The sequence below is a fragment of the Apteryx mantelli genome, chromosome 3 (genome assembly GCF_036417845.1).
Source record: "Apteryx mantelli isolate bAptMan1 chromosome 3, bAptMan1.hap1, whole genome shotgun sequence".
Taxonomy (NCBI): Eukaryota; Metazoa; Chordata; class Aves; order Apterygiformes; family Apterygidae; genus Apteryx; species Apteryx mantelli.
In genome coordinates this window covers 53,575,274-53,719,452 of record NC_089980.1, presented here as the reverse complement: position 1 = coordinate 53,719,452, position 144,179 = coordinate 53,575,274, and the positions used below count along the sequence as shown (strand labels likewise).

Below are 144,179 nucleotides of genomic sequence, written 5' to 3'. Positions count from 1 at the left end.
TTGGGCACAATGCTGATCTACCTTTGATATAAATCTACAGTGAAACACTTGAAATTAATAGACTTTTCTTGCTGTGTAAAGACAATAGAAAAAATAATTTGAATAATAAATAGCATAGCATTAACTAATGCTATTTAGCTAAAAAAAACTGTGTAACACAGTGATCAATATTTTTATTAGTGCCAAACAGTAGCTTTAAATATAAACATTCCCCCTTTACAGCGATCAACAGTTTCAGAGCTTTTTGATTATTATTTTGTATCCTCACTGTTTTAATTATAATGTACTTTGCACTTCTCTAGCAGTTTTCATTTGAAATCTTAAATGACTTTGCAAGCATGAATTCATTAAACCTTACAACACCCCTCTGAGGAAGCTGTTTAATTAATATACCCAAGTTATGGATGGGCAAATTCAGGTACACAGATATTAAGTAATTTGCCCAAAGTCACAAGGTAAATCATCAAAAAGAACTGGAAGAGAATTTAAGGGCCACATGCTGCTGGATCACACAGATATGAATGTGGAGAAACACCGATAAGGTTCAGGAAGAGCTTGCAGGCTCCCACAAACAGCAACCAGGCCGGGGTGCACCCCCACACTGTCTACCAGACCACACACCCCTTTTTCAGAGCTAATTGTTTCAACCAAACTGGGCTTGCAGGTGTGCTAGTGTGGCATCATGGAGGTAGTGGCTTAGATCAAAGAAGAATACAGCCTTTGGTTTTGTCTGTGTAGGAGCTTGGCTTATTTCTGCAGTTCACCTGGGTACCTGGGTCAAGCACTGGGGTGGCAGAGACTGGGTAGATGCAGCAGCACCAGCCATAGTGAGAACCTCTGTCCCCACCTCTGACCAGCCCCCAAAATGGACAACTGCCTCATACCCTAGATCAGAGCACCCTCATATCCCCTGAACGTCCCAGAGGTTATTTCCATCTCCTCTCGTGTGAAAGTCTTGTTGTGTAAAGGAGTAAAGGGGACAGGGATGCAAAGCAGTTCAGCAGTGACAGAGGATGCTTCTATCCCCCCCGTGAAAACACCACCAGTATAAGGTCTTCTCATACAGTGGCAGGTTTTTAGGGGTCTTTCCTTTTGCTCAGGGCTCTTTTCTTTTAAGGAATTGAAATCCCTAAATCAGGCAGCAATGAAGAGGGGGCCGGGTCGCTGCAGCATCATACATGCTGCACATGCAGGGCCACGATGTTGCATGTGACTGACATCTTCTGCACTCGCAGCTCTGGTAGGAGTCAGGGTGTCCTAATGGTGCTGAATATCTCTCTAGACTGGATCAACACTGTCAACTAACTACTTCAGAAATAATTGCAGCCATGTTAACAAGGCATCAAGCACTTTCAGGGCTGCACTCATTCTCTTCCCTTTTTTGAATGCTATTCTGAATTGAAACCATCTATTTCCCCCAGTCCAACCCCCCCTTTTTTGGCTCCTTATTTTCCTCTTAAATGTTACAGAAATTGCTTTCCTGGGACATGAAAACTAATGTATGCAAATTGTTACACAGCATTACCACTGCTGTGGTGCCACTATATTGCTGAGATAGTTAATTACCAGGATAATGCAGTTTGTCTGCTCTCTATCCCCTTGTGCTGCTTCTAAAAGGAAACAAAGGAAACGACATCAGAGAGACAAAGAGAGAGAGAACTCGGTCACCTGTTAATAACTGCCATAAAGGAAATAAAGGATTAAAGATCATTCGCAGCACACATGGCACACGGCTTTGTACGGCACAGATGCTGAAGAAGATCTTGGAGCTGGGTCTGCACCTGGCCACATTATTCATCAAGAGATAAACCTTGAGGCCCTTTCCTAATTTACACTGAATTACTTTTATGCCGAAAGGAATTTCACAGAAGTGAGACCTGAGAGAAACCAAGGCCACCAGCAAGAGCACTGAGCCTGCATTCACGTAACACCTCTAGTCTTGGTTCTGCCACTTACATGTGGCTGTCACAATAGCAGGTGACTTAAATTGCCATTGCCTTCCTGGTCTGTGAAAGGAGAGATAACGTTGTCTCCCAGAAAGTATTTTGGGACCTACCTTAGAGCTGAAATTCTACTTCCCTGGTGTCTCCCAACAGGGCAATATGTTCTCAATAAATGTAAGAAGTCAGTTTCTCACAGGAGGTAAGTAACGTTGTCATCACCAGGCTTTTCATGCTCATTGCAATCAATGGTGACTTTTCTGAAAGCTGATGACAGAGAGTGGTTCCTGAATAAAAATGACATGATTTGGTCTTAGGAAGCATAAAGAGACTTAAAAAAATAAAAATCAAGAAGTCCTATGGATTCTAATAATTACATCCTTTTTACAGCTGTTCCGTGGGATTTAATAGCAATTTTAATAGGATGGTTTAAACTGCCATATTGAATATACGATTGTTTATTGCATTTACAGAGCTATTTATTTATTTTTAAAACCATTTCTATTGATCTCATTTAATCTCTTTATAATCGCGTTTGTTCTGTTCCTCCCAAGTTCCAAAAGATGTTTCCATAGAGGAGGGCTGTCCCAGTAGATGACACCCATTAAAAGGGTCGGTTGTTTTGAAAGAAGGAAAAAGAGACAGTGAGAAAATCCAGCACTCACTGAGCGGGTAGGCAATAGCACCCCACCTCCCGCTATCTCCAGCCAATAGCACTACGTGGCGATGAGGTAATGCGTGATTCGATACTCTATGGCAGTGCTTCCCTGGTTTATTAGTCTCCTTAAACCCGACAGAACCAGGAGGCTTCTCTCTCTGCAGTGCGAGTACGAATGAGCATCTGAATTCAGATCTTCACTGTCACAGGGGAAGTGTGTGTGGGGGGGGGGGGGGGGGAGCGTGCCAGCGCTCAAGCTTTTCTTCCCTCATTTGTAACACATAAGCAAGGCTGAAGGGTTTTACTCACAGCAGTTAAAGGAAATCTGAACAGGTGTTTTGGTTCATGCTGCAAAAAATCCCCAGGATGGACTGGTTCTGAAGGCTTCTAAGTAAATTTACCTGCCCTTTGTGTATCACTCACATGCCAGCTTACTCTCCTTTTTTCATCTTAACACACTCAAGAAAAGAAAAAAAAAATATGTGACTCGGTACTTAAAATATATCAGTGGGGAAAAAGACCATACAAACGACACTGTTTTCCTCAGCTGGTGTATTCTGCCTGCATTTCAATCATGCCTGTGTACTTTCTTTGACAGGAAGAACAGCTTCTCCTGTTGGGGCCACCACTGCTACGGCAGGCAGGCAGTGTATGGGCCTGACTCCCCTAACAACAGAGCATTTTCAAGTAAACCTTGAAAGCAGATTCTGTATTATGGACAATGCTTTTGGAGGGAGAAAATAATTCCTGTCTTAACTCCCAGGCCCCAGGCTACCTCTGCAAAGTTTTAACATTCTTACTAACTGAATGCATTTGGTGAGAAGTGACATTAAGAAAAAGGAGTGGTTGCACACAACAAGTCTGACCCCGATGTCCTGTCTGCACCCAGAGCAAGAGCCAGCCTGGTAGCATTTTTCAGTCACTCTTCTGACTGCAAGAGCAATTTAAAATGGATTAACTGCCCTCTATACTTGTGCATCACCAGCCAGATAATTGTCCTCGGCTGGCCGAACATTTTTAAGTGCTTATTTTTCTGCTAAAAAAAGTATTTCTCCCTTCAATCAAGCACAATTACCCCAACCATCTTTTTTAATCGTTGTCTTTCCAGAAGATATATTCCTTAGGGGCTTTTTGCCAATATCAGTGGATGTTTTATTAAGGGCTTGTATTGAGCTGCTGGAGCTGGTGGCCATCTTTTATCTCCAGCAAGCCAGTGTTAAAACCTTATGGACGTGGATATTCAGATTGCTTGTGGGCATGGGGGAAATGGGACAGAAATGGAAACCTAGAAACACACATGTGAATAGCAGTTGTGCCTCTTGAATTAAAGCCAAAACTCCACAGATGCCCAGCTGGGAGAGTCCATATGGAGCCTCTGGGGCTGGGAGCCATGGAGATGTTACTTATTTTTGAGATGTCTTCCAATTTTAATTGCTGAAGTAGTCCCTTTTCTTTATCTCAACAGGAGTTACAGTGGGAGACCAGAGATACACAGCTTGGCTGTTATTCTAGTATAAATCCACCCTGACAAGGGCAGTGGGAAATCAAAATCCGCTGCCACCTTACACAGCTCTCGGCTCCAGTCCAATCAGGAAGAAACAAAAGGAGAAATAGGAGTGTGTTTCATATTTGCAGCGCATCTGCTTCAGTGCACCCAGATACACAGATAAAAGTTCAGTGAGAAGAATGAACTGAACAGGAACTTAAAGAAATTCCCCCCTAAGGGTACAGTCCGGTGACTCTCTGCTTAAAGGGAAGAGATGTGCTGGCTTTGTATAGCATGTTATAGAAGAAGGAGAAGACTCAAATGCAAGAGACAAAAAGCTTTTATACAGCAAAAAAGACAAAAATGCTTCTTGCTCAATTAAACTCAAAAAATGATTTAAAGTCTGTCTTCACATGTATTTTAAATAAATTTTGCATTATAGTAGGTATTATAATTTCTGTCTCCTCTCTATTCGGTAACTGGCTTGGTTAAGTATGTCCTTGTTCATAGAGGGGGATTTCTTTTGCCTCTTCCTTTTTTGCCCTCTCAGAAAAAAAGGGTATTTTGGACAGATTTCTGCACTCGCTTTCTCTGCAGTAGTCTTGCAACATAAGTGTAGCATTATTCTTGGCAATGACAGCAACACTGTCCCTAGTTCCTCTTCACCAGGCAATGCAGCACGGATACACAGAGCTGTGATGGGGATGCTCTTCAAGGTGTTTGTCTGATGTCCAAATAGCATCATTGTACATTGGTGAAAATATTTATCAATTTACTCCATGTTGCCCTGTTATATAAAAGGTCTCTGCCTTTGCACAAATGCTGCCTCTGTGGGATACAGGGGCTGCCATTTGCTACCTGAGGGCTGTTCTAGCCTGTCTGAGTTGCAGGGGGCCAAAAGAAGCCTCCTGTTAGATAACAACAATTGGAGAATACAGTCAAACAGCCACATCTATCTTCCCTCATGTTAAGTTCCCACCTTACCTGATCCTTATTCCTAAACCCAGAGGAGGGATTAGTTTCTCCATGCTGCAGAAACAGTGGAACAGAATGAGTGTGCGGCGCAAAGCTGGACCACCTGAAATTTTCCTTGCTTCCAGCTGCCTCAGAAAGAATGAACCTAGCCTCCAGAATTCAGAACAGGATCCTGATTTTGATGCAGTAGTTAACGGTTTTGAATGCAAGGATTTTGTTCTTGTTGGAACTAGGCGCAATAATCTGATCAGCTCAGAACTTGACCACCATGCAACCTGCAGGGATTACAGCTGCCACACTTGATTTGGGCCCATGTTCAGGTTAAACTGTGTATGTTCAAGAGTGCTTCCTCCTACAGGGGAATATTGTGAATAAGAGCAGAGGAAGAGTCTGATCCCTGGAACATTTACAGATATTCAAAATTTTCTCGTTGAAGAAACTGTAAAAACTGTCCCTGTTGTGGGAGGAGGAGAGGAAACAAGACCCTCTAGCAAAAACAGAGTCACTAGACTGTCAGTCATGACCAAGAGAGGAACATCTCGAGGACAAACAGCCATATTGTTTGGCAAAGCAGTGAGACAAAGAGGACTACATTAATGAGGCAGAGCGAGTCAAAAGGTATGCAAGCTATCAGGAGGAAATAAGGTTCAGGGGAAGAAAGATGATATGCAGACATCTAGTTCGTATGACCAAGAAAAGACATATGGAGGGAGAAAAGGACTCTGTAAAAGAAGGTGGGAGGTAAATGCAGAGGGAATGGAAGCAGTGAAGTCAGTTTTCTTAGCCAAAGGCAAAGTACATGCCTGATGATTTGGAGCACTTCTCTCTGAGGATGACCCACTTGAAAGACCTCTCAGTGAAACCTGCTTTCCAGAAACCCATGAGTTCTCAGCCTCTCAGGGTCAGGGGCCCTTAAGAAAGGCAAGCAACAGCACTAGCGATTTTGGCCTACCCATGTAAAAGGAGCTAAATTGCCTCACTACTGCTTGGACTGCCTTGTCCCAGAAGAGCTGCCTACAGCTGCTCCAAAGCAGAAGGAAACTGGGAAATTTTTATATAGGGGAGAGCATCATCATGCCTGAAGGAACACAGAACTTAGGGCAGCGCAGCAGACACATGTGTGCTCCTAGAAACAGGACTTTCCCCAGGGTTAAAGAGCTGGGTGCAGGCTGGGGATGGCATGGGAAGGAAGCAGATAGGAACCATGGACATTTATAAACAGTGGAATGGCATGAGGCCATTGGCAGGGAGAGTAAGGATATCTCAGTGAGAAGGTGGAACAAAAAGTCCAAATCCTAGACACCAGGTCCTTGGTGTGTGAGTGTAAGCAGGCTGCCATGCCTCCCTCCCTCCATCATCCTGTGACAAACATCACCCCACATGACACAACCCCATGTGTCTGTCATGCAGTGGGGGAACAGCCATACCTTGTCTCAGCTTCCCATCAACACTAGTTCACCTAATGGTCTTCTAGTGTTTCATAAGCCGTAAGTAAGCTACAGGAAAATCAAAGCATCTTAGCTCTATGTTTACAGTGTAGTTTCCTCCTGTCCTTATCTTATATAACTTTTTTAGCCATTTGTGAGAATATTTTAGCTTTCTCTGTTCCTATCCCTTTCAGCTTCCAAGTGCTGATTTAAATGCAACTCTTCAGATTCTGTTCATTAAATGCTAAACTGTGTGTGTGTATTTCCCTTGGCAAAACAATCTATCTGCTGAGATCCTTTGCTCTGCAGAGGTGACTCTTGCATACTTGAAAGACAGGGAGATAAAGCTAAGAGAAAAAGCTAACAGGCAACAAGGGGAGACTCAATGACCACAGAAACTGGACATCTGTGATGAGATATAAATTGAAAATGAGAGATAGCACTGACATTCTGTTCTTCTACACACAGAGGTGATATCATTCACCTTGTCTAATGAGCAGTGTGCCACAAAACTGGCAAAGAGTGGGATCCAGCAGCACTGAATAATCTTCTAGTGCAAGCTGAACTAACAGGTGAGCTTCATCTGGTGATGAGCAAACATGCTCAGCAAACACAGCAGAAGGATCCCATGATTGTTACATGAGGGGGAAAACAAACTGAATTGCATTTATTGAAAGGGACACAGACAAGAGGTCCTTCTAAATTCTTAGAATTTTCACCTCTGCTCACAATTTTTATGAGTCACCTGGTGGAAGATTGAAACTGAAACCTGGTTCCCTAATAATTTCTTCCCTCCCCACACAACAACCCTCCCTGTTTTTGGCCGTTGGGCTGTGCCAGCACTGATCACTTTGGAATTAGAGAAACACTGATCACTTTGGAATTAGAGAAACACATCTGTGCTTTGTGCTTTTTCATGGGCTATGTTTCAGTGGTGCAACTTAACAGCCACAGAAGTGTCATAGATGCAAAAGGATCAGTCACTTACACAGAGAACAAGAATATTGAGTAAAAGAAGTGCTAATTCTCAAAAGCAATGTGAGAATTTTGGAAGATGTGTACCATCTTCAAGCTTCAGTGCACTGGTCAGCTATTAAATGTGGTGGGTAGGAAGAAGTCATCACTAGCAGCAATTATCCCATAGCTACCTTATGTGGGGTGGGATTTTTTTTTTTTTGCACCTTTCTCTGATGTGGTTGACTCTGGTCACTCTTGGATACACTGTACTGGACAACAGAAGCCATGGCACTGGCCAAATACAACAACTATGTTTATCTTCCTATTTCTCTAGTACTGAGAGGTGTCTACAACACCTTTCCTACCAAACCCTTGATATGTTTTACAAGCTTTAAGCACAAGACCCTCAAAAGGTACCATGCGCCTCACTCCAGTGCAGTTCAGAGGGAGTTAGGTACATACTTTTGACCTGCTCTGGACATGCTTTGTGCACTTTGGTCCTGCTGAATTCAGCAGGAGTTCAAGATGTGCAGCAGCATACACGAATAAGATTGAACTCCCATTAATGTCAATGGAAAAGGTTTTATTAGCTTCAGTAATATGAACAGGGTCCTAGCTGATTAAGCCTTGCTAGGCAGTATGAGGCTGGTAATGACTTAATGCTCTGCAAGACAAGGAACAGTGCTAAAGAAGTGAAGGGGAACAAGCACATCAAATTGAAGCCACAGGGAGAGGTAACAAACAACACAACACTCAAGCCACAAACTGGCCAGAAAGGTAGTAACAACTGTCCTGTAGAGGAAAAAATGCTCTGCTCAGATTCAGGTTAGACAGCAGTAAAAGGCATGTGCAATATAGTCTTATTTATCACAATTGTTTCATTTATCTCTGCTCGACAGGAAGGAAATAATAATAACAGTAAATGATAATGTTTTACATTTTTGTGGCACTACTCATTTCAAATTGCGAAACAGTAATTTAAGCATTTCAGTACAAAGGGTAGTTTATATGTGGGTCACTGAACCACTGAAATGCAGTCTCTGAAAAAATAACATGGCTTGCAACAGCAGTGGGAAAATGTGGTTTTGGTGAAGAATGCTGAAAGAAATAGCTGCTCCAGTGAACAATGACAGGAAAAGCTCATTGTTTGCACTGAGCTGGGAGATTCTTGGTGCCTAAGCCAGAGTCCAGAAGGCACCTGTGCTTTACACCACCTGGCACACTCGCTTCCTTAGGAAGAAGAGAGGTTGAGTCATAAAAAATGATGTATATTTTGTTTTGAAAAACAGTTCCCTGTCTGCTGGTATGGCCCTTGAGTGCTAGAAGGAAACGAAGAGGAGAAAGGGCTTAGAATGTGCCCAAATATGGATTTGGGATTGTCAAGCCAGTACTAGTAGCCTCGGGGACCCTGGTGTGTAGCCAAGCCCTGCTGTGCTGCTCATATACACAATAAAAAAAGTGATTGCCTCCTTCTTAACAGTTATTGTGTTACACTTATGAGAAATGAGCGTCACCTTCAGAAAAAAAAAAAAGCCATAATCTCCCCACTCCTCAGCATTAGTGTTGCCTGCAAAAGACTTAGCTCCAGAAGTGAAATTACTGAGCCACTCCCCGGCACCTCTGGGTCAGTATTTCCACACATCCTTCGCTCTGTGTGGATGGGGGGAGTGCCTATTTGCTGGCTTGTCTCAGAGCTAGGTAGCATTACAGTTTCTACAGCCTCTCTGCTCCCCTGGGGTATATTTTAGAAAAGAATATTTTAGAAAAGAAAAGGAAGCAGGACTATGTGGAGACTGTGAGAGGGGGGTGAAGAGGTTTGACTTCTCCAGTATGTCTTTGAAGGACAAAGCAGGGAACAGGAAGAATGGCTTCAAAGTAGAGAACGAATTCCTAACATCATTTAAATGAAACAGGTTTCTCCTCGTTTATGCTGTCAGGATATTAATCACTTTTAAAACAGGTTAATCCAAGAAGTAACCAAGTGGTAAGAGAAGAAGAAAAGACTATCATTGCTGATGCTCCTTTTATCTTCCTATTTCTGCATCTCCGACTACAAGCTGTTTCCTCCCAGCTAGGACAGAAACACCAGCTGGTGCTGGCCCATGATTCATGGGGACTCTGCCTGCAGTGTGCTGGGCAGGACCTTGGTAGCCTCAGAGGCCAAGTTAAGAATCTTCCATCACAGGAGAGGAAAAGATCTGGAAGATATCCCTGACTAAGGAACCACTCCACCCTTCCCCTGCCTGAAATACCCCAGGAGTCAAATACTGGTGAAACAGAAACTCTGAGAAACCCATGGCAGAAGACTCTCCTTGGGATTGCTCATCACAGGGGATGGGGCTTGCCTGCATGCGCCATTGATAGCAGGCCCTGAAAAGGGGCCAGGCAGAGGGGGTGTGCAAGGCCCACACAGCTCCTTCCCATTCTCTGAGGGCCCCACTTTCTTGCAAGTGTCAGCAAGCCCCACAGAAACATCTGGCTGTAAGGAGCACTGTGCAGACCTGGAGGCAGCCGTCACAGGCTAGCCAGCAAGCAAGTGCCAGGCATTTGCCATAAACAATGTTGATCACAGCAGCCATACAGTGTCCTGCTCTTGGAGGTCTTTTGAAAAAGTCTCTCAGCTTTAAGAACTTTACTTGGAAATAAGAAAAACCCACAACTTTTAGATCAAAATCTTAATCAGACTGGCTTAATCCTAAAGGGGGTGAAGGGTGGGGCAAGGTATTTTGTATATGTACAACATACAAATATTTTATATATGCTTCATGAGGGTGACTGGGCAGTCACCTGACTGGTGATATTGCCCAGTTAGAAAACCACTTGTTTTCCAGCACTGTAGGCCCATCCCCCAGCCCCTTTTTTTCCTGCCAGAGTCTGTCAGCTTCAAATGATATTAAAATAGATGTGTTTAAAAAAACAGCACACTATCAAAGCAGAATTTACACACATATAAATGTGTCAGCTATCTATTTTTGCTTCATTTTCTCTGACTTTCTTTCACAATGAAACCTCTGGAAAAATTGGCAACGTTTACATGAAATTTGAGTTAAACAAAGAAAAAAAAAACCGCAACACATCCAACAGTGATTTTGATAATAGAATGATTATTGTGCGACTCACCCGTATAAATACAACTGAGAGTTCATCAAATATGCACTTGGGCTCTGGGCTGTCCACCTACACTCAATTTCCTCTGACTGTGGAATGTCCTTTGGCAGCTTTGCAGCTGACGAATACCCAGGAGTCCAAGGAAAACACTACAACTTGTACAGTATTATTGGTCTAAATGCTGTGGCTCATATTTCAGCCAGACAGCACAAGGTTAGTTGTAAAATACAACCACACCTTGTGAGAGACAAGAATTCATAGGGTTCTGGCTGGGAATCTGTGCTCAGATAGTACTGATATATATGTGTTATTAAAACTGCTATATAGACATTACACTGAAAGGCATCTACAAATTTTTCCTTTCTGTCCCAACCTCTTGGCTCACAAGCCAAGCGGTGTGCTAGTTAAAGAGGAGTCTGAATGGCTACATGCCCATACATAACAACGTATGAGTGCTGATGGAAATACTGCCCCTTAACTCAGGTACCCATCCGCATTACTCAAGTGCCATGCCTAGTGTGCATTCATCACTCCTGTGCCATGCTCCCCAGTGGAGCTGTGACCACCCCTGTAGAAATCCCTTGCTAGTCATTCAACAGGCTTCTGCTGCACATTAAGCTTCCTGTAAGAGTGACAGGAGGCTGCTGTAACAGGTTTTTTCCTTCGCTTCCAGCATCCTTCTTTAGCCAGTGGTATATACTATCCTGGGGAAGGGACCTTCTATTCAGCTTGATTTAGGCTCCCCCAGAGATCAGAAGTGACCCTTACAGTTATTCAAAATATACCTGTATACACTTCTCCATCTTTTTTTGTATTCATTTAGCTTAGCTCATAACCCTTTAAGCAATTCAGTCCCTCTTCTACATGTGCCTTTTCCTCAGAATTGGACGCTCTGGAAGCAGACTGAGCCTCTCTCTCTGTAGGCAAAGGCATCCGTTCTCCCTTTCCTCCTGCTTTGGTGCTCTCCTTACCCATCTCAGTCAGAGCACAGACATTAATCCTAAAAACTTCTGTTTGTTTTTCCACTTCTTCCCAAAGGGGGAAGGGAAGGTTTTCTATTTGACTTACTGCACAGTGAAGCATTTCAGGAGAACCTGTTCCACATTCATTATTCAGAAGTCTTAAGAAATCATAGCAGTTCCCCAAACTGTGACACTGGTCCCCTGAGTTTGTCAGCACTGACCCATCAAATGAGAAACAGTCTTTACTTCAGTGACTGCTGGAGAGGCCTGAACTCAGCAGAATCTAGTAAAATCCCAAGCAATATTATCTCAGAAAGAACACATAAAAATATCAGGATAAGAAATCTTGAACTAAAAATATCCCAAACCCAGAACAGTGGACTTGTAGAAAGGTGCAGGAGCAGAGTACTTGAGCACAGGGGAGTTTGGAGTAGCAGTTCAGTAAAACCCATCTGGCACACTAGGTTGCTTATTTGACTTTAAGGAAAAACAAAGGTTCGCTTCTGATTGTGGGTGCATTAAAGCACCAACTGGTTCCACATTTAGATAGCTATTGGGCCTCTCACTTATTTCTTAGTCATTAAAAATAAAAACCCATAACCTACACAATAACCGAGTAGGATTAGGCTTGCCTCTGTTCCCCAAACGGTAGCTGACTCCAAAGTAGCCCTCGTTCAACAAGACAGATTGTTCCCTCCTGGGCTCCAGTTTCCAGAGGACCATGTAACAACCACTTTCTCAGCACAAATTCCTTTGCTGAAACAAACTCAAAACTAGTATGTGTAAACAAACACCAGACTGCTGGCTCCACCCGTTTACTTCACTGTGTATTATTATTTGTACCATAGTTGCAGCTACAATATACTAGGTGCCTTCTGAACCCAAAAGGGAAACTGATGCTTTTCCTGAGCAGTCAGAGTCTTAGGCCACAGCACAGAATCCATTAAAAGTGACAGGTTAGGGCCAGATATAAGTCCACAACACAAACAATCAGATCACCCTGATCCAAAATCCCCTGAAATTACTGGAAAGACTCTGCTGACTTAACAGGTCCTGCCTGAATAAAAGAGAAAGAAAGTGAAACCTTACAGGGCATTTTATCCATCTTAGTTTATTTCCTTTACGGAACTGACTTGTGCCTTTTTCACACAAGCCAGCAAACCTTCCCACGGCCCTGCCTTTTTTTCACTTATCTCTTCCCTCCCAGCTTTGAAAAAAGGCTGATACCACCAGATTATTTTTCAGCACTGTCACCAACTTGGTCATGACTGCCACTTGCTCCAGCAAAGCAAACCAGAACCCTCCCCTCTCCCAGGGCCCTTTCTGCAGTCACGCAGGGGAAAGGCTACTGAATTGCAGGGTGAGGAAGGTGTGATCCTGGCGCTCCACACTTACCACCCCACCTGCTCCGCCAGGATGGAAATGGCTGGTCTCCTGGGAGGCAAGAGGGCAGCCCTGCTGCTGGGGAGATGGCTTTCCTGCCCCTCAGTATCTGCACATACCTTGTGTTACTTTGCTTTTGCATGAAAATGAGGCTTTCTGCCTAGGTTTTTAACAATGCTTTGTATTTTAGGATTACAAAACCACATATCAGGACACTACACAATTTTACTGTCTTTTTAAGGTGAAAAATTCCAGAGCTTTCACTTTTCAGCTTAACTTCTTAGCTACCAGGATAGATTGTCATTTGTCTTCTTCAGAACCCAAATCACTTAGGACTTGACTAATGCAGGGATGGCCTTGACCTCTGTCCCTAGACACAGGGATGGAGCTATAGCGCGCAGCAGTGAAGACTGCTGAAGAGTTATGCTAGGAGCTGAACAGATTGCTTTCTTCTATCTCAAACTCCATGTGAGCAGTGAGCTCAGAGACAGTCAACAAACTATTCATTATCTCCTGCGTTTCAGTCAATATTAAGCACAACATTAGTGCTTTAAGACATAGAAAGTAGCAAGAGTAGACTATCATAACAATGCCCTGCTTCAGTGGAACAAAATAGATTTGTACAAGAACAAGCAACATCATTTTTCAGGGGGATTATTTTACATGAAGACATTAAATGCTGGGGGGAGAAAACCCCAAACCCTGAATCATCTACCAAAAGAACCACTCTTATTATCTAGGAGTTGCTTTCCCAATTCGCATTTGAAAAAAAAAAACAATGTATTTTTATCTCCTTCAAAAAGACAACAGTACCAAGCACTTAAGTCATGCATGTGTGTGCACAAGTGCATATATCACCTGCATTCACTGCACATGCCCCCAGATCACATGCCAGCTGATCCAGCAATGGGACATACAGTGCTGTGCAAGTCATAACAAAGACTGCAATGTGGAGAGCAGCCTATCTGACTGGGAGTGATGTGACACTGCTAGAACTGTAAATAAAGCAACAGCTTTGGAAAGGCACCTTTTCCTTTTAAACATCAAGAGCAGGAGGCAGGGGGAACCCAAACCCTCTCTCTATCCAGCACTGCTACTAACCTGCTCCCTTGCCCTGCCAGAGAGGCTGAACCTGAAGGTGCCTCTTTGCTGGGAGTCCTGACATACCAGGTGTAATACGGGTTTCTCCTGAAGAAACAGAATGGCCTGTTGAGGGCTGGACTAATTCACACATGGATCTGTTTGGCTTTGGATTTGGTAACACCTCCCAGGCCAGCGCAACTAGCCAGACCTCAATTGCTAGGGTACCTGAGGCTGCTAATAACTTCCTTAGCTCTGAGATACCTTTAGCAAATACCTCTTCTGCCTCAAATCATACTTACTTGCTGAGCTCAACAATGAGCTAACACAGGACAGAGAAAACATCTTATTTTCATCCCTGCAGCAGGTTAAAATAGTCATATCCTGAGAAAAGGCAGTCACTAGAGAGTGTCATCATCATCTTTCCACACAACTGGAGCTACTTAGCATAAACCAGTTAAGTCTGAGAAAGGAGTTTGTTTCAATAAGCAGTAAAATACACATTTCATTGATGTCTTTAGAAATGCTGTTCAAGCTCTCTGGGACAGAACTTTAACTAATATAGGTCAGTTCCACCATAACCAATCAAACATTAAGCACTTTACACCAGGAGGAATCTGTCTCTTTTTGTAATCTTTGGATGGCAGGATACTAATCTAGTAACCTTTGGACTGGTGGTACCAAGGGATCTGATCTGTTTCTGGAAAAAAAGGGCTAAAATACCCTTCCCAGTATAGCCTTTGCTTATCAGATCAGGCACTGTATAAAAAATTAGTTTGGCTCAAAGGGAACTATCATCTTTGGCCTAAAGATTGTGGTGATGTGATAAACAGAAAATGTAATTAATCAGGAGTGTTATATGTCTAATTTGTGCAACCTTGTAGCTGAGCAGCTATAAATTATATCACCATATTCAATTACTTGAAACATTTCCTGTATCAAAAAACCTCTACAATCTGTAGGGACATCTCCCAATTTCAGATGTACGTTTGTTAATCACTGCTTTAATTTTTCACTTGAAAGGAAAGAATAGAATCTGTACAGAGCAGGAAGTTCAAAAAACCTTTCAATCTGGAGTACTAAACCATTTGAGCATCTTTGTGAGCTTTGAGCTCATAACAACAAATATCCAGTGTAAACAGGCATCTTAAAGATACAGCTACCTTGTACATACAGACATTTTCAGTTAAAAGCCATTCCATCAAAAAATGCTGATTAAATCAAAGCCAAAATGTTTCTCCAAGATATACTTATTTTGATGAAATTTATGACAGGAAGTCTCAAAGGTCTAAAGTGGACTCTGGTAGTTTCTTGAGAGATAACCTGAACTGAAAGCCCAATCTTTTCCAATTCAGTAACTCATTTGAAAAGCTTTGAATTTATTCCAAAGCACAATGCAAACAAAATCTGACACTTAAAAAGTTGTTGCAAAAACTATGCACTATGGCACTTTTTACAAGGCAAGAGAGGACACAGAATGGCAAATGCTGTCTCTTGGCAGGGCATCTTCCAAATCAGTCTTGGGCACAAAGGCTCACCCCAGCTGCTAAGCCTCTTGGTCTGTCATACTGGAAAAGGCACTATGCTCTCCAAGGCACTGAGACAGCAGAAGCTAGAGGTACAGGCCACAGAGACATCAATATAAAGGATGCTGAGAGCAGGAATGAAACAAGAGGTGCAAAGAAGCCTACTTTGATCTTGGCCTCCTCAATACCTGAAAGTGAAACCTGTTAAGCATCTCTGCAGCTGCATCTGGATGCGTGGCACTCCTTCATGCTGACATGAGCATCTCTACCTTGAGCCTTGCTGTACTGTACAGCATGAGCCTTTGCTCAGACTCCACTTCCTTCATCTCAGACTAACAGAGTCCTCTCTTTCATGTCCCAGCATTTCATTAGTATTTACAGCACTAAGGCAAGTAAGACAGCAAAGGCTATGGACAAGTGGTTATGGCAAACACTTTGTGAGCTGCAGAGTCATAGGCCTCTTTCTGATAATGTTTGCACCATCTGTAACCCCAGTGATTTATATTAAGTTACTCTGGCTTGACAACAGTAATTGGGAGTAGCCGGTCCTCTTGGTTTAACTCTAAGAAAAAACACGTATTGATTGCCCTTTCTGACTTTGGATTTATCTTCTTTAAATTTCCCATCATTATATCTCCAGCACTGGCAAGAACTAAAGGTAGTGCAGATAAGACACTAGCTGCTGCTCTGTTACCAAAAGCCACTTTGAACAAGAATATGGACAGAGGTGGTTAAAAGGCTGATAGCTGGTATTTGCTTGTGCTGTCACTATTGCTGGCTCTAGAAGAAAGTTCACAGATTTTACTTCAGATTGCCAAATGCTGGAAGAAAAAACAACACTGCTGCATACTTATCCCCCTGGAGAAAGGAAGGGGCAGAGGTGTGCAGCGAATTAGTAAGAGCAGTGAGCTTCAGTGGTTAGACTCCTTGTGCTTTCATCTGAGGAAGAGCTGTCATAATACACAATCTGGACAGAGAGTTAGACTTAGCTAATCCACGCTCGGCAAAGCACATAGATGTCTTGCTGTTTGAAGTCTGAGAGTTGATCTTCTAGGCCAGTACCATAGTCACTGCTGTTATGCTAATATTAAGATTTTCTGCAAAACTGAGTAGGAAGGGGCAAGCTATTGGGAAGCAAATTATGTGAAAAAACAACAGGTCAGATTGCTTTTAGCTGTGTCTAAGGAATGACAAGCTCAGCAGAAGATGTAGTCCCCTTGGTCCTCAGTAAACTCTGAACTTGAGCACTCTCCTAAATGGCACCAACTGCCCATGGCCCAGAGGGACTCTCCCGGTAGTGGAGACTCACTGTGCCAGACAATAGCCTTTCTTTCCCAATGTCTTGGGCAAGCTTTTGAACCATCAGGAAGGGCACATCCTGCTGGGACTCTACCTCTTCAGTTTCTAGGGCTTTCAGTCCAGTATCTTTCATTAGCTCTGCCATGGTTGACACACTCACCCACATTAAAGTAAAATAGTGACAATAAACTAGAGAGCTATGTAAATAAAGGCCCCTTTTACAAACAAAGCTACATTTAAAATACTGTCAGGGAAGGATTATAACAGAAATGAAGCTCTCACTAAGCATTTATTAATGTACCAATAGCAGCTAGGTCCCCTGCAACTAACTGTTCAGGAGGAAGCTCTAGGTAGGAAAAACATTGCTCCCAGTTTCAGCAAAGAGCCATTCATCTCCTATTGAGTAGTCCTCCCAGGAGGTCCTGGTTCTCAAGTCTTTTGCCTCTTAGCAAGTTTGACTTCTTCCCTTCCTCTCTTTCTGAGATTCTCACCCATATCCACACACAAAGCTCAGATGCTAATTTGTTCTTCACTGACTATTCTTCCCTTGCTTCTTCTTCCTCTTTGAAGTCTGCAGTTATCTGCTATGGAAAAATCCCCTTTACCCAAAGTATGGTGCAAACCTCGTACACCAGAACCCTTTTCTTGCTGAATTAAGAAAACAAAACTTTCCTGCTGACTCATGATGAACTAGTAACAAAAATATTCCTTTGCTGTTACTTATGCAAGACATAAATCACTTCTAAGAAATTTGTCACCTACTTATTGTTAGATGTGCAAATTGTATAACTATTAGTGGAACAAGCTCAACCTCATTAAAAACAACATCTCAGAAAAACTATAAAAAGGAGAATTGGAAAACAGTGCATGAGGGCTATCACATCACAAATACCTTTGTATGAATAACAACTACCAGGATCAGCAGGAGTAAGCCTGCTCCATGAAGGGGGACAAACCAGGAGCTAACAGTGACCCCAGCATAGGCTATGCCCCCACCAAGGGGACACCATCTCACAGACGCTGAACACAGCAGGCAGAGCTGTGGGCTGGTAACAGGGTCCAGTGACAGCCCCAGACATGGCAAGCAGTGAACCAGGTCCAGAGTCCACCCGGGAGACAGAGACAGGACTGGAAGCAAGCTACCTACAACATAGGTCCAAGGTCCATACAGGAAACAGGCCTGAAGCTACATATCTCTACAGCATATCTCAGGCCAGGATTGACAGCCTAGGGTTGAGCTGAAATGAGGCTCCCAGGTCATGGGCAGAGGGTGTGGGTGTAGGTCCCAGGTGGGGCTGGTCAGAGCCCTTAAGGCCTATTGGTGTCCTCAGGACCCTGACAACAACCTCTCCAGTGAAGTGAGGACTGATCACCCTCAGTTTGGCTCCTTCCTATGTTTCAGCATAGTATGAGTATGTTACATAAGTGTAATGAGAACAGTGTTAGTAAAAGAGAAATATTAGCAAGAAAAGTCTATCAGTTGTCTACTCTGCAATAAGTAAAATTTGCAAGTGTTAGTAATGTATTTAATTGTAACATATCTCCACCTTTCTACCCCAGTCTTCTTTTCTGTCTTGCAAGGCTCAGTACAATTTCAACCCACTCTCCAAATTAACAAATTTGTCCATTAATCTAATTTTTATATTTCATCTGAAGTTTCTCTCACAGTCCCCTTTGTCTATCTTTCATTCTGCTCCCTACACACTTCTCAAGCTATACTTTCTTTGAAACTTAGTTCTGGTAAAATATCAGCAGAGCACAAGCTAATGAGAAATGACATGAGAACATTAGGAGCATCTCTATGACCCTTTTTTTTCCATTAGAACCTGTGTTGTTGGAAGCAAAGGCCACATTGCTCTCCACCGTTAGAGCTCTAAATACACTGCAGAAACTTCCATAACATCATCAATAACAACAGGCATTAGATAACTAGACTGAAATCCTGTAACAGAAGTGTGGAATATCATTGTTATGTTTATTTTTCAATAGCTATATGCACAGAACAGACATGATGAACTTCAAAATCCTGGCAAAAAAACTGTGATGGCTAATACACATGTCTGAAGTCAAGTCTATATATTCTTTTTTATGCGCCTGTGGTAAAAACACTCTGATTTTTGGTGGGCTTTGTGGCTGCTTAACTTGTCAATAAACCAGCCTGGTTTTGTTTCTGTTCTCATGCTTCCTGATTCCTGACTGGCAGGAGAGAGAAATGAACACAAAGGTGGTGTATTGGCAGGGAATTCTGCACTGTCCCAGCTGGAAAGTTTCCCCACCACAGAATCAAGCAGCTCAGGATTTCCTCCTACCATGCAATTGCTTTAAAATGTTTTCACCTACACTCAGCCCACTGGCACTATCATTTCCCGTTCATCAGGAAACAGTGGAAGGTGAATGGAAGATTTCCATATCTTCTATGACTGGGGCATGCTATGAAGTTCAAGGGACATTTGAATCTAAAAACACCCCCAAAGAATAAAAAACACATTTCTTCCAGGTAAAACAAAGAGAAAAGATGTATTGGACTCTAGGTTACTCCCATGGATTTTTTGTCTTACAATGATAGCGATGAGGAGATGGATTTCTAATAGTCTTTGTCTCTTAGCAATGCAGTGTGGCAGAGAGCTGTCATAAGTCAACTTTATCTGTTGGTAGCTCATAGCGGTCCTCAAAAAGGTCCTTAAGGCTATGCTGAAAACTCAGGGGGAATATAAAGAATCAGGAGCTAACAGGAGAGGCTGCCTCTTCCTTTGACAGACCCTTTGAAGCCCAACGCCAGCTAGAGCCCTAGGCTCTGTTTCTCTCTCCTAATCTTAACTATAACCATAGAAGTGGGCTAATCTCCAAACACTCCCACCTGTGGCACAAATAATGACAATCTGAAAGGAGAATTATTTTGCAACTAAACCATACTTTGGCAGCCCCTTTGCAGACCTATGCCAGCTGCAGCTCTAGGCTTTGTCCCTTATCCAACCCTAACCCTAACCCTAATCCTAGGTTATAGCTGTGGCTGAATGCAAGCTCAGAACCCCTACCAGGACCTGCAGAAAAAAGCTCTCAGGATAGTTTTCTTTGCAGCCCACATCATCCTTAGGCAGCCCCTTTGCAGACCCCTAACCCTGCAGGTCTAGGCTCAGGCTCTCACCCAGCCCTAGCCCCAGGATTTTGCCTGGGCCACAGAAGTCTTACACCATTGTCAGGCAGCCCCTCCAGCCCCATGTCCGCTGCTGTAGGCTTTGTTCTTCATCTAACCCTAAGGCTAGGCCCTGGCCTTGGCCTCAGCTGATCCTTACACTACAATACCCATCCATGGCCAGCATGAACAAGATCTCAGGAGGAGAAATCTTTTCACAGCTAACATCATCCTTTGTTGCAACCCCACACCAGCTGGAGTTTAAGGCTTTGCCTTTCTCCCATCCTAATCCTTACCCTACGCCTTGGCCTTGACTGAACCAAAGCCCTAGTCCCCCAGCCATAGCCCCCCTGAACAAGATGTCCATGGAGAATTTCTTCTGCAGCATACACCATCTTTTGGCAGCTCGCTTGCAGCTTCATGTCAGCTGGTGCTCTAGGCTTTGTCTCTCTCCTGACCCTAACCCTAACCCTCACATTAACCCTAGGCTTGGGTTCATCCCCTCTCCATGACCCCCAGGTGTGTCCCAGATGAACAAGCTTTCAAGGCAGAAATCTTTTTGCAGCCTACTCCTTCCTTGGGCAGTCCCCTTGCAGGCAATGCTCCAGTCAAGAGTTTGAGGCTTTGCCTATCTCCTAATCCTGTCCCTAGTCATCAGCTGATCTCTCAGTCCTCATGTCATGAGCTGTTCCTGTCGACAGGGTAGCTAGAATTATCCCTGTGCACCAGGCTGAAGTGCAACAAGGAATTCAGATGTATTTTCCTGGGATCCGGTTCTAAGTTTTATAACTGCTACTCACCTGCCAAGTCAGTCCCATGCACTCCCTGGAAATAGAGACAATGATTGGCAACATTTTGTTTACTGTCAGGTCTATGTTGTGAGATAGTGAAGTGCACTAAGAACAAGAAGATAACCAGGAAACAGAGTGCCTATGCAGATATCAGCCTCCTAGCTGCACCCTTCTGCTGTGCTAGGAAATCTCCTGGACACAGACACAAAGTGCAGACTCCTTCCTTCTTCAGAAGAACAGCAGCAGAGCAGCAGAGCCTACCTTGTGCTGAAGTTACAAAGGGGTTGCTAGAATAATTCATTCATCACAGTGGGGCTGTAATGTGATCTTCTTCCAGTCATGACTGAAGGTCAAGATGACTCTTTCTGGGGCTCCAGCTGACTGTAGTGTGCCATCAGTGATCATTACACAAATACTCTCCATTACAGATGAGTGTTTGATGGACTCTTATATAAGATACTCTGACATGCTGAAAAGACAGTCAGAATTAGCCTGTCTTGTCAATGAGTGCATATGGCAAGCCTGATTTTCACTCTGATACTCATAGCACTTCCTTAATTGAGCCCTGTGAAGCCCTATAATTTGGGGATAAAAAGACAGAGGCTACAGTTGCCCTGTAAACTTTAGCCCTTAAAACCGCAGTAGCAGATTTCTTTATGAATACTTGCTACAGCTTTATGTCTAAAAAAAAAAAAAACCCACAAAAATGCAAGAAACACAAAAACACAAGAGCTGCTTTAGGAAACAGCCAGGGACACAAGACAAGATGAGAGGTTCCATTTTCAGTTGACCTCAGAGACAAAATGAAAGGTTTTACAAGTACAATACTGCAGTCCTTAAGGTGAGAGCCACATCATGGAACATCTCTGGAGCCATATGGTTTTGATAGCGCTGGCAGCATCTTTTACATCCCATTATAAACCAACCTTCCCACACTTCAGAAAATGTTGGGCTAGGAGCAGATGAAATGAATAGACTTTCTGGATATTTATCCCTTTTGCTTCTGATATTTGTATTTAGTGCAGCCTGTGATATGCCTGAATAGCCGTTGACAGGCATGACACAGTGTCTCTGATTACATGAACACTATCAGTTGATGCAGTGCCATCAAATGCTGCACAATAAGTGCTTATATCCGGCTGCCCTCCTAAGACTCTCTGTCTCTTATTTCTCTCTCTCTCTCTCTCTCTTTCTCCCTCTCTCTTTCCGTCATTTACCTTTCAGACTGATTTCAGCATCACTATTCCTCCCTTCTCCTCCCTGAAAGAATATTTTGGAATGTATAGCTGATCACTGTCAACTATAATTGCTCAAAAATGTAAATGTGCTTCAGAGAAGAGGAAATACGGTATCTGTGACTCATACTTCAGGCAAAGTCTCTAGTTCAAGAGGAAAATGAAAAGACAGGCCCTAAAAAAAAGTAGAAGGCCGGAATAACAAAGTTAAACAGGAAGAGATATTGAATACAGTCAACAAGCTTTAGAAGTAGAAAACTTCTGATCCACAAGAAGGTAACAACAGGCTAAGAAACTAATTATTCCAGATGCACTGTATATCCTGCACACAAGTGGAACAGCAGACCTCAGCTCACAGAAGCATACAGCCTCTTTCAGTTTACATAAATAAAGGCCAGATTCTGACATACATACAATGAACAACACCTGACCCCCTAACAACTCCATTCACTTACGTGTGAGTCACCCCACCAGAGAGCACCTGGCTCTCTGCCAGAATCTCTCTCTCCTTAGAAACAATTGTGTCCAACTCTGGTATTTCCTTTCTTTTTTGCTGATGTCCCTCATGTTGAGTCACTGAGGTCACACACCATGGCTTTAAAGGGGCCATGAGCTCTGTGCAGAGTCAGTGGGACAAACCTTTGTCATCCTTCCGTTACTGCTCATGACCAAGACTTTTGGGCTAATGAAACAATGCAGTGACAGCCGGGGCACGTCACTCCCTCTTCCTCTCTGTTCTGATGACACTAATTCATGCAACACGCTCACTCTAGGCTTCTGCACAGCTGCTGGTGGCATTTGGGGGCCATAAACAAGACTGAAGGCAGTCTAATCTCAAAGCAATACAGTACTTCACATTTCAAGTCCTTCTACATACATCTGCAATCCATGTTTTAACATCTCTGTAATGACCTAATGTAGTTTCTGATGGGCTGGAAGTGTTTCCATGGAAGACTGGCTTTGAAACAAAAAAGCATAACAGGTGGTTGCCCAGGGCAGCAAAATATTAGGAGCTGCAAACTGTCAGTGCAGTGTGTGAACGGCTGCAGGTCCAGAAAGGCTGGATGTTTTCCAATAATGCCACTGACGTCAGCATTGGATGCGCCACTTCTACGCACCTCTCCTCAGTCTGAAAGGTGCAGTGCCAATGATGATCACAGAAAAAAATATGGTCAATGAATATAGGGAAGGACCTGAATCATTGAGCCTTAATATGCTTAAGCTGGAGCTTTCACTTTAAAAGATACCTCAGCAATTACATTTTTCCAGGCAACTTAAAAAGGACTGAGAGTATCCTGCTACTGTCCCTTTCACTGAATACCTAAGTAAAAGCCTAGTGTATTACTTAAATAAAATTACTTTATTGCAGAGAAAAACACAAGCCACGAAGTTCACATCTGCATTTAGATGCTAATTTCCATTGTGTTTTGATCTTGATGTTCAGTGTGCTCATTCAAGGTAGAGGCCAGTCACAGAATCCAGCTCAGATCTTCTCAGATTAGTGCCCAGGCCTGGGTGTTTTTTCAATATGAATCCATCTCCATTTTTTGCATTACTATTTCGTTTTGTTTTGTTTTTTTTCCTGGGGATAGTGCAGACATGGTTCTCCACTACCACAAATTAAAAAAAAAAAAACACATTTCCTAAGTTTGGGGAATTCGGAGAGGGGCTGGCACACTGGGAACACAAGGGATAAGCCCTGCCCCAGGAAACACCCTGCCTGATCATGGTGTCTTTCATACCACTGCTGTTAATATACTAAGCAGCTTAGCACGCTTCCTACTGAGTCACTACTCTGACCTGGCATGGGGCATTAGGTTACAGAAAGTGCTCTTGAGATAAACCCCAAACTTCGGGAATATTAATAAGCATAGTTCCAGCTAAGCACCTGGCCTACCTGCAGCTTCAATAGAATAGCCCTTCCCTATGCTATTCCGAAAAGACATGGTGTTCTCTGTTCTTTGTTCTTCAGAGCTCTTTTGACTGTGTTGTGTGTATTCAAAATACTATTGTTTAGGGTCACTGGAAAGACTCAAGTTAACTTCAAAGAGCACTGGATGGGGCCTTACTCCTCGTGTTCCTTTTCATAAAAGGCAAATCAGGCAATTTACATAGCTGTAATAAAAAGTCTAAGGCTTTCTGCCCTCCTTTCCCCGCAAGCACCTTGGAACAACCAGCAAAACCAGTACCTCTGCAGAATCCAGGCACCAATGCATACTGGGGGAGACCCTGTAGTGTTAGGTTAATGCCCATGACTGATAATGTTCATATGTATTCCCCTGTAACTTGACTGGGGAGCTGTCCATAACCAATGACACAGCAGTGAAAACAGTTTAAGAAGGCTGGGGTTGTTTCCAACTTAAAGGAGACTGCTTACCATGCAGAACAGTCTCCAAAAAGGCACTGTTTGCACCAATACAATCTGCTCAAACAGCTAGCTGAGGTAGCATTTTATGCCTACCTTGGCTGATCTTAATGTAAAGACATACCCTTTGGGATGAGGTTTGGGAGTTGATTAGTGTCTCTATTTATTAGACCTGATTTTCCAATCCCTGACTTTTGATTACTCATTGACATTTGTGCAAAGTGGCCGCAAAATGCTTCCAGGAAGCAAAAGGGCAGCAATTTTTATCCCCCTTTCCCCTTGAAGAGATATAAGTAGATGAAATGCCTAAAGAAATATGGCCTGTTGTTATTTGGGTGAAATATGTGCATAAATAAGTTGTCTGCACAGCACAACCCTTCAAGAAGTCAATCTAGCAGTCATCGGTTTGTGTTTTGTTTTTCAGCATTAATGCCCTGTGAATGCTGATGGTACTGAAAACAATTGCTAATGCTGCTACATTTCACTTGCTATAGGGAAAAAAAAAAAGGAGTAATTGACTACAAAAATCCAGGTACACTGCTCATAAGACCACATACTCTGAATGCCAGTTCAATTTCTGGGGGAGATGTTAAGCAGAAGAAGAGGCCTTCCGTGTTTTATGAAGGTGACTATAGTCAGCGTTTGCTCTGGAAACCTGTTGCACAGCCAGGCCTCCCAGGGAACAACGGCATTGCCCTTTTATCCCATACTCCCCACCCCTCTCTTTAGACACTTGCTTACCCAGGCTGCCCTTATACGAGTGGTGGGCTGGATCTGCAGCCCTTTTGGAGTTAGCTTTTGTTGCAGCCCTGGATGGACCTGCACTGTGGATAAATCAAAAATCAAGTGGGAAAGACCTGCTCCGATGCGCCTCACCCCAGCTTACTTTGAAAAAAAACCCCAAAGTTCTGCAAAATCTGCTCGCGGGAGATGTCAGCAGTTCACAGCCCCTCTGCAGATACCAGCAAACCTCCCCTGTCACGCACTGGCCTAATTTTAGTAGCTTGGACGTGGTCGCTGCCCTCACAGCGCTCGCTGGCTCTGAATACTGCTCCGTTTGCCTTGGGCCACAGGCTCACGCTGGAGGAGGACCAGCAAAAGTAATTTGCAGCTTGGTGTGCAGCCAGCAAACACAGTTGCACGGCTGGCATTGTTTCGCTGCGCTCCTCGGCTCCATGGACAGGCATGCAGCTTGCTTTATTCACGGGCTGCTTCTTCCTTTTTGCTTTCTTTCTTTCTTTTTTTATGACTACTTGGGAGCTGCCAAGCTTTGCCTTGAACGCGGGGGTCTGCGTTTCCACCCTGAGAGCCTCGAGTTTGGCCACCAGGCCTTTCCCAAGCACCGTTTGCATCTGATATCACACATAAAAAAATTTGCTCACATTTTATTTTCAGCCCCGGTGAATGAGCCAGCCCTGTCCAGCTCCCTGCCCCCGGCTGCGGACATCTGACGTGAGCGGAGACATCACTGCCTGAGGGGGACTTGTACCTCGGCGCTGGCTCTTAATTGACTTGCTGGCTTTTTCCCAGCAATAAGAAAAGCACACGATAATTTTGCAGTTTTCCTGCTGGTCATCTGAAGTCTTATATTTTCAAACAGCAAGCCAAGCTCTGGGTGCTCTTTGTGCGTGTTCGTTGAACACAAACCTGAGCGACGAATCAGGTCATGTAAATGCATGAAAACCCCTGGCACGCGCGCATACCTAAGAGGCACGAGGGTAGAGACCGCTGCGCCAGGCCGGCGGTGGGCTCGCCGCAGCAGCAGGGCTGCGGGGCCACAGCAGGAGATGAGCAGGGCCCCTGGGAGGTTTCGTGGTGGCGACCGGCGTGTCACCGGCGCGAAGCGCTCGCCGGCGCTCGGGGTGAAAATGAGGACAGTGGCGCCGGGGGGCTGCAGCAGAGCTGAACTGGGACAACCGTGGGGACCTCCCTGGGAATACTCACAGGGTGTAATTAGCAGAGCTCTGACACAGTCACAGGAAAATAAGACAGCATCAGTTATTTCCAGAGGAAAAGGTAACAGCCGTCAGAAAGAGTACACCAGTAATCTTGAGGAAAAGAAAAAAAGCAAAAAAAAAGGCAGTTGCTGTCTCACTGGGATTAGCTTTACTAACTCTTTCTGCTCCACGGGGCAGACCTATGAGCAGCTTTACGCGAGGGCTGCACAGTGCGGCAGGCACAGCCACGGAGAAGGTTAATTCGTGCCGCGGCGGTTTTGGGCGGTTGCTGGGAGACGGTGTCCTGCCCTCCGCAAGGGGGGAGCGGCGGGGTGATGTCGCGTCACTCCTATAGGGCTTGTTTGCGTTTAGTTGCCTGAGTTTCCTCAAGAACCTGCTGAGAGAACAGCAAAGCCGGTTGGAAGAGAAGCAAGTTTCCTTGCAGCTCGAGCAGCTGTAGCTGCCTCTTCACTTAAAGGCTTTGCTTTTTCTCCACTTTCTCCTTCGGATTCCTCAATCTTTTTGCTTCTCCCTTCATACAATCAACTATCCCTTGCCGGAGGAAAGCTTGAAGGGTGTCAGGTGACTTCAAAGAGCATGAGGGTAAAATCTGTGCCACCCAGCAGCAAGTTTTCCTTCATGCTTATTTTTCCACACACAGCACACTGAAGATTCAAGTTTCACATGTGAAAAGATGGGCTCTGAGCTGTCATTCCACTACCTGGGAGCAAGGTTACAACAGTTCCATGAAAACATGGAAAAGTAAATTAGAAATTAGGAATTATTAGGGAAGAAATAGAGAGCAAAACAGAAAGAAAACAGCATTATGTCAATACAGCTCTAAGGGCAGACTGAACAAATACTGGAGGGAATAGATCTATCAAAGGTTACTAAATAGACAAACCACATCAGACTCAGGAAACTGTCTAACTTGAAAACAACTAGATATTGGAAGACCACTTGAGAGGAGCATCACATGCTCTTGCCCAAACCTTACTCTTCCCTGTGCATCTGCCTGTGGCCCAATCAGAAACAGGCTATTGGTGCAGAGGGATCCCTGGTCTGAACCAAAACAGCTGTTCTTATGTCCCGGCTTGGGTGCGTCACTCACATGTAATGACCATTCATTTAATAGCCAAGGGACAGGCACTTCTCAGAGATACAGGGAGTGTTTCTCTCAGTGTAAACGGGGACAAAACACCATTCTTCTAATTCACAGCAGCAGAAGTGACAGAGCAGGTTGTACCGGATTCTGCTCTCACTGTCTGGAAATCCGCTGACACTCATGAAATACTTTGCTAGGAGACCAGAAACAAGGCTGAAGGTGCAAGGCATTGGCAGATTTGACCCAGAAGGTTTCTGAATTACTTGTTCTGCTTCATTCCTACTCTTTCCTGTTTGGCAAATTCATTCCAGTTGAAAGGTCAGAAAGTCTCACAATGTTATGTTTGACTAATTGAGCACACAACTTTGTGTTCAGCCTCCTCGATTGTTTGGACACGGTCAGGAGAGTCAGACTGATTTTTGTTAACTGGAACATGATGTCTGGGACTGGGGCATTTCCAACATTGCTACTTTCAGAGCTACAAGTAGCTGGGAACTGTCAGACTGGCCTGGCTGCTCTCAAGTAGAAATGCTGTTGATTCCAGGCTGTGCCAGTGGCAGTTGTGTCTGGTTTGCTAAAAACAAGCATTTAAAATCATAGATGGTTCCTGAAAACTCCTCTGCTTCCAGCCCTTCTTCCAGGCGCCAAGTTTTCCTTATTTAGCCTGAAGAGTAGTCCCTCCTTTTCTGCCTGCCCAGGCTAAGTCAGACCTGGATGGCTCCATCCAGTTGTATGCCGAAGGCTGTCACCCTTGTGCACTCCTCAATCACTGCTCCCAGAACTAGCCAGTACCCCTTTGACAGCGGCAACTTGGTGTTGCTGTTTTTTTCCTCCATAACCATCACTAGGAAGCATGGCTTATAAAAATACTTGTGCAGAGGTTGATTTAGTTTATGTTTTCACCTGGAAAAAAAAGTGGCATGCTGATGGAGGTTCTCTCTCTCTCTCTCTCTCTCTCTCTCTTTTTAGTCTTCATGCTATTTGGTATTTTAAAGTCCCAGTTTCTAGACTTGTGTACAAGAATCTCAGCTTTCATTTTAAAAAACACAGTTAGCTGTTAGTCCTCATAACTATTAAAAGTGAAGCTTGTATCTCCAAAACCAGGTGGCAAATGAAATTCTTACAGTTCTGATTCTTGAAATCTTATTATTTTGAAGACAAAATAATGATTTTATTTTCATGATGATGTTATTTATAATAATGATTCTAGCCGAATAATTTTTGAATATGTAGAACTGGTAGTACTGTCTTCATGATTTGATAAGCACAGGGAATGGAGGACACTAAAAAATCATTTTGAACAGCCTGGGGCCGAAAGCAGTAGTCTCTCCTCCAGATTGCCAGCTGCTAGAACAGTATCATCGTGCACGAATGTACACTCCTGAGTGAATAACATACATGGGACCTAAATATCTTAGTCTGCACCCTGAACAACAATCAGAATGCATATTTTGTATCCCATTTCCATCTTTGGAGAAAATAAACCTCCTAGAAAATTAACAGGAAACAACCCTTTTACTGAAAGACTAACACAGGGCATGGGACTAACCAGGGCATGGTGGGTTATTGAGTTTAGTCTGACAGGTGTCATTTATTACTCTCATAAATTGATTTTTTTTTTATTTTTTAATTTAGCTGAGTTTCCCTCAGATCACTTTCTCTAATAAACATCCCAGAATGTCATTCCTCTGATAATTTGACAGCATTCTCACATGGAGCCTCTATTTAATCATGACTGCTTCATACCTATTTAATCATGCACCATCTTTGTCCTTTAACTTACATAAATTTTCTCCTTCTCTAGTGTTTATTGGTAGATAGCAAGCACATGCTTCTCATCCTTTGTTTTGCTTTCCTTGCCTCTTCCTATCTAACAGACTTTCTCCCTCCCTCAACATCTTGCCTCTATTCAGTATGACTGAATGCGATTGCATGTGGTATCTCCAAAGGAAGGGTTCTTTTTCTAGGATGACATCAGTATTCTTCTGCCTCAGCACACTGAATTTCTTAGATTTTCAGGAAGGGAAAAAAGTAATCCCAGTTCACAACACTCAAATACATGATAGCTCAGTACTCAAATCTGAAGTAGTCAAAGTAAAAGAGAAGAAGCTGCCATTTAGATTCAAAATAATCCAGCCATAAAAGGACGCCAGATATCTTTTAATACCTAAGTGCCAAGCAACAGCCAATGAAGTTTATGGACAATTGAGCACAGTCATGGTAAACCAGGATAGCATCCGATTTTACACAGTGCCTTCTAGAGCTAGAGCATCTTAAAGTTCTTTAAATAGAATTGCTTCCCAGATGGCTGCATTTAGTAATTTACACCTATACATAGCAATAAGAGGCTAGGGAATGCCTCCTGTAGCTCCCATCTCCTCTGAGGGACTTTATGCAAGTATGCTGAGACATGTCTAATGTACCTCTGCAACACTGGACCCAGGCAAAACAAGGGCTAATTGCTTGGGCTGGAAACCTGAGGATGAAGTGGGGGATTACATTTACCCCAAAACATCTCCCTGCTCTGTAAATGGGCTAGTGATTAGAGTACTCCTGCTGTGGGACACAGAAATTCAATTCCTTCTTATTTCTGCAGCGATTCAAACCCATTTCTCTCACCTCCTGCAAGAAAGGTGCCCAGCCTGCTAGCTTATGGGCTGTACTGGTTGTATGATACACTTCTCCCTCTTCCATTTACAAAAAGACCAGAAAATTCATTAGGTGAGAGGGAAGAAAAAAAGCATGTGAATGATTCTGTACCCCAGTGACACAGGTTTAACATTGTGGGGAAAGAGCAAACAGACAGACTTGTTACTGGACCTTGTATTTTATCCAGTGTACTGGTTAATATGAAATACCAAAACATGGAACAAGGACCAACTCTACGTCTCTTCTCCCAAGCACCTAAAAGCAAGGGTTGAGAATTACAAAGCTTTATGTTCTTCTGTGGCTCTGTTCCTAATTCCCCAGCAATAAAACAAAAAAAGTCGGGGGGAGAGGAGTGGTTCATAATATGTTGCTTCTCCTATCCTGTGCTTCTCTGGCAAGTGTATGAGGAGAGGAATGTTTACTTTTAGAATCGTTTTGGATAGACCAGCAATCTGGTACTCTTAAGCACTTATCAGCAAGGGAGAAGTCTCCTAGAAATTATGCCTGCCTTTACAGGCATTTCATACAGTCCCATTAAAATATTTTGGTTTTCAAAAGGTTCCAAAAGAGGCAGGAAAAAAAAAAAGAGATTAATTACATAGATGCAGTAACACTCAGCAATTGTAAATTGACCTAGACCCATTGACTTTAGTGAAAGTACATTGGTTTAATATAAGTACAGATTTATCCTTTGAGGCTGATACAGTCCTAGATTTTCTCCTCTCATTACAAACTTACCCGTACCTGTAAGACTTGACTCTGACAATAGTGCTTCTCTTCAAACAGTAATAGCTGGTCAGCCAGCAATATTGCTTCCCCTCAAACAGCATTTATGAGAAACAGAGGAAGCACCATATATGGCTTTGTGCTTTTGGTGACATTCAACCCACTTAATTCAAACTCACCAGGTCTATTGGATTCCTCAACAAAAGTGCCCCAAATGTGATGTGCATGTCTGTGCACATGGACATTCCAGGTAATTAGTAAAAACTCACATTGGGGGTGCTTAGAGTATCAAGCATGAGAGAAATATTATGGTGTGTAATCCAGAAGGCTTTAATATGTTTATATGTGGGGTGAAGAGATCATTTGTATTTCATTTGCTTATAACATACCTGTAGATGTCTGTTTGACTGGGAGGCTTGAGTAAAGTAGAACTTGAGCATGGATGAGTGCTGTTATTTGTACAGTGTTGTGATTTGAGGGCAACCAGAAGCCATACAATAAATTCTTTCCTGTAGCACTGGGCATTAAACACTGCTTTGAGATTTGAAGTTTTCCATTTGGAGAAAACAAACGTATCTGGAACCCTCTTCCAATGGTGACTTTCCAATGAATCGGTAAAGGTCTGATGCTGCCTAGACAGGCAGGCTTGCCCAGTACAATAAATGCATAGATTCTCATCTATTCTTACAGATGGCAAGACTGCATAAGGAAGTATATGATACAGCATTACTTTCATTCCCATCACAAATAACCTGTGCCTTGGCTGCGTAGCTGACAGACTGATGGTACTATGCCAGGACATTTCTGTCCAGCTTTAGGTCTGAGATCATGTTAGATTTCCTCTGGCCCAAAGTCCCCTTCTCCCCAGATGTGAGCTGGGCCCTCCATGCTCAGAACGGAACAGCGCAGAATGGGGCCATTACATCGCTCCTTTCACAACAGTGTACCTAGGGAGTTCCTCAGCACCAGCTCCCCACAGCCATCCTGGGAGGTGGCTACATGGTACATTACATGATAAGATGTTTACATGATTACAGATGTTATTTGATTGCCTCATTTCTGAATACAGTGCAATGTTAGTAGCCACACATGGACAAAATGGTATTTCATGTTCCCAAATCATCAAATTCCAGCCTTCATTTTTAAACTCAATAGCTCAGCCAGTGACAAATTAGATCAGTTGATAGGTCTAGCCCAGGTTTATAAAGCTATTTGGTGTATTAGGTGGCAAAAGCAGTGAGTGCATCCAAACACAGAATGCCATGACACAGTATCTACATGTTACCCCCTCACATCCTTTTGAATCTGCTTTGAACTGTACGGATCCTCATACTGCCTTTGCAGCTTTTAAAGTGATGTCTGGCTTCCATTTTCATTAGGCCACTGCTACCACACTTCTAAGGGGAGCCTTTGGAAGGCAGCTTTGTCTTTTTATGTGCTTCGTGACACTAAATAAGTTTTCACAGAAAGCTCTTAGGAAAAAGGAGAAAGTCAGAAGAGGCAGAACTCCCTTTGATAATTCACCATACCCAGCTTAAGTTAAACAGATTCAATGCTGAAAGGACAGGTTGCCAGGTTCAAGTTGACAGGTCAGCTATGTCTGCTATGTTCAGCTTCTCTCTTTATCCACTCATGACTTACAGACTGGGAGGGTTGGGGAGGGGGGAGATGATACGATAAATAGGATAAAATAAAGACCAGCCATGAAGTAGGTGAGGATCTCTGAATAGATATGGAGGAAGCACAGAGAAAAATTAGTATCTTGAACAAATCCAGGGAAGTAACTGAGGCAAGGAATCAAGTCAGTTCGGTAACTGAGATTTGCTCTGATGGAGAGTTCAACTGGACTGAAAGAGTACATCAAAAATTGAAAAGCAGATCAAAAAGTGTTTGAATTCTTAAAGAAAATTCTTAAAATTCATTAGCATTTGGAGCATCAGAATGCTCCACCCAAGGAAAAAAAGGCATGTGCCAGCTCTAAAGGAAAAATAGATAAGCCTCCCCCAAAATTAAAAACATTTTTTTGCCATGACATGTATCCTAACTCTATATCTAGATCTGAATTCTCAGTCCTCCAAAGAACAAGGTATTTAAACTTAGTGATTTGCACTAGCCTGTTATCTACAAATGGATTCAAAATATGAACTCAAAACCAAGACTAAGGCAAAATTCAGGACTATAACCCTGATTTTTGACCACAGTCATTTCTAACAGGTGCTTATATTAACATCTACCTGTCATAAATTTCAAAATGGACTCTGGAGAAGCAGGTTCTCCTTTCTCTATGAGGCCACTCTTCACTTTAAGGCTCCATATGGTACCCAAGCAGTCTGTAAAATAACAAGCTCTCTCCATAAGCATCTAATAGTTGAACATGTTGCTCATCTGTGTCTCTGGGAAATGTCTCAGCAACAGGGCTTCCTGGATTAGGGCTGAAATTCATCAGCAGAGCCATCTGCAGGAAATTCCCCACTGTCCAGTATTATTTCATTCAAGCTAAATAGGTGGCAGTCCTCAATATAGCAACTTTAACTTCAGTCCAGTTTACACAGTTCTAAGACTTATATGGTTTTTCTTTTCAGGTAGTGTTTTAGTAATGTTACAATCTATTGCACACAATTAATGAGCAGAAAAAAACACCAATTCCATAAGTTTATGTCAAGAGCCAGCTGAACTCATAAACCATTCCACCCCTTTCAATGATGAAGTAGAAGGATCTTCGTTCTGGCCAGCCTTAAGTACCTAGCACCGGCCCTCTGAATCACTATCTGGAAGTGCCACTAATTCTCGATTAATAGAGAGGGCATTTAGGAAACCTGACTGACCAGTTGAGTTGAGTAGCTGAGGTGCCTGGAATCTGGCATCACAATAAATGTTTTCCCCCGTTCCGCTGAAGTTTGTGCAGGTAGGGTGTTTTTTCTCCTAATAAGAGAAGATTAACATAAAATTGAAAATATGTAGTAAAACTGAATGATTATTATTGCACTGGACAAAGGAAAACATTTCCCCACCATGAGGGTAGCACAGCACAGGAACAGGTTACCAGTAAGGCTGTGGAGTCTGCATCCTTGGAGGTTTTCCAAACCTCGGGTGAACAAAAAGTCGTGGCTGATCTGACCTAGTGCTGGTGACAGCACTGCTTGGAGTGGGAGGTTGGACTAGGTGACCTCCAGAAGTCCTTCCCAACCAACATTTCTGTGATTCTATGACTTTTATCCAAAGGGATCAGCCTATTTGTCTCAGATCTGCAGCAAACATACAATATAACACAGTTTGATTTTTACTTCTCTCAAATATACATACATTTTCAGTAGTGTCTCAATTATAAAAGTCAATTTCACAGTCAGTAAATGGTTCATTTATTGATTCTCATCTACTAAATCCAAGCAGCTCCACAAATAACAATATAGTGGTGGTGTACTGAGGGCTGAAAGAAATTACTCACATTTACAGAGAGAAAAAGCACAAAGCTACAAATTGACGGTCTGTCTCCAGTACTGGAACGATAATTTCAAATGTCAAAAACCTTTGACATATACCTCATAGATTACATCTTCAGGAGAGCTGTGCTTCTGTTTAAACACTGAAATGAAAGGACTTTTACCCATTTTAAATTATAATTTCAACAGACTCTTTAGGCTGCAGTATTTAATCTATTTCTGAGATTTAAGTTACTCACGCTGCCAAAATATTCTGTCTTAGTAAAAGCTGATCTCCTTTGGAATTCTGCACCTACACCCGAGACTTAAATAGAAAGGAGGAAGATTTAAAAGTATAATTAATTAAAATGCCATATCAGGACCTTGACTTGTAAAGCACCAAAGAATGCTTGTGACCCAAAATGCAGGCTTAAGCCCATTGCAAACCCAAGCCATGAATGCTTTAGCCTGTGGTATTAAGGCCCTGCTGGTGCTCCAATAGCAATGTAAAGGACAGGAAATAGCTTGCACCATTATATATCAAATTACACCACCAGTTATAGCCTCTACCATTATATAACAAGCTGTGCCTCATTGCAGCCCCAGTTCCACTGGATTTACAATCCCCAAAACTGACATTAACCACTGGATTCATACTGAGGTCCCACTGATTTTTACCATTCCCCTCCACAATAGGAGGATCTTCTGGGGAAATAACATGTGCACCCTGCACCACCAAAATCCCTGGCACGTCAAAGGCACCAGTTCCTCTGAGCTGTTGCCAGACGCCAGAGTTTAAAGCTGCCTCAACACTCAACACAGACTCAGGTTAAGGGAGTTGCAGGTGTCTCTTCTCTGGCTCTTCCCTGCTCTGTCCCCATCCAGCCATTCATTGTTCCTCGCACTTACATAGCCCTGAGGTTTCTGTATAAAAGATGCTTTCTCAGCTACTAGAAGATATTTTGTAGTTTACATATCCTTAAGTTATACATGAATTTAAACAGATGTTAAGAACCTCAGATCTAAACTCTTTAAATAAAACATAGATATAGCACTGCTATGTCACGAATCTGTTGCCACCACTTCCAACTTCTCAAAATCATCAAAACTATGCCAGCAATCCCAAGTACATCCACAATGAGCTTCACCAGTTAGATCCCAGCTCCACCGCTTTTCCCTTGGCAGCTTTCTCACTACAACATTTGTGCAACAAGTGCTGGGGTTTTCTGACCCTTCAGCATTGTTCTGCATGATTTGCATAAATGGGCTAACTGAAAAGAGCTTCAGTCCTTCACCCCTCCTTTGTGACTTTGTGACCACTCCAGGTAAAAGGCTAAGCCTTTTACAAGGTCTTAAAAGCCTTCTCATAAGTTGATAATCTAAAGCGACCTCATTTTGTAGGTCCTGGATTCAAATTCTTAGTGTTCAGATGCCCTTGTTATCAGCAGAACAATTGCTAGAAACAGTCTTACAGGACAAGAAACACTAGTTTGGCTAGTGCTTTCTACAGCTCCATAAGTATCAGCAAGGTTCAGTTTGTGTTAATAACAGTATTCAGTGAAATTATGTGATGCTGGGGAAGATAAAAATCAATGGCCAGTAGTCAAATGTATATGAAGCAGCTGCAGTTTCCAGGACAACTTCAACCCCACCTTATTCCTCACAGTACTTTAATGGGATAGCAGCCCTGAACCAGGACTAGATTTGACCCACTGGGACCTTGTTGAAATTAGTGAAAAAGACAGGCTACAGGGAATCTGATGTATTTATGAGCAAAGCCAGAATCATTTGTGGCTGAAAATAAAGATTAATTACCATTCATTACAGGTTTTTGTAGCATGGATTTTATATGTTTATTGTAAGCCTCTTCATGCATATTCTGCTTCTTTAATAGATAGCTGTGAATGTGTGTCTTCTGCCTCTGATCATTAAAAGATGTGAAGACTTCAATTGTTCAAGGGCTTGGTAATTGGAAAGACGGATCACCGGTTTGCCTGCTATTCTCTAACAGCTCCAATAAACTCTGTGGTGCTCCTTCTTTATGTAATGTGATTTCACTCCCTAATTTTCTTCTCTTCACTTGTACAGTGCAGAGCAGAGATTTCACAAAGAAAACACATATTCTCTGTAGGGTACTCTGGATTTCTTTCCATTGGTCTGTTTAAGAAAAATACTTACAGTCGCTTAAAATGCTACCTCTGGAAGAAAATGTTTAAGATAAAACTTAATTAATTCAGTCTTTAATGATGAATAATTAAAACTGCTATACCTCCAGAGGGCTGGCATGGAAGAATCTGAGTTTAACGTCACTTTTATTATTTCTGACAGTTAAGCATATTAAAATTTCTTCTTAAAGTAGCCACAGAAATATTTAGTCCACTCTGGCCTGCTTGTTGGCCTTAGGGAATCTAGCAAACAGAATAGATATACCTTTTATCATAGAAAGCCTACTGCAGTTAGAACTAGATACTGCTTCCAGATTTCCTGCCTGCTGCTCTGACAGCTTTTCCTACACAGTTCTCCTGAACTGTCCCATAGTACTTGGAAGTCTTTAGCCTCCTGCTCAAACTGACTTCACCAAGCTTTAGGTCTCTCATGTGGGAATGCCAAGGACATCTGACAGTGCAGTCCACAGGTATATGAAGGGCTGAAGCTGTTGTCACCAAAGTCAGCAGTCTTTCAGTGATTACAGTGAATGCTGGAACAGACTCCAGGAGGGACTCTTGGTATGAAAAAAAAAAAAAAAAAGGACAATTTTCCAGAGATATGATCCAAGCTGAAGCTATCTGTGTGCAGTGACTATTCCTGCAATATTGCTAAATGACTCCAGAACTGGTAATAAAATGTCACTTTTCACCTTCATGTCCCCACTAAGAGCCCACAAGATCATGTTGAGGGTTGCTGACAGTCCTCACCATCCTGACATTATTGAATGGCTTCTGTGAAATGGGCAGAGTGACTCTGATTGATTAGCACCCTGTGCACTTCTCTGGAAGCAGGAGCACTTCTGTAGAATATTAACAGTTCATAATAAATGAATATGCACACAAGAACACATTACTCAAAAAGTATTTACTCAAGGGAAGTTGTATGTGCCCTGTCTTGCTAAATAGTGTGTGTTTCTTAGTTCAAGAATCACATCAGAAGCTGACAAAATAAAGAAAACAAGGATGGGGTAGGAAGACGAGTTTTGCAACTCTCATGAGCACACTGGGGCTGTTTCCTGAGAGATCTGGGCAAGATTAGAAGCACGCAGCAGGGCTTGCAAATAGCCATAAAACGGACAGAAGTTGCAGAACTCGTTCAGAGCAGTGACTGTCAAGACGTTCCAGGCTGGACTCCAGTACCTGTTTCCAGGGAGCTCTGTCATCAGCTTCATAATCTCAATGTACGGGAATCTATTTGAAAAGGTAATTTGATTGGACTCCAGGAGACACAGTCTAATGGACCTGTGATTGGAGGGATGTATGTGGGAGAAGGCAGGGCTGCAGAGGGGGAAGAAGAGTCAGGGAGGGCTGGCAGAGAAAATATATCCTGGATGGCTGCATAATTTACCAATACTTGGGCAAGGGAAGGAGTCTGTTGCTTAGGCCTGGGAGAGACTCTCTGTCACCCTGAGGGAATGTTATGAAGCTTCCCCATATTTTGTGGCACAGAAAAGACCAGGTAAAACAGCAGTACCTTCTCCCATGCACACCAGGCAGTTGGTGATATCTACGAGCATATGGAAGCAGTTTTATCATCAACATTTGCTTCAGGAAAAAGCCAACAACAAAAACACCTGTTCTGATGAATTCTAATTGGATATCTTTACTTGTCTATAACAACCCATTTCAGTAACACCCTACTGCACACCAGCCTGTACAGAACAGAACTTTTTTTTCTGTTTTGCTCTCAAGAGCCCCTGCTTGCACTTCTGCAGCTTGTTAGTTCCTGCTCCTATGTGTGGTTATACTGTATTCAGAGACAAAAAATACTAGTGAGTGGGAGCAAGGCTTACAGAGGAAGAGTCTAGTGCTACCTCTTCCTTGTCTCCATCAAAGATATTTGTATCCAGGGCAAGTGGGTGGTAAATATTCCTCTTATGCTAGTCACCTGCCCTGGGTGCAAACAATACACAGATGAAGGGTGAAGGGCACTGGAGAGTCAGAACCTCCATGTCCAGAACATCTACACAGATGTGCCTTTAAGCAGCCCTGCTCTCTGGGATCAAGCACCAAAATTTGTGTATTAAGCCAATAGAGACAGCCAGTGATGTTTTACAGTTAACTGTCCACTCTTCTTCCCCTTTTACCTCCACAAGGAGATAAATTGATCACAAGTCCTTATGAGAGCCTTTCAAAAGCATGGACTTCCTGGCTGAGCATTATAGCCCCTTTTTTTGTGTTAGCTTGATAGTGGACATTAATAAAATGAGCAGCCACCTGTGAACCAAAAAGAAAGGTGAAGATACATGTCTGGCAAGTGGTCTGTCTGGGTTACTGATTCTCAGTTGCAGTGGGAGCAGTCCTCCCAGCCCATATCATGGGTGTGTGCAAGGAATTTCTGATGCACGTTTATGTGAACAACTAACATGCAGTCAAGCAGTTTCCAGTAAATAGCACTTAAGATTTCAGAGCCGACTGCCCTACAAAAGTCACATGCAGGATCTGCCTCCCTGCCCTGTCATTAGAAAAGCACGAATCACAACAGTGGCATGTTTATCTTAGCAGGGTGTTAAATCCTACCAAATTGAGTCACAGCCACTGTTTTAGGATTAGAAATAGGTTTATCCCAGTTATTCTGAAACATCCAAAATGCAGGATGAACATGTAAGTTCACAGCGCTCAGGCAACAGTTTTAGGACAGTAAAATGTGAATAGGCTGAATCTGAGCCAGATGAGAGTGCCCTTATACAAAAGAATGAATGCAAGACAATCACAATGGAGAAGCAGGTGATTGTTCACTGGCAACTGTTAGCCTGGGGATGCTGATCTCCCTAGGTGTCCTCTGCAGAGAGAGCTGCTCTTCCACAGGGTGAGATCCTTGGGGGGCAGCTCCAAGCAGGAGCTTAACTTCAAAATGCTTGAATCCCTCCCTAGGCTAGAATGAGCATCTGTGAACACTCTCATAGATGTGTTCATGTATTGAAAGCTGACTGTAGTAACATCTATAGTAAGTCCAACACTTTGCGGAACTGTTTCTCTGTCTCTTAAAAATTTATGGGTGAGTTTGGCTGGCATCATATCATCCCATCCCAAATCAACTCCTGCCTTTATTGTAGAGACAACGTAAGTTATTTGGACAGCTGGATCCAACAGAGCAGACAAATAACCTGCAAGGGAAGGCTGCACAGTCCTACTGATAGATAAGGAGGGAGTGGCAGTCAAACCTTTGGCCTGCACCCTCTCCACTCTCTCTGTTTGGACCCCTCTTCTACCATGAGCTGGCCCCCACTGCAGAAGGCAAGACATTTCTCCTCCTTGTCCTTGAGGAATGGTAGTGGAGTTAGAAAAAGGTCTAGCAAGATATTATGAACAATGTGGGGGCAGGGAGAGAAAGGGACCTTCCAGCCAGCAAGGCTAAAAGCAATGCAACAAACCATGAGCTGGGAACACATCCAGGGATTTTCAGGTGGTTCCTCTAAGAAGTTAAGAGTCTGTTGGCATTCAGGAGAGGAGTGGAGGAGGGAAAAGCAGAAAGACAAAGGTGAGGTGATGACCAGGAAATGACAAAGCAGTAATGGAGGATGGGCTAAATCAAGGACAGAGAGCAAGATTGAGGTAGACAGTTGGATGCCTCTGGAGAAAGACAGAGGACATCATCAGGTAGGATTCAGACAGAAGTAGCATATTGATGTCTGTTGCAGCCATGCATGTAGAGGGGTCTTTGGAGAACAGATGAAAAAAACAATATCTATGGATACATTGCAAGGTGGAAAAGGAGAAGTGTTTGAAAGGAAAGAGAGGAAAGACAGCATACTTGGAGATGTGAGCTGAAGTGCTCGAGTAGGGGAAGATTTTTAGACCTTTAGAGGAGCACAGGAGGAATTCACACTGCTGGGGTTTTTGCTAAATAGTAGTTACTGGCACTATAAAAATCACTGTTTTCTTCTGACTCTGTGGGTGGAATGAGTTCACTGACTGGCAACTCCCCTCAGGCCCATCTCCTCGGAGAAGACAGCTTTTGCTTCATGATTTATTCAGCTTGGTATTATGAATCTTACCTCTCTGGAGTCCTGACCCTCTCTCGACATTTGATAGTCTGTATTTTCTAAGGCCACCAACCACAGGTAGCTGCGTCCCAGGCAGCACTCACCTGAGTGGTGCTGATGCAACCTCACAAACATCAAGAGAAGTCAAAAACGGTTTGACTCAGGCAGAATTGAGCACAGCCCTGAGGAAATGGGTGAGCTTAACCTTGCTGAGGTAAACTCCCCAAATCAAGAACCCCCTGTCAGGAATGGCACAGCTTTACAAGGCATATATGTCACATTTAGCAATCCTTGCCTGAACTCCAAAATCAGCATGGCATCAAAGTAGGTGTGGGAGGGGAGAAGAGTAGAGCAACACAGCCAGGCTTTCACAGTAAGAAAGGAAACACTTGGTAGGCAGCTTGTACCAAGCAGTCATGAATTTTAATTACCCTCTTTTCTTCTGAGAGGAGAACTCAGACATTGGACTGATGGGCTGGAACACTGCAGGCATTTCAGGACAGGCTAGTTCCCTGAGACAGAATTACTTTGGGAAAGAAAGAGTGGTCACAGTACAGTTAGACTTGTCTGGGAATCTCCAAGGAATCAGCCATGCTCTCCTACACCGGCTGCAAACTGTGAAAGATGTTTAGTATCTAGATCATTTAATGTTGCCTCATGAATCAGCCTTATGTTTTACAAGAACTCTACTCTCTGGAGAAGTAATTTATTTCCTCAGGACACTCACACCGCTACAGCCTAGGAAGAATATCTTCTGTTTGACAGCCTCAGAAGGTGAGTGTTTGGAGTGGTGTTAGATATGTTAAAGGAGGGTCTTGATTACCCCATAATAGGCTCTGGAAGAAAATTCAGGACTCGTCCGTTTAACAAAATGGATTGTATAGCAGGAACATGAGTTCCACCAGCTGGGAGTATTAGCCAGGTGGTTCTCCTGAACTTGCCAGGTAAGACCATGCAATCTGTTGTCTTTGCCTGAAGGGCTGCTTAGAGATAGCAGCCCACATTTAAGAGCTCCAGCACAAGCTAGTATGCTAAGGGCTTTGTAGTACTGCTACAACTCTGGATAATAGACTCTGTCCTGATGTTCCCCTCTAGTACATCTGTAATGCCCTCACCATGGAAAAAGGGCAGGAATATCTCTCCAAGTGGGAATATGCAAACTCTGTCACCACTCTCCCCTCATCTCATCTTTGTGCTTGGAGGTATCCACAAGCAAGCACCTGTCCTCTGCAACTTCTGCTCAGTGGTCAGTTCCTTGGAGACAAGTGCCAGTTAGGGCTAACTGAGAACAGCTCTTGCAACACTTGGCTACATTATTTGGGGGCCAAACCATTACCCAACTGGTGTATACTCATCCTTTCCACAGGCAAATTCAAGGGATACCGGGCACAGCAAAGGAACTAATCAGTCAACAGACTGCTAAGACAGAGTGGCCTTTGGTGAGTAGTCTGGGTTTTGCTGTTGTTTCTTGTTAAAATAACTGCCTAAGCAATATATTTAACCAGTAAAGAGGGAAATGATAGATAATGATGAAGCACACACACAACAAAAATTAACTTCTGGTTCTATAATGTTTTAAGCAAAGCCTGCCCTCAGTTACACTCACCTTAAAAAATAAACATAGTTGGCTTTGAGATGGAGTCATGAATTTAACTAGCCTCTTCCATCTCCCATTTTTGTGATTGCACAGATTTTGGTGACTGCAATCTCCTGTGCAAATGCTAAGACCAAAATACAGTGCGCAGATCCTAAGGCTCGCTTAATCTTAGTTAAACTGACAGAAAGAACGAAAGATGTGTCAAGGGTGATGCACACCAGGCCTGCTGGAGACACTCGCTTCATGGTACCAAATAAAAAGCTCCTCAGCCTTATCAGATTTCTTCAGTAAAGATTCTGCACATTCCTAAGGAGACGCTCATGACCAGGCAGTTGGATAACCCAAAGCTCTGGGAAAGGGATATAGAACAGGCCTAAATATCTTTGATCCAACAAAAAAAAAAAAACAAAAAACACCATCCCCAAAATGTTCCCAAGTGGTATGTTGCTGAAAGGAGGCACTGAGTTAGGAGTTAAGAATCCTTCCACAACAGAAGTGCTGAACAGATAACCTATCCAACATTGCATTTTAAAAACAGTGTCAGTTTAAGTTGTTTTTTTTAAAAAAAAACCTTCTTATCAGTATTGCTAATGCCAACAAAGAACATTAAAATAAAGGCTTTAAAACTGAGTATGTTTCGTATCTGCTTGAGCATGTGATAACTATACTTTTGTTTGGAATAGGTATTATTTGTATATTTTCTTAGTGGTTTTCAACCTATGATCTCAAACTCCTAGAATTTTGCAGACTATTTTTAAAGGGCCCAGAAAAGAAACAAGCATGCTATCAGCAAGTGTAAATTTATTAGGCAGGGTTAGGTACTGGAAGTTTGCAGAGGTCCATAAACCTAAAAAGATTGGAATTCACTAGGCCAAAGTACTACCAGTTTGCTTGATAAACCCTATAGAGGGTTGCAAACACTGCAAAACAGGAGTAGCACTGTGATCGAATTGAAACTGTTTGTATGTTGAGTGTAGTAGTCTATAAAATAAAAAGCCAGTATTTCACTATCTAGACTTGCAGTATAGAAGCACCATTAACAAAAGACAATTAAAAGATTATGGTTTTTATGTTAGTTCATGCAAGAAGATTATAAGACAAAAATAAGAAAATGAAAAGGCACATACTGGAATTTTCTCAAAAGTAGAAAAAAGCTGTGACCTCTTTAATGTATTAAAGGAATGAATACATTAAAACTTCCTCCCCTCACCCCTGAAAGTCCCTATGGGAAGCAAAATTCTGCCATCTAGTGGGATTTAGACTAAATCTCAACTGCATATTCCCACTAGACACTACAGACACACTACATGTAGGCCACATCTACTTGATTATGTTTAGCTTATGGCATAGGCTTCTTGGATTCCATTTTCCTCCCTAGTTCAAATCTCTCCTCTACTGCAGGAAGTATTTGCAGATGGTCTGTTAGTCCTGCCTGGCTTAGTGGCAGAGATCATTTTGTGTGTTCAAAAGGGGACTATTCAAAAACCCTGTCAGGACTCGCAGACTGGTCAATAAATCACGGAACAAATAGGCAATGCAAATTCACAAGTCCAGGCTCAGAAACAGAGAAAAGCAGGGGCAAACACTAGAGGTTGGCGGGGGGAAACATTTTACTCCTTGAGCCAGGAAGCACTGGGAAGATAAAAAGGTAAAATACATTCTGCAGAGCTTGAGCTTTTTTGGTGATGGTGAGGAGGAGGCGGGGAGGGCAGGGGTTGAGGGTGGTTGCTTTTTTGTTTATCCGCTAGACCCATATTTCTTCCTGGCTTCTGAGTTGATGGGAAAGATCAGGGAAATGATCTTCACAAGTATGACTTGGTAATGCTGGAACAGCAAAGCCATAATAGGGCTCCAAGATGGATGAAAAATCTTCTACTTGCCAAGCAGAGAGCAACCTTATTTTGATGTACTGCATAGCTATAGAAATGGTGTATGCAGACGACACTTTAATATAAACAATCTGGTTTGCTAGCAGTGTTTTGCAACCACAATTAAGCAATAAGCCTAATATAGATTTCAGTGCAATCTTTTAATCTTTGCCCTTTATTGATTAGTGTATCTTTATAGTGATAGGAGAGAACCATATAATGCATAACTGCAATATTAAAATTGGTTTAAGTGCTGCAAGTGACTTACATACCTGAATATCAAGAACAAACCCATATCAAAGTCCTTTGAGAGCATTCATTATTGCCTCACAGTCACAACAGGTGATACAGTAACACTCTCATAAGTTTTCCTTATCAGAGAAGGTAAAGTTCATTGGCCAATCCTCAAATAATTAACAACTCTTTCCACTAGAAATGCAGTGAGGAGCGACCTTTTCCAACAAAACATAAGCTGTTTTTCCTCCCTCTCAAAGCATTCCTTGGAATAATTGGACCAACTCTGTGCGCTGACAGACCTTTTTCTTGTATGAGTCAACATGGAAAGGAATCTTAAGAATGTTTTGGTCATCTCTTTTGGATTTTTACTTCTCTTTACTGCTTATGGAGGGCTCCAGAGTTTACAGGTAAGTGGAGCATCTGCCTCTAGTAGACAGGACAACTAGCCCGGAAGAGCATCAGGCCAGCTGGTGCTGTGAAATACGAAGGCCTTTCCATGGTTTCTGTGAGGAGGGCACAGGTTTTTTTCAATGAGGTAGGTTAGGACAGCAGCTTGGCAAAGGTTCATATCACTCACCCAAACTCCATAGCATCTACTAAATATTTTATTCTAGTAGTTCTCAAATAGTTTGAATACTCATGCCAGATCATTTTTTCCATCCACAAAAGCTGTATGAATGAAAATTAAATTTCTGTGAGATTTTTCTCATGAGAAAATATTGCAAAAAGGAAAACAAATTCCATTTCAGAGAAGGCTTCTTTTGAATGTTTCTAAATCTCTATAGCTTTATTATTATTATATAGCAATGTAAAATAATAAAAATGTATGTACAATGCACTAAATAATGTATGTATAAAATAATACAGTAACTCCTGATGTCATGATATAACACAAAAATCAAAATATCATTTTATAAAATAGACCACTGTCACATGTACTGACTTTAACATCTTAAAACCCAGTAGCAGAGATGAGTTTCTAAAATGACAAATGACTTGAACACTCAGGATACCACCAGAGCTGGCTTGTTTAGCACAGCAAAAAAAAAAAAAAAAAAAAAAAAAAAGTGATATTACTGATGTTTAAGAATATATCAGGGTAGATAAACACAAGGAGAAACTTTTCAGGGTAGAAGGCTGTGCTGGCCCAATAACAAACAAATGGATTTAAGTTGTCCATGAGCAAGTTTAGGCAGGATGCTAAAAGAAGACCCTGAGCATTTGGGTTTTAGACCAATTTTGCAACTGGTGTAAGAATCTGTATGCTTTAAAGGTAGAGCTGGATAAGTTTATTAAAACTTCTCCTTTTTTATAAAATGATACACTTGTCTGCAATAACAAGGGGCTGACCTCATTTCATGAGGAGGTCCCTTCTGGTCCTGTACACCTGCCTTCCTTTCCTAGATCAGTTTCTGCTCACTGACACTGTCAAATTCCAAGCTCAGAGCAATTCTGCAAAAACAATCCCAAAAATGGATGGAGATGTTATGAGCTGGGCAGACTAACAAGGGGGGAAATGTCAAACACAAAAAGCCATGGGTCAATCACACCATCTGAAACTATGAACTGTTGCAGGAACAGTCCTGGAACATAGTCTCCCCCACTGCAGCAAGAGGGAGTGGTGCAGATTCAGAAAATAACCCCCTCCTTCCTCCATTTTGTCTTGGTGGTTAAGGAGGACTTGTTGAGACACAGTCAAAAGTAGGTTATTTTATTTTATTGTAGCCTGCAGGAGAAACATTAAAAATATGTATAATCTATTTCAACATCCCCCTCCCCACCGAACAACTCTGGTAACAATTAAGCTAATCTTATGATTTTGGAGGCCTAGCTCCTAATTTTTAGAAGCTGTAGCTGAAAAAATCATGTGCTTGATATCTGTGTCTGAACTAAGACCTCTGTGATCAGGAAGTTTCTCTGCGTGTTTACGAAACAGCTATTTCAATTTCCAAATATCTTGACACAAGCATTGCTTAACAGAGAAAATTACCTCCGCACACCACTGTCCTGATGCCTGCTGCCTGCTGTGGGAGCTGTGTGACTGCTGATGTGTCTCTGCTCCACTGGACTGTGGCAAACACCAACAGGCTCAGCAGAATTCAGTGCTGCTACTGGCAGCCATGGTCTCCTTCAGGGCTCTCCAGTGTCACCTCCCTCCTTCAGGAACCTTATGGGATCATGTTAGCTTTTATGAAAACAAACAAGAAAATGTTGATAAGAAGCATTTTGATCTTCTCATTTTTATTTTCACATTACCAAGATAATATGAGAAATATTTTGAACATAAAAATACAAAATCACAGAATCACAGAATAGTTGAGGTTGGGAGGGACCTCTGGAGACCATCTAGTCCAACCTTCCTGCTCAAGCATGGTCAGCTAGAGCAGGTTGTCCAGAAATGTGTCCAGTCAGGTTTTGAATATCTCCAAGGACGGAGATGCCATAACTTCTCTGGGCAACCTGGTCCAGTATTTAAGCACCCTCACAGTAAAGAAGTGTTTTCTTGCGTTCAAGTGGGATTTCCTATGTTTCAGTTTGTGCCCATTGCCTCTCATCCCATCACTGGGCACTACTGAGAATAGTCTGGTTCCAGCTTCTTTACATCCTCCCATCAGATATTTATACACACTGATCAGATCCTCCCTTAGCCTTCTCTTCTCCAGGCTGAACAGTCCCAGCTATCTCAGCCTCTTCTCATGCGACCCTTCACTGGACTCGTTCCAGTAAATCCATGTCTTTCTTGTACTGGGGAGCCCAAAACTGGACACTATTCTAGATGTGGTTAGATCAGGTTAGAACAGTAAAATCTTGTTCCCCCATTGTGAAAATGTGTGTGATTCAACTACTTTCAACTACAAAGGGCCACTATAAAGATATTAGGTTTTTTAGGCCTTGGCTTCCGATTTTAAAAGTGTTCAGACCTGTTAAAAGCAAAGAATCTTTCACTGTTGCTGAGTCAGCCCTTGCAATATAGATCTAAGGATATTCTTGCTTGAGACAAAAAGGGAAGACCAAGAAAAGAGATTATTCTTCACTCAACTTGTTCTCAAAGAAAGAGAATTTCAAATTAATTAAATTAAATAATCTAAAATCTGACTTACCAAAACTTTGAAGCTGAGCCCCAAATTCACAGTCCTCACCTGGATCTGAATCAGATTTTCATAAATGGGCTATCATGTGAGGGAAACCATAAATCTTTAATCAGACTGTTTTGGGGAAAGAAAGATATCCAGCCCCAGTTTCTGTGTCTCTTTCTGCCTGAAGCCAGTCTCCATACACGATAGTAACATATGTCTGTGGTAAAGTCTGTGTGAACCGTTGTTTTTGTCTGTGCAGAGCAGTCTCCACTCAGAAGAAGGCCTGGGTGTTGCTTCCCTAAGTGTTATCTATGCTGCTCTTATCTTCTCATCCATGTTCCTCCCTCCAATCCTCATCAAGAAGTTGGGCTGCAAATGGACCATCGCAGGCTCTATGTGCTGCTACATCGCATTCTCCTTAGGCAACTTCTACGCTAGCTGGTACTAGTGTTCAGTTTAAGTAATTGAATTCTGTCCGTTATGTGTGGACTAAATAACCATCAGGGTGAAGTTCTCTTTCTACCCAATTTCTACCCTACTTCCGTGTTGTGGATTTGAAAGTTGGATGCTACCCAAAAGGTGTTACCTGCAAGAAAAAGGGATAAATCCAGTACCAGGTGGAGCAGAGAGATGAAAAGGTGCAAAGAGCCAGAATGAATGCATCCATCCACCCATTCACCTGAAGCTGCTTTTCTAACTTGTGTACATAGCAGACAACTACAACTACTTTCCCTTCAGAAAAAAAAAAGAAAAGAAAATTGAAAGTTTCATTTAAAAATGCCTTTTAAGACTATTTTGGAAAGATAGAAGGCGAGGCTGTCTTTCAGCTAGTGCCTCTGGGAGCACAGGAGGAAGTGAGCTCCTGCCTTGCCCTTTCTGAGGTGGAAGGACAATGCAGTTCTGCTTGTCAGCAAGAGGGGGATATAATTCTGCAGAGGAAAGTTGTTGTGATCTATGTCTTCTCAGGGGCAGGTGCAATCTAGTTCTCAATTGCAAGGGGATAGGGCACATGAGCACAGACCTAGCCAGTCCCTGGACACAGCTGCAAGTGCTCTCAGATCCTAAGCTTCACAAGGTTGGCTCATTCCTTGCTTCATCTAATAGATTTGCTGAATCACACAAAGGATAAATCTATTTCTTTGATGTCTTTTTTGCCTCTGGATCTTTGGGCAGATGATTATTATGCTAAGGGATGATAACCGTGCTAAATAAAGTGTTCTTTGGCAGGTACACACTGATCCCTACCTCTGTGATCCTGGGGTTAGGAGGAGCACCGCTCTGGTCTGCCAAATGCACTTACCTCACCATTGCTGGCAATTCATATGCTGAGAAAGCAGGAAAAAATGGAAAAGACATTATCAACCAATATTTTGGGGTCTTCTTTCTGGTATTTCAGTCCTCTGGAGTCTGGGGAAATCTTATCTCATCCCTGATATTTGGCCAATCTTCCAACAAAGGTAAAATATATTTAGATATCATAGCATTTCTTTCTACTATATATACCAACTAGCTCTGGATGGTTAAAAAGTAGATCTCTGTAGCTGAGCTAGTGACCCTCAATCTCCTTCATAGTCAGTGGAAACGGGCACTTCTGATATGACTTAGCTCATCTAAAGGTAGATGTCTGAAATAGTTCAGCTAAATTGCTCTCTGGAAGTGTCTGTTTTCTATCAATCAACTCTGCATCAACTATAAAGAGAATTCAGACAACTAGCTCAGAAATAGATGTCTATTGAATTCCTTTTGAATTCCACTCCTGTTTGGTAAAACATAGATTGGCTCCTGGCAGAGACAGTCTTTCAGATCTGACTTTTATTTAAAGTGGATTAAAACAAAAGGCAAAACACTGAAGCAGCTGTCTCAGGAAGCTTGTAGTATTTAATTAATTTTCTGTTCAAGGTTAGTCAAACTGATGTTGGCGCTTACTAAAATTTAGTGCTTTACAGAATTGTCAAGAAGAAATAGAGCTACCTATTGGCAGGAGCTTACATGCCAAGACTCCTCTGTTGTATTTCAGGCTCAGGCAGCAGATGCTGATGTAGCTTGAAGAAATCACTCAACAACACTGCCATAATTTCCCATGCTTGTAATTGGCATAAGCTTTAAAAGAGTGGTTGTGAAGATAAATTAATACCTAGACATCAGCTTTCAAAATGCTACAGTATTATTGTACTGTCTTGCATGCATTCTCTATCCTATCAAAGTCAAAACAGGATGGAAGCAGAAGGAGGGGCTTTCCATATATACTGCTACTATAAATAGCAAGAAGTTACCTCTCTCCCTGGCTCAGTTAAACATGTCCTCTGGAGGGTATTCAGATAGGTATTAGATTAAACATAAATGTCAGGATGCTGGCATCGGGTTTTAAACCTTGAATCCTTAGGTTTATGGCAGGGTGGTTGTCATGATCCATGATGTTACCAAGGTGTGATACTTGTGAAGAATCAGGCTTCCTTTAAACCCAGGCAACTATAGATGAAACACCATCAAAGCCGAATGCTGAAGGATTATATCAAGTGCAACAGTGTCATGCTGACCTAATTACTGAACCATACACTGTTTCAAAAGGGACTGACCATTTTCATTTCATTTTAGAGCAGAGGTAGCCAAGACATGGTGCAGATGTGGGATCTGCACAGATTGCAGCCATTCTACCCTCCCCTACCTCACAACTCACATCATGTTAAGTGATGTTAATAAGAGGATTAAAATCCTCCTTGTCCTTCTTATATATCCCCTCCTACTTTCATATCTAAGGATGTACTTGTGAATTCTAGGAAAATTCTAACTCTTATTTATTCATTATTACCTATTTTGCATTTCAGGAAATGCTATGATTCTGAGAGGTATGCAATGAACAGCTCTCAAAACCAAAGGCATGGTATATCCGCACAAGGGCAGTGGCAAGAACAGTCATACAATAAACTTCCCAACTCTGCCTTGCCAGTGATCCTCAGTTTTAGTCTACAGGGATCTTTCTGGGTGGGGGTAAGGATCTCCAGGGCACTCAGTCCTTGCCTCAGACACATACTTGCACTTGACGTATTGCTGGCATCACTGCATCCACACACAGCAAGACAAGGTACGCCATGAGGTAAAACTACAACAGAAGACAGTAATCAAAGTAAATTTTGATAGTTATCCTTTGTCACTCATCAGTATTACAAGCCATATTTCCAGAAGAGCAGAGCAAACCATGCCTTGCAGCTTCCGCATCTTCATCTTCAGATGATTTATGACCAGACAGAAAACTAGTTTTACACTCTTCCATGCTTTATTCATCTTTTGTATGACTCATCTTTTGTATGTGGTAACTTTGCTGAAGTTCTTTTGTCCAAAGTGGTGCAGTAATAGCCACTAGCCAAAATAAGGTAATGATTTTCTTCATCTTAATAAGTTTTATCTGATCTTGAAAATGAAGCTGTTCATGAAGCTACTGAATAGCTGATTCATGTCACTGTGATTGGAAGCAGCAAGAAAAACACAGTAGTAGTTACACAATAAGGTTAATTGAGCAATTACAGATCAAGTCCTATTTAAGGAATCAACCTAGATACATTGTATTGCCCTTTGGTTTGCTTGAACCAATGACAAATGCTGCAATAAAAATTGTTGAAATAATTGGAAGTTGGGGTTTTTTTGATGTTCCTCCAGCACTACACACAGCTTATTCAGGCACACACTTTGGGTTAGTATTTTGTATATACAGAAAGAATGCAGGAGGAAGAGGGCATTATGTCTTGTGACACACACAGTGTGTGAATCTGCATATGGATGCATCCTTGACATGTGCCCAGCACAAGACTGAAGAGATTAAACAAAGCAAAGGTCTTACTTTACACCCTGCTAAACTGTTTTATTTTCATGTTCTCAAATAGTAATAAAGCCAGGAAAAGCTGGTTCTTTGGAAGACTCAATTACAGCTAATTGCAGTTTAATTTTATAAAATGAAAAGGTGTCTCAAGGTGGTTTCCATTCCTGTAACACATACAGAAATTACCTGAAGAGGGACAGTGGGCTGTGGCTGTAGAACTCAGGTCCCACTGTTCAGCGATGTTGTAAACTAAGAGATCTGTCCTGCAGGGTATTATGATTAGGAGGTACAGTTACATACTGGAACTTTAAATACTGAAAATTGAGATTGGATTCAGATTTAAGCCTCTGAATTGAGTATCCTTGTAACCATCAAGTGCTGTGTCTTAAGCAACTGTTTCAGTTAAAGCAAGTTTTCATTCTGGAGTTAAACTTCTTTTGTTGGGATGGATTTGAAGCCATGACCAGCCACTGAACACTGGATTCCCTTCTCATTATATCTTTTTATGTAGTCTGCACTCATCTGATCTCCTCTCTTCTGCCTTTCTTTTGGTTCTTACTGATTTAGTGGAAATCTCAGAGGAAGACCTGGCATGCTGTGGAGCATATGACTGCATGACAAATGATGCCACTAACACCACTGGGTCAGCAGGACCCTCGAAGTCCTTAATCTACACTCTGCTAGGGATCTACACTGGTAAGTAATCCACACAAACTTTAATGAATATTACTGATGGGGAACCTGCTATTTGTGAAACCAAGGATGATTTTGCAGATTAAGTTTCTAACTTCCTCCTTCAATCCAATTTGCTAATAGGAAGTAAGATATCCCTGAGCTGTAAACAAACTCCTTCTTAAAAAGTTTCAAATGCTTTCTGCCAATGCCACATCATTTTTGTCTTAAGGAGCATGACATGCTTTGCATTTATTTTTCACCTGGAGTAAAGCAGAAGCCCAGTATGGTGCCCCACACTGTTTCAGTGTTTCTCTGCAAACTAGAATCAAAAGTATTCCTACACTGCAATTAGAGAATTAGAGAAGTTTGTCTAGATATAAATGAGATAGCTTTAAATTCACAGTCTTTGTTATCAGTAATAGCAAACAAGTTACTGACAGTAGATTTCTATTTGCACACAGAAGCCCATGGTGCTAATAGCAGCCCTGCTAATGGTACCTGAACTAGCTAACTTCTAGCCATCCTGGAATGCCTATACAGTTCCCTCAGAATTGGCTGGAGAATGTCTTACCACATATAACACAGCTTTATCACAAGAACCGTACTGTAATTCGAGGTGGACCTGAACCACAGCTCACAGAACATACAGTCATTTTGGGGGAGGTTTTGGGTTCCCTGCTGAGATTTTACAATTTCAGTCAAGTCTCATCTGTGGTGCTTGAATTATATCTTAGTGTGAAAGGCAAAAATAAAAGAAACACTAGGTGGATTGGCACATCTCTCTTTCATTTAGTACCTACAGCTGCTACAGACCTTCCTTGCATAAGGTTAGAGAGGAATCAAAGACAGGGAAGGCTGATGCTATCAAAAACTGGAAAGACAAAAATAGTTATGTAAAGATACCTTTCAGTGACATTTTGTAACAATGAGGAAAGTTCAAAATGTATCTGGCTCAAAATAAATTCTTCTCTGGATAACAGGGAAGTATGACAAGGTAATATGTCACCTTACTTCAGTTAAAATATCTTTGCATTCTCTGTACATAGATGCAGTCTTTATGCTGAGATTGATGTGCAGAATTTCTCATATATTCAGACAAAAAATGTGCAATCTGGTCAGACCCAGCCCCTACTAAACAAGGCCATCACAGAAAACCCTCTCTCCTTCCAGAACCTCCATTCCTAATTGCTGTGAAAATGCAAAGAATATTCCCCTACTCCCCTTCCAAAGTGTGCTGGAGCTAATGCCTTTCTGTTAAAAGCAGGTTTGGCTCACAAGTTCAAGTCTAAATTTGATGACTAACATATACAGCACTCCCTTAGGCTTTGCTCATATGAAATGAATGCAACCCTGCTGTCTACTGACCCAACATCAGTGGGCTCTCATTTTTCTTTTAAGCTCTTAATAAAAGATATGTGTTTTCCTACCTCGAGGGAAACTAAATAGCTAAATATTTCATTCACAGACATTTTTTATATATCTCCTCTATTTAGTTTCTGAATACATATTTGGCACAGCTTTGGTGGAGATAATAATAGATAAGTGTTTTGTTGTTTAGTTTTCTTGAGGAGTGTGGATATTTCTATCTGTGTTCATACCAACCGCTCTAAAGCCATATAGTTACTTGTCTCCTATACTTGCTCTTGATTCACTTGACACATTTGTTAGAATATTTGTTCTGTAGATGTGAATGTCCTGCTCTCATCCATAAATATCCTGCAATCAGTCCATGAACACTAGTAAACACCCTGACAGAGCTGACAATCATTTACATCACTAATGGTTTACACTCCAGCCATAGTGGAAAACCTGTACTTGGGAAAATATATTCCATTTTAAGAGACATGCATGAGAAATAAGTAATAAAACAGAATAAAAATTTGAGGCAGTTTACTGTCAATTTGCTAATGTATTTGGACATTAAAAGAACATACCCTTACACAGATACCATACCAAAGGAGCACATTAAACAAGCAATGTGGAGGGGAAGAGGGAACTGATTCTCCTCTTATTCTGTAAATCCATTTGCTTCCATGGATGGATTTCTAGTCAACATCAGTAAGAGAGGAGACATAATCACAGCTCACATTTGTTATAAAGCAATCAGTTGCCACTCTGTTGCTGCTTCTTGTATATTATGAACTACAATTATCTTCTTGACAACACGAACAAAATCCTATTGATTCACTTGAAAAGCAACAAACAGACCAATACATACACAATCATTTGTTGATTAACTACACAATTTACTCTTTTACATGCTGTTGCTGCTAGGAAGTTATAGGTTCAAAGCTGTAGCATCCATCTTTATCAAGTAATCCTGAGTTGCTCACTGTCATCTTTAAAATAGTACATATTCCTTACTCAAAGCATTGCTCAGAAAAAAATAAAAGAAAGAAAGGGGGGAAAGAAAAAAAAAAAAGAACCAATATATACTGGGATCTAAGACAGCAGTTCTACTTCTAGCCCTTTATTTTTCTTTCCATGCATTTGAAGGAAGATCCCCCCTAACCATGAATACTTTGGCACTGAAAGTGAATATTCCTCTCCTGTGTTGATTTAAAGCCTTTTGACAGATCCAAAGGGAGCTCTTTCTGGCCAGCTCCCCATCCCTGGGACCTCTGACCTGACCTGGAAGGGTGAGCCATTGCCCTCTGCAGCAGTGCAGCTGGCCTGGTGGCTGTAACAGGCAAGTCACAGTTAAGCAGACAGGATCTGCAAGGTCTGCAGCTGTATGCAGAAGATGTGAATTTAGATCAGGCCTTCTTGTTTACACAGAAATGGCCTTTATACTGAAGTGGAATCAAATTCATCTGCCAAAACATCTCATACAGAGCTAAGCACTAAGTCAGAACAATAAAGCAGCAAGCAATTTCCCATCATTCTTCTAGCATTTCTCATTTTTTCATGAACCTTTTTGTTTTGTTTTGCAGCTAGTGGTGTGCTAGCTGTGTTGCTGATTGTTATATTTCTGGACCAGATCAAATCTGACCAAGCAGAGACTGAGAGAGAAATAACAAAGACACCATCCTTTTGGTCTACGTTCCTAGCAACTTTCCAGCAACTTAAAGATAAAAGGCAGTGTCTTCTAATCCCTCTGACAATGTACAGTGGGTTTGAACAGGGATTTCTTGCTGGTGACTACACAAAGGTGTGGATGACAATGACAATGACAAATCTATTTGTGCCTGATTGTTCTTTGTGCCTTTGTGTCTTACTATTGCATCTGATCTATATTTACTTGTTATATTAAGATACTTTCAATGGCAATTTGTGGTTAGCCAAATTACTGTTTATTTCTACTTGAATGAACTCTGAGTGACATTATCAAAAAGGAGAGGTCATCAGTAAATATGTCCCTTGGAACAGCCTTAAAAAGAACATTGAGGAGATCTTAACTCATCAGTGGAGGCCACAGCAGAGAGCTACAGGTTCAAGCTCTTCAGCTTGTTATAAATAACAAACTGGGAGAAAAGCCAGAAGTCTGCAAAGCTTTTATATCTCCCTTCTTTCTGGTTTCCCCAGAATTTTTATAAGTGCAAGTCAGTACACACACTGCATATTTTATTTTGAAGACCTTTACAGCTGGTCACAAGCCCTCACCAGTCACAAATGCAACAGGTTCCAAAACCTGACAGACTGAAATGATCAGAACCACCTCTGCTCCTCCAATTTCTCTATAAAGCCTAGTACACAGCAGGTGTGTTCTCCAGACGTTTGCTGAGAAAGTCTCCAAAGAAAGGCAACAAACCTCCTGAGCTGTTTATTTGACACTTAAGCTTTTAAACCTCAAATATAAGCAGAGGGAAGAGTGTATTTGCTGCTGTATGTTCTTATAGGTGAAGTCCTCCTCATTTCCTGGGAGCTGCTCCACAACAGTTATAGTGCTGATTGTCAATTCTCATCTCATGGGCTATAAAGGGAAGGGCAGAGCATTCTTCATGCCACCACCAGGAGGTTTATTTGCACAGCAAGCAGTGCTCCAATTTCTTTCCCTGCATGTTACTGCTCTGTTTGCAAGGCACCAATCTGATTGGGAACTGGGTTAGGAGTAACACTGCTGAAGGCCAGCTATGTCAGTATTCCAGAGACTTGTCAGCAAACTCTGTAGCTATGCTCCTTTGATCATGTCCATGCTGGCTATTTACCAAATACTCAGGCTAAGACCCTTGAACCTCAGCCGCATATTTTCACCAAAACGAATGTGTCACCACTGTCTCTTCTCTTCCAGACCTATGTGACCTGTGCCCTGGGGATACATTATGTTGGCTTTGTGATGATCTGCTTTGCAGCTACAAATTCCCTCTGCTCTCTGCTCTTTGGAAAGATCTCTCAGTTCACAGGAAGAAAACTTCTATTTGCAATAGGTATGTAAAGGTCACTTGAAGGACTGATCATCTCATGTGGTTTGTCAAATCCAGTGCTGCCCCCCACCTGCTTGCATGCAGGACAAAGAGTGATCTTGTTATCAGCTATCAATTAAAACCAAAATGATCTGGAGACGAACATGATTCATAAGAAGAGAGGCAGCACAGTTAACTGCTGCATTCGAGTCATTGCCTTAAATTATTTTGCTGGTGGTATAGTTCACCCTGCTTTTGAGGGCACTATCTACTCAGAAACAGCATTATAGCTCTAATGCAACTGGTGATAAATGATCTTACAATACGGATGTCTATACCTGAGAAGGATTTCTCTATCCAGGTCAAACCTCCTCACATTTATGGGGTGAAAACCACAGAGAATCTAATAAGAGATACCATTAACTTGAGACAGAGGGTATCAGAGAACTTGGAATTTTAAGTAACCAGTCTGATCATTTCAGGACAAATTTTAAAGGTTGGACTGTGTCATTTTAACTGCTTGTTCTATATGGTGAAAAATATGCCAGTATGTCAGGCTAGAATAACTTGAGGGCCTGTCTAATGGCCAATAGTTTTCAGGTTGCCATGAGAAGAGATTTGCATAATTAAGAACATCTTTCTCTCTAGAGGACACTGTTCCAGTGAATAACTGGAGATAGAAAAATATCAAAAAATATTTCATTTGTGTCCCAGTATCCACTAAGTTATTCAGAGTGAAGTGTACTTCCATGAAGCCTGTGTGCATCTTTCTGGACGTTTCCTCCACAGGGATTTTTAAGCTTGGACAAAGAAGAAGAAATTTAGAGTCCTTCATGCTGCAGCCACTAATTTAGTGTTTCTTATATTTTTATGTCTGTCTTTAGCATATGTTTCACTCAGGAAAATCATTTTAGATTTAAAAATAACCAACAATCCAAGAAAATATGGTTTTAGTAATCCAAGACCTCTGAACCCCTCAATTCTCCTGAACAGGCTTTGAGTGACTAATCTACATTCTGCCTGCAAAAGAAAGACAGAAAGACAGCAGATCCTTCTATATATGCTTACTTGTCTCCTCTGGCCCTGAAAGGAAATCTGTGTTTAAGAACTATACAAAGAGAAGAGAACAGTGTTTCCTTTCCCCTTCCACATGCCCCACTCCAGGATTCCAAATCTTTCGGCAGCACCTTCTCCTACTCAATGATGTTTTGCTTTGCTTGTTCCCAATGGCAGTTCTTGACTTTTAGGATAAAAGCCATATCAGCTCAGAGGATCTCTGAGTTTAGGACAGTGCTCAGTATTATTAATTAAAGACTGTTAAAGGACTGTGTTGTCTTGTGTTTCATGTGATATCAACTCAGTGAGTGAAAACAAAAGAATTGCCTTGCGTTTTAGTTGGAGGAAGAATTTGAAAGTTTACCTACCTGTCCTATCTGTCCTGCTTATAATAATTTGTATTTCTCTTCTTTCTTTCTAAACTGACAGCTACAGTTACAAACATTGCCAGTATAATAGCACTACTGCTGTGGAAACCTCATCCTAACCAGCTTGTTGTGTTTTTCATATTCCCTGCTCTTTGGGGCATATCTGATGCCATTTGGCAGACACAAACTAATGGTAAGTCCTGGTGAAAGTGAAATGAATTCTCTTGAGATATAAAAATCTGCATGTTCTTATTTATAAGCAACCTGTTTTAGGACACATGGGCATAAAAATTATAATGGGTTTAAGATGGAATATGAAAGAAACATGATAGCTCACCAGACAGTAAAACAAATAAGATCAAATTGGGAATAAATAACTAGACGTTTATAAAAGCAGTTCTTTCTAAGGTGTAGAAGGGGGAACATCCTGGAGGATGATGACAGATTCAGAATAAATCTTCTGGAGGAGTATGGGTTTTTCAAAGAAAACTACACAGTTCAGAAGAATGATATATTTAGCCTGTCTGTTGTAATAAGGGAGAGTACTCTGAAAAAAATCAACTCAAAGCTCAGCAACAATAGACAAAGCAAATAGTCCGTTAGGAGTAATCAGAAAGAAATTGAAGGAGAAAACCACCGAGAGCAACATTATGCAACCAAGTAAATCCATGATGCATGCAGTTCTGATTTGCTCTATTTCAGAAAACATATAATCAAATATAATAAGGTACAAGAAGGCAGTAAAAATGAGTAAAGTCATGGGAGACTTCCACATGAAGGAAGACTAAACATACTAGGACACTCTATCCTGGACAAGTGATAACTAAGGGAGACTATCAGTAAGATCATAAATAGTATGTGGAAGTGAATAGAGGATGATTTATTTACTGTTCTTATAATAACAGAACTAGAAGCACCAAATGAAGTTATCGGGCAGCAGTCTTAATACAAAACAAAGGAAATACTTTTTCATACAACGCACAATTAAACCGTGGAATTCAATGCCAAAGGGTTTATGAAAACCCACAAATGTAAATGGCTTTAAGGTGGAATTACATCACTTCAGTGAGGAAATATTCTTGGGTGCTATTAAGCCAGACAGTCCAGAGGAATTCTCCAACTCAGGAAGTCCCTACTTTTTGATTGCCAGAATCAGGAGGGCATTGGAGGGGAAAGATCATTCTGTACTTGTCTCATTTTCTACACTCTTATCCTGAGAGTCCGTTACTGGAAGTATATGGTTGGGCTTCTTGTCTGAGGCATTACACCTGTCTATAATTTTTTCTTTTGTCTGTTTTGTGATTAGATATGACAGTTCATATAATGAGCTGATACAAATTCACTGCTGTAAGGGATTCTTTAAACTTATAGCTCACTCAAAACCAGAGGAAGTTCTCTTACAGAGAGACTGAAGTACATGCAACTTGAAGACATATTCTAAAGTGCTAGAGAGAGCAAGAAAGAGCTATAGTGTCTGGTGAATTGAATTACAGTCTGGTATTGATTGTCAGTGAGAGAGTTTTTAGCTCAATGCCATAATCTGTGTCAGCAAGACACAGTTAAATGCTTTCCCATCTGCTCACATGTTTTGCTTCCTTATTTCATGAATAATTTTTTCCTTCATCTCCAATTCAGATTTGGTTGATACCATATGAATACGCATTTGACAGAACTAGCTCACCTGGGCCCACATGAGGGTGTGTGGCTGGGCCTCTCTTCTCCTTATCCCTCTGGTTGCTTGAGTAGTTTAGATGACTTTGCCCACTGGGTGAATCAGCATGTTCCTCCTAGAGAGCCAAAGGGAAAACACCATGGTCCTTTGCCTGGCACTTACAAGCAATTTCCTTCCCAGCATATGTACAGTCTCACCTCTACAAACAGGGAAGTGAACAGTCGGACTTCTCTGTCACTCTGGCAGCTCCAGATCATATCCCTCAGATGAGAGCAGGTATGCACATCAAGCAACACCTTCTCATCTTCTCTCATCCCAACACACAGTCTTGTGCCTTTGGTACAATTTTAAATCGGCAGCTCTCATTACTCAGGTTCATGGAAAGATGGTATCAGTGGTGATTTGCCCTCTCTGAACTAAAGCCATTCATTCATTTCTTGCCTCTTCAGCCAACAGTCTTCCGGACTATTCATCAAGCTTTTTCCCAAAACTCTTCTGAGAGCTCAGTCTCCCACTGGAGAGACTCTCCTGCTTCTCTCTTCCCCTGCAAGCCTTGCCCTCCAACACTTGACTCCTTTGGGAAGGACATCTCCTCACTGAGAACCTTGCATGCCTGATGAAGGGGGACCCTGAGCCATTGTTAGGAAAAGTTGTTAGGTACAGAAGACCCAATGGGCACAGAATGAGGCTGTGAAATGGTTGCAGTTCCCCCAGAAGCGGTACAGATGATGAACAATGCTTTGTGCTTACAAAATGGCTAATGAGCTTTGCAGTGCTGTGGCAAGACTGACCTCTATTACAGTACTGTATTGTCCCAAATTCCTGGAAGATATTTATGACAATTTCACATTTTGTGGCTAGCTGGGGAGGGGGAAGAAAAAGTCTTTCTGTATGCACATCTTTTTTTTCTGTACCTTCAGCTGTTCTGCAGCTCCCAGTAACAAAACTGCACAGGTCGCACTGGATTATTGAGTGATGATCTTAATAGAGACCTTAATAGAGAGATTCAGTGACATTATTCCATAAAGAAGCATCCCAGAACAGGATCTTCACTTTGTCATGCCCATTTAGGACTAAATCTCTTCTCCCCTTCATCAGTTTTATACAGGGGTAAGAGCATTAATATCATGCAAGAAATTCCCAACTCCAAAGGCTGTGAGACTAAGATCTCTAAAATAGTAGTTGTGGGGCTAAGACCTGTGGTCCTTCCTTTGGCAAGTTCCCATGAATGCCCCTTCGGTATCAATAGGCTGAATAAAAACACCAACATTGTGCCCCATAATTAAGGCATTTTAGAGTAATCAGAAATGGTTTGCTCTGGTCTATGGTAGATAGTTAGTACTAGAGTCCCCCCTAGAGGATATATAGGCTCATACTAGATGAGTCACTTCATCTTATAAAGGTTTCCTATTATGTTTGTGTATGTGTGTGTGTGCTCTCATTTATTTCCAATGGAACCCATCTCATTTCAGAGTGCATGGTACCCTCTCTTATCTAAACTGAACACAGCTGCTGTTATTACCTTCCTGGTAATAATTGCACTTCATACAAAACAATTGTGTAGCACAAGTCTATCAGGTAGACTGCAATAAAATAAAGTTCTTTCCAGCCAGACAAGCTTCTTTAGAAAGGATATGAATCAGTCTGGAAAGTTTATAGAACTGGATTCAAATGATTTCCAGCAGTCCTGTTGTATACACATGCCTACAAGTACCAGGGGAAGATAAGGAAGGTGGAGGAGCAGCAAAACAGAGGCAGGGGTAAGCAGAGGGATTTATTTCCATGAAAGTGAAGGTCTGTCACTGCCAGCAAGAATTCAGACTTAACAGCCTCTCTGCTCAGTCCTGCAAGTCCTCCTGAAGCTTCAGCCAGGCAGCTTGTGCCAAACACTGCACTCAACAGCATTTGTGATACGGACAAATGTTTAGATTTGAGGAAGAGAAACTATTGTGTTCCTATGTGACTGCTAGCTAATACCACATATGCATCCTGGAAACTAGAACTTTCCTGCCAAGCCAGCTCTTCCCATAGCTTAACTTCAAACTTGATCCCCACTTGATTCCCCCATTGTTTTGACTAAAAAAGAAAGCTTCAAAATAGCAAAAAAAAGCTACCAGCTAAAAGCCAGAATCTTTACACTTAGATGTGTCATGGCATCAGAAACCATCCTATACAAAACTCCCTTCACTAATCTGCTATTTTCATGTATGCAAAAATCCTTTTTCAGAAGAAAACACAGGGCACATCAGCAGAGTCTCTGCTATGAACAACTTGTACAACAGCTCATTTATTAGGCAAAACTATGAAGGATTATCAAAAAAATCGCAGTACACTACACTCAGTGAGGTTAATGAACTAAGTACATGTTGTGATACATTCGCCCAGGTTTTCCATCATGTCTGCTCACTTAATAAATTGAAACATTCAGTAAATGTCATCGTGTAGTCATCAGGAAGCAGTGAGTTTTTACATACACGTCATGGCTTCCCCTTCATAACAAAGCTGAAAGGTTAGTTGAGTCTACCCACACTTCTAGAGAACTTTGTACTCCTCTGCCTCTTTTAGCTGAATGTGCATATTCTAAACAGATGTGCTGTTAGATACAAAAGTGGATAAGAAGGGTCAAGGTTCATTGTATTCCTCCCTCTCCCTCCCTACACACCACAGCTGAATCAGTGGAAATGCCACTGGTGCTAGCTCAGCACCCAGAGGAAAGCAGACACTCTTCCCTGTTCTGTGTCCCTGACCAGTCATATGTGGAGGCTGGGATCCCTCCCTGAATCCCAGTTCTGGGTGTGCAGCTGACTGAACTCAGTGAGAGCTTTCCAGTTAACACAAATGGAATAGGGCAATTGATTTAACCCTGTGCAATCACATAAGTCTTTATCAGCAAGCAAGTTATCCGGTTGCTGTCCACAGGTTTGGTATGCCTCAAGGATATCATTTTTGCCAGTTCATTCAGGAGCAGAAAATTTGGAAACTGGATTATCTCTGAGAAGCAAATCTCTTTCATATATTAAATATGAGCACAGTTGTAGCTCTGTATTCTATTTTCCAGGACTCTGATTCAAGTGTTTTGGATCTGTTTATTTGCTTCATATAACATAGCTAGTATGAATAGCACAAGTTGCTACCACTGGTAACACTGTGAAAATCTTACCTAGGAGTTTCCAAAAGCCAAGTTTTGATGAAAACAAGGTATTTTATGTAAATAGTCTCTGCACGTTCTTAGGTGGACAAAAGAAATGGTTTGAGAAAAAGTACACAGTGTATGCAGGGTCCCTGCAGGTTCTCCCACAGAACTGGGAAGGATGCCAGCAGGGAGTTCTTTATGGTTCCTTGATCCTTTCTACCCCACATGGTAAAAGCAACTTGGTTCCTAACGACCCTATCCCCTGTTCTTTGAACGGTTGTAAGGATTTGGTCAAGACTTCTCAGGCTCCATATAGCTGTACATGGAGACTCTACCGCACAGAGTGCCATTTCTGTCCATTTTTTCTTCCTCCTTATTTACGTTCTCACTGGTCAGTGTGAGAACCTTCCTGTTTTTGGCTGATAGTTTGAAAAATGAACTTCCTGCCACCTCACTTCAACAGAAAAGATTCTTTCTGCCTTCCTGCTATTTTTGTTCCTTTTTTCTCCAATATTCTATATTTTGTCACTTTCGCTCTGTTATTTAACTTCTTATAACAATTTGTATGAGTGCAAAATATTCTAAGACAAAACTTTTATTCTCCTTGATCTGACATTTATGCGGGACAGTTTATTCTCACCATTGTGTCTATTTACACCATTGCAGAAAATGGTTTCAGACTTAACCATCACAAGCCTTGTCTCTCCTTCCTCACAGGACTCTATGGTGTTTTATTCGAGAAACACAAGGAGGCTGCCTTTGCAAACTACCGCCTCTGGGAATCAGTTGGATTTGTCATTGCTTTTGGTTATAGCACCTTCTTGCAAGTCTACATCAAATTGTACATCCTATTGGCTGTGCTTGTGGTGTCTATGGTGATGTATGGAGTAGTAGAATACACAGAAGCCAAGAGCTCTCCTGGGACACCTACTACACCCACTGCAGAAAAGGTAAAAATAGGATCTCTTACCCAGGAAACACGCATGTGATCCAACAGGGTCAGAGTGATGCACGCACAGCAAGCTGGCCAGCTCCTCCTACATACGGTGTCTCCAACGGTGTTCTAAAGTGTACTGTCTGTTTCCAGAAACAGGGTAAAGGAACAGATTTCAAGCTCTGAGTAATATACATGTCTTAGGAGTAAAAAATCCTTTTGTCATCTCAGCTTTATAAGGGAAGATTATCTGACTTCATCCTTTCATACATATGACCAACTAAATTTTGTCTATTTTTAACTAATAAAATCTTTTTTTAACTTAAAACTTTTAAAATCCTTCTGTTTTTGTATCTGTGGATCAGACATGGCACAATAGATTTAGAACCAAACATGAAAAGCACACAAGCAACATCAGAAGAAGACAGCAACTGGGATCGCTGAGCTGTTTGCAGAGAACACACACCATAGTATGGAATCACTATTTATAAAGATTTGTATTGTTCTCATCCTGCATTTTTACAATTTGCTGTATATAACATCATATGGACTGGCTGTATCTATAGTTTGTATCCAAACATCATAAAATCCACTAACTGAAGAGTCCACCAATTTGTCTTAGGTCTTCAGATGACAGTGTTTTTGCTGATGTTGTTCCTTCATCATGGTACTCTTTTGGTTTTCCTGCTTCAAATTTTTCCCTCACCACTTCAGTCAGCCTTCCCCCAAAACAGATACCTTCCACATCACCAAATCCTTAAAGTCATAATGACCTTTCCCACCTATGGATATAGATATTTTATAGGTAAGCAGCCAGGGCATCTGCTTGGGGACCCAGCCATGAACAGGATGCAGATAACAGCGCAAGTCATATAGTGAGAAGGAGAAAAGAGGGATGGACCCACACTAAAATATCTCTTTGAGACCTATATGAGTCTAAGACTAGCTTTTCATACAGGACTCCTCTCATCTAAAGTTCTGTTTAGTTTTAGCCATTTTATATTGTTGTAAGGTCTGGATTGTTGTGGCTTTATTGCGAGGAAGAGAGTGCTTTTGTGAAATTACTGAGCAGTGTCCCAACGCCTTGAAGAGAGAGCAGCATACAGATATTATGATCTTTACTGGTAATGACACCATGATCATATCCTCTGCATGAGGCAGACAATGTAAGAGAATGCTGTTCACCTCCAAGATTAGTATCTGCCCTAGAAATAAACTGCAGTGTTAGTTGTGTTGCTGCATACAGTGGAGTTAACGTTTGAAACTAATTGATTGGAGGATGAGTCCCCATCTGGGGACTCTTCCATCCCACAGGTGGTGTAAGGAAAAGCTCAATTACTTTGCTAATGGAAGCCACAGATACATGTGGAGATACAGTGAACATGTTTATTCCTCGGATAGGGTAGGAAGAAGATGTCTGACTGTCTTAGACACCACCAAAACTGAAATTGCTGTTTAGAACATCATTATACATGAACAGTTCACACTTATGAAATTTATGTGATTTTATTTACTGTAAAGTCAATAGGGATTTTGCTGCATAGTGTTTCAACACAACATAAGGCAAAAGTTGAGCTAGAAACACCTCCTTACTGAAATGCAAGAAACAAAATCCTGGTTGAAGTCACTGTGGTGTGAGGCCTCTGCGCTTTCATGGCCAAGCCAGCCTCCATGAGCCCTGCTTCAGTTGAGCAGGCAGCAAGCAATGTATGTGCTGTTGTGTTGACGCCTGAACAGGCAGCAGGGTGCAGGCAGACTCACCCTTCTCTATCATCTACCTCACGTCTCACTACTACACAACCTATGATCTTAGCCACAGCAACAACCGTGTTCACAGTGAAACAAAAGCTTTTATCAGTCTGACTCTGATTGTGTGAGGTTAATGACAACCGATCTGATAGCAGCGCTAGCAGTCTCAGTGGACATGAACTTTAGGGTCTGAAGTCGTAGCAAGATGAATCCATGTGTCTAAAGCCTTCAAGAGCTACAAGCCTGGCAATGGGCAATAAGCCCATGTTTATCTCCAAAATGCTTATCTCCAAAATGCCTTGTGTCCCCTGAAATCTTCAGTCACAAACTGTACTTCCCTAAAGGCATATGAGGAGAGTCAAGCGTTTAAGCAAGAGAACCCAATGCATGAGGGAGCTCCTCAAGGGAGGGACCACCTGTGCCAGACGTGAGGAAAGGCCTTGGGAAAGGACAGCCGAGCCACTCCTCACGGAGACTTCAGAGACTCACGCATCAGCCTCTCTTCAGGAAGCAGGTTTTAGGTAGCCTAGGAATTACAGCATTCATCTGAAACACAAGAGAGTCAGGTACAGGTAATCAGTCTTGAAACATGAAGCAACTGTTCTGAGCAAGCGTGTAGTACCTTTGGGTCTCGGGGCATAAGCCAAAGGTCTGAGCAGCTGGAGGGTCTTGGGCTGGAGGTTGGGGACCAGCAAGGCCTCTGACGGCCTCCCCAGCGCCCAGGAAGCCCTCGTTTCTGCACGCCGGCCGCCCCGAGCGCTGTGCCAGACAGGGTCTGCCCTGGCCTGCAGCGGGTGACGGGGTTTCTCCCTTCCGGCTCCCTGTAGGTACGTCGTCACCATGCAGCTTGGGTAAAGAGGACACGGAGGGTTAAAAAAGACAAAACCAGCACCAACCCCTGTCTCCCACTCATTCCCGCCTTCCTGCGGGGAAGTACTGCAGGCTTCGGCTCACCACAGCAGGGCGAAGGAGCCCCGGAGGCGCCGCCAAGCCGGCTGCGCCGCGGTTCTCCGCCTTTGTGCCAGCTGGCGGTTTCCCATTGCTAGGCAACTGCCCGCCAGCCCCTCGGCGGCCCCCAGCAGCCCGCACCGCCGAGCCGGGCAGCAGCGGGCACGGGCACGGGCACGGGCACAGCGCGGCGTGGAGCGGCGGCCGCTCGCCCTCTCCCCGCACCCCGGTGGCGGCGAGGCCAGGCCTCGCAGGCAGCAGCAGGCCTCAGCCGGCGCGCCGGGCCGCCGACGGCACCACGGGGAGCCGCGGGAGGTACGTGCCCCTCGTCGGGTCCGGTTGGGTTGGGGGATGGACGGAGACCTGCCGGAGACTTCCTCTCCGGGCCCTGGTTTGTGCGGAAACCGCGCGTTTCCGGCCCGCCGCCTCGCCCTGCGGGAGGGAGCCCGCCTGGGTTTCGGGGGCGAGGTGACGCCTCCCTCTAATATAAGCAATAACCGCGTTTTAGATGGCAAGAGGTGCTAATGCAAACTCAGTATGTACCTGTTCGGTCTTGCCCCTGCTCCTTTAGCAAAGTTGCTTTAGTACTAACAATATGTACTACTAATACTAATCCTGCTGCTGGCAGATTTTGTACCATCGAAGCTCCAATGTTTAAAGAAAATGCTGTTATCAATGAGTTAGCCTTTATGCCTTGACTTTAGTCAAACACTAGTTGTCTGTACGAGCACCTGGATGAAGTCATATAGCCTGGGATATACAGGGGTTGAAACGAGATGAGCCAGCGATCCTTTCCAGCCTTAAAATATATTGCTGCTTACCAGGCAGAAATTGTGAGCTAAAGAAATAATTATAATGGTGATTGCTGAAATTAAATCAACGAGTGGGCAGCTTCCAAATCCGTGTCACGATCCGTGGCCATGAGGGTTTAAAGGCTTAATGCGACAGACTACCAGTCTAATGACTGAGTCTAGACTCACCAGACTAATCAGTCTGATGAGTTTAATTTTATAGCAATATGCCCCATTAACACAGCAAACAAACTGTTTTAATGCTTAACTGTTAAGGACCATATTTCCAAAGATTGTGACTGCCTCACAGAGGTGTACAAATGAGCAACAGAAATGCATGGACCTATCCCAAGTAGCCATGAAAAGCAACCCCTAAGTTTGCATGTATTCCTTTAATGGCAGGCAGGAGTTCTGGCTGGTGTCACAGTGCCAGTATTATTGCAGTGGTATGTGGAGCTGCAAGAGATGCACGATGGTGTTCTTTTATTTTTAAAGGGAATATCATGGTTTCTGGATGTCAGTCTGCAGCAGCTGTAGGTAGATGTTTAAATTTTAATGCAGTTAGTTAGATTTTTGCATTGTGAAAGAATGCCTGCAAATACACAGATGGATCTCCAAATTATTGAAGAATGGGCTAAAAAGAAAGCCCCGTGGGAATGCAGGCAAAATTTCACTGAATGAAGAGATGAGTGTTCATCTAGGCACATATTTACACAGAGTAAAGTGAGTGAAATTTGTGTTCACTCATTTAGACCAATGACTAATCCAAAGTTGTCTTTTGCTAATTGCACTTCAGTTAGAAATTGCTTATATGTGATATGACTTCTTTAAAAGCAAGGAGGTGTTCTTTGTTAGTGAAAATGTTTTATTTTCTTTGTATCTCATAATTACCAGGGAATTTGAAGTTGACATCTATTATATTCAGCCTTGTTGAGCCAGTATCCTGTAAACTACTCCCTGAATACCAGAGGTATTAAAGATGTTCCACTGATACAAGCTGACGTGAACAAAACACCAAAGAAGGCTGCATTGTTCAGACATTACTAACAGCTTAATTTATGATTACCTAGTGAAGACCATGGTGGCACAGTTTACCGTGCCCCTGGATTCACATGCCACAGTGCCTTTCACTGAAACACTACTAGTAGCAATGTTGCATCATGCAGAAAACTCAAATCTAACTGTAGTCTGTAAGTTGATTCATCCAGATGCTTATTATGGCTACTTCAGTTACAACTTTTTTTTAATTTAATAATCTTTGCCAGGTACTAAAAAAATTGTTTAGTTGTTGTACATTTTAGTTTTTAATTTTATCATGTTTTTACGAAGTGCTGTTTAGCAAGCAGGCATGAAAGAGAAGTCCTAGGAAAGAAAGCAGAAAAAAAGACAATAAACGTTTCTGGGGACCATCACATAAGTGTGTGCAAGCTCAGAAGCAAGCTGACAGTTTTCTGGGATCTGAAAAGAAGAACTGACTGCAAGATACACAGCAAGACTACTTTCCCCTTCATGGTATTGAGGTAAATCCTGTTACATGATGACTGCACTTCAGTACTTACTTACTCATCATGTCTCTCTCCCATTCCCTACAAATCCTTCACCCAAGGAAAGGTTTCACTAAGACAAATTCAACTGCAATCTGTGCAGAAGGGGCCTGGAGGGATTCTCTGATCACTAAGGGGTTTCAAAGAAATAATCACAGTGCAAGTTATATCTTGCTCCATTCCACCACTAGCTTAAACCTGAGGTGAAAAGATATTGCAAGTCTAATTGTAAAACATCAGTAAAATATATTAATACATGTGTTACTAAAATGACTTCAGAATACAAAAATCATCATATACAGAAATACAAATTTTGGCCACGGTCTCTACTCCTGAACAAGGCCTAAGGTCCCTTTCCAAAAGGACTCCCATCATTCCTCACACAGCCTGGGCCAAAGCTGGCTTCAAATCCCCTCCTTTTTTAGGCACTGATTCCCTCACTGCAGGATATAAGGTGGTCCAGGGCCTTTTTTCCCTACACGTTACAGTGGTGCCATCCTATGGCAAAGCAGCTACATACTTCTGACACCAGTGCTCTGCTTCCCTACTTCCCTGAAAAATACCCTGGACCCTCCTCTATAACCCCCCTCCTATCAAGCTTCTATTGAGACTTTCCTGTTTTTAGTCCCAGTGTTGTACTGATGAGGATCCCCTTCCCATCTCCATTCACATCACTGTGTGGAGAAGAGCTCTGTGACTGTTTTGTGGTTACCCTTGAGAGCCAGTTAGCAGCAGCAGAATGCATCAGACAGCCAAGGCACAGTTGCATCATACAAGAGAGTCACCAAATGTCAGTGAGGAGTGAAACAGGTTTTCATCCTGCAAGAATTTTTGCATTATTTTTCACATCTGAATGAAATAATGAGAATCTTATGCTGTTTTGTGAATGAAAAAACTTTTGAATTATGTTAACTAACATTTGATAATGGTAAAACATTTCATTTCATATTTGAGCTTTTAGTTTTAAAACTATATTAGTGTAATTATTAAACATAAAAACTTCCTGAACCAGAGGTCTCAAATCTGTCTTTTTTAAAAATGAAGATGAGATATTCTGACAACTTCAAAACAAGTAAAATTTGAATCAGAAAAAAAGCTGGCAAAGATTACTTTTTGCTGAGGAAGAAAGCTTTCCATTTCAGCAAATTGTAATTTTTTTACAAAAAAAAAAAATCACCCCTGGCCAGCTCATTTGCATATTGCATTGAGTGCTTCCAAGTCTGATGTCTGCCCTCGGTTTCCATAGCAGTTTGGAAGGCAGGGGCTACACATTCTGGAGTTTGAAACTCCAGGGTCACGATTCTTAACTTGAAAAGAAAGAACAAGGATATTAGTCTGATAATACATTAGCAGGACTTGACCAGTATCATCTAGGATATGTTCCACCCATTTTGTATTTCTATTGCTTGCCTTTTTCTATGAGTAAAATTTAGAGCTTGTCCCTGGAGGGGAGTTTCCATCCTTGGAGGAGGGAGAGGTAGGTTGTTAATGTTGTGTCAGGCTGGTGCAGAGCACAAACACTCTTCGTTCATCCAAAACACACTTTCCTCTCCAGATGCAGAGTCTAATCCTCAGGGAACAGTTCTGTAGGGTTTCAGAAAGGAAAAAAAAAGAGAGACAGCAACACTCTGTAGTTTACAGGTCCACCGAATATTTTGCCCCCTGTGCCATCAGTCAGTATGATGCACAGAGTTTTTAGTTTTAGCCGTGTGTATTTAGAACTAGCTGGGAAGGGAAGAGCACACTTCATGAACAGTTTATGTGAAAATTGCTATGCCCAAAAGAACTCAAAGTGTATTTCTCACCCATAAGAATAGACAAGAACCATCACTGGTTTCCACTGTACATCCTGTGAAATGGTATTTCATTCAAAGTCTACATACATATCTATGGAACATTATTTTCATGAGAGGGAAATTATGAGAGAAGAATATGCCCAGCTCTTCAGGAACTGGAGAAGACTTCAGTGGAAGAATAACAGAAAAGTATCAATTAGTTTAATTAGCAGATGTCAGAGGAAGAAAATGGCATTTGAATTCAATGACAGTTTTCCTACTGTCTGCCATTAGTTTTGAATCAGGCCTTATCCATGAATTACAAAAGCCTTGGGGCAAGTACTGCTGCAATAGGCTACCTTAAAAGAAAAAGTAGATAAAGCAAGTGTGGAGACATAAATGTTTGCAGCAATCAGTGCTTTGCATTGCCTTACAGCTATGTGAAATAAATGCCCTTTTACACATCTTTAGTAAACAGCCTTTGACTTGATTTCTCATTCACAGAATTGAGAAGCACAGGGGTGAGATGTTTTAATACACTGAGAGTGGCAGGCATTAAGAATACAACAAGGGTGATGACTGCTAGCACAATCATCTGTGGCATTAATTGTTTTCTTCATGATGATTCTTTTTTTTCAGCTGGTAAGATCTAAATGATGGCAGATGAGCATGATGCAAGAGAGATCTTGAAGCCTTTGGTGTTCCGTCTCCATGAGAATGTCCCTGCAATAGTCCGTGAGGTTTTACTGGAACGTGGCTGGACTGAATTTGACAAAAAAGAGCAAGATGACACAGACTGGAACCTGTACTGGCGGAACTCACCTTTCCGTATGACAGACTACTGCAGCATTAAACCATGGCAGAGACTCAATCACTACCCAGAAGCTGTCAGGATCACCAGAAAAGACTATTTGGCAAGGCATCTGAAACGTATGAAAGGAGCATATGGATCAGCTCTATATGAATTTAGTCCAGTGGTGTTCATCATGCCCAATGACTATGTCAAATTTATGGCAGAATATAGCAAAGAGAAACAGTCACTGGGTAGAAGACCTAGCTACTGGATTTGCAAGCCTGTGGATCTCTCCCGTGGAAGGGGAATACTCATTTTTCAAGACATTAAAGACTTTGTATATGACTGTACAGTCATTGTGCAGAAGTATATTAGCAACCCCTTGCTCATTTCAGGGTATAAATTGGATCTCCGCCTCTATGTATGTGTCACCAGTTTTTGCCCCCTCACTATCTACACTTATGAAGAAGGACTGGTGAGGTTTGCCACTGAAAAGTTCGACCTCAGTTCTTTGGACAATGTTTATTCGCACCTAACAAACACTAGCATCAACAAGTATGGAGCTTCATATAAAAAATATAAAGAAGGGATTGGCTGTGGCTGCAAATGGACATTCAGCAAATTTCGTTCCTACCTTCGAATTTATGGGGTGGATGACCTGCTCCTCTGGAAGAAGATCAACAACATTGTGATGCTGACCCTGCTTGCTGTAACTCCCTTACCAGCGGCTTCCAATTGCTTTGAGCTCTTTGGCTTTGACATCCTGATTGATGACAAATTCAAGCCATGGCTTTTAGAAGTCAACTACAATCCAGCTTTGCGTTTAGACTGTTCCATTGATGCCACTGTGAAAAGAAAACTTCTTCATGATATTGTTGAACTGCTGAACTACAAGCAAATTGACGCTCTCAGACAAAACCAAGTGGCTGGGACAAAAGCTGGTAGAACGCATGTGCCTTTGAGCACACCTGGTGAAAGTGCACTGGAGGAGGCCTCTGACTTACTCACTTGCCAAGGAGAGGCTGAATGCACTGCTACTTCTTCAGTACAATCTGCCTTGCAGGCTGCAAAAGGATCAATTCATAAGGTGGTCACTCAGACTAAGAAAACTGCCAGAGGACACCCAAGGAAAACACTGACTTCCCAGCTACGGGAAAGGATGAACATGCCAAAAACATCCTCCCAAGCAAAAGCTGATACAAAAAGCAAACAACTCCCAGGAGCTGTGTATTATCCACACCAGTTTGTCCAGCCCAGCCGCTGGTTACCTACACCTGAATTCTGGAACTGCAAATTAACCACGCTCCCCTATTTTCTCTCTGATAAGGACCAGAAGCCTATCCCCCGGGTAGGAGATTTTGTCCTTACTTTTCCTTTTAATGAAGCTGCACTTCAAGCTTCCAGGGATGGGATAGATGTAAAGAGCATCATACAGGAAATAAACAAGTTAGTGAACAAAGAGTTGCCATCAAAACAGCAGAAGACAAAGAAAAGGGTAGACTATTTAGCTTCTGTGTAACTTCATGGTGTTAGCTGTTAGATGTATCATAAATAACATCTTTAGCTGAAAGGTGGTAGAGGTACACTGAAATTGTATCAGAAACAGAGATATCTTAAGACATACACAATTCAGAAATTGATCTTGTAATTTAGCAATTACCATGAGATTATTTTTTAAATAGAAAGCACTGAATAATTCTTTAAAGTAATTCTTCTAATTTTTAAAGTCCCAAAATAAAAATGGAGAATTGCATTTCTCAAAAGATTCTCAAAAACATCAATCTTCGTTTATTATTTTTCTATTAATTTCAAACCTTGATCTCAGAGATCTTTGCTTCTTTTCTCTTCCTGACTAAGGGGGCTTTATGACTTGAAGAAGCTGGTCAGTTTGCACCCAGGAGTATTCAATATGTGCTCAGTTTACAAAGCTGCAAGTGATATGAATGGTTATAAAACTATCACGTTATTGAAGAATCCTGTAAGCTTCCTGACATTGCTTTCCACAGATTAATTTTGCACTGTATGAAAAAATACCATCAAATAAAATAACTTTCATTTTATCACCAGTAAGATTCTGTAGAAATTATTATGAAAGGTAATTTAAAAAAAATCTATACACTGTTCCAGTCTGTTTCTCAAATAAACTCTTAATAAAGAAGGCCTTGTAGACTGCATGAGTAAGAAAAATACAGTAATTAGGTTTTCCAAGCTAACAGAGAAATTTGATATTGGAGGGGGAATATAAACTGCAAGATCACACTCAGAACACCAGATCAAACCTCTCTCTCACTGACTCTGCATTAGCCATTTGACGGGTGCAGCAGTTAGGCAGCTTTGTCTTGCTTGCAATAAAACTTCCTCAGCGATAAACTGAGCATGGAAAAAAACACTAAACTGAAGTATTTTCAAAATACTATCCTTCCCTTGAACATCTCTGGTGCCTCCAGTTGTCTGAACGGAAGTAACTCTGGAAGTCACAGTGAATTTTGGAAATCACAATAAATTTGACTCAAAATTGAGGTTAAATACTGGCTGTAGTGTGCTTCATCTAATGTCCAGAAAACCTGTGGAAAAAAGAGAATTGAGGTTTCCCCACTGTGTTCCATCTCCCTGAAGGATTCATAAAAATTTGTTCACTATATGCCCTCTAGGACAAAAATCATAGAGAGCTGGCTTTTCCCAGGTAGATATGTATACCACTACAGTTTAAGCAAACATGCAGCCATACCTGTTTGGATTATTTGTGTTTCCACAACTAATCAGCTATAGCTGGTAGAGCCATTGCTGCTTATGATAACTGATGCATGGTGTACTTTACCATTGCCTTTGCAGCAAGAGGAAGTAGAGGAGATAAGATGTGAGAATCAGCCTGCGACAAATGAGCAGTAATATATGTCATAATTAATATTGGAAGAACGCCTAATTGTAACATACCTGACATGGCTCTTGTCATTTATGTAGGTATCTGTCTCCTCTTTATCAAACCAAAGTAATTCCTGCTGCTTGTTTCAACAAACCCATTGCTGTTATACTACAAAATATTACTTGAAAAAAAATGCCTTGGTAAGACTGGTGGCCAGAAGCTGGATGGCAAAAGTACTGTGAAATCCTTAGTAGTCTCACCCTCAAAGCAGTAGTTCTTTGTTATACTGGTAGCTTTGTTACATTACAGCTTTAAAAGGTTATGCTTAAATCTGGCTTGCCATTGTATATAGACAGCATACAGATAATGGAAAATTCTGTATTTCTTTTCATGGGGTCATCATTCACCAAGGTCAGTATTCCAAGGCTTTTCTTGAAAAAACAGCAAGAAGAGTTAAAAAAACCCTCTTGGCTGAATAATACCCTCAGTACTGTGTACTGGCAAAATTAGTAAGTACTTAGAGTACTTTTTTTCCTGTCATCTTTTCTGTAAGAGTCTTTCAATCTGTTGTTGGTTAAACAAAAACGCTTTGTTGGACAAAAAAAGCTTTTCTTCTTCACATGCATGTGAGAAGCATCATTAGGAAAGGTATAGTTCCCTTAGCCTGCAAAAGTTTTAGAAATTCAGGAATGTTTCCACTTTGCATTGAGATGAAAGTTGGGAACTTTTAACTTTTTTCGAAAAAAAAAAAGGCAAAAAAGAAGATATCCTAGTGGCCAGAGAACTTTCATGGGTTGTGAGAAGGCAGAGATTTTAATTCTTGTTTTAAATTAGGCAGTGATTTAAGCAGTGGACTTCCACCTCCTTATGGAGTTTCTTATCCTCTGGGTTATTCAGAGGTAAGTTGTTTTTGATCCTTCAGCAAAAATTCCCCTGGAAACTAATAACACTCAGTGACATTTCATCAAAATTTAGTAGAATCCTACAAAAACAGGTATGGTTTTAATAAAAGCAAATATTTTACCAAAAAGAGTTCTGAACAGCCTTACTGGAAATGTGCTTGTGCTATTTCCTTTCAAAGACCTACCTTCAAAAATCTGTGTGACTGCGATGACTGCAACATATACTGCACTGGCATGAGCCAATGGAGGGAACGTCTCTCAAGGGATTTAGTAGGGGAGAATATAATTGTTTAACTGTTAGATGAGAATTTAAACAAGAAATATCTTCCATTCATTATTGATTGTTTCATGTATCTCATTTTTACTTTTGGTGAAATTCAAAGTAATGTCTTTGATCTACAAAGCATTACAGCACATCTTTTAGACATAATTGTGTGAGAAGCAGCCTCTTTTTTCATATGCCAGAGAGTACACTTTGCTACAAAATGTAATATCACTCTATGCACGTTGATAAGGACAACAATCACAAAACAATTCCCATGCTTTTGCCAATGTTAGCAAATGCAAACAACCCAGACAACACAAGCAGAGAAAGCCAGTGTAAGCAGACCATGTAAGCACACTGTAAGCAGTGTGTCCTAATCCCAGCTCATTCAAACATTTCTCAGAGCAAGGGCATAACGTATATAGAAAAGAGCTTTATAGTTCCTGATGTCCTTTACACCACACAGATAACTGACAGCAGGAGCACATGTATAAAGGAAAAACATCTGCTCTCTGAACTTTACAAATACTTTTCAAATACTAATCAGAGCTGAGCAGTTTGTCACTCAGGTCACTGAAGGTGCTCAAGATGTTATTTCCTTCATATAAAGGCTACAGGCTGGGTTCAAAATAGTTTTTGTGGCTAGCCCTCAGCAGTGTAATTTGCTTCATTTTTAGGGTGGAACATGCTATTTGGAAGTTGGCCAAAGGTAGATGAAAAACAATATTTTGTTGGATATTTTACAGGGATAAGTTCACTATTTTACGGGCTTTTTCATAACAGACGTTAAAAGTGTGTTTATTAGACTTCACTAAGTGCCAGAGAGAAGGTGTTCCACTGATAAATATATTTACCTGAGGGCACCCCTCTGCAAATGATTGGGAAAAACAATAAATAAAACTTATATGTTGATATGTACCACACATATTTAGTTGCATCATAGGCACAGTTTTATGAAAGAAGCCTAGATGTTCAATACAGTTTGCTATTCAGAAATATTCCAAAAGACAGCATTTGTACTATATAGTTTGCAAGCAGGTTACAGAATAAAGTTTCAGACAGGTTTCTAGAATTCTACGTGCACTTGCCTTTCTAAAATGCAGTACCCATGTACTGCATATTTGGGGGCTCTGCATATTCCCACAGGTCTTGATCCTGCCCCTTTGATTTCACCAATGAAAGTTTTGCCATCGATTTTTCAGAAAGCAGAATCAGACTCCTACTACTATCATAACACCCATGTAAGCAGGACTAAGCAAGGTGTATGCACATGTGAGCCAGGTGTCTGCACACATGCATGTCTGCATGCACAGTTTCAGAGACTGAGGCACTTATGCATATCCCCTATGTGTTACACCTATGCAGGATAGTAGGCCTCATTATTCCAGAACATGAATGCTTCCTGCAGCTACAATGAGATCTGAGAGTGCTTAACGATGCTAAGGAGCAAGCAGCATACAAACAAGATTATTCCCTTATTTAATTCACAATTAGAAGAAATTATACACACAGATTGCTGAATAGTAAAGCATGGTTTAAGGCTAAAAGTTGCAAACAAAACCTGTCTGTTTTCTATAGGACTTCAGAAAAAAGAAGCCATCAGCATATTCACTGCAGAACAGGGACCTTTTGTTAAAAGGAATTCCTGGGAATAAAAGTGGTGTTCCTTTGGAAAATGTTAGTATCACATTTATTTTCCCAACCCAACTGAAAATGGATCTTCACATTCACTTTTGTTGTGATGATTAATTGAGGAAAAACCTTAGATTTGTTTCAGTCAGCATTGAACTGAAATTCCTATTAAAAAACAAGGAAAAGAATGATCTCTCAGAATTCTTTAATTAGAGTTTCCTCTTACAAAGCACATAAAATGTATTAAATATCTCAGTAGTGAAAAGCATAGGTTTATTAATAGTTTCTTTGTTATACAGGTGTAAAGGAAAACCAATGCAATTACGTTATCATACCAGCTGACATCAAATTGCATGGACTGAAAACTGAACACAAGAAAGAGCAATTCCATAATCTTGCAGTTATTTTGCATTTAGGTATGAGAAAAGGCTAAAGCAGCATGCTCTAAAAGTGTGTTGGTTGCGACAGGAATTTGAAGGCCATGAGGAGATAACTGGTCTTCTGAGTCACTGGGCAGGTAATGAGCTGAGCTCTACAGGGGAAATGCTTCAGTGCTTTAGAAAAATTCAAGGCAGATGATGGACAGACAGTCTATGGGGAAGACAGCTGAAAGCAGCATCTGATAATTCCCTTAGGTACAAACTGCAATCCAAAGAGCCTTGAAGCGGGACAGATTCACTGACCAGAAATATTTCTACAGTATCAGAAGAATAAAGGCAGTAGTGGAAGAGGTTAACTCAAAGGCAAAGCAACACAGATGAGGTCTGGAGAAAGACTGCTGGGGGAAAAAGGAAGGGTTGTTACATCTGGAATAATGACCAGGATGGAATAAGCATTAATTTTTTACTTCAAATGCAATAGACTATCAGATTACGATCACAGAATCAAAGAATAATTTAGGTAGGAAGGGACCCCCAGATGCCGTTCAATACAACCCCCCACTCAAAGCAGGTATAATTAGATCAGATTGCCAAGGGCTGTGTCCAGTCAAGTCTTGTACACCTCCAAGGATGGAGATTCCACAACCTCTCTGAGAAGCCTTTTCCAGTATTTGACCACCCTCATGGTAAAATCTTTTTTCCCCCAATATCTAATTGGATTATTCCATGTTCCAAAAGTTCAGTTCTAAGAGTTCTCCAAAATACTTTGGCCTTGAAAGTGTCATGCAACTTGGTATCCAGACTACACCTCTGTTCAGGCACTCCTCTGCTTACCCTCTCTGAGAAGTACTGAAACTCAGATCTTCTGATTGTGGAGGGAGTGATGGAGGCGCTGAGCCATTCAACAAAAGGATAGTGCCACTGGCAATATCATGGAAAGAGTTTCTAAGTTTCTAAGTACTTTTGGGGTCTAGCCAAATGTTTGAACCTGCAAATGAATTCTGAAAGCTGGACTGAAGTAATTTAATTTGAAAGAGAGATGATAAACAATACATAATTGCCCCAACCAGATAATACTGGTCCAGATCCTCTTCTGAGATCAGTCAGTTCACCTCTGCTCAATAGTCAACAGTGCTCTCCCCAGAGAATGATCTGACCCAGAAAAACCTTGGTTCTCTTCAACCTTGAGAAGCTGCATTTACATTAAAGATTGCATTATATTTTCAACCGATGAATTGGACCTACCATGCGAAACAATAAGAATGGTAAAACCTCACATTGATTTGATAATTTTTTCTCCAAAGAACCCCAAATACTTTATAGATTTGAGGTTCTTAAGCCATACTCCTTAACTGCAATCACTTTCGTAACCAACTAGCACAAAAACAAAAAGGGAAAATGTGACCAGTATCATGGAACAAACACTTTGATGAGAAGTACCACAAGCATTTTAATGTTACACAGAGAGGGCATGACTGTATTTCTCTAAAGTCTCACTCAAGAAACATTTCATTCAGGTAAAAAGTAAGGGGTGCTTACTCCAAAGTAAGCATCAGTCACTGAACCAAAGCAGATTTTAACCCTGAAGATCCATCCATTCATTCATTTTCACAAGGCTTAAATCTTCCTCATCAATTTTGACCCTATGCTGTAAAGCAATCTAAGCAAAATAACCTTATGCTCACCCTTCTTGTTCTTCCCCTTACTCCATAACCCCAGCACACAGAGGTAAAGAATCCTCCATCCATTCAGCTGTCTATATATGTACTTTTTGTGGCATATTATGTTAATTTGTAAATGTAGAGAACAGAGTCTATTAAGAGTTTTATCCTTAATTTATTTCAACAGAAATGGTAGTTTCCACTGCTGCACAAGTTCCAATCTTAATTATTTCAGGGAACAGAAAAGCATCAGGGATATAAGGAAAGATCCATATTAACAGCCATACATATCCAATGGGTGGATATATTAAATCCTGCAGAGAAACTGGGTTGAGCCACTTATGTACAGCGCTGCCTTTTAAGGGGAGGAATCACTTCTTATCTAGAATGATATTACCCTCCTCATCTTTGATTCGAACCCGTCCAGAAGCAAACTTGGTTTCCCGTCTGCCATTGGAGTAGACAGTCTTTACAGTGCCATCTGGGTACTCTCGCCTCTTAAATTGCGCAGTGTGGATCTCCTTCTGACCATTACTGAATACCATTATTTTATCTCCATTCCTGAAAGCAAAGCAAACCAATCAGAAGATCCAGATATACACAGCAATACAGCACTGCCCAACAGTCAAATATACTTCATGAGGGGTACTGTAATAACACAGTAGAAACCTGGAGAAACACTACCCCTCCTTGGACTGCCTCCAAAGTGGTCAGCCTTTAACAATGATGAAGGTGAGATACTGCACAAGCATGGAAAAAGCCACAAGACAAAGACGCCACAGGCACCCTAGCTCCTTCACAATGAATCTTTCTTGTGATGTATGGGTTGAGGATAGGATAACAACCTACGTGCAACCAACATCTTCCTTTCCCAAAGATGATAAAACTAGGTCAGAAGATATATACACCTCCGTCAGGGGAAGGCTCTGTCTCTTATTAACTTATCTCACTGATCTATCTAATGTGATATAGTAAAAGTGAAAAATAATGTCAGATGGAAGCTTTCTCAGGTTGTAATTCACCTCAGAGTTTTACATGCAATGGCATTACAGAACAGATCCCACAATATGAGATCACCACATGGATTCTTCAGTACATAAAATAATACCTAATTGTGGCGGGGTCTGCAGATCCTGCAGAATTCTTCATGCAAGGATCTCAAGGAATTTTGCAAGCAGGAAATTATTTTTGCAACAGTGTAGTTCCTAAGCCAGCAAGGGACATGCATAAGTAAGTTCTAATATCATTAGTCTTAATTTTACACAGAGGAATAAAGAGATAATATCTAAAATGTTTTGCCCAAGATCAGAAAGTGAGCCAAAAAGCTAGGAAAAAGCTCAGGAGTCCTCATCCTCAGTCCTTCAGTGCTTGCACTGTTAACACAGACAGCTGTTTCTCCCATGTCTTGCAAGTTACACAGCAGTCCCAGCCTGATGTACAAAGCAAGTGTGAAGTTACATGGAACTGAATTAGGAACATTTCATGGTCACTTTGCCTGTGATAAATTATCACCTATGATTCAAGAAGTCAACAATTTGCAGTGACTTATTACAGCAAAACCCTAGTCATCTTCCAAATCCTTTCTCCTTTCGTCCTGAAATTTCTCAACCATACAGAATACAACCATAGTTTTAAATGTCAGGATCACTGTACCTGTGCCCAAAGCCCAGTTCCTGTCATTTAACATAAGACTTACTTTTCTACTTTTACTACTGTACCATCTGGGAAAAAAGTTTCCTCGAGTCCACCACTATAGAGGCATTTCACTGTCTGATCTGGGAATATAATTTCTTGTGTGCCATCAGGATGATGCTTTTCTGGGGGAAATAAGATGCAAAAAGTTTGTTTACAATTTTTTTCATGCTGCTTTATGCGGAGCTAGATTCTTGGGGGACATGGTAGTAAGGATGGAAATGATATCCAACATATTGCTAAAGAAATTAAAGAATCAAATAATCAGATAATCAGAAATATAAGCAATGCATTAGCACTTCATTGTTATCTTGCTTTGTAGGATGAACCTGAGCATGAATCATACTGGAAGTCAAATACAAATACAATGCAAACCAAGGAGAAAAAAAACATAATGTGCTGGAGTCAGAATGAGACAACACTTTCATAATAAAAAACTTCCTGTACATACAGTCCACATTCATGAGCTCTTGCATACCTATCTGATTATTAGGGAACTGCAGCACCTCCAGGCCATTGGGATAAGCAGTGTGGGTTGTCTGCGCATCTGCATAATAATAAATCTGTAAGGAGAGTGAAGTGTTTGCAGCATGTTCACAATATATGCATAAGCAGATTCAACCATAACAATGTGCTTAAAAATAAGCCGTCTTAGAAAAGTCATTTCAAGGTCATTTTCTGTATCTGCCATCCATACAAGTAGCTATGTTTGCATTTCTATTCCTAACTCTTAATCACTCCACTCCTTACGGATGCGTGTAGGTTTTGCTACTTTCCTCCTGATAAAGTACAACAGAATAGTCCACTCATGAAAGTGATCTTCCCGCCTCTTTGCTCTAGCTCCCATCCAGGCACCATTAATTTAAAATGTTTGCACTCCCATCAGACTCACTCACTTCCACTCTAGCTCACATTATTATTAACTATTCATATATACATAATACCTAGAGGGAAGAACCCTCTGTGCTACCTACCATACAAATGTAAGAGCCAGTCCTTGCTTCAGATAGCTGCCCTCGCCCTTTGTCTTCTTTCAGTCTCCTTTCCTCTGGAAACAACTACCCTGTTGTTCCTTCCAAGACTGTTTCTTCAGCCTCTTTCCCTTCTTGTCCTTGTATATAGAGAAGCCTCCCTTTTCAGGTTTATTAAATCAACACCCTTCCTAATCCATTTCTCCCAGAAATGACAGATTAACACAAATGGTAGGACCTTGTAGGACAAATCACTTAATTTTCCTTAAAGAAAAAGCAAATGTTACACACCACTCTCTGATCTGGCATGATCTTCTTTACATCTCCATTGAAAAAGCTAACCACTGTCATCCTTTTATCAGCACTGATCTCTTTTTTGGTACCATTGCGAAAAGTGATGATTCGACGTCCATCAGTAAGCACCTCTTCCACCTTCAAACACATAAAACATCTGATGCAAATGAAGACAAATCAAGCCAAAGCAGACTCATTACACAGCAACATCTGAAACTATAGGGAAACGAGTAAAACTGCACTACCTTCCAATGAAATTGGAGCTTGAAGTATTTCATTGGACCCATCCTATGTCTTTTTAATTCAAAAGCTATTTCTGCAACACAGGCAAGCTGTTTGCCTCATTTGTGTGTAAAAGAGAACAAATGTCAGGTATTTTCGTTTCTCAAAATGATCTCTTCTGTAGCACTTGGCCCAAATCTCCCCTTCTCCCCATCACGTTTTTTTTTTTCTGTTAATCTGTAAGGCACAAAGCCCTGTGGCAACAGTGAAGCCATTCAGTTTATTACTTGACTGACATCAGTTAGTTACTGTCTGTACTAATTTCATATATGCTGGTACAATTCCACCCAAGAGACCCAGATTCTGTATTGTGCAAACCAAAATGATTGAACTTGATGTATTAACATAGATTGCTGACATATGTTAACAACCATTTTATTCCAGGTAATGCAAGGCAGGAAGGACATTCAGTACTACAGAATTAAATGTGGCTACATGCAGAAACCTCCTGCAAAACCACTCAAGACTTCTTAACAAGACAACAGGTGGCAACAATGCCATCAGTATGCCCTTCTACCACCAACATATTGGTCAAAGAGACTTCTTACCTAGCATAGCCTCTGGTTAATCAATTTTCCTGGAATCACTATGGCAGCTAGTTCTGTCTAGCATATATCAAATCCCATAACAGAATTCATTTGATGAAATACAAAGAAGAATACAACCAGAAGGTGCATATAACTCAATTTTATGAGTAAAAGCCAGTGGTAAAAATATCAGAGTGCACTATTTTCATAACTGTTTTTCTTTCAAGGATCAGAACAACAGACGCTGTATTTTCTGCTTCTGCAAGAATGAACTGTGATTGGTAGAAGCTTTCACAAAGCCCACCTCAATATCAACTATAAAAGAATTGGCATCTCAAACCAGTATCCCCTGAACAAATGTTGTATCACAAAAGCTGTTTCTATGACTACCCACTGGTAAGTATCATTAATCAACACCTGCATTGGCAGGGTGAGAAGAGAGGCCTAGGACTGAGCAAACAGAGAAACTAAACTACTGTCTTAGCTTCACCTACCCAAAAACCTTACCCAGAGCTGACAACCGTGATTAGGCATAGAATTCCCTCAGTCAGTCAAAAAAGGCTTTAACAGGATGAGCCTACTTGGAGCAGTGTAGCTGAAGAGACATCTAAGACTGAGTTCAGATCTGAACCATAGGATCAGTGATGGTGCTGGAAAGAGTGCTTCTCTATCAGCAGCAAAGCTAGCGCCAGGTCACTTGGTCGCATTGCTGACAATCCTTCCCAACATCAACGCACCCCAGATAATGCAATGCATAAACTCATCTACAGAATCAGCCTTTCAAGATCATTTCTGAGCTGCCATGTAGGAACATGTTGCCTAGTTTGGCAGCAAGGAGCACAAAGGGAAGCCAGCAGGAATTGCTCACTCATCCCCTCCTCCCAGTGACAGGGACTGCCGAAGGGTGGGAAAGCCAGCTGCCAAGCGAAGCTCTGGTTCTAAGGACAATGGGCAGCTGGAAGCAATTTGTAAGAAGCAGCTGAGAAAACTTTGGGGATTTTGACAGGTGGTTTGAGCAAACTGGACTAGGCTGCATCTAGTGCAGAGCCTCTGACATTACTCCAGGTGTACTCAACTGCATGTAACGAAGGACTTCTCCCACAAGTGGTGTGCAGCTGGCACAGTTTACTGACATTATATTCACTTCCAAGGAAAGAAAGGCATAGTCTTTTATCTTGCACTGCAAAACTGTCACTACCCTACCAGCATATTTTCATCTCTAAACAGTATCATTCCTCCCATCTCACAAATGAGGTAGCTGAAACAAAAAAGACCTGATGAAAGTCATTGAGCAAATCAGGGTGGAAAATAAGAGAATTTGGTTACTGGACTTCCAGCCCTTCAGCTACTTTATACTTGAGCTCTCCTGTAAAGGAAAGACATTTCATTTGAGAAATAATTCTTGGTGGCTCCTTGAAGCAGTGATTCCCATCAATACTGCAGAACTACTGATGATCTCTCCAAGTCTTTTTCCTCCCTAATTTCTCTCACCTTTCCATCGTGATGCTCTATTTTTTCCTGCACATCTTCCTCACTTTTTCTTCTTTCTTGGTGTAAAAATGACCTTCTAGATAATATTGATTTTGGAAGCAATATCTATGAAAATATCACAGTCACAGTTTTAAGATTATTATTATTATTACATATTATTATTATTATTTAAAAATATTTTCATTAACTTTAATCAACTGTGCAAAAAAGGTGTTTATCTTAACATACACACAGAGGAAAGCTGCCTTTCTTTGAAGTATTGCCTTGCATTTACAATAAATTTTGATAATCTTTTAGTGAGACCTAGGAGTGCTTCATATTAGCTTCAATTAACTTCAGTTTGCAAAACAAAAAAGAAAATACAGAGAGTCCAAAAATCTGGGAAAAGAGTGCATTCTGGGAAACTACCCTGCAAGAAGTGGAGAGAATAAAAAGAACAAAGAACAGAATTATCTGTGAATATTGGGTTTCTGATTTGCAAAGGAACATACCTGCATTAGCTGGATCCTCTCTTCTGAAACAAATGACAGGGTCCTTAAGTGTAGGTAATGCTAACTATGTAACTAAGGGCTAATCAGGATGCTACACGCTCAGTTTACTGTTACAATGAGCGCTCTTTTCATTTTATGGCAATGTAAAGGAGCCTTAAACTAATTGACATTCAGGACATAATTTGCTTGAATAAGGGTCAGGCCAATAGCATCCAAAACAATTATTAGCTAACGTTAATTACAGTCTGAGGATGTGGTGTATTTTGAATTGTGGGATCCAATGGAACAGTGAATTCTTCTCCCTACAGCGCAATGATGTGTTCTAGTAAAAAGCTGTTAACTGTGATTAAAGTACCCAGATCCACTCCTACAGCACTGTGTCTGTTGCACAGCACCCTTGCAAAGCTTTTGCCAGCAGAATGCCCTCTCTCATCTTAGCATTCTCACTGTGGTGTTTTCCACAGTGGCCTCCCTTCCCTCTAAGGATAACATCCTTCAGTTCTCCATTTCCTTTCTAATCCAGACTTCATGTATGCAGGCCAAGACAGTTTGAGGTTTCTCTGGTGCTGTTGCCTATATGTCAAAATATCTCCCAAGGACTGAGCACGCTTTTCCAGTAGAGCCTCCAGAGCACATTAGCAATGCCAGGCAACAGATTGAAAAGCCACACATTGGAAAACTCCAAAGCCAGCAGTGGCATCTAAACACTAGCAAAAAAACTCAAATTTGGTCTGTCTTGCTTCAGGTTTGCATTGGAGACAGGTACAAATCTTATGGATAGAATAACCCCTCTCCCTTCATAATAATAATACATGTAATTTCATTAGAAAACAGAAACCGTGTTTTTCAGGAGATTATGACCCACTGTTAGTCTCAGAAGTAAAGGTTCTAAGTTTTACAGTGGCCAGGAAAGAAGTGTAAATATAAGATTTTCTTTTTGCCAGTGTGCTTCATTTAATTTCACAGACAGAAAGAAGACAGTTGCTGATCAGTACCAGAGCCAGAACTGTAAGTTGCTCAAACCTTTGCTTCAGCCTCCAGAAGAGTAGGAGAACTCTCTGCAGATATTTTGTTGTCATAAGCATTTATGCCATTTCTCCCGTTAGTGGTCACAAAAGCCACTTTATTCCAAGGTTTACGCATTTTTTCTATCTTTTTAAGATTCTCTTCTTCCTGAACCAAAATTAAAATGTTAACTAGCAACATAAATCTGTTTATGTCAAACAGTCATACAGGACTAACCTGATACAGAAATCTACTGTATTATTTGTAAGCCATTACAATATTGTTTTAAATACAGATCATCGTGAGCAGATGTGAGAAAATAAAGCCAGGAGAGCTAAATGGTAGTTAGCATGCTATATATGAAAACCGTGATCACAGAGGCACTCGATCATTTTGTAGTTACATAAAGAAATACCTGGGTTTCTCCATTGTTACTGCAGAATGTAAAGCTACAATTGTCACTGTCCTGGTTATGTGAGAGAGGCATTTCTTCTGTGCTACCTGAAATGGACAAATACCTGCCCGTAAGAAAACATAAATGAAAAGTCATTGAAAGCGTATGGAAATTGCTGAATCACATGCTTCCACACCTCTCAGAATGTTTTTGAAAGATGCCAGCTCTCAGATTCCTGCAACATATCACTTCGTATAGTGACAATGTTTGCTAACAGCTTGCCCATCCTCCTGAAGTCGCTTCATCCTGGACCAGAGCAGTGCAGCCCACCTCCGTTCTCTACCTTCTCTGCTTCCAGGACAAACTGAGCAGGTAACTACAGGCAACAGCATAATCTGCTCCCTCTTTCTTCTCAAAGTTAACTTTTTTAACTTCTGAGAAAAAGAGGAGAGTTTTCATGACAACACATTGTCTGTGATCCAAAGGTTGGAGAGCAGTGTCTCCAAGTCATTTGCAGACTGCTGTCAGCAGGCAGAAAGTTCCCACAAATCTTACCTTTTACATAAGAAGATGAGTCAGGCTCCTTAAAACCACTTGGATGCAAGACAGCTCCAGGTGATTTTCTATCATCTGTCTTCTTCCCCATAGGAGAGGGTGGATATGCAACCTGAAACAAAATGAAGAGGCACTGACATACAGCCATGCTTCACTGTAACTTGGGAACTGTCATTGATAGGGCCCAGAGTGCACTTCCTCTTGCTAGGAGTTTAGCTGTCTGCACTCAAGGCCAGCTTGCTGATAAGCTGCAGGTGTCTAATCTTGGTTCAGACTGTTGTGATGAAAGAGACAGGGGTGAAAGAGCTGGAAGAAGTCTCAGAGGGGGCTTCTTCCCCCACTCTCTCAGGAACTGAATTTAAGCTGAGGATCTCATTCCTAGTCCTTACTGGGCTGCACTGCAGCTGTGCCTGTGCCTGGCCACGCACCTCACTGATCCAAACTTGGACCTTGACCTGCCAGCCGACTTCCCGGCCTGACACTTCTCAGACCTGCCTCATCACTATGAACTTGCCTGATGACCAGGACTCTTGGCTGACCCCAATTACCACCCCCTCAGCTGCCCTGCTCCCTCGCGGGGTGGTGGGATAGGGCCCTTATCAGTGAGGTTGCTGTCTTGCCCACCTTGTCGTCACCTCAGCCCCTGGGGAGTGCCGGCTCATGCTGCATACCTATACTCGCTGTGTGTGATCAGCTGAGAACTTTTCTGAGACCATAAGAAGGGCAGGTTCCCAGCATTTACCCTTGCTCAGGCCTGGATATACCTGAATAACTCTATGTATGAACGATACCTGAGGTTATTTCTGGCAAGAGTATGGAAGAACCAGGGAAGGAAGACCAAGGTGTAGCTATGTGGGGACCGTGATCCCAATCCAGCTTCTGAACCACATTGTAAACAAAAAATAGCGACAGTCCAAATTGTCCTTGCTACTGACTTACTTTTTCTGGCTCAAAAGGTGTTACTCTTTCTTGATGAGGTGTTCTCCTGCCAGTGGGTGTTGTGCTTCTGCTAAGGAAGCAATTAGATGATTTCTTTTCTTGATGCTCCTTTGTTACTGATCTTAAATACTCAGTCCTTTGTACAGAGCTTTTTAGTGCCTAAAAGGTTTTGAATAGATTTGTGTTAAGTTGATATAAACATCTTAAAATACCATGAAAAATCCTACAACAGGAACATGATTAACTGTTCAACACTTTCAGAAAAATGTACATTTCTGTATGTGAGAGCTTCCATGCAGAACAGCGTTAATAAAGGTACTCCAGGTTGCTATATATGCTATTGTACAAGCTGCCCATTTCATTTTTTAATGTTGGCCATAGCATAGATTACACAGTTTTAAAGTATACACTATCATACCTACTTTAAAAGCAATAATGACAGGGGGATCAAGATAGGTGTAGAGAAGTACCTGTGGTCTTTCTTTGTTTTTGTACAGATGGGTGTCATTCTAAGAGATATTATTTCATAAATAAGAGCAATCACTGTAATCCAGGCAACCAGGTACTCAGTATTTGGGTTAGTCACACATGATCAGATTCTTGATGAAGGCTCTCTCAATTCTACCATTTTCATAGGCAGTCATCAAATCATCTGAATAAACCTTTTGGCTTTTCTTCACTGGAAGCAAATGAATCACCACTAAAGGAAAACCCTTGATGCAAAAAAGGTGCAGGGACTGAGGAGGAAACAGCCTTCCAGCATTAAGTAAAACTTTCTAATTAAAAGAATAGTTAGGCAGCATAAGATGCCAACTCATTTTGGAATCCTTTTCACGGGAGCTAGCTAAGCACATATTAATTAACTGTCAGTGTCACTGATCCTGCTCTTGGCAAAAGGAAGGACTAGCTGACCTCTCAAGGTTCCTTCCAGTCCTACAGATCTATGCTAACAGCCAGGCAGCAGAGAGCAGGAGTAGGTGGTGTTACTTAGAGCCTATGTACACCATACAAACTTTAAAAATGTGTTCTCCTTGTTCCCAATGTTCAGCAGTAATCCTTTAAATTTTCTAATGGGATCTTCCTCCCAGATTTTATACCTATATTTTTTTGTGATGCTGATACAAACTGGATTATTCTGGAAATCTCTCATTTGTCAAATCCCATAAATAAGGAGCTCTTATAACCTTCAAATATCACGGTTTGTGTCATATACAGTTTGAATTCCCACACCTTGACTGAAAAGCTGGGAAGAAGCAACAAATACTCAGATAAAGCAGTGAAAATACAGGTGCTACAAAAGGCTCTTTACATACTTCCAGAACTCATACTTCCCTGCTTCATAATTAGTAAATTCTCAGAAAGAATTCTCATAGACAAGGAAAGAACATAATCAAAAGTTCTCAAAATCCATGGCAAAATTAGACAGCAAAATCCTCCTAATAAGGTTAGAAGAAAGCACATTTGACCTCCACTGAAACTTTTCCAACAAGAATGTTAAAAAATAGCAATTTGTCTTTCAGCGTACAGCTCACCCTTATGCAGAGTGTCTCTTTTCTCATAGAAATCACTAATATCTATCCATATCCGTATGCCTTGCAGGAAACGGACATCTCATTTCTGCTGAAAATCTAATGTGAGGCACTCAGAAATCAGGTTGCCTGAAAAGAGTTGCAAGAATTATCCACTGAGGCCAGCCTGCAGATCTTCCAGGCCACACCCAGTTCCACCCTGCCGGAGGGGCCTGTGGCAGCTCTTGACTCATCATTGCATGAGCTGCTCGTGTCCTGTGCTCCCTGGGCACAGAGGAAACACGCATTTGCCATTTCCCTTGATAGGCAGCAGAAGAGGAAATACAGCTTTTTCAAAGGATATGCATTTATCCCTGCAGTTCCAAGTATTTTAGGAGTGAGATAAATGGTGACTAGTATCTTCAGAGTTTCCAAGTGTCACCTTTATCCTTTTTATAAACAGACACTAGCGGGTAAAATCCTAACAGTGGATTTGCTCTCCAGCTTTAGGCTTGTAATACAGATAAAAGGAACTAGTCCTTCCCCTCAAAAGAACGCTCCTGGACACCAAAACCAAAGACAATTGTACTGCAGTTAGGATACCACCAAGATCCCTGACTTGATCCTACCATGGTTTTCCATTTATGCTCTTCTGATTACAGACTGCTGCCTTTTGGGAAAGTGCCCTGGTAATAAAACTGACCCGGCACAGTTCTGCCCTTCCAGCTCTGGGGGCTTCTGTATCTTTTCACAGAAGTAAATGACACAGTGTGGGTTTGGGTGGGAGGAGAAGCATGTTACATTCAAAGCTGTAGGGACAGTATAAGCACCCTTCAAGACATGCTGTAAGTTTCTGGGTTCTTCATAAGTCACATAAAACAGTGACTGGATAACAGGGAAGAGGACCTCTGTGGACTGTATTTGTTGCCCTGGCAGAGTCCTGAGGATTTTAAACCTATATGCAGCCACACTGCTTGACAACACTTCCTTATCAATTTAGCACCTTTAATTCTTGCAGTCATAGTCAACAACTCTGTTATTTTTCCTGTGAACAATGTAAGCTTGTTTCAATTTTATTTTTTTTTGTATCCCGCTGGCAGTAACATGTCAGATCTCCGGTAGGTCAAATGTATTATTTTGATTAGACCAGTACCACTTCAGAAACTTGTTTTTCTTCCTAGGTATCAGGCTGTCAACTCCAGTGCCTGGAGGGGACATAACACAGTGTTTGGTTTTAAGGTATTTTTATAAATAACCAGGCTCCCCCAGTCAAGCCCATGCTCCTATAGAACTGACAGAAACCTGCGAACATAGCTGTCCTGACAGCTATGCACAGCAGGGCACAACCCTCAGAAACGCCTGGCTCTACACAGACTTTTTTTGACATCCAGGCTCATAATAAGCATCATCATGCAGCACTAAAACATAAGAAAACACACACTTTAAGCAGTAAAGGACATGAACTCCGGACTTGAAAATACCTCCACACCTTTCTCCTGTTGCAGAACACCTTGATGAGGACTCCTGGACATTGTTCAATGCTCCTATCCTGCCTCTTTTTTTCTCTCTCTAGAAAATACAATTTCTCAAGTAACTTTCTGCCCTTATCTGTGAACCTTCAGTGAGTTTCTCATCAAACATAGCTGACATGCAGGTGGTTGCAGAACTCAAACTACTGCCACCGTTGTTTAAAGCCACTCAACCCTTCTCTTAGAATCAACAGTCTAGGTAGGCTCAGATAGCTTTGTTAACCCTATCTTTCAAAACAGCCACAGTATAGATCAGTGATCCTACAGCAACCTCCTGACCTGATTTAGACACTTTTTCCTCTCAGCATCAGATAGAAAGGAAGGATTCAGACAACCTCTCCATTGCAAATACAGCAAAGTCTACAGGTTTTGGTGCATTCATACCACCGCCCTTGCACATCTAATTAGGAACTACCTCCAGTGCTGCAGTGAATGAATCAGTGCAAGTAAGTACACAAGAGGAAAATTTTGTACAAAAGAACCCTAAACTTTTGTAACGTCTTTTTCCCTTTTCTTCATTTTCTCTATACTAAACTTTGGCATAGGAGTGTTCAGGGGCTACTTGATTCTTTCTAAGGGATTATCAGTTGATGCCATTCACTTTCATGTGCTCCCATGCACAGTCTCTCAATTTTGGACAGAAAAAGCAAGAGAGTTTGTTTTATCTGTATCCAGAATTTATATTTGTCCAGATTCACAGAATCTTTTAGGGAAAGCATCCACCTGCTAGCAAGAGCTCAAATGCAAAAGAAATACAAGTGAGTCACTATATTCAGATCTACCACTATTACACAGATTTTGTCCTTCCTGGCTCTTTGCACTACTTCTTAGTGTTCTATTTACTTGAGCCTTCATTTCCTCATTCAAATAATCAGAAGCTACTGTGTTAACTACAGAGCCTTCCTCTACCACAAGATCAAACAAAGAATGCATGCCCCTTCAGATATTAAGAGTTCACTCAGGACATCCGGGCACTATGCCCGTCAGTCTTTCTCATGCTTGTGCTGGATAACGGTTGGACTGGAACCAATACTAGCTGGATTATGAAGGCTCAGACAACAGCTAGCCTAGAAGTCTGCTGTCCTCAACTTCCTCCTTCTCAGAACTGCTGCTGAAGACACAATTTTTTTTTGCACATTGCTGAGCACTGTATGAGGAAAATGAACTTAGCAAGCCTTAGGGAGCCTATAAGAAGATCGAACGTTTCTGTGTTTTCCTCATTTCACAAGAATGCTGGGGATGTTCCAATGAAACAAACTCTTTCATACCTTGAAAACTTCCAGGATAAGCTAACAGTTAGGACAGTTAGCTTTTGGCCATTACTGCCCACCTCAGCTGCAGATAGTATATCTCACATTATTATGCTGGTTCATAACTCTGCCCACCTCAGCACTCAGTGACAGAGATCCTGGCTGTAGAAGAGACTGGGGAGGTCCAACATCAGTATAGAACAAACAAAACGATTTCCTGCACCAAACCCATCAAACTTCTGATTTCTAAATGGCATATACTGCTTAGAAAGGTAGCCAGTCTTGAAAGCAGACACCTAATATCTGTGTCCCATTCAGAAGCTACTATTTCTGACATGAGTAACTCTGCTTTCTTATGCATATTCAGTTTGGAGTCATTTTTATGATCACCTTTTTTCATATCCAATACCATGCAAAATTCATTAAAGCCACTGCCTAGTGAATTTCAAGCCACACATTATCATTATCACTACAAGAGAATAGAAGCCTCCTGTCTCATTTGACATGCTTTAAGTTTCATTTCAGTCCCTAAACAGGCAGGGAGGGAATGGTAGTGTGTTGGCTAATCTGAGCTAATTTTTGCCATAGCCAGTGGAATCTGTTCCTATCAGAAGATCATTAATTTCCAACAGAGAAGAGGAATTTCAGAGAGGCTGTTCGCTGGAACAAACCACAGATTTCAGCTAAGTGTGAACAAAAAGAAGAAGGAGGGCTTGTAATAATTGAGGCACTCAAAAAGCAAGAAATATGAAGCCAAGAGAAGGAAAAGCACAGCAAGATATCTAAAAATATATATATTCTAAACTGTGTGCTGTGTTAAGCATTACAGTAAGCTAGCTGTGGAAGAGCAGTCATAGAGCTACCATTCAGAAACAAACATCTCATCTGACATAAAGAACCAACGTATCACAACTTGTAAAAAGCAAAGTGATTTTCCCACTGACTTTATCAGGCATAAGGGCACTAGGGATAATTTTTTGTTTTACACACAGGGCAAATTCTGTGGCATCTTATTGACAAGTAATGCCTTGAATGGCAAAATTTGCCGTTCTGGATTTATGCTTCACAGAGACAAGGTTGGAAAGAGCTCCTCTAAGTGGACTCCTTATGGTATTGCAGCCTTACTCTGTGACAGTTCTCTATAAAACCAAGCTGTGAAGCAGCATCTACAATGAATTCTGAGTACATCCGCAACAATAGGTAATTCAGTTAGGAAGAGGAGAAAGAAGCTTTCTCTCCTGCTATTGCAAAACCAGAAGACAAATACAAGTAAAGTCATGCTGAATCACAGCACAAACGTACTGCAAAAAACATGACTATGCTTTTACGGACACTTTCATTTGCACAAATTTTGATACCAAAGAACATTCTTTAAAATAAATAGTCGAAATTGTGGAAATGTAACTACTGACAATAGGAATGCATACTTTGCTATTCACATTTCTGAAGAAGTGTTTCTGCAAAGATGTCTTCAACCCCACAGGGGTGATGCTGTGGCTTTTATGACTGTCTCTCCATGATCTTTCTTCTTGTTTGGATGAAGATGATGTCTCTCGCAAAATAGCTTCTGCAAGCTAACGGAGAATTTGTTATAAATACGTAACTAATAGTTCAAGCTGCTTCTAGTAGAATCAGACACTTCTTAAATATGGCAAAAATAAGCAACAACTCTCAAAGCCTTCAGGTTTTCTGTCGTAATAAGAATGATGTCATCTAAGTATACCGATAGCCATTACTCAGATAATATGCTAGGATGGTGCGTAACTGCAGATTTTCTTTCAAAGCAAAGATACCACAGAGGATGGTAGTCTTTCATTATGAAAAAAACTGAGACTAGCATATTTAATGGCTCAGGATTGAAACCTAACCCCTATAAATTTAAACACAATGAATGAAATTCCACATCTTCTTCTGCTGATGCTCCCCAACATCAGAAACAGCGATCTTCATAATGTAGCATCCTAACATCTTTACATACAGATCCTAATGCCTGGCAAAGCATTCTCATGCCAGGCAAGAATTACTCTCACACAACAAAAATCTTCAGTGGCTTGAATGAAAGCTCTACATCACCAAATGTCCCAATAGAAGTGAGTTGGCTTTTTTCTTATCCTTGCTTTTACTGGAATTTCTATATCATTTATTCTGCACATGTGAGTCTATTCTTTTTTTTTTCTCTGACCTTAATAATATATGAAAGGATGAGCCATACTAAAAGATAGGTTTGGGCAAATTAAAAGTAAAGTGAAAAGCTAACTTGAAATGACATTTTCAAATGAACGTAACAGTGTTAGGTGATAAGTCTCATTAATGAGAACATTAAAATCAAATAAAAAGGGAGATCAAAAATTTGTTCACTACATAAATTATGCAAGAGACAGGTTAATTGGTGGTTCTAACATATTTTAAAGATACATTAATAGAAATTAGATATACAAATTAGAGAAATACCTAGGAGTTAAGGGCTAGATTCAATTCTCTCCTAGGAGCAGGCTCTCTGTGGAAGAGTAGGATTCATCTCACCAGACTGCATCATCTAGAAGATAGCTATCTATTCTAGATCCTCCATTTCATACAGGATGAAATTAATCACTCTTTGAAGGCACCTATTTTTCTCTCTTGAGTATACAAGGAAATGAAATAACCAACTTAAACCAGAGTTCTGTCTTTTGAATTCCAGTCTGAACCATTTAATTTCTCCAGATTGCTTTCCGTTGTGTAAAAAGGGGATAATAGCATTCTTCTCCCTCCCAGCATGCTGGAAGATGAACACATTAAATGTGGTTACTCAGTTCCACAGTAAGGTAGTGAGGGACCCTACAAATGTATTAAACAAATGAACTACTGAATGGGAAAGGACAATAGAAACTGTTAAACTATGATTAAACCTCTTCAATTTCAGAAGATCACCAGAGGCATTTATACTAGCCAATCATATCCTCCACCCTGCTCCTCTTCCCTGCTCCACCCAAGTATAACTCCCATTCAGTAGTCCAACTGCTGCTTTTGTAAGGCAGGCCACTGAGAGTGTTTTCTCCCCTGAATATTTACAGCACAACATAAGAACTGAAATGAGGCTTACTAAAAGGTCCCACTATATCTATTACTAACAACCAGCCTGCAGCTGGCTCAAGGGCTGCTTTATTAAAAAAGTAAATGGCATTAAACACATTCAGAATTCATCTCATTTGACTTTAGCTGACTAAGAAGTTAGGTACTTCATGTGACTTAGTTATCTAGACTCCCTCCTTTGTCAGTGGAGGGAGACAGGTACCGTCTGCCCTGATATAAGTGTCTGAGATAGGTGGTTTAAATCACCTGGTGGAGGTACACATTCCAAGGATAAATAAGACCCTAATGGAGCAGTCCCACACAAAGAGTATATTTAAACGTGGCTTACTATAGAGCTGATTTTTACCTCCTGCAGGCTAACCATGGAAGTAGTAGAGGAAGAGTATTCACACATGCCTGCTCAAAAGAAAAACTAAATCTGAATTTTTCAGAAAGTATTAAACAGATAATGTCTTCCAGTACCAGGGTCTCTGATTTTCTGTCCATGAAATTCACAGCTCCTGGTTTTTTTTCCACTTTCAGCCTCTGATGCTCTGAAACTCTGAGCTCATCTCGAAGCTCCATGTTCTGTCTGGTCAGCATCTCTACCTGGTCTCTTAGCTTGCTGTAGGCAGCATGCCAGCAGGACTCACTTCTCTTGAACTCCTCCTGCAGTCCTGCAATCTGCTGCTTTAATATCTGCCAACAGGAAAAAAGCGTGCCATGTCATTGCATAGCTCTGGACTAGGCATGCCCATTTTACAAATCCAGAAGGAAGCATGGAGAATTTTATTCTGCTTAAAGGTCTACTGCAATATTTAAAGAACCCATTTGAAATTACCTTTAAAAAAAAAAACTGAAAACTCCTGTATTTAGAACAAACTAAATCTCACCCACACATTTAGCCAATAATTAATACAAAAGAAAAATGAATGCAAACATAAATGACTGACTAAGAGTATATTTTGTCTTGGCTCCTTGAACCAAAGAAAGGTCCATCCTTGCTGCTCAGCTAGTCCTTTATTCTTAGTGGCATTGACTCAGTCAAATGGTTTGCACTTGACTGTGAATATCTTCCAGCTTGGAATGGCTAGATTATAAAGCTAGAATTGCTCACAAAACTCACTGAGTCTAGCTTCAAGCATAACACCGACCGTGGTATCTCACCCAATAACTTATGCACAGAAGCCACCAACTTTCTAGATAACTGTAGGTTTTCCCTTTAATGTTAAAAAGACACAATATATTTCTATCTGAATATATATACCTTCAGTGTCCAAACAACATCCAAACAACAGATCTTAATATGCACGCTCCACTAGAATCAATGAACCGTCTGGTATTACAAATCATTTCACTGTGTAGGCACTTGCAAACCATGACTGAATCATCTCAACCTTTTTTGGATAAATTAGGTTTAGAACTAAAAAACAAAATCCAGTTATTTCTGTTTCTTTTTTTTCCTAATTAATTATTTCCAATTTCTCATGAACTTTTTTTGAGAAATACACACAAGCTATAATTTCAGAAATGCTTTTACCAGTGGCATATATAGAAATAACACTGTCTTATTCTGCCAACTTGATATTCACCTTCATATATCCAGAGTTGCCACCTGTCCACTTAAATACAGCATTTCACTGAGATACAGTGTAAGCAAGTCACCTAGAATGTCTTTTCCTTGACAATATGCTGGTCTGTAAAATCACATTTTCTTCTTGTCCTTCATGTTCAAACATCTGTTCTTCAAAATATCTTTTCACTACTCTGTATCACCATACTGCATCTTTTTCAATATACTATTTTGCATTGCTTTAGTTTAACCTTTGGTTATAGATTAAATGTTGTAATTTCAACCCCCTCTCCCACTTTCCAAGATTTCAGGCACCTACTGTCTCTTCAGCATTGCAATGCAATAGATACATTCCTCGTTATGATACTAAGACAGGAACAGGTTATCAAGAGGTTTACTTACAAGGGCAGCAGTATGTTTCACCCAGTCTATCAGGCAGAGGATAAGTCAAAGATGCTACGTTTATATGCAGATCAACAGTGATAATTTCATGGCACCACTGAAGAAGTGTGAAGAAAGCACAAATAAAATGTGTAGATAACAGGAAACAAAGCAAAACACAAAAGAAAAAAGGAGGAAGAAGAAGAAGAAGACATGACTGTGTAAGTGGTGGGTAGAAATGAAGTGAACATGGGAACAACTGAGGTAGGCAAAGAACAGGCAGCAAAAATACAGAAACAGCTGGCGGAAGAATATCTGAAAGAAGGAAAAGAACTGAGAAAGTGGTGAGAAGAAAGTTAAAGGAGCTTATATGAGATTTGCCAAGGATGTTGATGAAATACAGACACAAACAAAACACTTCAGAGACACTCATTTTTGATGGCAATGGATAAAGAACCAAATACTAAGGGTACCAACCACAGTGCAGAGCTCTTGAGCTAGTTTTAAATGAGCTAGTTCAGGTATGATAAAAGGTCTAGCCCTGGTAGCATATAGATCAGCAAACATAGCAAAACCCACTTGAGAGACTGAATAAATTTCCCTGAACTGAGCAAAACTGTCAACCAGCATCTAATCCTCTCCATACCATGCTGTAGTCATTGGTGTGACAATACTCTTACAAAGATAACAGAGGGAGGTCTGTGTGAAGAAAAAGCAGGAAATGAAAATTAATCATGCAAATAAACACCATTAAATGCAGATGTTTTCAAAAAAAGGCAAGGTATGTCTTAAAGTCAAAACTGGCAGTTCATCAGCTTCTCATGTAGTGACAAGGGCACATGATCAGTTGAATAGTTCCCACAAACAGCAGGGAATAGCAAAGACATAATTTGTAACTGAGGTAAGGGAAATGGCAATAATGAAATTTGGTGCACCTTGGAGATGACTTTTTCATATGCATATGTCACTATAATTTTCCTCTATACTCTTCTTCTACACTCACCCATGCTGTCTCCAAAACTCAGTCTTCCAGTTTGTTCAGAGCACTCATGCTGGATACTGAAACTGTGACACCAGTAGAGTTAAGCAAGAAACATGCAATTTGCTCTCTAGTCAACCAATCGTCATGTGTACTCCCTTTTTCTTACTTTCCCTTCATTCGTGTATCTGCCTAATTCTGTCCTTCTCATCACCATCCTTTATTTGCTGTGAACTGCCCACTGTCAGAAGTCTGTACATCAATCAGCCGTTTTCAAGAAGAAACAGACTTATGAACATGGAAATCTCGCAGGTTTACAACTGTTCTGTTGCAAACTTTAATTTTGAATGTCAGCTCGTTATGTTGACAGCTGAGAACAAAAGATTGAAACAATTCTATTAAACTTCATTTCCAGGGCTAGACCTAGTCAGGAAACAGAATCAGTCCTCAGAATCAGTAGAAATTCTAACAACTTTTTAAAAACCCAGGTGGAGAAAAAGCTGATGTTTCAAAATATTTTGCAGAGAAGACATTCAAAATATTTTTATTCAAAAAGCTAAAATAACCTCACTGAAACTATTTAAATTTTCATGTTGTGAATGTTTCACTTAGAGAAATATGAAACATGAGCAGAGAAACCATTCACTATCTGTGTAGTACAAAAATTATGTATTTCAAAAACTTACAGATGAAAAACAGAAAGTACATAAAGTTTGAACAAAGCACTATCTTGCCATTCTGACTTTTTCCAAAATTTTTCTGGTCAAAAATTTCATTGAAATTGGCATGTTCCTGTCAAGTGTATCACATCCTTTTGTGCCAGAACATTGTTCTGTCCAACTTTTCTTACTAGGGATCATAGCCACAGATATTCAAATATGACTTTATTGCTAAGGAGACTGAAATGGAGGATGGAATAGATGGAACTCCCCTAAAGGAATTTAGAAGAATTTACAATGAATGACTCAGGAAAATGAACTCGAGAGCACCTAGAAGAAACCTTGCATTGGAAGAATGCCTGAAGAGAGAGCATCACCATCCAGGACTGGCACCATTCACAATGTGGTAGCAAGTAGCTCGATACCACGATTCTACTAAGCAACAACTGCAGTTCATGCTTTCTATCCTCTCAAATTAGAGACTATCCTGCTCCAGTAGATTATAATTTTATTTTGGTTGTGCACATCTTTCCTCCCCTACCTGGACTACCCTAGTGCAGCTCACCAGAGCATGAAGTTGACAAGATTTTATCAGACGCTTTCAAATTCTTATTAAAAACAAATGTAATGCGTCTCCTCAGCAAAACCAGATGATCAACGGCCTCCACAGCTTATTCTACCTTTTGGGTATAATTCTTTGTCTACGTCTAAATGAGCTAATGATGCTTGAGTTTGCTTTCCCTTTTCAGGTACACTAATTTTTCAATCAGTCTGTATAGCATCTCTTACCTTACGTTCATTCACCCATCAAGAGTTTTTCAAGTTCTAACCTTTCTGTGTACCTAGCTGACCTATGGACTAAGCCTTACAGCTAGCAAGAAGCAGACAAATTGCCTTTGCTAGATATTATTCTTTCTCAGCGTTACTAACCACTTCAAACCAATAGGTTTTGATGACGTTTTCACTAAATCTACATGAAATTCATGTTTTATTTCTATTTCTGATGACTCTGATAAATTCATTATTATTTTCTTACACTGAGTTTTCAGAGATTACTGATGACAGAGATGTTGGAGAGCATGCTCTGCCTCCCATGGGCACTTTGGGCAATTTCTAAGGACACTGAGATCCCATTTCACTGATCCTCCTCAGGAGATTTCCATGCTTTTATCAGAGACTTTATGGATAGATCTGTGGAGACAAGCTTTGGAAAATGGATTATTTTTGCATGTGTAGGTTTCATCTGAAGTAGGTAGACTAGAAATTAGTTGTCAGTAGGTGCAGAGCTAGAGAAAAAGCTGACTAAAAGAACTACAGACTTCGGAAGAAACCTCTGAAAGTGAATTTGGAAGCTTGGGTCATTTATAAGAGCAGACAAAGCAGGTAAGAAAGGGATTGATTGAACAGATTTATTTACATAACCTTGGCTCCCAGGACTGATTTTCATGGAAACATAGCATAATTAGGAAACGAGCCACTCCTAGATTATTTTTTATGTCCAGAAAGTACAATGTGAAGTACTCATACTTTTGTCTTGAGTGTACCCTGACATCTCTTGAAGGCCAGTGTCTAGCATCTGGCACTCAAGTTTAAAGTAACCTAGAGCCTTTTTAGGATGAATGTGGGATTTAATTGGGCAGGGCAGGCAGTTAAATTAGATACATAGCTAGATATATTCCAGGTACCAGAAAAACAAAGATCAGGATAGTTAAAAATCTTCACAAAGATTTAAAGTCCAGTATGGCAGGAGATGGAAATTTTTCAAGAGCCAGTTCAAATTTGGAAAAGCCAGTCCACAGAAATATAAAGAATAAGGGAGACCTCACAACCTTCTGCACCAAATAGAAGGCACATTTCTTCAGCCTATTTTTTCTTCTTATATAAAGATAATGGGATGTACATTTAAAACAAAAATGAAAACAATGACTTATTAACACAAAAAATCTTCATTGTACACACAACTGACCCAAGAAGTAGAAGAATAAATGGCCACCTGTGACAAATTGAAGGATTCAGGAACTACCATAAGATGCCTGCACTGAAGGACATACATGGAAGAAAACAGTGCATTTACTCTACAGAAGACAGCTTACTTGTATTTCTTCTGATTTCACATTTTCTCCAGTGACTCTAGCTCTTCCTTTGAACTTGCTACGTTCAACTTTTTCTTTCTGCAGTGTTTGAATTTGTTCTGTACTGTATTCCAAAGGGTGAGTCAGCTCCTGGTTCCTGATGGTCTCACACTCATCCGTTCGTGTTCTGTTCAGAAGGTAAACAAGGAGTATGAAGCTGGCATAAACACTATAACAAAGGACTGTCTTTAGGTATGTCTTCTTTAGGCATGGTTTTTGGAGGGCTTGAGCATGTCCCAGATACACTGATATTGCTGGAAGTGGCAACAAGAGATCAGCACTTCTGAAAATTCAGATCCTTTGTCACTGGAAACAGTCATGCACATGTTCAGCTGCAAAATTTATTCTACTGAGCAGATGGAAACAATTCTCATTAGGGTTTTCCTTCCCAACAGCTCAATGACCACAAAATTAGAGACTTTCAAACTCATTTTCTGTGCACAGGGAAAGCTAAATTAGGGCAGACCTGCAGAAGGCACTGATTGTTCCTTGGCACTGCACTTATGAAGATGAAGCACTTGACCATGCAAAGCTGGGTACTGAGCTGTACTGCCAGCAGTCCCGTCATTCCTGCAAATGAGAACAGTCACGCACCTGCATGGAAGGAGGTAAAGTACTTTGCTTGCCACAGATAAGTAAACTCCAAGTGTTAAATGTGGAAGCTCAGTATCGAGAAGACATTTTGCCTTCAAACCTAAGGTGTCAAGGCATGAGTAGTCTGGAAGTGTACCTTGTGTAGCCCTAAATGCAGCATATTTGTATGACTGACACAGCTGTTTAGTTCATTTTTAATATGTTATTAAATTATTTGTTAGCTTCCTGCTTCAGCTCACTTCATGGCCTACAGCCACCATCTGGCCATCAGTATTACCTGAAAGGCAACAAGAGCTACAGGTGGCAGCCATAATCTCATGTTTTCCTCTCAGTGATGAAGTTTATCACTTCAGCAGAAAAACATGAAAGTTCACAATGCTCCTAAGAAACAAATGGGCTTCCCATATCCTGTTGCCCAATACATTTATTACTTAATTTTTAATTTTTGGTTGTGTTCTATCTTAAATCTGACCATCTAATATTCTGGTTAAATGCATGTTAAAAAGAATGTCTCATCACTATTCAATAAAATTATTAATTTTTCTCACATTAATCCAGTTAAATTATCAAATATAGCTCCCGCATGATTATGTCCAACCCACCACTTCTCCAAATCCAGACCAGTTGCCCTGAAATATGATATACTTGAAGAAAAGCAAGAACCAAGTTCTATATAGAACACTTTCCACCAAAGACTGAACAGTACTGTTTTTCTTGCATCCAGTAAAATAAAAGCCAGGGAGTTATTCCCTCCAACATCTCAGCTGATATCAACCTCTTCATAATTACACAAAAGTTACGTCTGTACAAGTAAGCTAATCAGAGCTGGAGCACAAAGTCAAGCACGGAGTTGTCCACAGTGCCACATTGCTGATCTCTGGTCTTGGCGTAGGGCAGCAAACACTCCACTAGACAATGCCTGGCAAGGCTTGGAGGTTAGTGCAGGCCAGGAATCATTCCCAATAGGCAGTTTGGACACAGCCACCCTGGTCTGCAGGGTAAGATAGCTTAGCTGTATGGAGGTGTTATGGTTGGCCTCAAGGCCAACAGCCTCTACCCTGGAGAGATGTAACAGCTGACGATATCAAAAGCAAGCACAACAAAACCTCTTACGAGCCTCAGATATACCACAGTTCATACTTCTGCTATAAACTGCAAATAGGAGCAAGGTGCCCATCAGAGATGTAGAATGGAGAAAAAAGGCTATGTATTTTGTACCAACTCAAATTCTTGCATGACTCCCGAGCGTACCTCTGCATGAAGCACACTGCAGCGAGCTAGCTGTGAGGCAAAAAGCATACATATGTGAAGCAAAGGTCTCTTTCCAAGAAAAAGCCTCTTAGACAAATGCAGATGGAAAAAAAAAAGGATGGCTACTGCTGTAGATCCATGAACAGTGTGGATTCAATACTACAAGCAAATTATGTATTACAAATGGCAGACAATTTATCTTTGTTGAGGGAACTTAAATCATCATCACTGAATCCTCCAACTAATATCAAGAGTCAGCAGCAATTCCCTCAGCGCTGCCTGGGAGGAGTTGCAGCTCACTGCCTTGGTGACTCTCCAGGCTCCATTAGGCACAAGATAAACACAACATGCTACACCCCAACTGTTTTAAACCTCCTTCCTAAATCTTTCATGCCTGCAAAGGTTTAAAAACAAAGTACTTGGAAACCAAAGAATGGATAGGCTGGGCAGGTCCAGGCACGTCAAGTTGCTCTCAAAAGGATTTTCATTGCTTCCAGTGAGCACACATTGTCAACATGACATAAGTGAAGTGCTATTGCTGTAGTTACCAGCTAGGGTTCCTGATAGGCTTACTGGCTTAAAAATACAAAGCAGATACTCAGATTGCATAAATCAGCACAGGACCAATGTGGTCAAAGAGGATAAACTGCTTTTCACAATTAGTTTTAACTCATAATTTAGAAGAAGGAAATAAAAAGATGAACATGTCAAACTTCTCATGCATTTTTGGATAAATAGCTGTGTGAAAATGCTAGGGGGTACTGTGGCTGATGATATGAATAACTCCACTAAAATTTTGTTTAAAAACCTGTGGTATCATGAAACATCAAAGCACTGCCATCTGTAAGGCAGCCTCATTGGGAAGCACTGTCAGAAGAGAGAGAACGCAGTGCTGGCAGAGAGCATGCTGCAGTCATTCTGCACCAATATATCTTTCCACAGCCAAAATTGACACTAGGAAAAGTAAAAGCTGCATCCGATTTCATTAGTAGTTTTATAAACTGCCCAATCCCACAAATATTCACATCTGGAACTCCTATCACAGTCACTTGGAGATCATCTTCCAAGATGGTCGGAAGATCACAAACAAGATGGATCTTTAATGAAGCCATTTATTTTAATACATGCAAAGGTATTTTGCTGAAAGATAGCTATAAGAGGAAATCATACAGACTGATAAATATTATTCTGAAATACCATTTGCACTAATGGAACATAGTAATTTCTAACAGATTTCATCATTTTAAAAAAGAACATGTTTGATTTGATTGTAAACATACTAAAATTTTATTAGTCATTTGCATAACCTGTAATTAGTTACAGTTGTGAAAGCACTTCCATTCCAAACTCCATAGTTTCAAAACTTATTTCTTGCAGGGATTTTGTGCTAAGAATTATTTCCCTTTTATGAAGATGTAAAAAACAAAAAAAAACAAAAACAAAGCAATTTTCAGCACTTCTATTACATTTTAATAATTTTAAAAGCAACTCTTGAAATTTCAAGTTTGTCATTTATACAGTATCAAACATATCCTTGATCTTGCTTATACGTATTTATGAAATTACAATGCTGGTGGCATTGGCATGTGCTATACATTTTTTGTTGATTTTGGAAATACGGGCTACTTGAGTCAATGTGACATGAGAAGTTTATCCTTTACCCCATTAGAGGCCTGATCCCATAAAATGAAATATCCTCAGTTCTTACTGATTTCAGTGTAATTTGAAGATGCTCAGCAACTTATAAAAAACATTTGGCACTACTCAGCTTTAAGCCTACAAAATGCACCAGCGTTTTCAGAGTTGGCCCCTTCAGTCAAACACTTCATTGTGTTATCCACACAGTTTGTTTTCAGCACTTCAGTTTTCAGAAACTACATGGCTGCCTTGAAATGAGGCTAGCCAGTAAATATGAATTTAGCAGTCTCAATTTAAGGATCCTGAAGGAAATACTGGCCTTACTTCATGATCAAATAGATTTTTGGTGGATCCAGATTTACCTGAGAAAATGCCTTGCTTTCTCTTGTTCTTCTTTCATCTTAGTCAGTGAAGGGGTTCCTCCAAGACATACACCAGCCTCTAATCCTCTGTTAAGGATGTTCTGGGTTTCTTATATAAGAACAATCATTTTAGTACACAAAACACTGTGAATACTGACAAACCCTGTCTACGTATTTAAAACCACAAACAGACTGAATAAATACAGTAAGTTTTACTGCTTAACCTTTCAAACAGAATTAACTTATTTGTGCCTAATTATGCAATATTCAGTTCCCGGCATAGTTCTTGTTAGTGGAATCCAAGCTCTTCTGAACATGACATGGGAGCAAATTTGGGGATATATCAGTGTCAGCGGATAATTCCTTACTGGGTATGTGAATGGCAACTGATAGTTTAACCTTATTTTGAATGCAACTTTCAGATAGTCCTCAGGTACTCATTTTGTAACAAGAACTCAACATGGAGTAGACACAGTATGCTTAGCAAGCTGTGACAGAGCAATTGAGAACCATCAGAAATTAAAGTTTCTGCCTCAGTGATTGCTGCAGGCAGGACAACTGATTTTGATTGACTCTAAACAAAGAGACAGCCAGTGGGTTTGGGATGAGGAGACAATCTGAAGGGGGGAAAAAAGTCCTCCAGTGAAAACTGAGGGAACAGAAAAGTGTAAAAAGCAGTTTAATAAAAAGGACTAAATCCTGTCTAAGCAGGTATCATTTCACTGCCAGAAATAAGATGACCAGGACAAAAAAAGCTAAAAAGATTGGTTGGCTGAAGAACTGCAACCACATCCAGGACTAACTGAGAGAAGGTGCTCTTAGGAAATCACCATTTTCCACTGATGTGAAGCACTCCGTGTTCTAGGAACAAAATATGCAAATTTGAAAAATTCTTTTGCTCAGCTTGTGCCTCTTTTCTTGAAGTCACATTATATCTGAAGAGTATTAATAGAAAACATGGGCCTCCCACTACCAAGGGAACACTGGATGAATATATCTACGCTACAGGGAACTCCAGCACTGATTTCAGGGACTCATTGAAGAGAGCGTGAGTTCAAGATTCTGTATCTGAAAGTGCACTGCAAGCAACAGGTTTAGGAAAAACGGCCAGTAAAGATGGGGAGCCAAGCATAAAAAGGGGCTTGCAGGTGCACCTCTCCTCTCCTCTCCTCTCTGTTTTTTCCAGATTAGGACTTAGAAATACTGACAGAGGTGGGCATATACACAGGTAGCATGTATAGAATGAGTCATAAACTCTGAGAAATTTATTTTGCCTGTATCAGTGGAAATCAAAACTCAGGTAGCTCTTACCTAATGTGTTTGTAGACAGTTTTTTCTGTGGTTCCTCCACTGCAGGGGTTTCTTTAATCTTGAAAGTAGGAATCTGGCTCACCGCTGTTGAGGGTGGCACATCCAGGCTTTTAACATCCCTGACACTATTCTCATTCTTTGATTTAGGCTCACGCCCTCTCCTTTGGGATCTTGTGAGATAAACTGGAGATCGCTGAGGAGAAGAGTGAGCCTTGTTCCCTTTTGGTCTGACAACTCCAGCACTGGAATCACTGCTGCTTGTGCTGAGAGACAGACCTTGCTGTCTTGAGAGCTCTTGAACATCTTGTTTCCTCAGAGCTGATCTGCTGTACTTCTTCACAGGCATTTTTTCTGTTCCACTGGGCTCATCACTGGCATAATCCCCATCACAGAAATCCAAACACCTGCCAGTATAGTCTACCCCCTGAGCCCCACAGTTCAAGGCATAACAACCATGGTGAGATTTGAGGTCATCATCACTGTCGGAAGATAAGAAGCTTGACTCACAGGACAAAGATGCAACATGGCACATCGGTGCGGCTGTGCCGTTCCTTTGCCATCCCTGCTGGAATGCCAGGGATGAGCTTTTCTTCTCCACAGCCTGCGGTGAGCTATGGGCAATTTTTACTATCTTATCATTGACCATCTTAAACCCAGTACAGACTCCTCTTTTGCTTTCTGAGCTCTGGCTCCCTGTGACAAGTTCCTCAGGACATATTTGACCCCACTTCTGAATCTGTTTGAATGAAGGGGCTGCACTCCCTTCTGCCTGCCTGATTTGGCATCCTTCTAAATTCTTAAGTGGAGAATGCCTTTGTAGGACTTCAAAGGGGGTTTCTGCTCTGTTTGTGAGATCACCCGTCAAAGGCTGGTCCACTATACCTACATCCTTTTGCACAGTACCCTCCATAGGTCTTCCTTCAGTTTTGTTTGCTTCCTCTAGAGGATCTGTATGATGAGTTACACTTTCCTCACTTACTCGTAGGTTCATTTCTGTTACTGTTTCATGATACTGTTGCAGGAGTTCAGGCCAGTTTATTTGAGATGAGGCAGTAGGACTCCCCTTTGTATCCTCATCTCTCCCAATCCCTTCTCTTTCTTCTGCACTTTGCTCAGCTGCTTTTGCTTCACATTCAGTCTGAGCCTTCACTTCCCTCTCATCTAAAGCACAATTTGCTTGTTGTTCACGTGCACCCATCTGCATGGAGCTTCTGGCCTGCAGATTTAACTGAGGGCATTTCCCTAGCTGCAGTATGCCTGCATGCCCTGGGCCAGGCCAGGAGAAGTGACTCCAGCAGTCAAAAACAGCTCTTCTGGAATGCCTTCTCTGTTCTTTTAAAAGGTTCTCTTTATTTTTTTTGAGCCTTGCCATACCTTCTCTTCGTTTCAGAAAAGACTTCCGAGGGTTTAGTTTTGCTTTGCTCTGAAAAACACCAAAAATTGTGAGAATCACACAAACTTGTGATAATCACAAACTGAGAATCATTATCCAAAAAGGAAGGTATTTATGATAATGTAAAAAGTTGAGACACCAGAAGTGTTAAAGTAAGACACTGGCTTTGGATAGCTGACTGCATGTATAACACCCTCCAGACCACAGGGAAGATAAGAACTAGAATCAGTAGCTGTGCGACTCCTCCTTTAGTTCATTAGTAGAATCAAATGGTTAAGATGGTGCTAAGTGTCACATCTATAACACTTTCCTGCTTTATTTACTTTTAAAAGAATGTGGGGGAAAAAAGAACAGCTACTGAGATGGGAGAAGTTCTGCCTTTGTAGTTGTCTTTAAGGAAGTTTGAGTGTTTTGCATAAGATTACATATAAATACATAAATGCATCAGTTTGAGTTGTTATTTTGCCCAGTGACATTGCAAAAACTCCTTGATAATCAAATGTGCATCTTCCCAGTCAACAAGCCTAACAAAATGTTGAGTCTAACACCTAAAGGCTCCCAGCAAAAAAAATCCCTGTTGTATTTGGCACTAAGGGTTAGACTTTTAAAAGAACTCAGGTGTTTCCAGCAGAACAGTTGGGTATCCAGTACCGAGCTTACTTGAAAAGCTGACCATTAACTGTTGTCAGATTTGGCAGGAAGAGCCCTGAGGGGAAAAAAAATCTTTTCAACCTTTAGCTATACACCACAAAAAGCAAGGACAAGACAGCTTATGAGATGCTTCCACAGCTAGTGTGTGAGCTGTATCTCCTCTGTGAACAAAGTATTTCAGCTTTCAGGCCTTTGCAGTGCAATATTGTTCATGAGCCGGTAGGGCATAAAGCTGCCAACTCAGCCCTGCACATAAACTCATATTAATCTCTAAGCAGAGCTGGCTCGGGGTATCTCAGCAACAAAATGAGTTTTGCTTCTTAATGGATGAAGAGTGAGGGCATGGCTAGAACTGGACTGCTCCAATCAGGGGAAGTGAAAGGGACAGAGAACCAGCAGCAAAGGTGCTCCTCCTTCTGCCCCGGGGACAGGATGGGTGACGTGACATCTACTGCTGCTGGTGTCTGTGCGTGCACATGTGTGCACACATGCTTCCCCCTTCTCCTGCAGCAATGACTACCACCATTGCCCCAGGACCACCACACAGACAGCAGCAGCTGCCACGCTGCCTTTTCAGAGCTCTCAGAGGCAAAATAGGCAGTGGAGCCATGGCTGTTTTGCCACCAGGTGCCACTGGCATCCATGCCAGCAGCAAATGCCAATTTGACTATGCCTAGAGCCAGTCCTGCTTTCAGTCCTGTGAGAAATCTGGTATGAATTAGTGAGATCACTTCCATGCTTAAAGCGTGTGTGTAAAGGCTTGACTTGATTTGGACCCTTGGCAAAGGCAAAAAGCAGAAGAGTATTACAGAGTGACTGACAAGCAGTGTTAAGAAACAAACAGAATCAACCTTGAGGTTCAGTTTAGTTAAGTGACTGTGACCCAGAAAATATGTGGAAAAGAGAAAAATCCAATAGGAAAGAGTGGGAACTGTGACTGTGAGTGAATACTAAACAATCCACGCAGTACCTCACATGCCAATAATGCAAGGATGGGGGCATTTCTGAATACATTTTTTTTATTTGGGGGAAAATATTCTAATATTACATGAGAGATCAGTGGAAAAATTTGCTGTCATGCATTGAGTCAAAACATGGCCCATACAATGCCCAAATCCATGAGAACTTGTCAAAAACAAAGTAAAGGCACCAATGGGACAGTACCTGTTGCTCCTGCTGCTGTTCTTCTATGAGTTGAGTGTCTACTTTAAGTTGTTCTTCAACAAATTCTTCAAAAGTCTTCCATCTTATACCAATTCCTGGTGTGATTGGCCTAAGCAAGAAGGTACTAAACTGTAAAGTTCTCCAACTAGTTTTCTTTTGGTAAATCTGATGGAGCTGACACTGAGTTTGGAATTCCAATGTTTTGCCCCCTTTTTTTAAAAAAAACGTGAAGTGTCTTAGCAATAAGACCAGTATTACCTGGCACCCAACTCTCACTTTAAAATATCCTGTTTAGACTGAACATAAATTATGCTTTTAGTAGATTATGTTTTTAGGCTGGTATCAGCCCCTCCTTAAAAATGGAAAATAGAAACTATCCAAAAGGAAAAATATTTCAGGCATTTTCTCCAGACCAGACCTAGTTACAGTCACAAAGAACTCTGTAACTCTCTGTCAGAGAGGTTTGAACAAACTGGTGAAAAGAGTGACAGAAAAGAAAAGTGATGTCTACAATGTTCTGGAATGACAAATTGAAGTCTGACTAAAAATACAGCATAATACAGCATACATGAACATACGTTACTCCATTGGAAATGTACTTAGAGGCTTAATTCACGCACTTCCTAAAAATTCCTACTGAACATGAAAAAATCCTGCACGTAACAGACATACTGGTTATACACCACATTACAGCTTTTAGTATACCACACATCTACCTAACATCCCTGTACCAAAGATCATCTTTTGCTTTGTCAGCCTGGCTCTGTCCATATTAGCAAGCAGCATGGCCTAACAGGAGTAGATTTGCTGAGCAACAGTTGCTGCTGAGGACCCAATACACATTTCAGGGAGGGTTATTGCCAAATAGCTGTAGCCTGGTCACATGAGGAAAATGTCTACAAAGAATTGGAGCTCATTCTCTGCTTTAGTTTCATCCAGAGAGAATTAAGTTTGTGCTCTCTAAGACTGCACCACAGTGTGAACCAGAGCACAGTAATTACTTTCAGCCTGTTTTGGCTAGAAGTTTGCTGCTTCTCTTTAAAACTTGAAGGAGGGCTTACTGTGCCCAAAAGCTGCTGATTCTATTTGCATTAGGTGAGCAAAGGTAAGAATTTTAAAAGCATTTCTTCCATCACTAATGCTAGCATAACCAGTTTCTGCCTAGCCATGAGTTATCACCGCATCAGTGTGCTGGTACAACTCATTTGGCAATGGAGTGATGAACCAGATCAGAGCGCTGATAGAAACTAAAAATTACATTTCTCCCCTCTCCAGAAAACTTCAACCTGCATCACTTCCCTGATCTTGTTCATCATATAGGCACATAAAGATTAGTCTTGGCACAGCTGAAGAGGCAGGGCAAGGACAAGAGTGAATGAGCTACTCAGACTGACACTGCCATCACAAAGTGATGGTCACTGCAGACTGCAGGGCCACTGCAGAAGAAATGATGGCATAAGAAAAGATATTATTTCTCCCTGACAATTTTTGCCTTACTTACATCCTTAGAAAATCATAATTGCAAAACTGCTATTCCTTAAAAAATGTTTTAATCTTTGAATGCTAAGACAAAGACAAATAGAAGAACTTCAATTTTATATTTTGTAGTTCTCTTGAGTTTATAAGAAGCTGAATCACACTATTTTAATACATGGGGCTTGTAAAAATTATTTGTGGGGAAACATTACCTATGACTGGATGCGAAGTATTCTGGCATACAAGGAGTTTCACAAGGCTGATCTGCTTATAAACTTAAAAGAGAAGCTATATAAAAAGAGGTGAGCATAAAAAAGTGCTTGCTGTTGTGGTAAAATGCATATCTCATCTAATGAAGGATGTTAACAAGAAAACCATTCACTACTACTAGCTATTTTTAGTGTGATTACCAGGGTGTTTAAACACATTTCATTTTTTATCACAAAAACAGAACAAGATAAAGAGTCCTGGAATTCCAGTCCTTGAAATACAAAGTATTAAGTCTTAATCTCCTGTATTCTGGTTCACATTAGTGTTACAGTCTTAAAGGGAAAAACGCTGTTTGACAGTCATACACATTGCTTTGGCAAACCTTTTGGAAAGAAAAGCCAAGGCTAGTTCTGATGGCCTTGGGCTGTTGTTATCAAAGATTAATACATTATCTTCTAGCAAAATACACACCAAAACAAAAAAAACAGCAAACCCAGAAAATGTAGAAGTAGATCAACCACCAGTTCTTAGACCTGCCCCATCTCCGCCCATTCATACTGGCCACTTAAGCAAGGGAGAGAGCCTTTGTGTTGCAAATAGTTGCAAATGTAACACATACAGTATACATATAAGCAAGGAAAACATGCTTTTGTAGCTATGCCAGACTGAGTAAACCCATTTCTCACCTGTCTTCTGGACTGCTAGTCTTCAATGTTGCCTTTATACCAAAGGCAGATGGAGCAAGCTCCTCATTACCTTGTTCTTTGACTGCAGAAGTAGTTTCAGGGAAAGTTCTTTCTTCTAATTGACTATTATCTAAACAGCAAGAAAAAGGTCAATGAAAGCAAAACCTTTATTTACATAAATAAATGAAAAATGAACATAATAAAATAAAATAGAAATAATATTCTCAACAACCTGAAAATTTTAGGTTTTTGAAAATGCTTCCTAGAATGCTTCAGAATTAAGTAGGAGGAATGATGCAGCTCATGAAAAAAACATGCCTCCTAATCCTCAAGTCTAATGGTTGGAAAGAAGGAAAGGAGAAATGGTATGATTTCTACTCCTCAGCCCTAAAGAATTCCAGTGTATGCTTAACATGTTCACTGCAGAGCATTTCTCTTCACTTTGCTAGACAGTACTGAACTGCTCATGTGCTTGTGATTACAGGACTGCAGGCCAGTTTGTTAAACAAATAGAGAAGAGTAGTTGTATGCAGCAGATTTTGTAACTAGGCATATTCTATTCTATTTCACCAAAGGGTTCACACTGTCCAACTTCCCATTGAAGTTTACTGGCTATGTTCAGTAGAACAAGAAGGCTCCCACTCCCATGCATTTTCTTCCAAATGTCAGCTAATGGAGACTTGCTCTTTTAGCTCAAGTTAGAACTGTCTGCTGGAGCAGAATGCCTTTGTTGGCTCATTCATGCTAAACACTGTTGGTATAGTCACAAGCCACACAGCTCACTTCCTGAAATTAGGGCTTCCAGTGCTACTAAGTCTTGCAGGATACTGAAAGCACTTTCTGGTCTTCACCTTCCACAAAACCTCGCAGTGCCCTTGCCAGATCTCATGACTCCATCTGGCTGAGGGAGCACAGTGGTTAACAACTATTTCCCTTTGTCTTCAGTGACATAATGCAAGTGATTTCCAATAAAACACCAGCACTGGTAACATACAAGTTTCCAAAAATCTCCAGTCTCATGGTGGACAAGCAATCCTGCTTCTGCAACCCTCTCACCTGCCTCAGACAAGAATATAGCTCAGGAGCTAGAGATGACACAGCAGGTACGTGGCAGAAAGGGACGCACAACTCACATGTCCCTGCGCACTTGCAGTCTTGTGTGTGGCTATGCAGTTGCCAGTGTTTCAGATGGCCTACCCATCTCTCCATGAGAAAAGTGGTAATGGGAATGCTCTAACAGGAGAGCTGCCCCACAACTGCAATTTTCAAACTAAAAAGAAAATGGTGAATACAAGACACAATTGAACAAGAAAATGTTCCTGAGAACTCTCTAAAAGACATTTCTTGTTTTTCACACTGCAACTGGTTACTCCTAGTACTGTGCAACAACAAATGGGTCCAAGCAGTTCTGTTATTCACCTTTGTCTTCCGTTATGTCCTCTTCTTGAGCATCTTGTCTGGAAAGAGTTTTTGTGGGGCTCCCAGCACACTGAAGCAATGGCTCTGTGTCTGTCCCTTCAAGTAAGAACATGAAGTATTATACATGCCATCAGGCTCCTGTTGCCCTCCTCCATCCTCCCCCAGTTGTGCTTGCAGCAGAAGTATTTTTACAGCTCTCTGAAGAACTGCATCAGGGAACTCATCCAGGCTCAGATTAACCCAGCAAAAAAATCATATTCCTGGACAAAGGAAGGAGACAAGATTGCTTCTTTCAGTGAGAGCCCTGGTCTGAGTCAGCTTGAGGTATATGAAACTGAAATTTCAGTTGTTCTTAAGACTGTATCTTTGCATCATAGGCAGATCTTGCTGTACAAGTCCAAAACAATCTCGCATGAAGCTCTTATTTACATCCTCTTCCCCTTTAGTTCTTCTTTCTGTTTTTTTTCCCTCCCATTTTTAAACCTCTGATTGCTCACAAATTAGTCCTTCATCTTTCTCACCCTTTGGTATCTTCTCAGAGAAAACAAGGCTGGCCAATCATAGCAAAGAGAGGAAGCCAAGCAGTGGCTTTCATCTTTTTTCCTCCAAACAAAGAGATTACAGGTCAATGTGAGAAACAATGAGATTGTTGATAAAGAGCTGGCCTCCTCCACTAAATAGACACATTCTCTCACCTTTGGAAGCAAGATTCATGTTCTACTTTTTAACTTCTTCCCCTAAATGTAATATATTCCTTATGTCAAATGACTTAACTTTCCCATCTTAATGACTTTCTGCTCCATTTATATCTACGAGGCCCAACTTCTCTCTCAGTATCAGAAGCAGGGTGACTGTGATCTCAAAAAGTAAAAAAGAAAAAAACAAGTTTCCAGTTATTTAAAAGCATTTATGACAAGCTAGCAAAAAAAAAAAAAACAAAAAAACAAAAACAATTCCCCCCTGCCTTGCAATAAAATCAGGGACAGTCTTAGCATAGGAAAAAGTCACAGGACTTGTACAGTATCCTTAGACCCAGATGTCCCATGTTTCTTACCCACCTGAATCTGAAAGTTGCAGGTGTTCTCCTGAGATTTCTGAACTGCTCTCATTTGGCACCAACAGTGGAGATCTTCTTTGCAGGGCACAGCGCATTATCAAGAGACCAGTCTGTGAGCAGTCTTGGCTCTGGACTTGTGAAGAATTTTCTGATGAAAGCTGGACAGGGATTAAAGTAGCAGGGAAGCATGGCAGGGTTGTCGTCATGGCAACTAGATGAGAAGGTATCCCAGGAGAAACTGAAAAGCCTAAAAGAAAGTTACCAGAGAAGAACCATTAGACAAGCACAGGACAGCTATTTTCTGCTGAACTGGAAACCTCTGGCTATACTGGTATTGCACAAAGACACTGTTGCTTCCATGTTCCATGGTGCTTTGCATATTCAGTGTGAAAGGATCAAATTTTATTATCTTATTGGAATTATAAAATGGGCTTGTCATAACCAGGAGATATAACCAAAATTATTGAATGCCACAAGGATGCTGACTTAAAAAACTCTTAAAAAGTATAATTAAAACATACCTTTCCTCTAGCCCTTCTTCAGTCTCTTAGCAGATAAAAGCTAAGTCTTGCAAAGCATTTCTGAGGCACATCTCATTGCAAGAAAAAGGAATGTTCTCTTTTGAACTCTGCATGGCTTCTTACACATCTTATTAGAAGATTTCCAGTGGAAAAGATACAAGCAGCTCTGCAAGGGGACCAGAGCCCAGGCCTCACTGCTTCCAGGAAAGAATCCCCTCTAAAAGGTTACAAAACAGGATTAGTCCTTCTGATTTTCTTTCTTCTGACCCATGATTCCTTCCCATACAGTGACACAACATGAGGAACAGAGAGTGCCTGTGATGCACTCTAGCCCCTAGTTAGGGAACTTTTTGGAAGAAGGTTGATCTGGGGATTCAAACCCTGTCAGGTTGATATGGGCACGGGATAAAAAAAAAAAAGCCTCTTAATTTCTGGACAAATGCTCTAACTACTCAGCTAGGTGGGCAAAGCCATGATTTTACTGAAGGGAATCAATGCAGTGCAAGCAAGTTAGATGCCCCTGCAGGAACATAAGCAAAAGTGGAGATGGTTGATTTCTGGCACCTTTACATGTTACCTGATGTTCAATAATAATTGCTCATAGAATTGCTCTCGGTGTTTTCTTTAAATGCATGGCAATATTCAAGCAACTACCTCTATCTCAGTATGGTGAATCTTAATCCTAGTAGTTCTTCAGATTTTACCTCTTCAAAGCTCAATGGAGTCAGATTACACAATCATATTGGTACCCTCAACCTACACTGCCTTCACTAATAAAGGAGAAATTCCAGTGCAGGCTGTGGTCAAGTTTTCATCTTTAAGTTACCACTTTGGCTGTGGCTTTATATGTGGGTTAGAAATATCTGAATATATAAACAGACACACCTAAACAGCATCCTACAAATGTACCTCCAGATGAGCTGGGTTTTGAGCTCATGATACTGACTGTACTTACTTCCTTCAGAAATGCAGAAGTGATTTACAGTACTGGGGCAGGAGCAACAATATTCTGTATGATGGCACAGGGCGTGACCCAGGGCACCTTCCTTCTTACACAGTTCAGTCCTTCCTTAAGAAGGACTTCCCGAAGAAAATGGTGCAGTCTAACCATTCTGCTCCCAGTGAACCAGTGGAAATAACTACAAGCATCCTGCCAGTAGCAGAATTTGGGCTGTGATTAGTGAGCAATAAAATTGCTCTGTGAATATTCCACTTTCATTTGGAAGTTTGAAAACCACATACTGTGTGCTTGTTCAGCCTGGTCATCGCAGGCGGCTTGCTCAACATTTGCATGCCATTCCAACTGGTCTTTTCTCTGACGCAAAAAGCATGGGATCATAAAGATTTCATATATCCAATCACACTCATCGTATTGTCTCTTTCTCAAGCTGTCTCCATAGTATTCCTTACAGACTGGCTCTTGATAGCTATATCACAGCGGTCTCCTCCACCTGGAAAATCAGTACAATCACAGCCAGGCCTGCTGGAATTGTTCCTGGTGGGGCTTGGCTCTGGCAGCAGGGTTGACGGTTGACATCCTGGTTACCCCCCAACCTAGAAATCTGATCAAATGCCACAGCATCAAATCTGAAGGAGAGACCACCTTCTGCACCATCAGGCATGATGGCATGCACCTGCTGTGCCAGGCACAAGGTTTGTGTACATGATACAGAGATCAGACACCTGTACAACTTTGCACGTTGATGTTAGAATATTTGATATCAATATCTGCTGCAGTTATCTTAATAGTGCAAAGAATCTGGTTGCAATTGTTTTTCCAGCCCAACTTTTCAGCATTCATACAGGAAATTCTCTAACCCCATGCAGCTGAAAGGGAATGAAGCAAAGCCCCAGAGCACTGATTTTCTTAAAGGATACTGATACTTGAAGTCAGTGGAGGTAGTCTCATAAATTTATACAGATGCATGCATGCACATAAACAGGTTTGAAAGGAGACTATTCTTCCTCTTCTTCCATTTTTTTGCACGGACCACTGTTGTTTAATTCTGCTTTTCTAAACCCTTTTATTTCCTTGCCCAATAATTGCATTATATGTATTATCAAGGTAGAGAAAACATGCTGCAACTTCCATTTCTTTCATGAGAATGACAATATAAAGCCTTGTTTCTCTAAAGCCAACTGGAAAACTCCCAAAGACTCCAGAGAAAAAAAGAAAGCAGCCCTAAACCATGGGTAATGATACACATAGAGGTCAAATAAATTCTCAGAGTTTTTTATTAGCATCATTACTTCTGCCTAATGTAAGGTCTATTTTTTGAAATGGACCTTGGCAAGCAGACTTTTCCCATGCAGTGACTGAAATTCAGTTCTGATTTTAAATAGTTCTCTCCAAATTAGTCAGCTGTGCGTTATGAAGTATTTTTTTATGTGCATAGAGGTATCTTAGTAGAAGGAGACCCTTGCAGGACCCTCACTGGGCAAAGCAGCTCGAAATTAGAGAGAGAAAACTGAGGCCAGCTCAATGCACAGATGCCTGCAGGGCATGTCCTAGGCTCATCAGGCTCCTACCACATCCTGCCCATTACATAAAGCTGCCTCCTCTGGCAGGATATCTGAGGACAGCAGCAAGCCACAGATGATCTGGCCTTCCTGTGCCCTGGTCCATGTTCCCTGCTTGTTGCTAGGCACAGCACCCCTGCTAAAGCCATATATAATCCTTCGGCAACTCCAGATGATCTCCCAAAAGTCCTCTTTCTCCATGGAGTCCACCCCAAGGAAAACACGCTACTGCTGAGAGCAGGGTGGAAGGGTGGTCTCCCTCTTTGCTACTTGCTGAGCAGATGCTGTTTTCTGGCAATGCCACTTGTAAAGATGAAGCTGTTCAACAAGTTGTATCATGCTGGGCGGAGTAGGCTGTATTATTCATGTTAAGAGTCTCTTAATAGAAGCATGGCTTGTTGACTTTTTTTCCTCTCCAGCTTTTCTGTAATACTCACCACTATATTAAAGCTTTCTGCAGTACCATTCAAATCTATACTTCAACAGATGTCTTTACACGAAGGTGGGTTATTAAACATGAAAGACTCCTCCTCATATTTCTCCTGGAAATTTGATGTACACAAGTGGAAAGAAACATTTTCTGGGGTTTACAGTTTGTGCACAAGTGTGTGTGCAGAAATAAATATTTTAGCCCAACTGCCAGATGAAGAGCCCTCAACCACTGCAAACCACCAGCAAACCTTGTGTTTCTTTAGGAAACTGCGACCTTTTGCTGCTGGAGTGCAAGCAGCTGGGGGCGGGGGGAGGGCGGGAGGGCACACTGCTGCAGCCTCAGGAGAAATTCCTCAAGTACCTGGGTTGCAAAATGCAATGATTTTCTGCTGTTCAGCCACCAGCCTTTGTAGCTGCTCCATCTGTTGCCTCATCACTTGGTCCTGCTGCCCTGGGCTCTGAAAACAGCACAAAGATGTAGTATCAAACTCTGTTTTGGGATGCTTCTTAATAAGAAAGAATCACCATATCAGGACTTTGGGTTTAGGTATTTCTTATGGTGTGTTATTGTATATCTCTGTATTTAAAAACTCCCTTGCCAATTTACAACTCAAACGCTACATTGACATTGTGCAGATAGTATGTGTTTTAAGCAGAATCTGATACTCTGCCTGGAATCGGGGCATTTTCCTGGCATCAGCCAGTATTTTCTTCTTGTCTCTGTGCTGGGATTTCCTTCCCACAGAAGCTAAAGCACAAACAGGAGAGTAGTGTGCATCCATGTTTCATACCAGTAAGGTGTCAAAACACAATCAAAGTAGACATCCCCCCAGTTTAGACTTAGCTATTAGGGTCATTGTTTGTTGAACTATCTGCTAAATGTAAATTAACAGTATCATTGATGAAAAGTAACTTTAAGATTCTCTCTGTTGCAATAACTTATGTCCCAGGAAAGAAAAAACTTTTTGTTTTGACAGTATCCTCCCCTATTTTTATTTCCTAGACTTTCTTGTCTGATGGTATTTTTATTTTATTATTTCCTTTTTCAGAAATATAGATGTTTGGGCAGACATAGAAATAATAAGCGGTTACTGCAAAACACAGTGTTCTACAAAATACTAGGGCTAGGCTTAGTTCATAAGACTGGTCCAGATAAGAAGCACCGCGATGAAGAACATCCCCCCACAGGTCTGGGGGAGGAACCACCACCAAAGGGGCAATATTCAGTGAACACAGATGCAGCAAGAACACCGTCTGAAATCTAGGACACCTGGGTTTTATATTGGCTCCTGCTTCCTACACTGCTGTCTAACTTTGTATCAGACACCTCATTGCTCAATTCCCATGCTTTAGTGGCCTGTTTACTTAGACTGACCACTCTCTGAGGAGAGACAGTCTCTTTCTCAGCATTTATATGCTGAGAATACATATGCCCGGCATAATTAAACACCAAATTTCACTTGCAGCCCTCAAATGTTGCTGTGTTAAAACTAAGTAACAGCCACGCTGGATGCCCTCTGTAGACCACAAAGACCTCCCCTGCTGGTCCCTGGACATTTTTTGTGGAGGCTGCAGGAGAGGAGAAGAAAGGAATAGACAGTAGAGGTCCAAGACCACATGCTCTGCACTACTCTTCTCTCCACACAAAAAGACAGAAGAATAAACCCAGCCTTGGCCTCCACAGAAATCCTTGCCAACACAGAGAAAGGGCTGATTCTGCCCCCAACTAAATTGGTGCCACTAGTTCCCCATTCCTCCTTCAGGCAAGGCGCTTCCCCTTGCCTCTCCGTAGCTATGCTCTGATACCACTGGCCTTGACCTTCAGAGTTTCCCAGCTGATGTTTATTTGACTCTTCCTCCCACCACTCTCCTTGTTCTGCCCCCTCCACTGTGAAGTATTCCCAGACACTAACGGTGCAAGAGCCAGTTGCGAATGAAGAGACAAAACCACCACAAGCTTCCAGAACCAAGCAAGCGGTGCCTTCTTTCTCCTGTCCTTCTTTGCCCTTACCCTTCCATTTATCCTCCTTCCGCTTTGCTTTTGCTTAGACTCCAAGCTCTTCCAGATAAAGCTCACGCCTTTTTTCACATTGCGAAGTGCCAGGTCATTTAGAGAACTACAACTCACAATGTAATAACACCCTCATGTTGTTGCCGTGCCTGGGATCTCCCAGGAGTCTCTCTGGAAGCACCATTCTCATTCTACTGCTCCTCCGTCTGGTACTACTCAAGAAGCATCATGTAATAAAACAACTCCCAAACTCACTTTTCCGTTATTGGACTCTCTGAGAGCATTTCAAGTATTTCACATAGTCAAACGCCAGGAGCCACAAGAGAGCAAAGAATGTCCATGATCCAATACCAGATTTTATGACTAGCTGGTGACAGTTTAGGATATCATAGAGATGTTCTGGTCATTAAACATTATAATCTATTTTATGTCATCCAGAAAGCAGCAGCAAACTTCAGTCACTCACAAGAACTCATCTTCAGCTACAGCCTTGTCTGCATGATACTTTTCCAACAACCTGGCAATAAGAAGCTTCCTGCCCCTATATGCAAACTTCTTTAGACCGAGAGCTGAAGGAGCTGGTCTCCTGACTGGCTTATCAACACCGCCTTGAGAATGGCAGTGGGAACTGGATCCCAGGGCAGCCTCACAACACCACATTCAGCAGTCCTCAGTCACTGGGAATTTAGATTGCCGAGGAGCCACTGCACTGACACAGCCCAACTGCAAATCTCCTGACATACGACTGAAGAACAACAGCTTTCCCAACTCTTGTCTGTTGTGTGGCTGTGGTACCAATAATAACCACAAAAGAAGCCCCAGGGTAAAATGGGCTAAGGGCAAGAGGCATGACAGAGCCTTGGTAGTACAAATACTTCCAATTTTTGTATCTTCAAAAAAGGTTACAGTGATGGTAGACTTACAGTGCAGAAAAGGTTGAAAACTCCCAGCACGGGGATAGCCTAAATAATAAATTAAACTGTACTGGAAATATAAGAGTTTCCTTAAAAACTGCAACTAAAGCAATGCATTGTTTACTATGGCTGGTTAAGAAGCACGCGGGGCACTCAGTAGAGGAGATAATGCTGAGTTACTCCTGTCCATCTCTTTGTCAAAACTAACCAGAAGAGAAAAAGTCAGAAAAAAAAGACAAAAAAAAGATGGAGGATGAGAAGAGATTGGCAGAAAGACACAGAGCAATAAAAACATGCACTTGACCCATAACCATCACACACATGAAAATGTGGTGCCAGAACAGGAAATCATTTTCTCCAAAAGCAGGGAAGATTGTAATAACTGTCCAACTAGAGGAATAATAAATTAGCTTATGGACTGTTTCCTGGCAAAAAAAAAATCAGTAATTATAAATCTTCAAAACACAGCAGCATTTTATTGCACGGACGCATTACAGCAACCTAATCAGACACAGGATTATATCACACTTCCCAGTGTTTGCCAGGAAAGCCTCCTGCCCATAGACACCAGCCCACTCCTGAAGAGGCTGTGCAATGACAAGAACATCAGAGAGGTTAATATGCAATTACAGATACCTTCAGTAATTAGTCAACGCAAACTAACCTGGTCTATGCTTTTGTATGTTGTAGCTTCTGGTCTCATCTGAGAATCTGAGGCAGGGAGCAGACAAGGACTGAATGTTTCCAAGGTGTCACTGGTTTTACCGGCCTCAAGAACACCAGTCTGGGTTACACTGGAAGCCAGCATTTGATGAAAAAAATCAGAGTTGGCCGAGTAATACAACTGCCTTGCATGAAACTCTTGGTCATTGCCCAAGTTATTTGAGGAGTCACTACTGTTGTCCATCTCACGGCTGGCTTCTGAACTGTATTAAAGTGGAAACTGCTTGCTGGAGGACTGACTTGTGTTGTGAACCCAGCCTGGGGATAAGGAAGGCATGACCTTCTCAATTATTCTGGTGGGAGATGGCACTACTCTTGCCAGATCATTGGCAGTCTTCTCTGACAGATGGTCCTCCTCCTTAAAAGCAGCTGCTACCATATTCTGATTTCCAAAATCCATGCTAGGGGTATACAGTAAAAACAACTGTGAACAGATGTGTCATACCGATATGGTAAATCCTTGAGTTTGCCTTCTTTATCTTTTTAATCCAAGAGATTTTTTTTTAGGCCAGGCTGAAAGCAAAGTATCTTCTGACTTCAGAAACTGTAAAATATATACAAATATATATATATAAAATGCAGTTAGGAAACAAGTACTACAAAAAGCTATAAGATCACAGTATTTCTACCAGCTAAAATGGCTTAGATATAGTGCCTGCTTTCTAAGTTCTAAAGTCTCAGACAAACAGGAATGGATATAAGACTCTACAACAGGAAAAAACAAGACTCATTCAGCACTAGAAGCATTTGCCAAAGTGGCCTGATCTTGCCTTTCAGCTGAATCATCAACCTTTCAGACCAGAGAAAGTACCTTAGTGGCCAAAGATAACAGGAGAAAACAGGGGCATACAAATGGAATGTGGAAAAAAAATAGCATCACCAAAAAAACACCTGATATTTCATAACTCAGAAGACAGCTTATTTCAAAAAGATGAAATAACACTGTCACAGCTTGCATCCATCCTCTCTGAGGATGCTGCTCTCTGAGAACAGTATGACCGAGTCAACTGTGGAACAACAGACAAACATCCTGCTTTCCCTGTTTAGGCACTTAGCTCCATTGTTTCTCAAAGAGCGGCCAGTCATTTTCTACTTACTGTGAAAGTTTTTAGGGGACATTTATTATTTCAGTGGCTGAAGCTTCTGAGCTCCCCCATCTTGTCTGCTACAGGAGGATTCAAAGGTAGTTTATTTGCACTCCTTGAGAAATGTAGACTTTCTAGGAACTTCGCTTGCAAGAAAATGATTCAGTACCTTCTTCTGACTTTAATGTAAGTGGTTTGTTTAAGATGTATACACAGCCTGTCAGGTTTGATGACTACTTTGACAGATCCAACATGTGGAGCTAGGAAACATGATGTTGTTTGCAAGTTTAAACTCCCTTTAGAGTAATCTACACTTCCACTGGGAAAATTTCAAGAATCTACAAGTCTAAAACAATTGAAACCCAGGCTCTCTGGGTGGGAACATGCGCATTAAAACAAGAACCCTGACAAATGTATCTGCAATAGGAGTGAAAAAAAGGAACCATGTGTGGTGAAGACAGAGGACCAGGCCAGGGAAAGATCAAAAAGGATGGGCTAAGCCAGAGTTAGAGAAAAGAGTAGAGCCCAGGACCCACTGCTGTAATTCCCACTAACACCTAAGATGGATCTCCAAATTCATGGGTCTCCCCATTCTTCTGCCATCAGTGAAGCCTGGGAAACCTCCTGGTGGACTGGACATTGGAGTCTTTACTGTTCCTTGCTATTGCACAGGATATGATAACTAGCTTCTGCTACAGATCCCCACTTTAGATCCATCCCAAGGGGAGCTAAAAGTTCCAATCTGCCAGTGATTTATGCAGGTGCAAGCAATGCTACACGCAAGTCTGTTTTCGGTTTGACTTTTTGTTTAAAGACCTGGGAAACAAACACATACACAGAAAAACCACTTAGATACTTGTACAAGGGTACAAGGTTTAAATGGTAAGCAGTTAGCATTTGCCAGCAGGAAGGTCACTCTCAGTAATAAGGAGGAGCTGTACAAAGGCCATCCATGGCCTGCCCCACTGCTGCCACATCATGCGCAAGGTGCAGTCTCCACGTTCCAGGTGTGCTCTGCCCAAAACATAAGGGCAGCAGCTACAATTTGAAGACTGTCAGTGATGGGCTCTGGACACAAGCAACGCTTGCTGAAGCTCTCTCCAAATACAGACTTCCCATTGGGCACCACACCCACTGCAGAGCAGTTAACGAACTTGGAAGAGCTTGATTTTATGAGGAAACCTCCATGATATCAGCAGCAAGGAAAAGTTGGTCAAGCCTAGATACTGATAAGGAGGTCTTGGAGAAAGTAACTTGATGGTATCAGCTTTTGCCCCATTCAGTATAAACATAAATATGATAATGGTCCATCATAAGTTGATTTTTCTGCATCAGCTTGACATATTGTAATTTCAAAAAGAGGGATATATATTTAATGTATGAGGTTTCGGCATAAGAAATTACTTGTATACAAAATTTAACACTGCCTAGGCTACTAGCTGACTTCAGTTTGGAGAAGAAACTGAACACTAAAACTTGCTCCGTCATGACACTTTTCAGTGTTTGCTTCCTCACTGTTGTGGATCGCCAGGGTATCAAGCCAGTGAGTAAACACAAACTCTCCTCCCCAGCCCTGATCCCAGCAGTACTGCATCCTCAGCACCACCTACACAAACCCACTCAAAGCCTCCTGCTCCAGGCAACAAAGCAGTTCTTCAGGCAATATGGCCAAAGTCGTGGAAATTATGCCTGCCAGGGACAAATACATTTGTACAGAGCACCTTAGTAGCCACAGGAGCAAACAAGGAAGCACAGAACAAGCTGACGACTGTCGTGTTCATTGTTTGTGTGGATTCTCTGTTTTAACAGATTTTTTCATTTAAAAAATATTATAAAGATTAACATGTTTTACCTGAAGAGGTCTCCCAATAAACAGAAGACAAAATGCATCAGTAGAATACTTGGCACTTTCATAGACCCTTCCATCCAAGCAGTTTTAAAGCACCCAGTGTGCTCACAGCATCCATAAAGTCAAACGCAAACGTACACGTGACCTGATCTTAAATCTGGTAAAACCTCACAAAACCCACGGAAACCAAGGAGAAAGCTAACCAAAAGCGCTGCGAGTTTTAATAAGGTGCCCAAAGAGAGAACGAGGAAATTACCACATGCCTGACAGCCTCCCGTGCAGTCCAGAAGTGACTCGGGATTGTCGCTGACATGGGGTGAGCCCACCACACGCAGCACTGGCGGCAAGGCTGCTGCAGGAAGACGTTTCCCAAAACCTGGAGCAGTTCCCCAAGTCTTTTCCTACTGGAGGTGGCAATGACAAGTTATAATTTACAGTTTTTCCATTTGCTTTTTTTGTAAAAATTGTTTTATTCGGAATGCAGCAACAGATGTAAACTTGATGCCCACAGACAGAGAGAATAATGAGACATAAATCACTGGCGACAATGTTCTTGGAAGCAGCACAGAATATAAAATTCCCAACAAGCAATATAAAATACCCCAAATTCCCACACGACGGAGCTGCCCTACTCCTTACCGCGGCCCTGCGCAGCTCCGCGGAGCACCAGCCTGTCACTTAAAATGCTTGAAAATCGTCATTTCTGTTGTTTCACCTTCTGTCTTATCACGAAAACAGCAACTATCACTGGGGGGAAAAAAAACAAAAAACCACACACACACACACACACACACACACACACACACACACACACAGAAAAACCCAAACCCAAGGCGCACCGGGGGCGCGCACCGCCACGCAGCCCGCGGCGGGGCCAGACCCACGCGCCGCCCCGGCGCCGCCCCGCGCGGCTCCCCGGGCCCCGCTGTCCCGGCGGGGGGGGAGGCCGCGCCGGGAACAGCCCGCGCCGCCTCCCGCCCCCCCGGGGCCGACGCCGAGGGGCTGTTCCGGCCTGTCGCCTCCCCTCCCGCCGCTGAGGGAGGGAGCTGGGACTGGGGCGCAGATGCGGTTTACCCAGGTCCCTCTCTCAGTTTTTCACGGATGTGAGGTTTGGAGGAAGGGAGGAGGTCGTAAGTTTTCTGTGTAGGGCCACTGAGCCCCTCATTACTCCTGAAGCCAGACTCTTTGCTTATGTTTTCTGGCGCTGCCTTCAGCAGAGCCCATGGACCATCAGGAGAGCGTGACCACCAGCAGGTTGTCTTCACTTTCCATTTCAGCCTAATGAACAGATATCAGGGCCAGTGCTCCCCCCCCCCCCCACCGTGTACCCAGCAGGACTTTTTCTTTTTTTTTCCTTCTGTTTACTGACCCTCCTTCTGGCCACGCAACACCTTGTTTCTCTTGTGTGCTGTTACCTCTCATTTTCATGGTCTCTCTCTTCAGCTTGGCTTCTGGCCTGCAGTTTAAGACCATGCTTGCGGCAGGCAGAAGGTGCGGCTTCACCAGTTTTCTGAGATCTATGCAGGGGCAGGGGATTGAACCAGATGTGCTTCCCCTCTGACAGGGCATTTGCAAACCCAGCAGGGTACAGGTATTGCCCTCCATGGTGAACCTGGAGGGTCTCATGTCCCCAAGCTCTCCGCGCTTCAGTGACATCCACATGGAGAAAGGTGCTAGGTGTGAGCTCTCCTGAGGCTACTCATGCCGCTTGTTGGAGCCAGGAGCTTTAATCACCAGCCTTTATGCTTGGACATTAAGCCCTGTACTTTGGAAGACAGCACCTTGTTGTCATTTTCATTAAAAAACAATGCCTTTCATGTTGGATACATCTATGCCTGTGTGCCACACAAAGGACAGCACAGCTGCCCCAGGATCCTGATGGCCCTCAGCCCTTTCACCTCATCCTGGGGGCAGCACGGATGCCTCTTCCCCCTTCTGCCCTTTCCCACAAGGAGACAGGGCAGAAACAGGCATCTCCTGCCCAGGCCCTCAGGAGAAAAGGAAAATAAAGCCAAAACGAGGAAAGAAAGAGAAAGAGAGTTAGAAAGAAGGGGAAAGAAACACATTCAACTGAGCAATGCAATGCTCAAAATACTCGGTGCCTTCCCAGATGAACATGCTGTTCCCTATGCCCATGCTCTCCACCACAGTTGTCACACAGACTTTGGGCAGCCTCCTCCTTCCTTCAGCAGCCCACGTGCAGCTCTGACTCTCTCCCAACCCTAACCCTAACCCTACACCTTGGTTGTGAGCTGAGCCTTGTCCCAAACATCCAGCCCCAGCTCAAGGGAAGAGTCTTGGGGAGAAACCTTTGTCCAGCCTCCCTCTTTCTTCAACAGCCCCTTCGCAGCAAACAGGAGCTCAAGGCTTTAGCCCTCTCCCAACCCTAACCCTAGGCCTAACCTTTGGGCAGCCCACCCTTTCTGTTGGCAGCTGGGGATCCTTTTCCAAGGGGTGCAGTCCAGATGACCACATGCATTCAGAGGAAACTTTTCTGTCTCCTGCAGTGACAGGTCAAGGCAACAGATGTGGTCTTCAAGGTAGCAGGGTGTGAAGGTGTTAGCAGATGTTGAATCCGAAGAGGTGCGAGGATGCTGCAGCTTCATGTATGCAGGCCCAGGTGGTAGCGAGTCTGAGCATGTGTTCCCCACAGGCATGTGAACACACACAGAGGGCACACGTGGCCAGTCGTGCAGATCAGCATAGGAGGACAACACACAGCACTCACACAAACTGCAACAGCACCGACAGCCCAGTCCTGCTCCTCCCCTTTGGCTGATCAGGGTCGATGGGTCATATCCATATGCAGATATATACAATATGGCTTGCTCCGATAGCTGGTCTTTGACACTGTATGTTTGAGATGCATAGAGGTCAGAGTCCAATACTCTCTGACCAGGTTCTATTAGATGTTCCATGCATGTAGGGTGCAATGTTTAATATCAAATTCACATATTTGATGTTACATGGGCTTTTTGATTTAGCAGAGTGATACAGCAATATACTGAAATCACAATACACATGCAAGTTTCACTTAGCAAAATATAGCAATTGCAATATACAGTTCAATCACAATACCAATATGACTCCCATTACTGGTCTCTATAATATGCTCACCATTAAGAAGATGGGTGTCCCCGGTCACTGGGAAGGAATATATGGGTTGAAACCAGATCAAGCTTGCAGCTCTCTTTGAAATTCTCTAGTTAGTTGTTCTGTTTTTATAGCCTATATTGGGCTGAGCCTTGTATACACTCCCCCCATGCTGGTCTGGCTAACTCAGGGAGACAGTCACACTCCTTCGATAAACTCAGGAAGAAACATTTACACCACCAGCTGATCCACTCAACTGGCATAGCTGTTTGTCTAATACAAAGACCACCTTCTGGTCCCCTTTGTGCTGAGATAAAGTCAGCTTTCTTTGCAACAGATGTGGGCAGTCACACCCTACATTATTCCTTCAACTTCATGGGCACATCACCCTTGCCCTTCTCTTCTGAGCCTTCTTCCATTTTAGGGATTTATTGGTTGGTCACAAGAGAAGACATAGGATTTTATAAAACCAGTAAGCTAGCTGTGGAATTTCCTGGCAGTGGGTAATGCTGAATTGCAGTTCTCAGTGTGGAAACCTGGAATTAAGCCATTATCTGGTGCCTGTCAGTGATTTCATTCACCAAATGGCTCTGAGTTTGAGAACTCGAAATTCTGAGATGGGCATATGTGATCCTTTGTCCCTTGTATTATCTGTTGCTGTGTCTTGGAAGAAGAGCAGTTGCTAGGTAGAGTAAACAAGGGCTGGAATTTAATTCTTTGCTGACAGTGCGATATCTGCCATGAAGCAAGAAAAGATTTCTAGTAAGCAGAGACAAACCATGGGAGAGAAAAACCAAGTAATTGATAATGCGTACTGGCGTAACTGGGTACATGTTCTCCCTTACACTAAGACAACTCATGCACCACAGAACAAGCTGAATTCAGCGTCTCTGTGCCTGCTGCTGTCTTGCATTGTAAAAACACAGGTAACTTTTTCCACCAAAGTGGCAATGACACTTGCAGCTAATGCCATTTGGAAGACCATAGCATCTCCTGCCTGTAATGGTTTTCTGAAGGAATCCCAGAGACACCAGAAACATTTTGTAAGTGCTGGAGAAAACAAGGGTGGTTGGGGAGGGGACAGCATCCCTGGTCAAAACACTCAGTAGCAGAGAAGCACCACCAAGTCTGGAAGACTTGGCTCCAGGAGCTGCAACCAGCACTCCAGCAGTCCCGAAGGGCCGATGTGACAGATTCTCACATGCTCTTCTTGCACTAAAGAGGACATAGGCCAGAAGGGAAAATGCACAGCCTATGCTCCAGGTGCTTTTCAAGTTTCAAGGAAGGCAAGAATCAGCTTTTTAGTTCAACATCTTCTCTCATGCCTTGTGCCTGTGTCCTCCTGTCTCACCACAGGGCATTTTACTGGAGGGCTCAAGTCCTGTGTGCTGCTTGAGCCTGGACAGCCTGGAAGCCTGGAAAAAAGCAGCTCTTCTGATGGGGCAGCCGTTGCCAGCATTGGGTTGGATCAGAGGCGGCCAGCTGCTGGTGGTGATGTGGGGCATGCCCAGCCCCCTTGGCTGGCTAGCTCCAAGCCAGCTGGGGGGTGCCAGTGCTGTGCCACAGCGTGACAGCAGTCATGGACATGCCCACAGTTTTCCAGGATCTAGAGAGGTCTTTACTGGTCTTTAAGATAGCCACCCCTTTATGCTCTAAAGCAAGTGTTTCCAGGCTCCCCAAAGCAACCGGGGATGCTGCAGCTGTGGGGGGAGGCCTGTGCACTTGGGGGTTTTCAGTGACGCAGACCCAGCTGCTAAACCTGTGAGGTCCTCCAACACCAAGCTCATCTCCTCTTTTGTCCCAGGCACCATTCACCTCCCACTAGCCACCACTAGGAAACAAAAAGGCAGCTTCTAGTCTCTAAGCCCATCTTTTACAGCCTCCAAATGGCAGGAGCTGGCATTGGGCATGTGGCGCGCAGACCAAAGGGAGCACTGTGTGAGCCAGTAGCAGTTCCCCAACCCCACCAGCTGTGGACACAGACTGCAGATGTAGAAATCCTGCACTGTGGAAAGCGATGCACAGCCAGGAAGCCTCCCCTTTCCTCCCACAGCCCCCAGCCCACGTTCCCCAGGAACTGTACTGTGGCCCAGCCAGTGCATTACAATGTGCTGTAGTGGCACCACAGTGACCCAGTCATCACCAGCAGCATCCCCCAGTGTGGTGCTGTGCTGGCATGGGGCAGCATGGAGAGAGGCAGGTTCCAAGCCCAGCGGCACTGTCCAGCACAGGAACACAGTTTCCAGCCTTCCGCAGGCCTGGCTGGCGCCTTGTGCTGCCCCGTACTGAGGCTGAGTGCCTTTGTGACAAGCAGGAACCCCGATTTCCTCCTCAATGACAATGGGGAAGTGACCTGCCACTACAAGATAAAAGGAAACTCCTGCTCTTCATGGAGTCAATCACAATTGCCAGGTTCATGTAAGAATTGTCAGTTTTTGATCTTGACAGGTATCTCCAACTATTAGTCTCAAGACCGATTTTATGATCGGTAGGGATCAATGCCTGTCAACATCGATAACTTTCCATATTGGGAAGCATGAATAAATATCAGTTTCCGTCCCTGTCAAGAGGCATCAAAACCTTTTGATTTTGACAGATATCTGGAAGTATCTGTTCTGAGCCTGATTTTGCTATTGGTGTGCATTGATGACTCTTAACATCTATAACTTTTGATATTGGGAGACAATGATTCCTACCAATGTCCATACCTATTGATAGGTATCAATATCAATCGATTTCGATTGACTGATATCAGTACCTATCGAAAGCTATCGATACCTTTTGATCTTGACAGAAACCTTGAGGCCCACTACTGAATGGGGCAGGGGTCCTGGTGACAAAGGGCCCAGAAGAGGCTGAGGGACTGCATGCTGCCTTTGCCTCAATATTTCCTGCTAAGACCATCCCTCAGGAATCCCAGGCCCCAGAGAGCAGGGAGAAAGTCTGGAGAAAGGAAGACTTTCCCTTGGTGGAGGAGGGTCGCATTAGGGATCACTTCAGCAAACTGCACATCCACAAGTCCATGGGCCCTGATGGGTTGCACCCACGAGTGCTGAGGGAGGTGGCCAATGTCACCTCAAGGCCACTCTCAATCCTCTTGGGAAGGTCATGGCGATGGGGAGAGGTGTCTGAGGACCAGAAGAAAGCAAATGTCCCTGCAGTCTTGCCAAAGGGCAAGAAGGAGGACTCAGAGAACCAGTGGCCAGTCAGCCTGCCCTCGATCCCTGGGGAGGTGATGGAGCAGCTGATGCTGGATCCCATTTCCAAGCACATGAGGGACAAGAAGGGTCCATGGTGGGTCCGATGCTCTTCCACTTATTCATCAGTGACTTGGATGATGGGGCAGAGTCACCCTCAGCAAGTTTGCTGATGATACACCACTGGGAGGAGTGGCTGACACCCCAGAGGGCTGTGCTGCCATTCAGAGGGATGTCGACGGGCTGGAGAAATGGGCAGAGAGGAAGTTCAGCGATGGGAAGTGCCGGCTCCTACCCCTGGGGAGCAATAGCCCCAGGCCCCAGTAGCAGCTGGGCACCGACCGGCTGGAAAGCAGCTCTGCAGGAAGGCCCTGGGGGTCCTGGTGGACAATAGGTGGACCAGGAGCCTGCAACGTGCCCTGGTGGCCAAGAAGGCCATGAGTATCCTGGGCTGTGTTAGGAAGAGCATTGTCAGCAGGTCGAGGGAGGTGATCCTGCGCCTCTGCTCGGCCACAGCTGTGGTGAGGCCACAGCTGCAGTGCTGGCTGCAGTGCTGGGCTCCGCAGGACAAGACAGGTGTGCAGCTGCTGGAGCGAGTCCAGCAAAGGGCTACGAAGATGCTGAAGGACCTGGAGCCGGGAGCGTTCTGGCTGGAGAAGAGCAGCCTGCCCCACGGGGGGATCTTATCAATGCATGTACATATCTGAAGGGAGGGGGTGAAAAAGATGGAGCCAGGCTCTTTTCAGTGGCCGAGAGGCGAGGGGCACAAGCTGAAACACGGGCAATTCCGCCTGAATCTAAGACAAACTTTTTTTGCGGTGAGGATGACTGAGCCCTGGCGCAGGTTGCCCAGAGAGGTTGTGCAGTCTCCACCCTTGGAGATATTCAGAAGGTGTCTGGACACGGTCCTGGGCAATGTGCTCTAGGTGAGCCTGCTTGAGCAGGGCGGTAGGAGCATGTGGTCTCTAAGGGTCCCTTCCAACCGCCACCGTTCTGCGATTCTGTGAACTCCCCTGTTCTTCTCTTTGCTCTTTCAAAGCCGAGAAAACCAGATGTGCCATGAAGTTCAAAGGCAGGGTGCTGTGCTGGGCAAGCTGAGCTGGGCAATGCCAGAGCTAAGATTTTCTCCTTTGCAGCACAGCCACGCTTCCTCACCAGGCCAGGTGTATTTGCTTGGGAAGAAGAGAGTGCATCATCGTGTGATTTAGAACACCCGCAGGATGCAGATGCCAGGAGCTTCATTCAGGCGGCACCAATAGGCTTTCAAAAGCCGTCTTGACAGCATCTTGGGCAATGTGCTCTAGGTGACCTTGCTTGAGTAAGGGGGTTGGACTAGGTGACCTTTTAAAGGTCCCTTCCAACCTCAACCATTCTGTGATTCTGTGATTGGATACCCCTTACTCAATTTCCTGTGCATTAACCAAATGTTTCACAATTGCTTCCACCAAAAAGTAGTCTGCAGAAAACCTAACACTATCACATAAGGCAGCAAGTAAGACACAAACATATTTCTTGTGCATGAATACAAGAGCACAGGCAATTTTATAAACAGAGTACATAGAAAATGTGTCTTTTGTTCCCTGTCACATCTGAGTATTTGTATGAATAATCAGAGTCTGGAAGTTTCTGCTAACAGAGTTCTTAGAGGTTATTTACATGAGGAAGTTTACCATTAATTATTCTACTACGGTTATGCCAAAATATCCCACAAAGACATTTTATTTGGAAGAACAGTGACCTTTTTTCCCCAGTTTTTCTTACATTGCTTCCCAAATATCCATGGGTCTGTTAGACTTGCTCCAGAATGTGTGGGGAATACCTATTAAGTTAAAGGGACTGTAACATTTTAACCATTACAGCTTTTTGGAGATTTAAGAATGCTTTCCCTTATTCTGGTACTGCGCAGGCCCTGAGAAACCAGAGAGCAGCAGCACTCTTAAAGATGGCTCCTTCTTTCTGCACCACGTACAGAAATGAAGAATCTCCCTCTCCGCCCGTCCCTGCCAAAAAAAAACCCAGAAGTGTCCTCATAGGACAATACATGAGATTAGATTCTGCTTCCTTGATTTGTCAGTGTGAATACACAATTGCAGAGCACTCACATTTGCTACTGAGATGAGCATATAATTACTGGCCTCAAATACTTCCTCTCAGACTAAAATTCACCCTCCTTTCTTTTTCTTTGCTAGCAGATTTTAAAACTGAAAGTGCAAAAGAAGTTGTAACTCTCCCACCAGCTAAAACCTGTGGTGAAAATGCCCAGTAAAGCAGCACTCTAACCTCAACATTCCTTGGAAGGGAAGTAGAGAATTTTTTGCAAAATGCTTGACATTTTTTTTCTGTTGATTTTGCAACTCTGCATTTTTTCTCCATTTAATTCCCATTCTCCAAGGACCACGGCCCACTGGTTGTAGAAATTATGGAATAATTATTATTTGTAAGGTCTTCCTATAAACTATTCCTGAAACTGACAGACTTCCTATTGCATATGCTACATAACAATGTTTCCATTCGTGGGATCCAGTTTATACGAAGGAAAATTCTTTTCAAATTCCCAGAGACTAGTTGTACAGGAGAGGGGGAAAAGAGATACAGCATTTAACATTTGAAATTCTCTACTGATTTTCATTACAATGCATTCTGTCACATTAACAGATAGCTTTCTCCGTCTCCGATTATGTCAAACATATCACTTAAAATTCTACATTGAACATACTACTCATGTCTTTGTTCTACTGCACTAAATGCATTCTCTTTTAATCCTTTTGTTCCTCCTACTGTTGGATTCTTCCATTAACTTCCTTAAGTGATGCTTACGTGATTTTTACTGTTGCATTCAGATAATCTCACAATGCTTAGCATTGCCTGCTACGGTACTCACATCTGCAGGCCTTCACAAGAAGAAAAATGTTGGTTATGGGGAAGTCTTGGCAAGTCCTTCCTCTGTCCTGTCAAACATTCCCTCCACCCAACTATACCATAATTCAAGTCACTAATTAACACTGCTAAACTTGTCAAGCAAACCCGTTAACTCCATGACTTGGTAACTCACCTGCTCCTTGCTGATCCAGATGACTCTTCCTCAGGGTCACCCAAAACATCATCTTAATTCTTCCCTTTATCATCCTCAACTTTAACTCTTTTCTGTTGTCTCTGGTACCTATTTCTTGTCCTTTCTTCCAAAAACTTTCACAGTCTAACTCTGCTTTGGTAACAGGCCTAGTTTCCACTTCTCTTCCTGCACTTTCACACTGCCTCCCATGTTACCCCAGAAAAACTTCCTCTCACAAGTCACTAAACCCATCACTACTGCACTGGTGAGTTTCTCTTCAAAACCAGGCCCTTCCCTAATGCATCCTGGTAACTACAACCCAATAACAAGGAGGCAAACAGTGAGCTCTGTGGACAAATTTTTACCCAGCTGTTTCTGTTCACTTTCCCCAGACCCTGCCTGCTCTGTGTATCATACCTCATGTTTCAGCCTGTAAGACCTCCACAAATGGGGCTGCTATTTTTCTCATGCATTTGTTTTCTTTCATATGCATTATGACCACAGGGTAGAATTTAAACCAAACCAAATCAGAAAAAGTTCCTCATTGTCTTAAGTTTGACAGTCTTCTTTAAGGCAGCAAAGATAGGCTGACTAAGCATTTTTAAAATCTCTGCTTTAGAGAAGGGTTGTGAACAGTTCCACTTGTTTCAAAAAGCAAAAAGGTCAAAAATTTCCACCGTCCACCCCTCCTTCTTCCCCTGAATCTGGCCTTACCCCCTACCTAAGATATCTCAGTGAACAGCCTACAAACAAAAGTAAAAAAGTCTTGCACCATGGTGTAAATGAGGAACAGACTTACTGAGTGAGCAGCAGAGCTGTGGTCCACCACTATCATTGGCAGCAAGGCAGCGAATGTGGTCAGATCTATGCAGTCTTCCTCCATATCTCTCTCCCCACTTTTGACCAAAGCTACATCTGCCCTGGTTCTGTAATATGGCAATTCTGTAAACCTTCTCATACTTAAGAGTCTTAAGTTCATCCTGACAGCATAACTGTGAGGTGAGAAGCTGCTGTCACCCCTGTTTTAAAGCAAAACAACTGAGCAAGTTGTATTATCCTGCTGTCCCAAAGCTGCCAAGAGAAAAGGTTTGAACACAAAGCGTTAACAAGGTTTGAACACAGGAGGCTGAACTCTCTCTTCCACGCTCAACTTATTCAAGAACTAAGACAGGTATTATTTCTGAAATTGTTAGTCATTACTTCTCAGGCCAGTAACTGTTCTACCAGGTAGTGTTTGCAATTCTGTACACTATTTAACCAGTACACTCACCCACAGCAAACCTGAGAGCAAAGCAGAGGAACCAGAGAGGGTCCCCTACACCAACCCCCAGCAAATATTACAAGACATTGAGCACCCACTCCATGACCTCCTAACCTCTCTCTCCCACAGGCACTAACCACCAAGCTTCTCGCCTTCTGCCTTCCTAACCTCTGCTGAGTAGGTGCCAAATACACTTTTAAGTCAGAGTAGTTGTTTCTAATCCATATTTGATCTGAAGTGTGTTGCTTCTGTTTCAGACCTGTGCCTTAAAACTATTTTCCCCAGCTGTTTGCTCTAATAAAAGATAACCCAGCTTCCTACAAACCTGGCCTCTTTGTAATAAGAGAGACATCGGAGGTCTCTCTCGTATATCAGATCAGTCAGTTTGTCAAGTTTCTCTGTCGAAAGCAGTGTCAAAGACAACTCATTGGAGCCGTGCAAAAAACTGGCAGTTGCAGGTGAGTTTATGATGGAAGGAGACACCTGGGGAAAGCTTCCAGATGTTGGCCAACAGAAAGAGAGCTGATAGCTGTTGGGTGAGTAAAAAGCTGCAGCTGTTGGGGCTGCCTACACTTGCTGGTGTATCAGTGCTTGTTTCCTAAGAAAGAAGAGCTAATTCAAAGTGCTGGGTCTGGGTGGATGGTGCTGAAGTAGGCAGTGGTTGCTGGATGCTCCCACAAGGACTGACTGGGGCTTTTGTCGGTGTCCCTTAGGAAAAAGTGAGAGAGCATGGTATCAATATTGAGCTCTTTGCTACTTGATGCTTCAGATGATAGTTTTTCCTAGAGGTAACGAGACTCTTTAATAGCATGATTTAAGACAACCCATTCTTGTTTCCAATATTGGGGAAGGTGGAGATTGTATTTTAAGGTGTTTTAAGTAAAGATGGGCTTGAGCTATACTAAATACAAGTTTTAAATTTACTCCACTAGTTACATGGACCCCAACTCTTCATGTGGTTCATTAGAGATGAATTACTGGACAAAGCGGGGCTACATCTGCCAGATTTTCTGATATGTGCCTTTTGGTGCAAGAACCACTCATTTCTTCTGCCTTCATGTGTACAGCCAACTTGTTTTAACACATTTGCCTCCAGACAGAGGTTCATGTCTGGAGCTTTCTGTGCATAGCCTAAAGCTCTGGTAAAGTATAAGGGTCTTTTCATAAGAGAGAATAATACCCAGCTGTGAAGTTTTGAATTTCAGACCCTCTCCAAACCTAGTGCCTCTGCACTGGAATTCACAATGCCTAAACGTCACTGTCCCACTTGAATGCCTTAAATTAGTAACTGGTCTGTTTTTTTGGGACAGCTCTTTTTTATTGTCAGCAGCTCAGCCGGTCTGATTTTAGACACCAATTTAAGACCTTTGGGCTTCAAGGCAGTGACCTCATCTTTCATGTAGCCATTGAGGAGTGAATGTTTTTCATAAGATGAAGTGTGGAATCAAAATACACTGTTAACAGGTGACTACCTATTTGTGTTGGGAGACAGCTCCAGTGAGCAAGATGCAAACTCTGTATCAACTTCCTGTGCTTGAGAGAAAGATGAGTTATAGAGGAGAGGGGGATGAATTTCAAGTTATCTGCTCTCCAGTTTTACTTTCTTTTGATAAATATTCATTCTTGACTAAAAGGCCTTGCAGACTGTGAACAGATTTGCCCTATTAATTAAGAGAAAAAAAGTACCTAGCACTGTTTTCAATTTTAGTCCTTTGTACTATATATAACAGCTCTGTATTATTAAGGTTGAGATTTGTTCCTTATTTTTGAATTTGTTTGTATTCTGCTGAGAAAAGGGCAACACAAGGAATCCATACTATTATCCTAGAGCCTCCACAACTCATCCATCATGTGGTGTAAACACACCAACACAAAGTGAGTCACTTAACATCCTGTTTGCAGTGTGCAAGCAAGTGGAAGTCAAAAAAGTAACACCTTATTTACAGAAAAAGGGCAAAAGGCACTAAAGCTTTGACAAATGTTTGTTTGTATAAACAACAACCAAACCAAACACTGAACTGCCTTCTGCCTCCTCAGACACTGCACTCTCCATTAACCTCAGAGCAACTGAATGAATATTAGGGAAAACCCGTGTTGCGAATAGTAAACAGAACCTTCCTTGAAAAGTTGTTCCTAAGCACTGCACTCAAACCATCCAGGTTTTCAAATCAGAGCAGAAGAAAAAAAATATATGAGGAAGCAACTGATTTAAAATATATTACTGAATTATAAAATCAGATTATTCCTAAACAAAATACTGATCAATCATATTCATTGGACAATCATTTCAATTAATAAATACATTGGGGAGGGTTGCAAACTACTGATAGATGATTTGACAAGAAGTTGACTTTTATGCTTAGTGAATTTGTGTATCACTACAACTAATAAATTTTTATTAGTGGTCACAGAAAGATCTTCAGCAAGATCTTTCAACCAACGCTTTGCCCTCTGTAAACACACGAACAAACCCCAAAGATTGGATCAACACATGACTGTAACCAGACTATTTTTGACCTTCTGACACTAGATGGTGTCCAGTTACAGAAGCTGTAACAGCACTTGCATTAATCAAAAAAACAACATTCAGAATTGCTGAATGCTCGCTCTTACAGCTCTTGCTGATATTTAGGGTAAGCTCTTTTCCTGGGAGATTTGACTTTTGAAGTCTTATTTTTGATCTCTGTATGATCTTTAAACCAGGAACGATGAAGTCTTTGATGTGGATTCTTGCATAAACAGAAGCAATGAACTACAGAGCATCTAACTGCAAACAAGGAAATGTTAGCCAGGGTTGAAGTAATGCAAAATATCCTTCCTAAGAGTAAAGGGGGAAGTGGAAATGAGAATGGCAAGGGGGAGCACAGATAGTGAGTACCACAACCACTGCCCAACTGAGCAAACAATAAAGATTATGAAAACCAGTATGAGCAAAATGAAACTCTTCCTGTGTGGCGGGGACCTTGGCATGTGGTCTTCTACCTCTCCTCTGAAAGCTATTGTAAAGCCATTCTATTATGAGGAAAATTGCAAGAAAAAGAAAGGGTAGGAGAGCACTGTAACAATATAAACAGTAACAGTATAAAAAATAAAATTATAAAAGTAAGGTTTTCAAGAACCAGACAGCATTGTGCATTGGAAAACACAGCCTTTTCGCCTTCCACCTTTATTCCTCTATTATCCATGTAATTAAACACAGGGCAAGCATGGAAAACTCAGTTACCACAATGCTTCACTCCTCAGTTCCCAGCTCTGCTAATAAATAAGGTAGCAGGCACCAGGGGGCCTCAGTCATTCACTAACAAGAAAAGAAGATCCCATTAACTCTTCACTTGCTGAACTAACACACTTTAAAGTCTTCATTTAGCAGAAGTAAAAATGTGTCCGCAAGGAAAAGGAGGAAGGAGCAATAGAAAAGGAGCATTAAAGCTGATCTACATAGAAGTCTGTAATGAAATGGCTAGAAAAATGTGACTCCAATTCAGTTTTACTATTTGCATGACACGATTCTATTGGGGGAAAACAACAAAAACCCTTTATGTTACAAAAGTGTCATACAGGGAGAAAGAGTGATTTACAACTGAGAAGAAAAAAGGATTAGTTTGAGACATTTTGATCAGCTCTACTAATAGATAATGACAGGTTTTTATAGCAACCTATGCTGTTTGAAAAAGAAGCTCAAGTCAGAGGTGGAGCTTACGATTTCAGGGATGTTTAATTGTAATTAAAAGAGTAGTCTCTTTTCTGTTTTCCTCAAAGTGATACCTGCATATAAAAGAACAATTTAGACTCTTATCCTGTAAGATTATTACAAATCAGTGCTCCCCTACAAGTGGACTTCACTGATGTCAGTCAGATTATATATGCAGTCTTTCTCCTACGGACCCTGGGCTTGTAATTGCTAGCATACGCTAAAAATATTCAACTACTGTGTTCTGCCATGTCTGACAATCAGATGACTTCAGAGTAACTCACATTTTCTACATAATTACCTTGATTTTACTTTTTTTTATATAAAACACTAGAATACAGCCAAGTGAGTTGTTGCAGAGGTGACTACAGAGTAAAGTAACAGGGCTGCGTGATCCAGACAATTACGAGGAGCCTGAAAAATCTTCTGTGATGCCCACTCTATTTTCCATTTGAGGCAGTTGCAGCTGGATGCATCCTGGAGCTCCAGTCAGCACACTGATCCAAGACACAAAGAACAAAAAATGTTCCTTTGCTCAGCTCCCTGAGAAGCATCTGAAACCATGAAAATGTACAAGCACCTAGGGAAGCAGTACTCAAATTCACATCCTCACTTTAGGATTAGTAATTTACCTGGCGACCTGCAGCACTGAATCAGAAATATGTAATTATTGTAACTAAAGTGATATTAGGCCATTTTGCAGTAACAAAATGACATCTGATCCATATACAAGACTATAGCTAATTTGAGGATGATAAAACGTGCAGCTAGCTAGCTATTTAACTAATAACATTAATAGAGTACTCACAGTTTAAAATATTATATGTGTTATGCTACTTGATGATATACCTTAACATCAAGGATTAAGCTCTGTGACATGCCTGAAGTCATACTGTATTCAGCTGCATTTTGCTCCTGAATGTTTTGGTATCCTGTGACTGGACTGACTGTCTTTTAAACATCTCACAAGCTCATGAGACTAATGGCAACTCAGAATGGAACAAATGCAGAATCTGAAACACAGACACAGAAAATAAGAGATCTTTTCTCTGACATAGCCTTCAACTACTCTTGACTATTTCTACCTCCTCCATATCCATTACCATATTTTAGATTGCTACATTAGCACAATTATTTTGTTTGTATTATATCTTGCTAGCATTTGAAGTGACAGTCTTTAATTTAAAAAAAAAAGTGTTTAACTAGACTCCATTTTCCATGACAGCAACAATTAAATGAATCCTGACTTTCTTTTAACATAATATAAATTGTTTACATGAAAACCCTTCTTGCCCTCTGAGAAGACACTTAGCCCCAACCACCCTGCCCTTGCAGTGTGTATAACTTTGCAGAGAGGCCTGATGGCAGTGCCCCTGAACCTCACAGTGTGAGACTACAATCTGACAGGTAACAGAGTTGCTGACCTCATTCCAACGTTAATAATCTTGTTTTTAACCAACTAAAGTTTCAAAATTTTCACATCTGGCTGGGGAGCTTGAAGTTGCTGATATTACTTTATACCAAATATTAACAGATGGAGAGTATTTTGACACAGAACATCCCACGACACTGAATGACACCAATAGCTACCATTGTTCAGCGAATCAAAATAAAGGAATGAGGAGCAAACCCAGAGAGTGGGCTTAAATCTCATCAGAGATGAGATAAGCCCCTCAAACGCCCTTCTGCCCACTCAGTCACTGCCTAATTCTACAAGGTCCAAATTTCAGCCAATGTATACCCAGCTCCCAATAGCTTGATGCTACCCAGTGCCTAAGCCCCAGGAGGGCTCTCGATGAGGCTCTCACTCTATCCTTCCCAGCCAAGCACCTCCAAGTGCTCCTGCTCTCCCATACCCAAGAGCCTTCCAGTTGCATTTTGACAGAAAGAAGCCTCCCCTGTTCACCCCAATCCTTCTAAAGCTGCAGTGTGGTGATCAATTCTCCTGACACATGGAGGAAGACTAAATCGGCTCTTATCTTCCAGGACTCCTGCTATACCCAGGGCTATCAGAGGAGAAGGGCAGTGGTGCAGCTCCTCGTTAGTTCCGAGAATTGAAACATGACTGACAGGTGCAGAAATGCCTATTTTGTGTGCAGGAATAAGACTCCAGCAAAAGAGAAGTGCAAAGAGCCATGAAGAATAATGTGCTTTTAGAATGACCAGAAAAAAAAAAAAATTAATGTAAAAAGCAAAACACGGACTCTATAGATAGTTCTTCCTAAGAACTGCATTCACTATTGCAAGCGAGCAATAGAAGAGCTTTGGTCAAGGCCCTGGTCAGGAACAAGGAGCGATTACACTCCTCTGCCCAGCACTTGTGAGGCTACAGCTGGAGTACTTCTGTGCCATTTTGTGCCCCCAGGGCAAGAATGACATTCATGAACTAGAAAAAGTGCAGCAGACAACCACTAAGATAACTAGGGGCCTGGAGTACATGGCATATGAGAAAAGGGTGAAGGAATTGCTGTCTTCCACTACCTGAAAGAAGGGTCCTAAAGCCAAATCTCTCTCACAGGCACACAGGGAAAGGACAAGAAGTAAAGGTCACTGGTATCATCTAAGGAAATTCTGACTGAACTTAATGAAAAAATTCTTCACAACCAAAGAGGTTCAGCACTGGGATGTGGCACAGGGAGGCTGTGGGATCTCCATCCTTGGAGATTTCTGAAGATGACTGGACAAGGTCCTGAGCAACCTGCTCTTACTTTGAAGTTGGCCCTGCTGTGAGCAGGGTTTTGGACTTGACATGCCTCAGAGGTGCCTTCCAACCTGAATATCTCTATGAATTTTCTAAGAAAGCATGTATTTAACACAAATATCAAAAAAATAATGTGGGTTGGGTCTTTTAATTTGCCTTTAGGAGTTGAGGTTTTGGGGGGTCATGAGTCTAAGAGCTGAGGCTGTAGGAGAAAATATTCCTGATAAAAATCTGTGAATAAATCTCTTATTGCGTGTTCCTTAACTAGCCAGTAATTAGCAATCTAATATTGTACATTTGTTGCTCATTACACAATGTCTTAAAGGGCTTTTTATACAAGAACATGTTCATTTTCCCTTTGTGATTCTTCATTCAAATAAAAATGAAGCTTAAAATGAAAAAAACATGAATTGCACAATTGCAGGAACATAAATTTGTCACAGTATTGGAGAACAAAAATGAAGATAAATTTTCTCATTCCACTACTAATAAAATACTGTGTCAGAGCAAATTTACAGACATTTCAGACCCTATGGTTGCATCTGAGAAATGACTGAATCTAGCAGACAAATAAAGGACTGATCAGGCAAATATAAGTACTGCCAATCTGAATCTGAAAAGTTTGGATTTCAGGGAACACCCAGTGAGGACTGTGAGTTTTCACAGGGAGCACATAAATCTCTGGCATAAGTTCCCCTGAGAGAACAATTTCCTCCTCTCTGTCTTAATCTATGGTTAACATAAAAAACAACTTTACTGACAAACTCCAGACTCCCAAGTTTATAAAATTAATCAGTAAAATCTATCAGTTAGAGAAGTATAAGTCACAGAGAGAGTAAAGCACATAAAGACCTCAGCCATCTGACACTGCTGAAAGTTACTCCTGCCATGAGAGAGCACAGACATGTCTATCTGGAGAAGATGTGCTATGCCAAATCTTTTTGTCCCAGGACCAAATACATTTTATTCAACTGCTACGGAGACCACACCAACCTCTACGCTCTGCCTATTAGTTGGTTGCAACACAGTACAGGATCTAGCAGACATACCAGGAGTTACGCTGAGACAACTGAAAACAAAAAACTACTGGTTCTGCAAGTTAAGGTCTGCTAAAAATGTCAGTGTGGCATGAGTGTTGAGTTACAAGACATATAAGCACAGCAACTGATTACAACACATCAGTTTCTTACTGTTTTGAAGAAATCAGTGTCATGGTTTGGCTGTCAGTTGGGATCCAAGAGCCTATAAGAATATTCTGCCTGGAAGAGAATGAGTTTAGCCGTGTGCTTTGCCGCTACCCCATATACATATACGTTTGATAGGACCTCAGGCCTCTCAGATAAATGATTAATCAAAGTGCAATCAATTAAAAACACGAGATACATCTGCTCAAAGATTAGTAACCAGTAAGACAGACTATAACACAATGCAAGGAAAACAATCTCAAGCTTACAGACATGTCATCAGTGACCTTTGGATTCAAGCTGCTGGATAGGTTTAGCAACTTGTTAGCAGACTAGTGTTTCGCTACTGTTTGTTATTAAAGAGCCCCCTATACATTTGGTGTACAGTTAATATGCATTGCAAAGTCATGGCTAGAAGATCTAGTCTTGAAACAGGTGGTGCAGGTAGGGATTAGAAACCGTTTTGGCAGTATGAACTTGGGAGAGCAGCTATGTCACAAAACACCAACAGTGGCTCTGCACCTGTATCAGGAGTGAGGGAGACAGTGCTTAGTAGCACATCCTCCATCTGGTAAGGACCTGGGTAGAGTGCACTGTGACTCTCCTCTGGCCTGTCTGCTCAGGTTTCTTATCTGTGTAAAGCAGGGAAGAGGATAGGAAGGAGAGAGCTAACTGATGACCACAAAAGCACAGCGAGTACTATAACCATCGTGCTAACTGTGCCCCCCCACAACTTCACACACATTTGCATCTACTGCCTCAGAATCTGCTTCCTTTCAGTTGCCTTCCATAGCACCACAGTTCTCCTTTCTCCACAACCCTATGCTCAGCTCTAGGGAGAATTTCCATTACCACCCCGAAAGCTGCTGCACAAGTTACTGGGGCAGATCCATATCCCCCAATTGGTATGTCCCACCAACATCTGCGCAGCAGGCCTTTTTTCTCATGTTGAAGGCCCTGTACTACACAGTTCCTCTGTATGCTTCATATGTCTTCTAGATATCCCATCAGGGGAGGAAACAGTGCTTGCCCAGAGTGTGCGACGACACCACAAACAGAGACTGGATGGTGCTGAATACTTAAGACAAAGAAACCAAAGGCTGAAATATGCCATTCTGGCTACTTGTGAGACCAGTAGTTTGTCCTTGCTCACTAATTTCAGAATCCTTCTTGAGGAAAATATCAATACAACACAGAAGAGCATTAAATATTACTGCAAGCCCAACTGCTTTGCTAAAGAGTAGCGACTGCTCACTGCATTCCACAGGCAGCTGAGCCTTTTGGTAGTTAAACAGAGCTTCAGAGTCATCAGTAGGTACATTTGGAGGAAATAATAGAGTATCTTTCACCCATTTTGCTAACACGCTGTCCCAAGCTTACAAATAAGATAAAGGACAGATTTCAAGTGAAGCAGAATTTAAACAAGGGTGATTCAATCACTTATTGAACAAATTGCTGCCAGAGCCCCAGCTGGGAACTTGGATTCTGGAGGTAGTATTTAGCTCCTTCAGAGAGGACAAGTAGGGAGCTTTTCACAGCTGTATTCTCTATAACCAGAAGTATTTCCCACTTGATTTTTTAAGAAAGATCTCCATTTTACAGTGCAGTCCTGATGCTTCTCACAAGCAAGACACTGTGAAATCCTACACAAAAATAGATTGCATTTAACCATAGGTTAAACTGATGCAGAGTGAAACTGTCATTGAGGGGCCATTATCCTCTTATCCTCTAATAATCACCTGTCATTCTTAATTATATGCCTGGAAATTAAAAATCTAATCTGTTGTGACAAAATTGTGCAATTGGAGAATTGCAGAGTAAGCACTTTGCCAGCTTGGAACAATACTGGACAGGATGCCGGGTTTCAGCAAGCCACATTGGATTTTCACCAGAACAAGAGAGTTCTCTAGAGGATAAAAAGTATGTCAAAGTAGGAGTTTTCAAATACCCTTCAGACTGAAAGGTTGCTGAACCACCCCATCAATTCCTCAGGAAGTCAATACTATTTTCAATAGAATTAATTCATTTGCTCCTTATGACATTATTGACAAAACTTACTAATGTTCTTATCATTAAATATGTTTATGTTTGCTGGAAGATCTGAGTGGAAACATTTCACAAAACATTTAACTTACGTCTGCAATAAATCTGAGAAATAGTTTGTCTTTTGTTTAACCATTGAACCAATTGTTCTCCCTTCCTGCAAAACTTGAGAAACTACTACTTTGCTTCTGTGAAAACAAAGTGAACTGTAGTTACACTGAATCATTTCTTCAGACACCACAGCACCAGAGACTGAGATGACTGCCAGTTCCAGACTATTATAATGATGAAATAAATTAATTTTGATAATGAAATAAAGCATATTATTTTCCATTACACATTTTTAACACCATGCACAGTGTAAAAAATATATCTGAAATTCAGTTGCTCCTGAGCAAGACTGCAATAGTCAAGACACTAATAAGCAACGGTCAGGAAAGGGATTGGGTAGATGAATTAGACCCAGGACAGCATGGGAAAACCCTGTGTTAGGAAAAAAAAAAAGAAAAAAGAAAGATTCTATTAACTCTCTAGGGTTAGAAGAAAGCAAACAGAA

The 144,179-nt window shown here is 41.8% G+C and overlaps 3 protein-coding genes across 3 annotated transcripts; 2 read left to right on the top strand and 1 right to left on the bottom strand.

The window, feature by feature from the left end:
- Nucleotides 1-44,257: 44,257 nt before the first annotated feature.
- Nucleotides 44,258-63,696, top strand: UNC93A (unc-93 homolog A). The gene is made up of 8 exons (XM_013946073.2): nt 44,258-44,463; nt 47,393-47,574; nt 48,361-48,590; nt 51,515-51,643; nt 54,556-54,773; nt 55,854-55,989; nt 57,451-57,582; nt 62,912-63,696. Exons 1-8 carry the CDS (start codon nt 44,377-44,379, stop codon nt 63,181-63,183), a joined length of 1,386 nt encoding a protein of 461 aa, XP_013801527.2. The 5' UTR covers nt 44,258-44,376; the 3' UTR covers nt 63,184-63,696.
- A 6,895-nt stretch (nt 63,697-70,591) lies between these two features.
- On the top strand, nt 70,592-72,247 carry TTLL2 (tubulin tyrosine ligase like 2). The gene has a single exon (XM_013946079.2). It carries the CDS (start codon nt 70,592-70,594, stop codon nt 72,245-72,247), a length of 1,656 nt encoding a protein of 551 aa, XP_013801533.2.
- Nucleotides 72,248-76,592: 4,345 nt separating this feature from the next.
- LOC106487369 (centromere protein J-like) lies at nt 76,593-124,267 on the bottom strand. The gene is made up of 21 exons (XM_013946119.2): nt 124,041-124,267; nt 120,409-121,011; nt 117,181-117,277; nt 113,348-113,593; nt 112,290-112,385; nt 110,871-111,000; nt 108,499-108,607; nt 105,291-106,713; nt 103,980-104,088; nt 100,096-100,261; nt 94,894-95,109; nt 92,787-92,933; nt 87,073-87,231; nt 86,134-86,245; nt 85,600-85,685; nt 85,203-85,352; nt 83,689-83,793; nt 81,386-81,526; nt 80,602-80,686; nt 80,128-80,248; nt 76,593-78,992 (listed from the first exon to the last, which is right to left on the bottom strand). Exons 2-21 carry the CDS (start codon nt 120,649-120,651, stop codon nt 78,803-78,805), a joined length of 4,131 nt encoding a protein of 1,376 aa, XP_013801573.1. The 5' UTR covers nt 120,652-121,011; nt 124,041-124,267; the 3' UTR covers nt 76,593-78,802.
- Nucleotides 124,268-144,179: the final 19,912 nt, after the last annotated feature.

Excerpts from the sequence above, each read along its gene's own strand:
- TTLL2 (XM_013946079.2), top strand. The coding sequence starts at position 70,592 with ATGGCAGATGAGCATGATGCAAGAGAGATCTTGAAGCCTTTGGTGTTC.
- LOC106487369 (XM_013946119.2), bottom strand. The coding sequence starts at position 120,651 with ATGGACAACAGTAGTGACTCCTCAAATAACTTGGGCAATGACCAAGAG. Across the intron at positions 113,594-117,180 it reads CATTGCATTTTGCAACCCAG|GCTTTTCAGTTTCTCCTGGG; the intron begins GTACTTGAGGAA and ends ACTTTCTTTTAG. Across the intron at positions 106,714-108,498 it reads AACAGCAGCAGGAGCAACAG|AGCAAAGCAAAACTAAACCC; the intron begins GTACTGTCCCAT and ends GGTGTTTTTCAG.
- UNC93A (XM_013946073.2), top strand. The coding sequence starts at position 44,377 with ATGGAAAGGAATCTTAAGAATGTTTTGGTCATCTCTTTTGGATTTTTA. Across the intron at positions 47,575-48,360 it reads GGCAACTTCTACGCTAGCTG|GTACACACTGATCCCTACCT; the intron begins GTACTAGTGTTC and ends GTTCTTTGGCAG. Across the intron at positions 57,583-62,911 it reads TTGGCAGACACAAACTAATG|GACTCTATGGTGTTTTATTC; the intron begins GTAAGTCCTGGT and ends CCTTCCTCACAG.